Source organism: Lissotriton vulgaris, chromosome 3_1, assembly GCF_964263255.1.
Source record: "Lissotriton vulgaris chromosome 3_1, aLisVul1.2, whole genome shotgun sequence".
In the NCBI taxonomy this organism is placed as follows: Eukaryota; Metazoa; Chordata; class Amphibia; order Caudata; family Salamandridae; genus Lissotriton; species Lissotriton vulgaris.
The window spans coordinates 558,696,197-558,840,375 of NC_141689.1; the positions used below are offsets into that span (position 1 = coordinate 558,696,197).

Sequence of the window (144,179 nt, forward strand, 5' to 3'; positions counted from 1 at the left end):
GCCAAACTCCTAATTAAGTGGGAACTCGGGTGCCCAGAGCCTTCCCCTGAGGTGGAGGTAACTCCTGAAGTTTACTACTGCTCCCAGTGATTTAAGTGGGATGAAAAAAACTGGGGGATCTCTCAAAGGGGCGTGGCCATTGTAATTAAGGGAGTGGCTTAACACACATAAGATGCAAATCTGTGCTTAGCATAGTGTGCTGCCCAGCTTGTAATCTGTCATTGCATCCAGATATATGATACAAGTAACATCAAACCTACAATAACTCAGGACTATTGGGTTTGTCAATGGTGGTTAGTTGCATAAGATAAATAAGCAGCAAATATGGCTAGTATATAATATTGAAAAAGCTTCCACTTCAAACCCTGGTGACACCACAATGATGTTGCTGCTCCTGAATTTCAAAAGGGAAGGGAAATCCAGAGAAAAAATGACTCTTTAAAGAATTCCCCCCCCCTCACAATGCTCATCTGACATGACCTCATGCCGTAACTTCTCCACTAGTGATATAGTTTTTAGGTCTCGCCTAGGCACTGCGCATGCGTTGCTCTAGGACACGGGTACTCATAGTACGGCCCGCGGGCCAGGGGCGGCCCGGCAAGCCTTCCCTGGCGGCCCGCGGACCTTGCAGACATGTACCCGTGTTTAATTTTTTTTTTTTTTTACAGTGTCAGCAAAAACCCCTGCGGCAGCGCGACTCAGACTACTGCTCTGTGGGGGCCGGGCGATTCCCTTCATAGTCAGAGTGGGGCTGCAGGGTGGCTAAGAGGTGACAAAGCCTCATTAACATACGAAGTGTCTTTTGAAGACGTGTGAAGTGCTCCGGGGAGGCTGTGTTTGTGGGTGTGCCTGCCCAGAAGCTGTCTCAGCCCGGGCACACACGGGCAAGGTGGAGGGAGGGAGACAGGGAGGGAAGGAGAGTGAGGGAGAGTGATGGCAGGAGAGTGATGGCAGGAGAGTGAGGGCGAGGGAGAGGTAGAGCGAGGGAAGGAGAGAGTGAGGACGAGGGAGAGGGAGAGTGAGAGGGAGGGAGAGCAAGGGAAGGAGAGAGTGAGGGAAGGAGAGTGAGGGAGGGAGAGTGAGGGCAGGAGAGTGAGGGCGAGGGAGAGGTAGAGCGAGGGAAGGAGAGAGTGAGGACGAGGGAGAGGGAGGACGAGGGAGAGGGAGAGAGAGCAAGGGAAGAAGAGAGTGAGGGAAGGAGAGAGTGAGGGAAGGAGAGTGAGGGAGGGAGAGGGCAGGAGAATGAGGGAAGGAGAGAGCGAGGGAAGGAGAGAGTGAGGGCGAGGGAGAGGGAGGGCGAGGGGAGGAGAGAGTGAGTGAGGGAAGGAGAGAGAGAGGGAAGGAGAGAGGGAGGGAAGGAGAGAGGGAGCGAAGGAGAGAGGGAGGGAGAGTGAAGGAGGGAGAGGGAAGGAGAGTGAGGGAAGGAGGGAGTGGGAAGGAGAGTGATAGGGAAGGAGAGCGAGGGAGGGAGAGCGAGGGAGGGAGAGCGAGGGAGAGGGAGGGAGGGAGAGGGAGTGAAGGGAGGGAGAGGGAGGGAGGAGAGCGAGGGAGGAGAGAGCGAGGGAGGAGAGAGTGAGGGAAGGAGAGAGTGAGGGAAGGAGAGAGTGAGGGCGAGGAGAGAGGGAGGGCGAGGGGAGAGGGAGGGCGAGGGAAGGAGAGAGCGAGGGAAGGAGAGAGCAAGGGAGGGAGAGAGTGAGGGAGGGAGAGAGTGAGGGAAGGAGAGAGTGAGGGAGGGAGGGAGAGGGAAGGAGTGAGAGGGAAGGAGAGTAAGGGAGCCCGCCAAGAGTGAGGGAGCCCGCCAAGAGTGAGGGAGCCCGCTAAGAGTGAGGGAACCCGCTAAGAGTGAGGGAACCCGCTAAGAGTGAGGGAGCCCGATAAGAGCGAGGGAACCTGCTAAGAGTGAGGGAGGGAGACAGAGTGAGGGAGGGAGACAGAGTGAGGGAGGGAGACATAGTGAGGGAGGGAGACAGAGTGAGGGAGGGAGACAGAGTGAGGGAGGGAGAGAGAGGGAGACCGAGGGAAAGAGGGAAAGGGAAGGAGGGAAAGGGAAGGAGGGAGAGGGAAGGAGAGAGGGAGACAGAGGGAAGGAAGGAGAGAGGGAGACAGAGGGAAGGAGGGAGAGGGAAACAGAGTGAGGGAGAGGGAAACTGCGGGAGAGGGAAACAGAGTGAGGGAGAGGGAAACTGAGGGAGAGGGAAACAGAGTGAGAGAGAGGGAAACTGAGGGAGAGGGAAACAGAGTGAGAGAGAGGGAAACTGAGGGAGAGGGAAACAGAGTGAGGGAGAGGAAAACCGAGGGAGAGGGAAACAGAGTGTGAGAGAGGGAAACTGAGGGAGAGGTAAACAGAGTGAGGGAGAGGAAAACTGAGGGAGAGGGAAACAGAGTGAGGGAGAGGTAGACAGAGATGGAGAGGTAGACAGAGATAGAGAGGTAGACAGAGATGGAGAGGGAGATATGGAGAGTGAGACATTCAGAGTGAGTGAGACAGAGGGAGAGAGGGAGTGAGCAAGACAGAGGGAGAGAAAGAGTGAGACAGAGGGAGAGAGGGAGTGAGACAGAGGGAGAGAGGGAGCGATACAGTCAGAGTGAGGGAGACAGAGAGACAGAGGGAGAGAGAGGGAGGGTGAGAGAGTGAGGGAGAGAAAGAACGAGAGAGAGATGTGTGTATGCCGGGTCTGGTGGCTCAGTGGACGAAGGCGTCCGCTGCGGGGACCTGTGATCAACCTCATGGTCACAGTTTTTTTCTTGTTGCTCTAGCCCCGCCCCTTCCCCACTGACCCCGCCTCCACCAGTGCGGCCCTCGGACATAAACCACACTGTAAATTTGGCCCCCTAGAGAAAGTTTGTGAGTACCCATGCTCTAGGACATGGGTACTCACAAACTTTTTCTCAGGGGCCAAATTTAGAGTGTGGTTTGTGGAATAGGGCCGCACCTGTGGGGGCGGGGTCAGTGGGGGCAGGGCTAGAGTAAAAGAAAACTGTGACCAGAAGGTTGAACACAGGCTCCTGCAGCGGATGCATTAGTACACTGAGCCACCAGACACTCCATACACACACATGTCTGTCTGTCTGTGTGTGTGTGTCTGTCTCTGTCTGTCTGTGTGTCTCTGTCTGTGTGTCTCTGTCTCTCTCTGTCTGTGTGCCTCTGCCTGTGTGTCTCGGTCTGTGTGTCTCTGTCTGTGTGTGTCTCGTCTGTGTGTGTCTCAGTCTGTATGTGTCTCAGTTTGTGTGTCTCTCTGTCTGTGTGTGCGTCTCTGTCTGTGTGCATCTATGTGTGTGTGCGTCTCTGTGTGTGCGTCTGTGTGTGTGTCTCTGTCTCTGCATCTCTGTCTCTGTGTGTCCGTCTCTGTGTGTGCGTCTCTGTCTCTGTGAGTGAGTCTCTAGCTCTGTGTGTGCACCTCTGTCTCTGCGCCTCTGTCTCTGTGTGTCTGTCTCTGGGTGTGCGCCTCTGTCTTTGTGTGTGTCTCTGAGTGTGCGTCTATCTCTGTGTGTGAGTCTGTCTCTATGTGTGAGTCTGTCTCTGTGTGTGCGTCTGTCTCTGTGTGTTTGTCTATCCGTGTGTGTCTCTGTGTGTGTGCGTATCTCTGTGTGTGCATCTGTCTTTGTGTGTGGTGCTCTGTCTGTGTGTGCGTCTGTCTGTGTGTGCGTGTCTGTCTGTGTGTGTGTATCTATGTGTGTCTCTCTGTCTCTGTGTCTGCCTCTGTCTCTCCGTGTGTCTCGTTCTCCGTGTGTCTGTCTCTTTGTGTCTCTGTCTCTGTATCTCTGTCTGTGTGTCTCTATGTGTGTGTCTCTATGTGTGTATATCTGTGTGTGTGTCTGTCTGTGTGTGTCTGTCTCTGTCTGTGTATGTGTCTCTCTGTGTGTTTCTGTCTGTGTGCCTCTGTCTGTGTGTGTGTCTCTCTGTCTCTGTGTGTCTCTTTGTCTCTGTGTCTCTCTGTCTCTGTCTGTGTGTGTGGCCGCCGCCAGAGCCAATCTGCACGAAGGGATGAAAGATGTAGCCGAGTGGATGGCGACCAGCCGCCTGAAACTGAACTCAGACAAGACGGAGGTCCTCATCCTGGGCCCCTCGCCCTCCGCCTGGGACGACTCCTGGTGGCCCCCCGCCCAGAGCACCGCACCCAAACCGACAGACCACGCACGCAACCTGGGCTTCATCCTGGACTCCTCCCTCTCCATGACCAGGCAAGTCAACGCCGTCTCCTCGGTGTGCTTCAACATCCTACACATGCTACGGAAGATCTTCTGGTGGATCCCCACCGAGACCAGGAAGACCGTCACCCAGGCCCTCGTCACCAGCCGACTGGACTACGGCAACGCCCTCTACGCCGGTACCACCGCCAAGCTCCAGAAGAGACTCCAGCGGATCCAGAACGCCTCAGCCAGACTCATCCTCGACATCCCACGAAACAGCCACATCTCCGGACACCTGAGAGACCTGCATTGGCTCCCCGTCAACAAAAGAATCACCTTCCGTCTCCTCACCCACGCGAACAAAGCCCTTCACGAGCAAGGCCCGAGCTACCTCGACAACCGAATCAACTTCTACGCTCCCAAACGCCACCTCCGATCAGCCAGCCACGCCCTCGCCGCCGTCCCCGCATCCGAAGAGCGACAACAGGAGGAAGGTCCTTCTCCTACCTGGCCGCCAAGACCTGGAACTCCCTCCCGACCGACCTGCGCCTGACCCAAGACCACCTCTCCTTCAGGAAGAAGCTGAAGACCTGGCTGTTCGAGCAGTAACGGCACCCCCCCCCCCCCCCCCCAAGCGCCTTGAGACCCTACGGGTAAGTAGTGCGCTCTATAAATGTCTTTGATTGATTGATTGATTGATTGGTTCTCTGTCTCTGTGCATATGTGCCTCTGTGCTTGTGTCTCTGTGTGTGTGTCTGTGTTTGTGTGTCTATGTGTGTGTATCTCTGTGTGTCTGTCTCTGTGGGTATAGTGAAGGCTGCGGGAGAAGAGGACGTCATTGGCAGCACGAAACAGGAAGCTTCCTAAAATGCCCTTTAAAAGTCAGCTGTAAGCATTTTCACAGCTGAGGCCAGAGGCCAACAGTAAACACAGAAGATGGCAGCAGGAGCATACATAGTGAATACGTATTTAATACGTATTCACTACATATGCTGCTGCGGTCATCTGTCGAACTCAAGAGCAATGTAAAAATGGCATGGCAAGGACCGTGGGCCGCCAATGAAGGCATGCCGGGCCGCTGGCGGCCCGCGGGCCGTACTATGAGTACCACCGCTCTAGGAGATGACCTTTTGGAATCCGTCAGCTCTTTTCAAGCACTCGTGCTTGTGGCAGCATCCACCATGCGGGAGCGAGCAGCGGCCATCTGTTTCCAATTAGCGTGGCCGCGCACCCGCCTGCTCACTCCCGCAAGGTGGATGCTGCCACAAGCACAAGTGCTTGAAAAGAGCTGACCGATTCCAAAAGGTCACTCGTGCTTCTGTTAGCTTTGTTGCTAGAGAAGAGCGCTTTCAGAGGACGTCTTCGCACTATTCATAAAGAACTGTTTTGTGTATTACTAGGTGGAGGACAGTTCCTTTCACTTGTAAAACACCTGGTGGTAATTTTCAAGGGTTTGCACTGGCTGACACTTAACGCATTGCAAGATGTGTTTACCGAGTTTGCCCAGTCTAGGGTACAGATGGCCCTACAGTTATCAAACTAGACATCCTGTGTGATGCAAACTTCAGCACATGCGTTAGGGCTCTGAGTTAATGCCAGTGTTGCCAGGCAGTATTGGCTCTGCACATGTTGCTGGTTTAGGGAGCATGGCGAGCTGATGTGAATTGGCGCTGTGCTTCAAGCCATGCACCTCCCAACCGCCCCCGCCCATAGCAATTCTTATAAAATGTGCCATCTTTGATGCAAACGACCCTCTTGCGCTGTCCGAGTACAGCATGGCTGTGCGCGTGTTGGTGGGCTGAGGGGCCGCTTCATGCCATGCTTTTGGACCGAGAGGGGCTTTCGTTCAGAGGCTCCGCTGCTGCTCTCAAAAAGCATTGGCATAGACAATAGGTCTCGCCTTAGGGACCCTATAAGTGTTTAGCCATGCAACAGTTGATGTTGTTGCAACGGTGATATTGTGCTGCATAACTGAATACTTATAGGGTCCCAAATGCGAGACCTATTGGCTATGCCAAGGCTTGTTTGTAGTGCGTAAGACGGGCTTGTTTATGGCTCAAATGCGCTGGGTAACGTAGCAGTGTTGCCTCTTCCGGTGCAGCGGGGGTAGAACGAAGAAGTAGGAGGAAATAAAGGCAAGTGCCCTGAACCTCCCACCCGATTCTGGAGGGTTGGTATGTAGGATCCCTGCCATACTGGTAGGTGCCCTCAGTCAGTTTCTTACGGAAAAGTAAATGTGCAATTGAGGTGTTTATTTTTTATGCAATTGAGGTGTTTATTTTTTATTTAATAAAATGATTACAACAATGTTGTGCATAGGTTTAAAGAGGCTCTTCCCTAGTTTCACTAAATGAACAAGTTTGCTTGCTTTGCAGTTCACCCTGAGGGGTCGAGTGCAAAAGGGGTGGATGTGCCGATGGAAGTTAGTTAATTATCAGCACTAAACGAACTCAACATTCAAAACACGACATTTAAAAATGCAGTTAGAAAGCAACAATTAAAAAGCAGACAGGGTGAAAGTGCCGATGGAGGTGCGCGAGGGGCGGAAAACAATTTTAAACAAGCATTTGCAATGCAATCGGTCTCACAGTAGTGAAAGTTAGAGCAATTGGTGTTGCAAGCTATGTTTTTTAGTTATGGCATCTCAATGCATGCCTTTTACTCCCTCGAAACCTGCAAGCCGCCCCTGTGTAGGTTCAGGTCAGAGATATCACAGCTGCGGTCCTTCATGCAGAGGTCACAGAGTGGCAGAGACTTTATCTGTGGAGATTACACACTGAAAAGGCTCCATAAACACAGGAAAGACTAATGGAGTTGCAATATAAACAAGCATTTACAATGCAACGGTTTCGCCTTTGTAAAAGTTAGAGCTATTGGCATTGTAAATGACAATTTTTTTATTTATGTGTTGGTTTTGAAAACAGATAAATAAATGGCATTGTCATTTACAATGCCAATAGCTTAATCTCTCGCAAATGCGAGACCTATTGCATTTGCACCCACACACACAGAGAGCCACACACACACACACACAGAGCCACCCACACATAGAGCCACCTACAAAATAAAAGCTAGCCACACAGACAGAGCCCCAACACACACAGAGCCCCAACGCACACAGAGCCCCAACGCGCACAGAGCCCCAACGCACACAGAGGGAGAGTGTGTGAGAGTGAGGGAAGGAAGGATAGAGGAAGAGAGAGAGGGAGGGAAGGATCGAGGGAGGGAGGAAGAGAGAGAGGGAGAGTGGGAGGGAGGGAGGGAAGGATAGAGGGCGGGAGGAAGAGAGAGAGAGGGAGGGAAGGATCGAGGGAGGGAGGAAGAGAGAGAGGGAGAGTGGGAGGGAGGGAAGGATAGAGGGAGGGAGGAAGAGAGATAGGGAGGGAGGGAGGGAGGAAGAGACATAGGGAGGGAGGGAAGGAGGGAGAGAGAGAGAGGGGGAAGGAATCGGGAAAGAGAAAGAGGGAGGGAAGGAGAGAGAGAGGGAAGGAGGGAGAGGGTGGGAGGGAAGGAGGGAGAGGGTGGGAGGGAAGGAGGGAGAGAGAGGGAGGGAAGGAGGGAGAGAAAGAGGGAGGGAGGGGAGCCCAGCAATTCATTTACTTTGACTTCCGCTTGGCTTTTATGATTAGGTGACGGACTGAACAATCCAGATTCAAGAAAGTGTCTAAGATTCTTCACAGAAAGATTCCTTCCTCCCCTCCCCTGCACTCCAGTGCCTCTCTCGTCCCTTAAAATTTCAGACGTAAAAACAAACTTTACTCAGCCTTCCAAATATTTAAACAAAAACGCCGATCTGTAGCACCCAGGATGAAACTGTCTAACACAAAGTTGGCAAGGGGTATGTCATTACAGGGGTAAAGTACAGAGTGCTTTAATTGGTTTTATCCGGTGGCATGTGTACAAAAGTTCGATTGAGTCTGAAGGCAAACTGTTTGTGGGGACATACAGATCCTATAAAAACATCCCTGCTCTAAAACCACGGGAAGGAAATGGCTAGCATTCTTTAACAAGCATTTACAATGCAATGGTCTCGGCATTATTAAAAGTAGAGCTATTGGCATTGCCTATGACATTTTTTTTTTAAACATAAATAAATGGTATTGTCATTTACAATGGCAATAGCTGTGCAGGCCTCAGTTCTCTGGCAGCGGGGGGGGGGTGAGATGCACTGATAGAGCTATGTATGTGTCATTTCTCGGGCAGAAGGAAAGTTGACATGCACTGAGGGGTGTGCAGGCCTCAGTCTTAGTTCTGTGGCAGCAGGGGGTGAGATACACTGACATGATGAGGCCGCAATCTCTGGCAGCAGAGGGTGAGATGCACTGAGAGAGGTGTGTCAGCCTCAGTTTCTGACAGTCGGATGCTTGAGATACACTGACAGATGATAAGGCCTCAGTGCTGTAGCGGGGGGAGATGAGATGCACTGAGAGTGGTGTAGACATCAATGCTCTATGGGGGGAGATGAGATGCACTGAGAGGAGTGTAGACCCCACAGAATGATGATGTTTATACCACTTCCCGCTCACGGACACCAAAGCTCCCACCCTTCCAGCAGGCCTCAGACACACACCTACCGGGTGCCGAGTTCAAGGGCAGTCCCAAAGGGCAGATGTTTAAGGCAGAGTGCGGAGTCTGCTACGGAGGAGGGCAGGCATAGCTCCCAGCAGCACCGACAGGCAGGGCGAGGACACGAAGGGGTTATTCACGAGATGCAGCAAACACTGCCAGCTTTCAGCATGAATAGGGTCAGGCGCTGGGAGTCTGCGGGGGGGAGGAGGTATGGGCAAGGTGATGCAGGGGTGAGAGGTACGATGGGAAGGAAGCGAGTGGATGGTGAGAGCGTGCAGGCGGGTGACAGGTGAGGGATACGACTGTGAGGGTGAAGCGAGGGAGGGGGCGACGCGAGGCTGGGAGGTGTGACAGGATGGGTGACGGAGGAGTGGGAGATGTGAGGTGGGGGGCTGCACACGGTGAGGATGTAAGGGTGGAGAAATGCAGGGAAGGAGTGTCGGTGGGCAGGCGGTTCGTGGTGATGCAGGGTGAACACTGTGGGGGGATGGGGGCTGAGAGGAAGAGGGCGTGAGGAGGATGGGAAGAGACACCGCAGAGAGTGAAAGCAGTATTTTAATGCAGGGGGTGGGGTTGTGAGGGTGAGAGGTAAGAGAGGGGTGGGACTGTGAGGGTGAGAGGTTAGAGAGGGGTGGGACTGTGAGGGTGCGAGGTGTGGGACTGTGACTGAGGGTGAGAGGTGACAGAGGGGTGGAAGTGATAGAGGGGTGAGGGTGCGAGGGGTGAGGGTGGGACGGTGAGGGTGCGAGGGGTGGGACGGTGAGGGTGCGAGGTGTGGGACTGTGACTGAGGGTGAGAGGTGACAGAGGGGTGAGGGTGCAAGATGACAGGGGAGGGACTGTGAGGGTGAGAGGTGACAGAGGGGTGGGACTGAGGGTGAGAGGGGTGGGACTGTGAGAGGTGACAGAGGGGTGGGACAGTGAGGGTGAGAGGTGAGAGAGGGGTGGGACTGTGAGGGTGCGAGGTGTGGGACTGTGACTGAGGGTGAGAGGTGACAGAGGGGTGGAAGTGATAGAGGGGTGAGGGTGCAAGATGACAGGGGAGGGACTGTGAGGGTGAGAGGTGACAGAGGGGTGGGACTGAGGGTGAGAGGGGTGTGACTGTGAGAGGTGACAGAAAGGTGGGACAGTGAGGGTGCGAGGGGTGGGACAGTGAGGGTGCGAGGGGTGGGACAGTGAGGGTGCGAGGGGTAGGACGGTGAGGGTTAGAGGTGACAGAGGGGTAGGACTGTGAGGGTGGGCGGCGACAGAGGGGAGGAACTGTGAGGGTGCGCAGAGACAGAGGGGTGGAAGTGGTGGAGGGATGAGGGTGCAAGATGACAGAGGGGAGGGACTGTGCGGGTGAGGTGAGAGAGGGGGAGCCCACACTGCGAGGCCCAGGGTAGGCTGAGGCGAGATGTGCTGCAGGGACAGAGGCTGTGAGGGTGGACTGTGAGTCCGTGCAGGGGTTTGTGGTGAGGCGGAAGAGGGGGATATGCAGCGGTGGATAAAAGAAGTCGAACGAAGAGACCAGAAATATTTTTTGGAGTAGATTTGGAGGGTGTACTCATTGTGCTGGAGACGGGGGGGACGCAGAAGTGAAGGTATTGGAGAGTCTGGGGAGGGAGAGGCGATGTGGCGCTCAGATGTAGTCATCGAGAAGGGACAAAGCGTGAGATTTTACAGGAGGTGTGATCTGCGCAGAGAGGGAGCTGCTCTGGGTGTGAGAAGAAGCGGAGAATCGACCTAATAATGAAGTATTATTACCACAAAATGTGCCGCATCATCACGTTGCAAACTTGGCTTTTTCTGGCCAAATAATTTAGTCTACACTGCCGAATAATTTGATCCTCAATTGCTGCATAATTCCAGTTGTCGAGTATTTCAAATTATTTTGCGTGAAAGCGCCAAATAAATACAAAAAATTGGGATGTTTTGTTCTTTCTGGCCACACCTCTGACTCCACCCATTGAGCCAGTCCTCAGGTTATTCTCAACCTCTGATTCTCCGCCCACAGTTTCCCTACTTCCCCCCCACCCCCCCACTGCCTGCCCTGCACAGACAATAGCTCGGCGCTCGCTCTTTCATAGCATGGCCTACTTGGTTTTGCCAATGCTTGTTTTGTTTACAATATCAAACCTTACTCCGTGGGTTTTGTTTCTTTAAAACCAAAAGATGCACCACCCCATAATACTCCAGGATGAGGGCTAGTCCGCAGGTCGATGGAGACCCGAAGAATAGGCTGGAGCTTCGGGTGTTTCATCAACAAATGTAATTCATTTCCGGTGATTTAAAGGGCAGGTGAGGTGCTGGGGCAGGGACAGTCACTGGTTTACATGCCGGAGTGAAGCTCCAGTTGGAGGTGAGCGAGACACTTAAGGCTCGAGCCAGGCTCAAGCCATAGACCTGGCTCTGTCTCAGCTCGATGTGCTCTCAGATGCTCAAGCCCAAAACGAGCCCAGCTTTAAAGTGGATTCTGCCTGCCATCCACGCACTACCGTCACGCACATAGAATTAAAAACAAAGCATAAACATTTGATGTTAAAAACGAGAGACGGAGGTAGCCACCTGATAGGTGAATTGCATAACGAGAAACTAAAAATCCTGGCTCCACGTGTGACCAAACTGTGTGATCCTGACTCGAATCGGGCTCTCAGAGCCCAGCCGGACTCTTATCTCGAGTCTGGCTCGACTCTCCATGTTACTTGTTGCCTCGCCCACCTCTCCCTTCAGCCACGCTCTCCTGTGTGCCTAAACCGTTGTCACTTCCAGGCCATCACCCCGCCATAACGCGTTGCTTTCCCCGACTAATGAAGTCGCTCTGCGCGAGCCTGTTTATTAGCTTTTCATTACAAGATTGCAGAGTGTGCCCTAATTACATGATACATGTCACTGACTGGCGACGCAAATGGCCACGCCGACCTCTGAGCAGACTGCTGGGTAGCGGCTGGAGCCGGGCTTCGGCCGCTGAGCGATGGCGAAAAAAGGAAAAATAAAATATTTGTCAAGGGTCACACAATTTGGCTTCTTTCAATGGGCGCACCCTCAACACCCGCGCGATCTCACCCTCTTTGAGTCTCAAAAAGTGGAGAAAAATCAACAGGTAACATTTAGTAGGTGTGTGCCTTCACTGAGTAGAGAAGGGCACTGTCTACAACACACATATATCACCCTCCAAATGTTGCATGCTGGTGTGACTTTATAATAAAACACGAAAGGGCATACGCATGAAGCCTTTCTCGTAGCAATGCTGGCTGTTGCACAACTAGCGCCAAGTCTCTTATGTAACTTTACATGAGGGGAGTTACGCAAGAGTGACAGCCCTTTGCTATACACAGCCAGTGCCCTATAAACACCAGCCTGCCACAGAGCAGTGTAAACAGTATTGTATAACTGCATCGCCTATGATGGTTGCGCGCCTTCATGTAAACGAGCTGCTCCCGTCCTAGGAGTCTTTTTTTTGGCAACTGACCCTTTGCCTTCCGGTCACGGACCGACGCCAGCAGCCAAAGAGTTAGATAAAAAAAATTTCAAAAGGAGCGCTGTAAAATCGGATTGCCAGAGCCAAAATGAGAGGGTTTAAATGATGCAGCAGCTTCGTGGCGGGAAAAGCGCTAGAAAGCTGGCACGGGCTCGGGTGACGGCATTTTTACTGTGTTTAGTAACTGGAGACGCAGCGCAGCCCTGCAGCCCCGCCGGGAGCCTGACACAGAATGTGCAATCCCACAAAACCCTTCATGCCGAGGGGACAGCTCATCGGCGCATTCCTGCAATCTCACCCCAAGCCCGGCGCCCAATCGGCTCAGTCACGCGTTCCGCCGCCAGGACACCTCAGGCAACTTACAGCCCTAATTTATAAAGAAAAAATTCCGAGCCCTCCAGGGCTGGGCGTCTGCTGGATGCCCCGGGACACCTGCCAGCCTGCTCCCCGGGCGGATGGAGAGATAAAAGGTGCGGGGACTGACGGACATGATGGGTGAATCACCGAGCACAGGTCACGGTGATAAAGTATCCGGAAGCAAAACACGGCATGGTCTCTGTCACTGTGCTAAAGTATGAAATCACTGCTAAGGTTGAAGCATGACGCAGCAGCATTACTTGTAATGGCAAACGGAAACAGATGAGAAGCGGAGGGGCGAGGGGAGGGGAGGAAGAAATAAAAAGCCAAAGGGAAAGGACGAGGGAGAGAATGGGAAAGTAACAAGAATGAAAGTGAAGTGTAGGCACGAAGGAAACAAAATTAAAATGGAGGAAATAAAAATATAGAGATAAGAGGTGGGAACAAGGAAGGATATAAAACTGGGAGACAAAGAGGAAAAAAGTCAGGTCCCGGGCCGGCAGCCAATCACAGCGCGGCCCGGGAAATGACGTCACAGGAGTGTCCCGGGCCGGCAGCCAATCACAGCGCGGCTTGGGACAAAGGGGCGGGACTTAAAAAAAGCCCGAGAAACGCCCCCGAATCGCGTTTTCCCGAGAAAGCGTGATTGACAGCCTCTGTCTCCCAATCGCTAGCGTCCATTTATGGAGCTAGCCAATGGGAAACAGAGGCGGTCCGAACATCCATACTGTTGACAAAAGTTTTCGATCTGGGAGGGGCACTGCGTGCCCTCGCCAGGTCGAAACCTAAAAAGAACAGTTTTGCAAGCAGTGCCGAAGAGAGGCACGCTTCCACCATTGTTTAAGATGAACTGTGGCGTTCCGCGATGCTTAAAAAATAAATTACACATGTAAGTTTTACACCATGAACTAAGAAGACACTAAAGCAGTGACTATGGGAGGTGGTGGTGTGGGAACGGCACTGGGGAGATTAAGTGACGGCAACAATGACGGGAGGGAGGGGTGCGAGAGAGGAGGCAACAGCTGGCCATCCAAAAGAATCAATCGGTGATGTCTGCTGTAAGGGACCCAAGCGCCCAAAGATGGGACAGATGGGCACTATTGGCCAACCAAAGAAAAGGAATTATGAAAGGCTAGCCAACCAACCAAAAGCGACGAGCGTGTCAAAAGTCTGTATAATGAAATATTTCCTAGCTTACGTAACGGAAAGTTTCAATTCTATTAAGGACTAGGAGGCGAGGATTATGCAGTCCTTTCTTCTCTTTATTATAATAGCAGATTCAAAGAAAATAACATAAAACTTTCTGGAACTACAACTCCCATGAGCACATGGGGCACAGTGTCCATAGTAACCGCCAGCCAATGGTGATGGTGTCCTTGGTATAACTGGCTGTGACGTCCCTTCCGCTTCCTCTTCTTCTCTGTGAGGAAAAACTCCAGGGAACGTTCATCAATCCGTCTGGTCTTGCCCTAAATCAACACAAGACAACCGTTATCTTGTTCTTCTTCCGTGGAAGAAAGCATATAAAGGCAGTCTACCGCACATCCAAGAATCCATCCCCCCATTGAAACCAGGTCAGGGAGAACGCAATCCATTTGAACACACCGTAACTTTATGCCAGCGTAGGCCAGACAGCATCATAACACATTAAGGTAACGTTGAGTTACTACTTCATAGACATTAAAGTAAACATTAAGGCACTACTTACCGAAAGCATCATAACACATTAAGGTAACATTGAGTTACTACTTTATAACACATTAAAGTAAACATTAAGGCACTACTTACCGAAATACGAGGATTACGGGTGGGTCTAGACCAGAAGTCTCGGGAGGGATAATCCTCGCCTCCTAGTCCTTAATAGAATTGAAACTTTCCGTTACGTAAGCTAGGAAATTTTTCATTCTATGTCAGGACGGAGGCGAGGATTATGCAGGTTTAAAGCCTATCCACCACCAGTTCTGCCGCGCCATAGACGGGCTTAAGTAAACTACTTAAATGTGGACTCGGAGGACTAGTCCGCCATAGCCCTAATATCCTCCAGACGACCGCCCGCCTGCACGGCCTTGGAGACCATTGCTCCTCTCGCGGAGTGAGCATCGAACCTGGTGACATCCACCCCCGCTTCCGTCATGATCCAACAGACCCACCGGGCGGTGGATGGAACCGTGACGGCCCAAAAGGGTTCCGCAGAGCAATAAGGAGCTGACGCTCTCCCGGGGCGACATTCCGCCGTCATATCCACAGACGCCTGAGGCCTCGCACCACACACAGCATGCGTCGGTCTACCGTTAAAGTGACTCCATCTAGGGTGAGAATACATGCCATAGTAACCAGTGCCCTCACGTCCGAGAAGCGTTTACACGAAACCAGACACAGCGGGATCGCCAGTTCGATCGACGACTCCTTCCTGGTAAGGTATAGATTATCCCGCCAGGAGCAAAGGAACCGTAGTACGGAATTGACGTCCCAAAGGGACTCGTACCTGGGTTCCGGGGGCTTAGAGGGTCTGGACCCCACCTAAGTTTGCATACCCAAGGGTGTTCCCCCGCCGGTTTACCGTCGATGTGGGAATGTCCCACCGACATGCCGAATCTGACAAAATTAGTAGTCCGGTAGGCTAGTCCAGAGTAGGCCCATACGGCCAGAAAACAGGAAGTCGCTAACGCCTGCCCCATAGGACCTACGTGTCTACCCAGACACCAACTACGCCACCGCTGCTAAGCCTAGCGGCACCTCTTGACAGTTCCCGGAGCCCAGGCTCTATAGACGAGGGCCTCAGCCTCCGCCGAAAGGCGTCTGCCTTTCAAACGTCCCCTGAAGAAAAACCGCCAAGCCAGGAGGTGCAAGATCATCAGAAGCACCCGCGGGTGAGGTTCTTCCAGAAGAGCCCGGTAGCAATAGAGGGAACAGGGCAGTCGAATCGGGCAGACTCGAGACAGGTCCAACAGAGGGAACCAGGCCTGGGCCCGCCAGAAAAAGGATCACTAGGATCCGGGACGCTAGTTGTCGGCGAACTTGAGCCGCCACTCGAGAGAACATGAGAAAAAAGGGAACGCATAAGCCTGTTCCAGTGTACAGTCCTGCAAGAATGTATGAACTGCTGTTGCCTCCGGGCCCGGCCTCCGATTCACAAACCTCGGGAATTGACGGTTGAGGCGGGACGCGAAAAGTCCGCAGAGCATGGCCCCCGCCAGTCCAACAAGGCCTGGAAGACCGCCTGCTGCAGTCGCCAATTGTTGAAGTCGGGGAAGTTCTTGGAATGCCAATCCACAATTGAATTCTGTGTGCCCGGAAGATACTCCGCCAACACCTAAATAAGCCTCTTCGCCCAATAGTGGCCGAAGTCCTACGTCAGGTCTGCCAAGGCCCGATGCCGAGGCTCGCACTGGCGATTGATGTACTGTCCCGCTGACATCCTGTCTATGCGCAGCAAGAAGCAGCCCTGTCTCTGCTTCTGAGACAGAGACTTCCTCGCGCGGAAACCCGTTAGGGATTCAAAGCAAGTGATGTGAAGCTGGAGGAGCGCCAAGTAATTGACGTGGAGCTGGAATTCCTCCTCCGACCAGCGGCCCCCCATCGTTATATAGCCGCAGTGAAAGAGCACTCACAGTCCCATTGAACTGCCCGTGAGCCATCTATCTCGCTACTGAAATGAGCCTGGAAGGAGGCTACTGAGTCACGCTAGCCGTCGAAGGGAGGTTCCGTCTTTCCGTAGGACTTGGGAGAGCTCCTGCGAAGCTGCGCCCCTATGAGGGAGGCCGACTCCGAGGCCATGTGGGACCCCAGAAAGAGAATTGTCTCATCGAAATTAGGACAGCCTTCAGGGAAGTCACTACCAACCCCAGCTCCTGGGGCAGAGAATAGTCAAGTTACAGCGCAACCGGTTCCGCGATTGATCGAGAAGTAGTATATCGGCGAAATATATGATCCATTGTACGCCCCTCTCACGCAGTGTCCAAACCACTGATCGCAGGAGCTTCGTAAAGCACCAAGGGGCCGAAGAGAGGCCGAAGGGGAGCGCTAGAAACTCGATAAACCTCCCCGCCACATAGGAATAGGGAAAAACGCAGATGAGGCGGGAAGATGGGGACTGAGCGGTAGACGTCTGTCAGGTCCAGACTTATCATCCAATCCTCCCTCCGAGGAAGGTACCGCTCGGGGGATGAATCCCCTCCATTTGAAGTGGCAGTAGACCGGCCATTTGACGAACGGCAGCAGGTCATGACCGGGCGAAATCCTTTGTCCCCCTTCCGGACCAAAAATGTAGCTTCGTTGTCGAGCAGAACCCTGCCCTCGGAGGAAAACTAGAGGACGAGGGATTGCACCCTGACGGGGTGAACCGTAGAACTCTGTCCGGAAAACCGGACTGTTTGGAGAGCCCACGGGTCTGAAGTGATTTGCACCGGTCGTGGAGACGTTCCCGTAGCCTCCCCCCCCCCCAGGGCGGGGGAAAAACAGGGGGAGGAACCTCCTGGTGCGGTGGCTCCGCCACGGAAGCCCCTTCCGCACCCCTTTGCCGGCGCTTGTACCGGGGTAGAAATTTGCCTGTCGGCCGTCGTTCCGGTCGTTGTACGACTCTGCTGGTATTGTTAGTATTAGGACCTTACGGTCCCAGCAGAAACCCATCCAAGAATATCTTTTTAGCTGACGTCCGTGCTCTGTCCAGAGCGGAGAAAGTGAGGACGGGTTTGTCTAATTCCTTTAACAAGGTTCGCCAGACAACTTGCCTTATGCAATAGGCCCTACATTTGAATAGGCCAGGTCCCCAAGCCTAGAATCTATTGCAATGAGGAGAGACCTCCTCTGCTCCGCCGCCAATGCCCAGTTCGCAGTACCCAAGAAGCACAGGGCTCGCCGTGCCCAACCTGCCACGACCTCCGTGGACATCGACGTCCCCGGTTCCCTGGCCCTTCCGGCCAACTGGATGATCTGAGTCCCGGGGCCCACCGCGTCCTGGAGCTCATCCTGACAGTTGAGCCATAAACGATCTATGCCCTTCTTAGGAGCCGTCAAGAACTCCGCAAAGAACGCACAGAACATTTCGCCTTGCTGTTAATCTCCGGGGTGACAGCCAACCTGTCCTCCATTGCGGGCGAGGGCATGCACCCCGCATGCGCGTCCAAGCCTCCTGGTCCAGAGGTTGGCGAACGTTACCCGCGACATACGCCGCCAGCTTAGGATCCAGGATCCATTCCGACACTCGAGGGTGGTAAAACTCATCACCCTCCCGGGCCCCCAGAGGCCGTCGGAAAAAGCTCCTCCTCATCCTCCGAGGAGTCCTCATCCATAACACCCTCTCCCTCCAAGGGGAAACCATCCACATGGTCCGTTTCCGGGGCGACCTCGTCGCCATCTTCTCCGGGGAAGAACCCCTCCCGGCAGGGTATATGTGTTAGCGTCCGCGCACTCTTACTGGAGGAGTCTCTCAAGCGGTCAACTCCGTCCCCAGGTGCCCTGCGTGACGTTTAGCAGCATTCCTGCCCCCACCCTGCGCGCCTCTAGGTCAGCGATTGACGTGCCCTGCGGTACCAGACACCCCGGGAAAACTTATGGGCAATAGTGTCCACTCCTTCCCACCAGGGCACCGGCACCGTGACAGAGCCTGTGAAAAAAACGCGCGACCCACCGCCGGCGGCAAGGGTTGGGAGAAGCATACATTTTTACCTTCTGAAAGGGGTTTATTGCCTGCACTGAGGTTGGATACTGTGAGGGTGTGAGCACCAAACGCCCTTATCCTAAAATACAATAGGGCAGCCCCCTCGCCGATGCTCTTGCAGCCTAACTGCTCGAAATGCAGGTGCAGTACCTGTTTCCGCCACCAGATGACGTCTCGCGCAACGCGCAGTCAAGGATCACCACAGAGGGTGTCAGGCGAGGCGAAAAGTAGACCGCCTCAGCGCGCCGCAAGGATGGGAAGAAGACCGCGAGCGCAGCTTCTCCGCACACTACGGCGCCCCACAGAGCCGGGGAAAACGCGAGGGCGCGTCTCACACGGTCCGCGATGGAAGCGGCAGTAACGGCGCAAGCAGCGCCTGGCGCGCGTCACTCTGCCGGCTCAACAGCGCTAGTAAGCGCACTTCAAGAAACATAGTATAAAAGCCTATGTCAAATCGCCTAAAGAATCTCAAACAATAAAAAATACCACACAAGTCAGAAGGATATTAAAGCTCAACAGCGCTAGTAAGCACACTTCAAGAAACATAGCCTAAATGCTTAGGTCAAATCGCTTAACGAATCTCAAACAATAAAAAAAATAAATACCACACAAGTCAGAAAGATATGAAAGTGACTTATCTGACGAGCAGAGAAGAAAGAGGAAGCGGAAGGGACGTCACAGCCAGTTATACCAAGGACACCATCACCATTGGCTGGCGGTTACTATGGACACTGTGCCCCATGTGCTCATGGGAGTTGTAGTTCCAGAAAGTTTTATGTTATTTTCTTTGAATCTGCTATTCTAATAAAGAGAAGAAAGGACTGCATGATCCTCGCCTCCGTCCTGACATAGAATTAAAATAGCATGCTTTGCAGAGCAGCGCATGCGCTGCCCAGTTTCGACCGGAAATAAAATGCAGAAGTACGGCAATCTGAAAAATGTAAATAAAACAATGCAGAAAGCTAACAAAATGCTGTTTATAAACTACATACGGAACGGATTGAAGATGTCAAATGACGATCTGTACTAACACTCCAGCAATCGGTACGGGTGAATGTATACAGGAAGAAAACTCAACATTTCAAAAACACAGACTCCTCCTCAGCCTTAAACGGAAGTTGGCATGGCTGAGCAAACGAGTTTAGAGGCAGTCAAGAAGAGCGGCATTGAACCGATGATAGGAAAGGGCGGGGGAAAAGTCATTTGTATTGAAGTCACCAGTTCTTGCAGACAAATGGGCGCTGAAGCTCGATATAAAAACACTTGCGAGGTGACGCCACCGCGCCAGACACGAAAACCGCAAATCACACAAGAACCGTTTGCATCGTATTCAACTTTGACTGTCCTTTATGAGTCACAGGTTTTCTTTGGCAGTGACCTAAATTACCCCTTGCCCGAACAGAATCACTGCTCCAAGATGGCTGCCACCTACGAGTGCTCAGAGAGGAACTTGAGCCGACAGTCCCTTTTCACTGTTTTGTTTTTTGATCGTGAGGCGATGCTTGCCTAGGAAATTGAGAACAGCCACATCGGGTATGGACTGAAGCGGCAGGATAGTAGGTCGGTCGATACAGCTGCTTCAGAAACCCTGATTTCAGCGTAGGACCAAACAGTGACGACGTCTGGCAGCAGGTAAATGGTTTGACATTGTTAAAACAACAGATGCACTAATACAATGTGCTGTCAACTGTAGGCAAACTTATTTTGATGTAAAAGTTGCTGTCGGTACTTTGAAGCTTCTCCAGGGTACCTTATGTGCCTTTAAAAACTGCCAGAGTAGTGTGTGTGTGTGTGAGAAAAATAACCCGCTGTCCGCAAATCGTATTCAAACTTCCCACATGGGACTGCTGTTTATATTCTTTTTTTTATTAAATAATATTCTTGGTAGTCTATTTATTATTATCACTGGCATAATTTGGAAATAGTAGTAGTAATGATGAGTAATATTATCATTACCATGTTATCATTATTGAATTCTTGGAATGTGTATTTATCCAAGAAGGTTGTCCTTCATCTGTTCTAACTGACAATGGTTCTCAATTTAAATCCAAGGAAATGCAGTTGTTTTTTGCTTCAAAAGGGATTAATCATAAGTTGACACCATTATACCATCCTTCCTGTAATGGTGTTGTAGAAAGACTTAACAGGGTCATAAAAAATACTATACAGTTGTGTATTAAATCAAGACTTGTGTGGGAGAGTGAATGTAAGAAGATGTTGTGGGCATATAGAGTAACTCCACATCCCTCTTCTGGGAAGTGTCCATTTTCTTTGATGAGATGTCGAGTTCCTTTTTCAAAAACTAATCCTGGTTGGATGAAAAGGAATGATATGATATTCTACGATACTGATGCAATCAAATCTAAATTGTCTTTTTCTCAATCTAAAAACAGAGTATACCATGACAGTAAACATGGTTCTAAACCGGTCAAATTACAAATAGGAGATTTTGTCTGTATTAAAAGTGCTAGAAAAGTACCTAAAGGTCAAAGCAAGTTTAGTTCTCCTAAAAAAGTTGTGAAAATTCATGAAAATTCTGTTACATTAGAGAATGGTGAAAAATGTCATTTAAGTCGTTTAGCTTCGGCTCAACATCAGCATGAACAAGTTTCCTTGGAAAATACAAAGAAATCCTATGGGCATTTTTGGTGTTTTGATTATATTCAATCTGATATCTCAGACTCTGTTCAAAATTGTGTTCAAAATCCTGTTGATCTTAATTCCAATGTAGATAGTAATTGTATCCATGATGAAGCTTCTCCTTCTCCTGCAAATGCTTGTGATAATTGTATTCCCGTTGACCAAGATCAAGAATCTGTTTCTGTCCAGAAATCTTCTTTTGGTAGGTCTGTCAAAAGACCAATGAAATACAAAGAATTTTTTGTGTATAAATACATTTTTTTTTCTTTTGTTTTGGTTTAAAAAAAAAAACAAAGAGGGGAAGATATGTAGTATGTTAGTTTATTATTTATATAGTGTGTAAGGATTATAACTTTTAGTAAGTATCTCTTTAAGACTTGTGTATCCTTTGAATGTAGCCATGTTCCACATTCCAGTCATGCTGTCACTGAATGTTCTATACTTTACTGTTGGTTAGTTTCCTGTTGGTTGTGGATCTAACCAGACGTGCTTTATTACTTGGAATAAACCTTCAAGAATCATCATTACAAGATTCCTCTTTTCATTCAGAATACTACACTAGGCCAGCTGAACTAGCAAAGGGTTGAGAGTGTATATTTACTGGTATAGCACTTAATGCCGAGCATGTCCAGCTCCCAAGCAACGCTACGGAAGAGCCAAACTTGTCAGTGTGTTCTCCTGCTCCCTAGACCTCCCCGCTTCAAGCGGGAGAAGGGCATGAGATATTGTCCATGCGCTGCTAGCCATCCACGGTCCACCGAGAGAAATCAGGGTAGGTAAACACGCCGTGCTGCCCCGGGCCAGAGAATTCAGCAAGGGGATTTTTACTGAGGGGAAGAAACCACGAGCGTTGCCAATGTGAACGACCAGTGCCCCAGAGTGCTCTCTGCCACGTACGAATATCATGATATATTGTTATAGGACGTTTTTTTTGTAATCTAAGTATTTAAGGGTGGAGCCTTTCAGATGAATCGCACTGTTATAATATGCATGTTACCTTATAGGACAGGACTCCTTTAAATAAAGGACACCAAGTTCAGACCCTCAATGTATTGAAAATGTGCCCCTATATATAGTGAATAACACCGTGGTGATTTCTTTATACTTCTATGATAGGCGCTACTACTAGGTAAGGTTTTGGCACTTTTTACCTGCTCTGTAAAGAAGGAACGTTGAATCGGTTGCCTTTGGGACTTGCACAAATCTCAGCAGCAGGCCTGTTAACCTTCTAAGCTGTCTTGCCAGGCTACCCTTTCTTGAATCTGGCTCTCTTCAGGGATGACCAAAGCCTATTTAACATTTGTTTTTCATGAAGGAGAAATATAGCTGTCGGAAGTGCGTCACTTATTAAATGCTGTTACAGGGTTTATCGGAGTATGCGCTGGGATCTCCGTGGAGATGTGCTGAGCCTATATTGTCTCCCTAATCAATTTCTAGAGACTTTCCTTTACTCATCCTAAACCTCCACCTGTGGTGTTCTGTTGTGATGGCTGTACAGTAACAGAGTGCCACGCTCCTGGGGATTCTGGTCCCAAATGTAGTTTGTGTCAGTTGGAGATTACGGACCTCTGCGTAGGACCTGTTCCTGTGCTCTCCCTCCCTATTACTTAAAATAAAGCAGTATTTACTTACTCACCTGGCTGCCTGCTCTACTTTACGCTTCCAAATATATTGTCTCCCAATATTCACTTTCTAGACTCTTCCCTCTTCTATCCCTCCATTCTCCTTTACAGTCCAGCTAACAGACATGTCCACCACTCAAATAAATTCAAATATCCCTGTACTAATTTAGTACTATGCAAAAGATTCTTTGCTGAGCAATCAATAGTCGAATTTCAAGGCTGTATTCGAGGAATATACTCATAAAAGCACAAACATACATTTAAAATACATCACATTAAAACATTTTTTCCTTATTTATACAGACTTTTTAAAACATTTGTACATACATATACAATAAAAGAAAATATTTAGTGTACATTTGCACATTTGCACAAATATCCCTTGATGCCCTAATTATATTACATTGGTAGAGATTGTCCTCCGTCTAATAGACCAAGCCCACCCCAGATACTTTGCTGTTCCTAGAACGATAGGCATATCAGTGGTGGCACAAATGATTCGTAGTGCCTCAACATCCCTGGATGTCCCTAGGTTTCTGCAAACGGGAGTTAGCCAAACTCTTCTCGGGGTGGCATAAGCTTTGCACATGAATAAAAAGTGACCTATGCTTTCCTTAATTTCACCACAAACCGGGCAGCACAAGGTAGTTACACTCCTCCACCTACCCATCCATGATCTCAAAGGGAGGGCACCTGATTTCAATTGGAAGAAAAGCTTCCTATCCTCTGGGTTAGTAATACTGTTCCAGTATAGGACACAGTTTGATTTCTAGGAAGCGCCCCGCCATTGTATCTGACCTCGTTCTACTCCAAAGTTTACCATCTATCCAATCCCAATATAAACTTTTGATTGTATTTTTGCTTGGAAAGGGTTCTCCAGATGGATTGTCCCATAGATTAGAGAGGCCGAGGTCCCCTAAAGCTGCTCTAAGATTTTTTAACCACACTATTTTGTGAAAGGTGTCAGCTTTGATTATGGCAAGGAACCCCTCTGCGTAGTGCCGTATCTCCGGGGTAGTCCAGAGGCGTCTCCAGTAAAGGATCGGGCGCAATCGCGCTCGGTCACTAACTGATCTTCTCCCTAGATCAAGACCAAGCGGGATCAGTGGTGTACTCTGGGGGAGACCTGTGATTCCCCTTAGGAACCTATTCTCCGATATCTGCAGAGGGAGAAGGCTATCGAAGCCCCATAGCTCCGCCCCATATAGAGCAGAGCCAATAGCCTTGGCGTCATATACTGCTAGGACTGTTTCTATGGGCTTTGATTTTGACTTTTTATGTTCCACCCGGAGTGCCCCCGAAATCTGTTGATGCCTCAAGACCGCCTTTTCCACATGCTGGGACCATTTTAGATTATTTGCTATCTGCACCCCTAAATATGTAAATACAGAAACAGCCTCTAACTCGCAGTTATTCAAAAGTATTTTGGGCCGGGGTCTTCGCTTTGATGAGAAGGCCATCAGCTTGGTATTACCCACATTAACTTCCAGGCCATGTTCCCCACAGAAGAGATCAAAGATGTTTAAGGCTCGCTGCAAGCCTGCCGGTGTTTTAGATAAAATCAACGTATCATCAGCGAACATCAGGATCGGAACCCTGACGCCCGCCAATGAAGGTGCATCGACACTGGCATCCAGCATCCTAGCCACAATTCCGTTAATAAATAGGGAAAAAAGCAGGGGGGGCCATAGCACACCCCTGTCGTACTCCGCGTCCAATTGGGAAATCGGCAGATGATTCGCCATTCGTGCCCCACTGGACTTTGGCGAAGTTACATTCATGTAGCTTCATTATCAGGGTGAGCAACTTGGCTGGAAGGCCTATATCACTCAGAACTGCCCAGAGCTTTCTCCTTGGGACCAGGTCGAAGGCAGCCCGCAAGTCAACAAAAACGACATACAGGCTGCCCTCGCCAAGCACCACCGCCCCCCGCTGCAGCAGAGCAAAACGAAACACCTGATCGACGGTGCTTGTTGCCCGCCGGAATCCAGCCTGATATGGGGACAGGGCAATTTCCTCATCTACCCAGTCCAGTATCCTGTTTACCACCATTCTCCCCACCACTTTTTGGATAGTGGCAATCAAGCTTATCGGCCTATAATTGGCCGGAAGGGACCGATCTCCTTTTTTATATATGGGTATAATAGTTGCTCCCTTCCATAATTCCGGGACTGCTGTTCCCTTTGCAATTGCGTTTCCTAGGAGAAATATATACCTAGCCCACCTCGCCTTGTCGTTTGTAAAAACATCAGAGGGTATCCCATCTGAACCCGGGGCCCTTCCCCCTTTGGCAGCGCCTATTGCAGCTTCAGTTTCTTTGATGGAAAATAAATTCCCTGTAGGGAATACAGCTGAACTACCTTCACATCATTAAACTCCGTTGACTCAGCGTATTGCGGTTCAAAATAATCCATCCAGGCACCCTCCGCGACATTGCTGTCAGGTTTGTTTGGAAGTCCTCCTCTACCCCACTTGACAATATTCCAGAACAACCTGGAATCCTTCGCCCCTGCGGCCTCCTTTAGCTCAGCCCAGTGGTTTTCGTCCCATGTTTTTTTTGCTAGTAATACACTAGCCTTATAGTGCTTCCTGGCCTTGCCAATCGCTACCTTATCCCTATTCCTAATAGCATATCCCAAGCTTAACCTGGCTTCCCTGCACTGGTGGTTATACCAACTAGCTGGTTTAGGTGGTTTTTTCCTGTTTGAATTACTGGACCTCGAAAAATGCGGTTTTAGAGTGGAAAAGAGCTTGTTATGTATGTCCGTTATTTCCCTTGAACCTGGGGTTATAGGATTTACAGCCTCCATAGCAGCGATTGCAGTATCCACTTCAGAACTTATAAAGTTCATATACTCTGCATTCGCTAGTACCCTCTGCCAGTTAAGTCTGCGCATGTCATTGGCCATGGTAGGCATTAGGCCATTGCTTGATTGTGGGTTCCCTGATATGGCCATCCACCAATCATGGGACACACAGAGGGGATTGTGGTCACTTTCTTGTCTACCCTCAATTTTCATGTCACATACCAACTGCCACAAATTAAGGCTACAAAGGACATAATCTATCCGACTTTGACTATGACCATTGTCGAATGTGCAAGCACCTTCCCTGTCGCCCTTCGTCCTGCCATTTAGGGCTCTCAAACCATGTTCCAAGCAGATGGCATTCAGTTGTAATATATATTTCGTCCATCGCTTGACAGGAACCAGATGTAAAGTCGGAACACCCCACTGTGTATCTTCTTCATGCCCTAGGGGATCGTCCAAACTATCCAATGGTTCGAAGGTCCTATTTAGGTCACCAGCTACTACAACTTTGTTACCCAGAGACTGAGATTCCAGGGAAGTGGACAGTGCCTCTAAAATGGGAGAACTCCCAATGGTACTACCCCTGGCATAGATGTTATATATATCTATCCCTCCATGCTTTTCTGAGGTTATTCTTAACATTTGGATGTCTTTACAACCCAGATCCACCACTTTGATTGTTAACTGAAGGCATTGGCTTACCCAAATAGTCAGGCCTCCCATCGGTCGGCCCCTAGAACCTCTAATGGCTGGAATTGAAAAATTTAAATAACCAGGAAGAAATATAGGGTCGCAAGCCCATGTCTCCTGGAATAAACAGATTTCGAAACCATTAATGAAATCAATCCAGTTTTGGGACATCAGCTTACTGTTCAGCCCCGCGATGTTCCATGAGAGAAACTTCCCTAGGCTGTCCATGGGTAACTCTCCTGCACAGAACACCCCAGTTCCATGTCGCCCATCCCCCCTCCCTCGGGTGGTATCCTCCACACTATGATCAACCTCCTTGGTGTCCACGGTACTAAATATAATCGATACCTCTCTTTCAGAGTCCCCGGAAGTAGGAATACACTCCCCACAGGTTTCATCCAAAAAAATGGTCTCCCCACCAGTTCTCATTTCATTTGATATCACATTTTTGGACAAAACAGTTGACACAGGTTTCCCACATATCTCCCTACGGGACTTACTTTCCCTGTTGTTCTGGCAATAATCGGAACTGGGTCAATAGATCCACCCTAGATCATTCATTACTTCAAACCGATTATACATTGATCCGTTATAGAAGTTGCCCCGTTGAGAGGGTACAGTGAAAGGTACAAACCCTGGGGAGGGGAAATTATTAAAACAACCTTGTTCACTGGTCATTCCAAATTGTACACCGGTTGGTCTTGGGTAAAAAAATGTAAGATCAACAACACCAATTCAACCACTACTTGGGCCCCAATTTTGCTTCGTAATCAAACGTGCCACCCTAGGATCTTGAAAGTTAACAACTATACACTCCTCCCCCCCCCCCCCAGGTTCTTAGGAGTGCAACCTATCCAATCTGTCCTTCTCACTCCAATAATCAGCCCGTCCACTTCCCTGGGCAATGGTCTCTTCGCCTTCAACCAGTGCATTACCTTATTCTTAAGCATCTGGAAGGATTCTCTTTGCCCGGCCAACAGAGGTAGTACATTAGTGAGGACAGCCACAAAGGGGTAAGAATCCGGGGTGAGATTCATGGGAGGTATCCTACGCGGTGCTCTCACCGGTAGGGTGTTAGGCCGGCTTATATCAGGAGCAGCAGGACATGATGTTGGGATGCTTGGTAGTGGCTGGGAACAACTCAATGCAGTGTTATTGATATTGGAACTGTCTTTGTTACCCCTAACTGGAAACACCAGAACGGGGTTTTAAGCTACTTGGTAAAGGTTGCGAACCATTAAAGACAGGATTACCATTTTTGGAACTCTCCTTATTACCCGTAGCCATGGTATCAGGCAGCTTGGTTTGTTTGCTAGTATTACTACTTGGGCGGTCCAACAAAACTGGGTTAGTCTTAGGGGTTTGGCCCTTCGACTGGGGCTTGCTAACAATGCTAACTATAGAGGGAGGGGGCACTACAATGGACACACCATTGGCCTGGCCGTTTGGTTTCAAAGAGTTGGTACTTCCGCCAGTCCTGGGATGGGACTTGATTAGGGCTTTGGTGGAAAAAGTTATCTAGGGTTGCCTGCTCAAAATGATCTAATCGATCAGCTAGTTTTTTAACTCATTCCTCGATAGGGTTCAGGAGAGACCTAATCAACCTTTCCAATTCGAGAAGCTGAACTGGAGCAGAAGATAATGTCTCAGCCAATCCCATCGCTGAAGGGACATTCGTGATAGATGCAGGACTAACCGAAACAACTCCATCCTTAGTAGAGTCTTCCCCACCAGGGCCAGCCCCAATAGGCTCACTAGAAGGACGCACGGCTACTCCAACCTTCCTTATTTTTTTCGGGTGTTTGGAAAGAGAACACTTCTTCAGGGCAGCGCTTCTTTTCCTTTTAATACTTGGTTTAGTTTTATCTATGTGAGCTGACACACTTAACTGGGCGGTGGTCACCTGCCCTAAAAGTAAACCAGTTGTTGTTAAGGGCGAGGTGGGGGACGAAATGGGCACACTCGATTGGGCAGTAATCACCTGCACTGTAGGTAAGCTGGTTGTTGTTGTGGGCGAGCTGGGCGGAAAAATGGGCTCAACGTGGCCCACAGACGAGCCAGCCAACAGCTCTGGTGAAGGGGGAAAGGCATAGGGCGTTTCCAATACAACTGGCAGGGTTAGAGATGACAGGGGAGGAACCAATGCCAATGCAGGAAAACCTTGGGGTGGCCTTATCTCTAAGGGAATTTAAAGGAGTTTAATGGATAACCTACGCTCGACGCGCCTCTCGGCCAAAGCAATTTCTTTGTCAATATCTTGGGTTGCCCGACTGAAATATTTGTCTAAAGGGCCCAAGATAACTAGCCCGCCTCGGCCTGAGTGGGGATCAGGGCAGTTGGGTTTGAGTTCGAAGACATACTTCACAGCCAAGAAACTATAAGATGAACAATAATATGTATGCAAACACCAGGTATTTCATGAACTTGGTAACCGACTATATCATGTGAATTGAAGGCACAATGTTAGAGGGTAGGCCCAGCCCGGCCTCCTTCGGCCCCTGACGGCCACAGACGGTCCCGCCCTTGTCCCGGGCTTCTCCCGCGCGCTCCCGCGCAGCGGAGATGAAAAGCGCTATTTATGGGAGGAGGGGTGAAAAGGGGCGTGTCGGAACAGGGAGAGCTGCCCAGGTGACTCGGGCAGGTCAGCAACAGCAGGGACTCCTGGGAATCGGAGTCCGATTGCCAACACGCTCGCAGCCCGGCTCAGACTTACGCCCACGGCAAACTTTGGTGACTCCTACGCCCACAAAAGTCAAGCGCCTCGAAGCGGGACCCGCGTAGCGGGTCCGGCGAGAAGTCGCGCTTTTCAAGGAAAAGGCACTCGAAGTTTCACAGTGCCAATGCGCTACACCAGCAACAAGGGTCCAGTCCCAGCAGGCAAAGCAGAAGAAAGACGAATCCCACGATGGTAACAGGTCCGATGGTTTTGACCGGGATGAGGGGGGCGTGTCAGAACAGGGAGAGCTGCCCAGGTGACTCTGGCAGGTCAGCAACAGGAGGGACTCCTGGGAATCGGAGTCCGATTGCCAACACGCTCGCAGCTCTGCTCAGACTTACGCCCACGGCAAACTTTGGTGAATCCTACGCCCACAAAAGTCAAGCGCCTCGAAGCGGGACCCGCGAAGCGGGTCCGGCGAGAAGTCGCGCTTTTCAAGGAATAGGCACTCGAGGTTTCACAGCGCCAATGCGCTACACCAGCAACAAGGGTCCAGTCCCAGCAGGCAAAGCAGAAGAAAGACGAATCCCACGATGGTAACAGGTCCGATGGTTTTGACCGGGATGAGGGGGGCGTGTCAGAACAGGGAGAGCTGCCCAGGTGACTCGGGCAGGTCAGCAACAGCAGGGACTCCTGGGAATCGGAGTCCGATTGCCAACACGCTCGCAGCCTTGCTCAGACTTACGCCCAGAGCAAACTTTGGTGACTCCTACGCCCACAAAAGTCAAGCGCCTCGAAGCGGGTCCAACGAGAAGTCGCGCTTTTCAAGGAATAGGCACTCGAAGTTTCACAGCGCCAATGCGCTACACCAGCAACAAGGGTCCAGTCCCAGCAGGCAAAGCAGAAGAAAGACTAATCCCACGATGGTAACAGGTCCGATGGTTTTGACCGGGATGAGGGGGGCGTGTCAGAACAGGGAGAGCTGCCCAGGTGACTCGGGCAGGTCAGCAACAGCAGGGACTCCTGGGAATCGGAGTCCGATTGCCAACACGCTCGCAGCCCTGCTCAGACTTACGCCCACAGCAAACTTTGGTGACTCCTACGCCCACAAAAGTCAAGCGCCTCGAAACGGGACCCGCGAAGCGGCTCCGGCGAGAAGTCGCGCTTTTCAAGGAATAGGCACTCGAAGTTTCACAGCGCCAATGCACTACACCAGCAACAAGGGTCCAGTCCCAGCAGGCAAAGCAGAAGAAAGACGAAACCCCTATAGTCAATATACTACAGTCTGTCACCAATCCAAAATTATTGTCTCAATGATCCACAATAGTGGAGCTGAGGATTGTCCTCTGTCGTTTTTTAGGGTGTGACTTACGGTGTACTTGTGGAAATCTGAGTTGGAGAATTCTTACTTTGGTAATTAGATTTCTTGATCTATAACTTCTGACTAGTTTGGTATCTGTGGGCCTTTTCTTGTGTTTCTATTTCACCAGGGTATGCACTCTCAAAATTAGGTGACTCCTCATTAAGCATAAAACTAATCACTTGGATTCCTTTGAATTTGACCTTACACGTGGTTGTATTCTTCCTTACATTACTGTAGTAAATATATATAGAGTGTCATATTTTTGATTGTAAATACTATTGTCTTCTTGGCTTGCAGCCCTGAAGAAGTCGATAGGCATGATTTGAATGCCAGACGAAACACGTGTTGGCAGCTTTCTTTGATCAAGAATTGAAATAAATGGACATGATGTTATAACAACATACCTTGGTGGTGTTAATAAGGCTGATACATTACTTTAGAAACAAAGTTGGACTTTTTATGAATTGAAAATACTGTGGATCATTGCGACAATAATTTTGGGTTGGTGACAGACTGTAGTATATGGACTATTGATTGCTCAGCAAAGAATCTTTTGCATGTTTTAACCGGAGTATTTACTCTGGGGTTGTAAGGAAGAGAGGTGACCTTCCTTTTCTTTGCTTTGTAGCACAAATTTTGTACAGGGAAGATTTACTTATTGCCATATTCTTGTTGAACACCTGTTCTTTACCTGGTCACCGTATTATACTTGCTAATTTAGTACTAACCTGTTTTGGGTTCCGGAGTAGCATGCTACTTGCTGGAAAGCGCTTCAATGCCTCGTCAGCGGTAATGAGCGCTATATAAATACAATTAGAACATTGGAATGTTGGGAGCTCCATTGCAGACAATAGAGTGCTCCCTGCTTCTACGGGCCGGTAAAGGCCCGCAGAGCAACATTCCAATGTTCTACAAAGGTTTCTCGAAGCTCGAGGGGATTTATATCCCCTCGAGCTTCGAGAACCCTTTGTTTAATTTGTTAGAACATTCTGCCCTCTAGTGGCAGAATGTTCTAATAGCCTTATAGCCCTTCGCAGCAGGGCTATACCGGCAATTAAAGTCCTGCTGTCTCATTAAAGTCCCTCGCCTTCGGCTCGGGCCTTTAACGATTCAGCGGGCCTTTAATAGCCAGTATAGCCCGCTACGGCGGGCTATAAGGCTATATTACATTAATCACAATTGTGCTAACAGCGTTTTCACTGACTTATTAGTGTTTTGTTGTTTTGCGCGCTCACAGTTCATTGTTTCAGGTAGTCAGGCATGCAACGCCTATAGGGCTCAAAGGGCTCCATCTCCCAAGCCCTCCCCCTTACCCCCGACCCCCTCCGTCGTGTGTGTGTTAGCCCGGCCACAAACAGACAGTTTTTGAGCTGGCTGGTCTGGTGTCCGTCTTATTGCAGCCACACCGAGTACTTCACAGGTCTTTAAAAGACAATTTAGTTCTTAACGAGGCTTTGTTGATCTTTCACCCCTTCTTAGAGCCTCTACATCTCCACTCTGCCTATTGCTGAAATAATTAGCCCCCTCTCCCCGCCGAAATTTGTCTCTAGTTGTGCCTCTGCATGTAGGTCTTAACATGTTTTTTCTTGACTTTTTCACATGTGTATGACTAAGTTATATGGGCAAGACTGGGTGTGACTGCAGCTTTCTTTGCTTACTCATTTTAGTCGACTTGTCTAGTGTTTACAACTTCGTGAGCTGCACTCAATATTACGAAGGACTGGGTTTTACCTGCACATTGTTCTTGTGCGCGGTCTGATACACAGGTTAACTGTATATGGCTGGTACGTTTTCACTCATTTCACTTTGCGGAAATTCAGTTGGGTGCACATTGTTATAATTGTAGATATGAGGTAATGATCTTGAGGGTATTATCCCCTTTTCTTGCAAACAGCTATCACGGCGTACTTCTGACAGAATCACTTTAGTTCTCATTATTTTCGTTTGGAGTTGGCAGTAAGTGGAACCATTGTCACTCTGCCCATCTAGTGCTGCATGCTGATTATTGTAGTTACACGTACATACCATTGGCTGGCCATTTGACACGTTTACCAACACTTTGTTTTTTAGCTCTGCGCACATTCATGATCGTTGAGCACGGGCTTGGAAGTTTTAATTAATGGGGTCAGCACTCAGCTTATTGCTGGCGTCTATTACAGAATTAGGAGTTATCGTGTGACTGAACACCTCAAACAGTGGCTCTGCTGGTTAAAAAAATATAATACGCCCAGATGACCACTGCAGTTCCCAATTTGATGCATCTTTTGTACTGTGGATGTGGATAATGCTGTAAAGAGACACAAAAGAATTGCACAAGGGGTTAATGCACCTTCTGGGAACATGTGGGATTGCAGACAGGTTTTGCGTCTGGCTTCATGTTGGCTGCCGGCTCAGGTGTTTTTCGGTTTTGCCTATGCAGCGCTTACGCAATGCTTGTTTGGTTTGTCCTCCGCCCTTCACCCAATCTCCCTGTAGCTGCACACATGCATGTTTGTAGGATGCATGTTTTTTTTCTTTGTCTCCCCCCCCCCCCCTTTACCTAATCTCCCCACTTTATAGTGCAACCAGTAAACACACAATGTATTGCCTTTCTCAATAAACTAGTCATAATACTTTTACGGAGTTTCAGTAACTTGTGTAACACAACTGCTCACCAACCTAACACTTACAACCAACCTATTGCATGTATCAATGCTTGTTTTATGTATATAATTTTCTATTGTTGGTTTTATTCATTAGCACATGTGTATGTGTGGTCTAGTTTTAGAATGTGCAGGACATCATTATGAGGCAGGTTAGAATGTGATGATTGAGGGTTCTGGAGGGTGGCAATTGAAGAGGAGGCTGTTATATATTGATTCTTTTTGAAGATGTGTTGTATATTGATTCTTCTTGTAATATGGCTGACAGTAGTCATTAGCCTTTCCTTAGTGTTTTCACCTTCTCAGCCTCCAGAATACCTGTGAGTGTTCTAATCTGTACCAGAGTGTTCTACCAGTGTCAGTTGATGGTCTGGTCAGCTGGCGAGTTTTGTACTCAGCTGTGTCCTGCAATAAATCTACATGTAATCAACTAGAAGTATCCTGTCATCTATCTACAACTTATTTACAACAGAGGGTTGGACTACAAAGGTGATGTTTCTAATGTTTCTATCCAGCCCTGCCTTCACTGCAGAGTTGAGAATGAAGGATAGTTATACTCTTTGCATTTGTCAGGCAATCACTAAATCTCCCCGTGCAACTTGATGTTCTCTGAATGTTGCCTCTTGTCTGCACAAAGCGGTACAAAATGGGGTGGTGATGGACGGAGCATCTGAACCAATCAAACACTCACACCCAGTCAACAGATCTGGGTTTAATCCATCACCGTTCTTTAGCCCCCTCTGCCACCCCAGTTCAGACATGGCTATATGCAAATCAGTCTGACCCTGTGCCTCATGGGAACAGTCCAGCCCGCACTGCCAAGCCATGCCTTACCTGGACCGCAAACAAGCTTCCTAGGACCGGTTTCTGGCATTACAGCCGTCTTCAGTCAGGCTTGCTTGAATCCAGTGGCAAAGTGAGTTGAGAATGAAGGATAGTTATACTCTTTGCTTTTGTCAGGCAATCACTAAATCTCTTCTTGCAACTTGGTGTTCTCTGCATGTTGCCTCTTGTCTGCACAGGCTTCCATTTTCTGCTTGTTAACCAAGTCTTTTGTACGAGGTGTGATCTTCTTTCCTTTTCTTTCATTGTTCCATTGAGGTAACTTGGTTGTCATTGCTGTCCTGAACATCAAAGTTGCAGGACTTTCGCCTCTGGTCGAGTGAGGTGTTGAACCATAGGCTCGTAGGGTTGAATTCAATACAGTTTTTAAACTGAGCCTCTCAAGAGTTGTGCGCTGAGCAACTTCCTGTAGCATATTCCTAAAACGCTCAGTGAGTCTGTTAGTCTGCGGCCATAAAGGTATGCTATTCCAATGCTTTATGTTCAGAAGCTCCAGGAAATCCTTGAATTTTCGACTGTTAAAAGGCCTTCTATTATCGGACTTCAAAATGACTGGAACTCCATGCCGCAAAGATGCCATCTAGTCTCTCAACGACTCACTCGACTTGACCCTCGCAGTATAACTCCTTCCCCATCACTGTTGAGAGGTCAAGGGTGTCTGTTACATGACTGATGTGTAATTATATCTTTCAGCTTCGGGGTGCCGGTGGACATCTCGGCCTTTGGATTGCCAAAGATAGTCAGTAAAGCTTGATCAGTTACCAGGGTAAAAGGCTTTCTGTACAGGAATACATGGAAATGTTCACAACCCCATACCATGGCTAGACTTTCTTTCTCAGGTTGTAAGTAAGCACCAACTGTCCGGGACAAACTTCTACTGACATATGGCAAAATTTCCTTCGAGCATTTGGGTCTCAGCTGTTCTGTGTAAGGATAACACCTAACCGGACGTGCTTAGCATCAACAACAATCTCTGTATGAAGCCTTGGATTGAAGTAGGACTTTTCGGCAGCAATTGTTTTGATTTTCTTGTAACTTAACTTAAATGAAACATTTTTCTTTAACTCTCGTAATGGAGCACTTTTAGTAGCGCAAAGTCTCTTATGAATCTTGGACAGTAACTGGCCATGCCAAGAAACAAATGTATCGTAGAAACATCTTGTGTGGGATCAGCATTAGACAGTGCTTGTACTTTTGCAGGATCAGGTGTCATATCCCCATCTGAAAATATATGGCCAAAGAATTTTAACTTAAGCCTGCTTAGATACCACTTGTCAGCGTTTTCTGGGGCTATATGTTTAACAATAGTCAGTGTTTTGTCCATCTTTTTGTGTTGCAATTTTCACCCTAACTGTGATAGGTCCCATGCTCGCTATACCAACAGATTTAAGCTAGCCTGGCTGAAATGGGGTGATACCCCAAAACTGGTTATGGGATGCTTGTTTTCCGGTCCTTGGAGGACCTAGCAGTTCTGGCTGGACTGTTCCCATTGGGAGCAGGGTCCAGACTGATTTGCATATTGCTGTGCAAAAAAACCAATGCTTTTAGTCCCAGATCTGTGACTGGGGGAGGAGGTTGGGGGGGGGGGGTGAATGTTTGAAAATGTTTGGCATTCCTTCCATCATCTTTTTGTGTTTCACTCAAAGTCAAACCTGTGTCAGTAAGCAAATAACATACTTGTGTGAAAGCTTTATCATGCTTCTTCTGTGTAGCTCTAAAAATAAATGTCATCACTTTTATTGAAGCGGTACAAGCAAGCCTGGCTGAAGACGGCTGTAATGCCAGACACCAGTCCTAGGAAGCTTGTTTCCAGTCCAGGGAAGGCATGGCTTAGCAGTTCGGGCTGGACTGTTCCCGTGAGGCACAGGGTCAGACTGATTTGCATGTGGCCATGTCTGAACTGGGGTGGCAGAGTGGGCTAAAGAACGGTGATGGATTAAACCCAGATCTGTTGACTGGGTGTGAGAGTTTGATTGGTTCAGATGCTCCGTCCATCACCACCCCCTTTTGTACCGCATCACTTTTATTGAAGGAATTCACAACAGGCTGTATGACACGTCGAATGACGTCTTGGAAAAAGTTCTGCAACCGACGACACCCAAAATTGAGTCTCTTGGATCAAAACAGACCAACATGTGTAGAAAAGGTTGCAATGTACCTGGAAACTTCAAGTTCCAACTAATAACTTTTATTTAAATCAAGGCAAGAGAGTACCTTTGCACCGTTTATAATGTATCGCAGAAGATGATGGCTAGGCCACCTCCTCTATCCCTCATCTATGTCACATCTGATTAAAGCGTATCCTGGAGGAAGAACCTGGGCAATATCCGGATTGCACCATTCCTTGAGCCAAGGTTCTTTGATGAAAAAGAAATCTAAATAGAGGTGAGCCCTCCTGACAATGAATTATAGGTGGGCCTGTAGGCATTTGTTGTAGCAGAGGACAGCTCTAATGAAAAACCAAACTCGCCTTTGAACATGATACGGGATAATGGACTCTCAATACGGGATGGGTCCTAAACGTAGCATCCGTGAGGAGCCTTATGCTCAAGTGATTTCAGGAAATCAGAAGTGAATGAATTGCTTGGAGTAGCACAGACAGTGCACACTGGAAGAGGTTTGTGGACACACAGAACGTTATAAAGTAGCATTATGAACTTTTAACAATACCAGAAGCACATTTTAAATGAACCACTGTTTGTTTATTTATTTTGTAGTGACCTGATGTGCAATGGTGTGAAGCACAGGCTTTTTTAATCTCCCACATCATGACTCGCTGGGCACGTGCCAACAACGTCCACAGGAAGAAAGTGTGTGATGCCACGCCATGGGAGGATCTGAAGCAGGGAACGCTGGCAGGTGGGAAAACTTTTTCAAATAAGGCCACCCCAGCCACAAGTCGGAAGCATGCCCTGAACAAGTTGGCACCCAGGAAGGAACAGCAAAAAGTCAAGAACAAAAAGAAAAAAGAGTATTTGAATGATGACGTGAACGGCTTCATGGACTTTCTGAAGGAGACATCACAGATGGTGCAGGGTGGGAAAGTTGTGCCCATTGACAGTAAGGAGCTGATCAATGAAGTGACCACTGCACTGAGGAAAGACCATAGGCGTGAGGACCGACGAGTTAAGAGGCAACTGACAAAGAAAAGTCAAATGGTAAGTTCTTCTCCTTCTTTACTCTTAACTTATTATGTAAGTTGTAAATATTGATTCATACAACTCTTAATGTTAAGTGCAGTTGGTCACAGAGAGGGTACTGCTTTTTTGGGTAGGTTGAGAAAGTGCATGGCATGAATGGACCATCTATAACTGTGCGTCTAGAGAGTGGACCTGTGGTACCAGAGCGCTTTGCATGCATTAACAAATACTGCAACATTTGCAAACAAGATTGGGCATCCATTCCATCGCTTCGTTTCTACAGATCTGTCGCTAAGGGATTTTAACTGGTTCTTTGTACCTTCTTTATCTTCAGCACCGCAAAAACAGTAAGGGTGCACTTGCCCTATAAAAAAGAAGTTAACGTAATGTAATATGACACAGAGTTAATTGATTCATACTTCCTGACTCGGGGCGTTAGCTCATTGGTTCCAATCCATGTAGTGAACATTAGTATATAACAAGCATTTGCAATGCAATAGGTCTCGCATTATGAAAGTTTGAGCTATTGGTTTTGTAAATGACACATTTTTTATTTATGTGTTGGTTTTGAAAATAGCGAAATTAATAGCTTTGTCATTTACAATGCCAATAGTTTTAACTTTCGCAAATGTGACACCTATAGCATTTGTAATGCAATATGTGTTGTATTTACTTGACTTAGATGTATTGATATTACAAATAACAATGGCTTTTATTTTTTTAACCACTTCCATGCTAGTGACAAGGTCAACTCGTCATGGGCTTTACCTGCCCTGTGCTTATGACGAGTTGACCTTGTCACAAACAATGGTAATCCTGAGAAGCAGCACCGGGGGGGGGGGGGGAAACCCTTAGCAGCCAAGGTGTTAATAATTAATACTTACATAAAAGCTATTGTAATTTATAATGGCAATAGCTTAAACTTTTGTAAATAACTTTTGTGAAGATAATGTTCAGTGTATTTTATTGTAACAAATCCAAGAACAGAAGTGAAATATTAACATCTTTTTGTGACATTTGTCATAAAGCTTGAAACATTGAGAGAACATATTTGAACCAGTTGTTGTTGAATGGTTGCACAGATTGATGCTGTGGTGGCGCTGAGTAATGTGGTGGCGACGAGTGATGCTGTGGCGTTCAGTGATGCTGTGGTAGTGCATAGTGATGCTGTGGTAGTGCATAGTGATGCTGTGGTAGTGCATAGTGATGCTGTGGTAGCGCATAGTGATGTTGTGGTGCACCTGAGTGATGTGGTGGTGCTGAGTGATGCTGTGGTGATGCGATAGATAGAGTGAGGGCGATAGATAGACAGAGAGAGGGCGATAGATAGACAGAGTGAGGGCGATAGATAGACAGAGTGAGGGCGATAGATAGACAGAGTGAGGGCGATAGATAGACAGAGTGAGGGCGATAGATAGACAGAGTGAGGGCGATAGATAGACAGAGTGAGGCAAATAGATAGACAGAGTGAGGGCGATAGATAGACACGGTGAGGGCGATAGATAGACAGAGTGAGGGCGATAGATAGACAGAGTGAGGGCGATAGATAGACAGAGTGAGGGCGATAGATAGACAGTGTGAGGGCGATAGATAGACAGAGTGAGGGCGATAGATAGACAGAGTGAGGGCGATAGATAGACAGAGTGAGGGCGATAGATAGACAGAGTGAGGGCGATAGATAGACAGAGTGAGGGCGATAGATAGACAGAGTGAGGGCGATAGATAGACAGAGTGAGGGCGATAGATAGACAGAGTGAGGGCGATAGATAGACAGAGTGAGGGCGATGGATGGACGGATAGAGTGAGGGCGATGGATGGACGGATAGAGTGAGGGCGATGGATGGACGGATAGAGTGAGGGCGATGGATGGACGGATAGATAGTGAGGGCGATGGATGGACGGATAGATAGTGAGGGCGATGGATGGACGGATAGATAGTGAGGGCGATGGATGGACGGATAGTGAGGGCGATGGATGGACGGATAGATAGTGAGGGCGATGGATGGATGGATAGATAGTGAGGGCGATGGATGGATGGATAGATAGTGAGGGCGATGGATGGATGGATGGATGGATAGAGAGGGGGATGGATGAAGTGAGGGGCGATGGATGGATGGATAGATAGTGAGGGCGATGGATGGATGGATGGATAGATAGTGAGGGCGATGGATGGATGGATGGATGGATATATGGTGAGGGCGATGGATGGATGGATAGTGAGGGGCGATGGACAGAGTGAGGGCCATGGATGGACAGAGTGAGGGCCATGGATGGACAGAGTGAGGGCCATGGATGGACAGAGTGAGGGCCATTGATGGACAGAGTGAGGGCCATGGATGGACAGAGTGAGGGCCATGGATGGACAGAGTGAGGGCCATGGATGGACAGAGTGAGGGCCATGGATGGACAGAGTGAGGGCCATGGATGGACAGAGAGGTGGCCTCGTGGTGGACGTGGTGGTGGCGGACCAAGTGGTGGTAGTGGATGTGGAGGTGCTTTTCTGGAAGCAGTGGTACTGTTCAATTAGAATATGCAATAGTTAATTCAAGCATGTTGCCAGCAAGCCCAGGTGTAGATTTAAAAAAAAAATTCTTGTGGCACAACCAAAGACCCCTGCAAAGCCAAGCACCTATTCAACAATTAAAGAGTCGTTGCCTACAAAATAATTAAATACCAAAAAGCCAACAACCTTACCAGACAAACCCAGTGAGTAATATACTCATTGCATGTGTTATGAAGACCCTATGTCACTCCTGTCTGGGCTCCACTGAGGTGCCGGGTTTTTAGGGACCCGGTGGTGCCAGGGGACCACACCCAAAGACCTCTGAGTTCTCCCTGTTCTGGACTTACAGAAACACAGAGTCTTCTAGTTGAAGTCAGAGATCGAGTTTTATTGGCTGCAACCAAGTAACATGTGTCCTAGAAGTACGACAGCACGGGCCGTGAGTTCTCAGGAGACTGTTCGTTTTTTACAGAACCAGCCTTCTCCTTATATACATAAATAACAGCTGCAGGCAAGAATTCTTAAGTTTATGATATGGCTATACACATATTTCGACAATAATACAAAGAGCGAAGTCATGCTGGTCAGCACATATTTTAGATGTCCAGTTTGTGATAGATTACCCCGCCAGATCCAGAATTCCCATCAGATATCGATGAAACACAAATAAGGTCGAGCACCCTCCCATCATAAAACGGGTCATAAACCAGAATCATGGACAGGTGTATGTGTATGGAAAACAGGGTCTGTATGTAGAGAATGGTTTATGACATGTTGTGCCTTGATGATATCTTGCTCGGCCACTGGGCGAGGAGCTGCCCAAACAGGCTTGGCTGGAGGCAGTGGAGTCAGCTCGGCCAGGTCATGGGGAAGTCGGCTACGGTGGACGTGTCCTTTCAGATCAAACTCGGTCTTAATCAATTGACTATATGAGGGCAAGTCATAAGATGGATGCCATTTACAAAATGGAGTCTGAGGGTTCGGGACGGAAACCACGATTTAAGGGTGTTAGCATCACTCAATCATGACGCAAATGCATAGGGATAACGTCCTAATCATTACCGGTTCGTAGATACCAAATTCGTCATGGTACGACGATATTTTATAATACGAGTGTTGGACCTCGATATCTGTGGAACAGCAGGATCCAAATTTACAGTACCACAGACCCTCCTTTTGCCCTCATATTAGGCAATAACTCATGCTAATCTGAGTCCAAATCTGTATTGATGAATTCATGGAGATGCTGCTGTAGCATCATTCTGTTACTCAATTCGTCCCTTGATACAGGCTTCCTTACACATGAAGTGGCGCAGAGGCCACATATTGCAGGAGCGCACTGCACAAACAGGCAGAACATAAACAGAACGGCTAAGATCATCCCGATGAAGATCAGAGTTTTCCATCCCCAGGCAGAGATCAGTTCCCAGAACCACCCTAGCAGAGACCAATCCCCTTTCTCTATGTGAAGGGAATCAGAGATTTTGTGTAATTTGGAGATGGCCTGGTACACTGTCGGAGCATTATCGGGGATGAAAATGCAGCAACTAGATTGGATCACTCTACATACACTACCACGGTCTGCAAGTATGACATCTAGGGCAACCCTGTTCTGAAGGGTCATAAGTCGATCCGACTGAAGCTCAGCTGTCAAGTTGCTAAGGGCACCGGCCGTTTCAGTCACGGCGGACTCAACTATCCTCGTCAATTGTTGAATGTTCCTGCTGTTTACCATGGGCCCCCAAAACGGCAGAAAACCCTTTGCGAAGTCTCCAAATTCTTGACCCGCAGTGTCGTCTTGACTCACGACACCCCTAACTGTCCTTGTCCGATGGTAATCTGCCCCGGCCGTGTAGGTGGGTGGCAGCAGAAACGAGATAAAGCATGTGCCCGAGAAGTCAGAGGGCAACCATGTGTAGGCTTTGTCATGGCAGACGAAATAGGTGCCTTTAGCCGCCAAGAATGGAGGGGAAGTTCGGGAGGCAAACACATATGTTTCCGTGCATATGCTCTTCCCCAACTGTGCTTTGGGATCCCTGCCAATACCTTGCAGACATAAGTGACCTCGGTGGGGCACTATCCAGACTGGGGAGGATTTCTCTGGTTTCTGGTTTTTATTCAAAGAGATCCCGTATTTAGTCACGTTCCAACGGCCGTAGGGAGTGAGTTCATCTTTAGGAATCATTTGATACGTGTCAACATCCCTACTCATATTTCTTATTCCTACCACTAGTGCCTTGTTGCTGGAATCGCTCTCTGCGGAACGGGGCGGGTATGGTTCTAGGGCGAACAGGAACATGGTCTGGAAAGCCCACAAAGAACCATAATAACTGAATGGCAGGATGAAGTATGGAATGCCCTTATCTGTCGTGTGCGGCATGAGTCCGCAGATCCAACAATTCGATGTGTTCATTATAGACTGGTGCTGGTGTAGGAGCTGGATAAAGGAGTTATTTACGAACTCTAGTCTTCTGGCAGACTCGTGTTCAGGAAGAGGGTGAAAGGAGTGTAAAGAAGCAGTCGGGGAAGGTGTGGGCTGAGTGCCGTTTACAAAGGTGATTTGAAACGTGGATAAGGTGTAATCAATCAAGAACATCATTATGCTACATATCATCAAAATACATATTATCAGGAATTTCTTCCTGGCCATCACAGTACATATTTTCGTTATAAAATTCATGTGTCTAGCAGGTCTCTCTACCCCTGGAAACTCCATCCTCTGGTTGCTGCCCGCGGTGGGAGGTTGCTTCTGCCAAGATGTGCGCTCTGTCCGGTCGGGGTAATTCCCTCAGACCGACCAGAACCGTTGACCTAGGCGTCCCCGGCTGCACTCCTCAGACTTCAACCGCGGCCCTAGCAGCAGAACCGGATGGCGGTTCGAAAATCAAAAATGAGCTAGTTCCCTGGGCGAGAGAGCTGTGAAATCAAAAATAGTTCATGGGAAAAAGGGAAAGATCGCACTAGTTCGATTATGTCAGTTCCTTGGTCTTGACCTCAGATTATATCGTTCTTTTCCAGACACGGTGTGATCTTCAAACAATGTGTCAGGTTCTGTAGTGTCCAACTGCATCGACGGTGGCACAGATCCTTGCAAAATACAATCGCTCTCTTTGTCGGTACCAGTTCCTTTTAGTCGTGCATCGCTGAAGAGGACAAAACGGGGTATAAACTCAGTTTCGGAGTCAGCGACTCCTTGCTGGACCCATCGGTCATATGGAAGGGGAAACGGGACCCTTTTGCAATGGGCGCCATGCACCCAGTGTTTCTTCCCGAGGACACGTACTGCAGAGCGGGTGGACAGTAAAACCTGGAAAGGTCCGACCCAGCGAGGCTCCTCGTTCTTTGCTCGTCTGAAGTTCCGAATCAGGATCCAGGAGTCAGGTTCGATAGCGTGGCCTGGATCGTCAGACGCCGGTGGAGAGGAGCTGTGGACCTGTTGATGTAAAACATGCAGTTTAGTTGTCAGTTCGTGCAAATAGTCAAACCGTGCAGGATACTCTATTTCACTGAGCTTCCTGGGCCTCGGTACTCCCCATATATTTGCTGGGTGCCCGAACGCGATCTCGTGTGGGCTAAGTCCTAATCTGGAATGGACAATCATCCTGGTAGACAGGAGTGCTAAAGGCAGGGCGTCTGGCCACTTGAGACCTGTGCTGGCTTGGATTTTGGCCAGTTTCAATTTTAACGTGCCATTATAGCACTCTACCAATCCTGCCGATTGGGGGTGATTTGCAGCATGGAACTTCTGGTGGATGCCTAGACACTCACACACTCTCTTCATTACTCGTCCCACGAATTCACTTCCATTATCACTCCAGACAATTCTAGGCATGCCAAATCTAGGGAAGAATTCCTTGACAAGGGCTTTGGCAGTTGACAATGCAGTGTTGTTCTTAAGGGGGTACGCTTCTACCCACCTGGAGAAAGCGCAAACGACAACAAGGACATATTTCAGGTTATTGCACCTCTCCATGTGAATGAAGTCGAGTTGCAAGACCTCGAACGGATACGTTGGAGGTGCAAAATGACCAGCTGGGGTTGGGGTTCCCCTACCGGGATTGTGCTTCAAACACACCATACAATTTCTGACCAGATTCTCTGCACATTTTGAGATACCACTATTCTGCCATACTGGGGCCAACAGCTTACATATTCCTTTCACACTGATGTGTGCCATTCCATGGGCCATCGTTACCACTGCGAGCACATATGCGTTAGGTAACAACCATCGCTGATGTTCTGACAGTTCGACCCAACAACCATTCGCGTCTAATCTACCCTTGCTTTCTCTCCATTCATTCACCTCTTTCTCAGTAGCATCAGCTTGTATAGACTTCGCGCTTTCGATGGTGTCCTCACACATACCCACATCAGGGGTCCATCTAGCAGGACCTACAACATACATCCGACTCATTGTGTTCCTTGCAGTCTCTTTCGCAACCTCATCGGCAAATGCATTCCCTCGACCAACATCATCTCGGATCTTTCTATGCGCGCTGCACTTCACGATCGCAACCTGTAGGGGCAAGGTCAGTGACTCGAGAAGGTCGTGTACTAGCTGGCCGTGTTGAATTTTCGCACCATGTGACATCAGGAATCCACGTTCACGCCACAATCTTCCAAAACTGTGGGCTACGCCAAAGGCGTACTGACTATCAGTGTACACGTTCACTCGTTTTCCTTTCGCCAACACACATGCTCTTGTGAGTGCGACTAACTCTGCTGCTTGTGCAGAATTCTGGGGGATGCGAGCTGTCTCTACAATCGTGTGTAATGTCGTCACGGCATATGCTGCAGTCGTATCACCATTCGGCAACTTGAAACATGAACCATCAACCCATAAATTATCATTACATTCAGAGAGAGGAGTGTCCTGCAAGTCTACTCTCCCTTTTGTCTCTTCCTCTGTCCTAAAACAGCAATCATGTTTGTCGACCTCATCTGTCTCTGCTGGAATGGGTAATAACGTAGCAGGGTTGAGTGTATCACACCTTTTTATGTGAATGTGACTTGCTAACAGGGTCAATTCATAGCTGGATAGTCGAGCACTAGTTAGATGTTGCGTTTTCGTCCTGTTTAGTAGGATAGCTACTGCATGTGGGACCATAACGGTCAGAGTATTATTCATGACTAACCCAGCAGACTGTCGAATACAGACAGCCGCTGCGGCAGTGGCCCTCAAGCAACTTGGTAATGCCTTAGCTACAGGATCTAGAGTCGCGGAGAAATATGCACATGGGCGTTGTTTGTCCCCAAAGTGCTGCGTCAAGACTGATAATGCGCAACCTTCCTTCTCATGGACGTATAATGTAAACGGCTTGCTGTAGTCGGGGTTGCCCAACACAGGAGCCGAACATAATGCCTCACGCAACTCATGGAAACTCGCCTGACAATCTTCAGACCAAGGCAAAGGATTGGGTGTGTCTTTACGCATTAATGCCAGCAAGGGTTTGGCCAACAGTGAGAAGTTAGGTATCCATTGTCTCAGTACGATGTAATGCCCAAGAAGGCACGCACTTCTCTTTGTGTCCTTGGGACACTCAATTCTGCAATTGCCTGTATTCTTTCTGGAGTCAGTCTCCTTCCCTCCTTCGATAAGATGTGACCTAAGTAGGTTACTTCTTGTCGGCAAAATTGCAATTTGGAAAGCGGGACCTTGTGCTTCATGTCACATAAATGACGTGACAATGTAGCTCGTTTTCAAATCTCTTCAGTATCTGCAGCGATCAGTAAATCGTCTACATAGTGAATCAGAGTCGCGCCACCAGGTAGAACAATCTTATCTAGTTGTGTTTTCAGGGCCTGACTGAATATTGATGGACTCTCACAGTAGCCCTGAGGAGCGCGTTTAAAGCGGAAGCTTCGTCCTCCTAAATTGAAGCCAAAGATATCTCTGCTCTCCTCGGCAATCAGGATGCTGAAGAAAGCATTCTTCAGGTCAATCACTGAAAACCAATTGGCTGAGGCTGGAACCATTGTCAATAAGGCAGTAATGTCGGGGACGACTGGAAACTGTGGTACAACAATCTTATTCACTTCCCTTAGATCGATCACAAATCGGTACACAGGGGGCTGTGAAGGATCGGTACGCTTTAAAACAGGCAAAACAGGACTGTTACAAATGTTGCCTGTAGTCTCTTCGATGACATCTTTTGCAATCAGATCGTAGGCGATCATTAACAAAGCCTTTTCACATTCGTTTGATATTCTATATTGGGGAATACGTGGCAACCTAACATTAGCTTTTAATGTTATGACATACGGTGCTATCTCCAAATGACCCACATCATTAGAACCATTCGCCCAAAAGTACATCTGGAAGAGATGACAACTCGGTCGGAATTCTTTCCTTTGACAAATACATCGGGGAGATCACTTTCTTACCAAGGGTAAGTTGTACTCCCGAAGGAGAACAGTACAAGGTCGCATACAATCTCTTCAGTAAATCCAAACCTAACAAATTTTCGCCACAACCTGTTGTAAGAATGAGGGGTGCTTCTAATTCGCATGGGCCAACAGAAAGGGGCATGGGACTGGAGATCGGGTTTCTAACAGGGGCGCCAGAAAAACCTACTGAAACATTCATTTCGCCGGACAAAGGTGCGCCAGGAAGTTTTGAGTGCATAATAGAACTTTTTGTAGCACCAGTATCCAGCAGAAATGGTTCCGACACTCCGGATGTAATCACCTCGACATAAGGTCCATTCTGATCTACTGGAACTGAAACAACTCCCTCTCTTTGTCCATGGCTGTCCTAGCAATTATTACCCTCATTCTCGTTTTCTGCGTAATAGTCATCTGCATAGTACTGAACTGACCTGGAAGACGCATTATTCTGTTGGTCAAAGCTATTCATAGAATTCTGAGGCGGAAAAGAAATGGTGTTCTGGGAGAGATTTCCACGGCCCCTACCTCTAGGAGCCTGTTGAACACCTCTACCTCTTGCGCCGGAAACACCGCTTAGGCGTCGCGCAAGAGCTTGACAATTACTTTTGAAATGACCCTCTTCTTTGCAATATGCACATCGATTCGGGCCATACGGAGAACGCTGGTGGGAAAACTCGTTCCCTTGCGCGTTTCTCGAATACTGCTGTGGTTGCTGATAATTGGGCTGACTAGGAGTGCGAGGCGGATACGCTTGGTGGAGAAGAACTTTAGTTTTTAGTTCTTTAGTCTTTTTCTCTGTCTTATCTAGCTCGTCTTTGCGCCTATTTTCGTAGTACTGGGCTGTGGCTAAAATGTGCGCTGACATGGAGACAGCCCAAGCACTCTCTGAATCTTTCAATTTATTGCCCAGTTCAGGAAGCAGATTATGTACAAATTTGTCTACAAACAATCTTTGGCCACCCTCGGTAGCCATGTCCTGACCACTATGATCAGTGAAAGTCTCCTCAAATCTTGTGAAAAAGTCAGACACATTCTCATCTTTCTTCTGCTTGCACGCAGATAGCTTGTCCCAATTTACACGTAATTCAGGCATTAACGTTTTCATGTACGCGATGATCCTACCGGGAAGTTCTGTTATTAAAGGCTCGGGTTTAGAACCACCGACTTGTCTAGCATCAGTAGCAGTAATATTAGCCCATGAGTCACCTAGTTCCTGATCATGATCTGCATGACGAATTTTACTCCATAAAGGATGCGGAACAACATTCCCAAACAACATGTCTATATCTGCTAAATTCATTATACATGAGCTGGCAGTCTGTGATAATTCCTTGTAATATCCTGCTGGGTTTTTACGTGGATCAGGTAATGTCTGTTTGAGTGCTAAAACTTCGGATCTTTTCCAGGGGACATGTACCCATACACGCTGGAAATGCGGTGGAACAGGTGGTTGTGCATTCGCATCACCTTCCCTCCATACTGGAGAGGAACCTCTCTCATGGGGTACTGTCGCGCCTTTTTCCTACCAGACATATCATCCTCATTAAACGATCTAGAGCTGTTTCCCTTACTCCTATAAGATAACAACAGATCCATTGCTTTTTCAACATCGGCACCTACAATCATGCCTTCGTAAAATTTGAATCGCATGCGGGCTAGTTCCTGCATTCTGCGTTTTGGGTCATTGTCTTGTAAATCTTCCCAGAGGTACACGCACATCTCCTCAAGTACATATCTTTGAGTGGATGAATCCCACTGACAGAAGACTTCCATAACAGACTGAACATCATATCTTACAGTATCAGTAACCCATTTGCGCGCTAACTCATTCAGCACTTCTCTCTCCTCGTAGTCGGGTAGTTGACTACGCAACTGTCAGTCAGACGGAGGTAACGAAGTACCGACGGAGAGTGCGGTGCTTCACTCGTTCCCTGAGCTGTTGCCAGGCGGGGTGGAGCCTTCTACTCCTACTATCATGTGACGACAATACTTTCTACAAACCCAAGGATACACCTCATACATCAGGTGATCTTTTTTCATGTTGTAAGAAATCTCAGTATTAAGTCACGTTTTAATATTTTTTTCACTTCACTTCACCTTTTGCAGTAGCATCTATATAATTTCCGGTCCTGATGAAAGCAATGGACTCGTTAGTCCCAAAAGATTTGCTGAAACATGTCGACCAATTCAATACTAGGGTAGATATTTGCTAAAACTACCTATGCTGCTTTTTAATGTTGGTGGAGCGAGCATATTATCTAATACAGTTTTCTTATTTTTGCTCACTCACCCAATTTTATATATTCACTCACCTTTTTCACACACCCGTTTTTCACTGCACTCAAATCAGTCACCCACCAAACGAATTGATGGGTAGTTTGTGACACTCTACCACTATTTGGTCGCCACTTGGCTCTCTGGAGGTTGTACCATCTGACCTCCCCCAGTCTGAGCCAGTGACGCACCAATGATTGTGGACAACAGGAATGCCAATGATGAAGGGCGGTTCCGTGTGGTGACTGATGGATAACCTGTAAGTGATCACTGGTATCCACCAATTTGCCTTTTTTGGTTTTGGTTAGATGATCTGACACGGTTCTATTAGTTTAATGACCCACACATAGGATTAACTAGACCCTCTGACACTTTTGTTTTTTCACATGTAGCTAGGGAATGTGTCTTGGTCTCTAAAATCCCTTAGGCCCTCCTCCTACCTTTCTGTGTTTATTATACACATATTTCGACAATAATACAAAGAGCGAAGTCATGCTGGTCAGCACATATTTTAGATGTCCAGTTTGTGATGGATTACCCCGCCAGATCCAGAATTCCCATCAGATATCGATGAAACACCAATAAGGTCGAGCACCCTCCCATCATAAAACGGGTCATAAACAAGAATCATGGACAGGTGTATGTGTATGGAAAACAGGGTCTGTATGTAGAGAATGGTTTATGACATGTTGTGCCTTGATGATATCTTGCTCGGCCACTGGGCGAGGAGCTGCCCAAACAGGCTTGGCTGGAGGCAGTGGAGTCAGCTCGGCCAGGTCATGGGGAAGTCCGCTACGGTGGACGTGTCCTTTCAGATCAAACTCGGTCTTAATCAATTGACTATATGAGGGCAAGTCATAAGATGGATGCCGTTTACAAAATAGAGTCTGAGGGTTCGGGACGGAAACCACGATTTAAGGGTGTTAGCATCACTCAATCATGACGCAAATGCATAGGGATAACGTCCTAATCATTACCGGTTCGTAGATACCAAATTCGTCATGGTACGACAATATTTTATAATACGAGTGTTGGACCTCGATATCTGTGGAACAGCAGGATCCAAATTTACAGTACCACACCACCAGTCCATATCTATGCTATATTCATCAACTAGACTCAGAGGGCTATCCATGTGGGTCAGGTTTCTATGCCCAGCACGCATGCTTTGTGCTTCGAAACTAGGAATAAGCTTGTTACACTATTCCATCTTTACATATTGGAGAGAACCCCACGGCGGAGAAAAGGTAAATGTATGTGCATCCCTAGTACACCAACAATGATCTTGTCTCAAATTTTAAAAGCACAGTTTTCTACTTGCATACAGACGGGCGTCTAAGATCGACTCTACAACCCGAAACCATTTAATGTAAGAAACCGATGAAATGATTACTTACTGATATTCAAAAAGAAAACCTAACACAAGTTCATAAAAAGCACGTCAGAGTAACGGAATGCAATCTGGATTTTCATGTAGGAAACATCTACCGAATCAAAGATGCAATTTAACCACAGTTTACGGGCATGACCACATAAAGAGATTAAATCACAAAGTAACAGTATCTTCGAAGAACATCGAGATTTAACTTGAACAGCCTAAATCCTCTGATCAGAAGCATATTTAAAAAATAAATAAATAAAGCAGGATGTACGATGCTACAGCGTTACCTGCGGAGTTTTCAGAGGCGCTTTCTGCTCTGTACTGGTAGGCAAGCCACTTTGCTGCGACTCTTTAGGATCTGAAGAACCTGGTGCGGCTGTGGACTGAAGGGTTTCAGGCTGGGATGTTACCACTGCCGCCTGGGACGTCACTGAGGTCACTTCAGGTGACATATAAGTACCTCGGGATGACGTAGAGACTGTCTGCGATGAAGCCGAAGTCGTTTGGCTTGCAGTGTTGTCAGACTGGGATAACGTCACGGTTGGTTGGGACAATATAGTCTCAGACTGAGATGATGCAGCTGTTGGCTGCGATGTATATGGAGACGGCGAAACTGTATATGTTGACTGAGAAGAGGTGTAGGCCGTCTGAGGTGAAGTATATGTTTGAGCAGTAGTGTAAATAGGTTGAGACGAAGTAAAATCAGTAAAATCTGATTTCAAAGATGTGTAACTTGATTGGGAAGATGTGCAGGTAGGTTGAGAAGCAGCATAAATTGACTGTGCTGATGTACTGTCAGATTGGGACGAAGTATAGGTAGGTTGACCAGTTGAGTATGTGGGCGCAGTAGGCTCAGGTGCTATTTGACCGTAGACCGACGAGACTGGTGTGGCAACTTGTCGCACTAACCTCCGACACTGCCTGGGTGCGATCCTTCAAGGAAGCAGCACCATCAGTTTCAGGCTGGGTTGCGGAGGATGCACCATACCCGGACTGAGATTCTGCACGGGTCGTGACCGTAGAAGTTTCTGGTTGTGGTTGTGGGTATTCGAGCTGCGGAGGTGGGTAGGTAGGTTGAGGTGGCGCACTGGTGTCAGGTGGTGGGACCACAGTAGATGGTGGGGGATTCCTCGGATGGGTACACCGGCTGCTCTGGGCTGTACTCGGTCTTAGCCTGAGAATAATCAGGGACTGCATACTGAGAAGGGGAATAATCAGAGGGTGGGTAATCTGTAGGGGGTGGATATTCGGTGGGTGGAGGGTATTCAGGCGGCGGGTATTCCGTGGCAGGAGGGGGGTTCTCGGTGGGGGGTGGCGGGTAATCTGGAGGGGGATAAGAAGCCTGAGAGTAGTCGGTTTGAGTGTAGTCAGCCACTAGTGGAGGGTAAGCTGCTTGCGAGTAATTTGCTACAGGTGGTGGGTACACAGGCGGGTAGACAGGAGGGTAGGAAGCCTGAGAATAGTCTGTCATGGCCGAGTGTGTAAAATCGGGTGGTGGCTGGTCGTAGGACGGGTAGGCCCCATATTCTTTACGCATATACTGCTGCTGCACCAGATAAGACACTGTCGGTGGCGCTGTGGCCCAGTTTATAGGATGGAGCAGCGGGAGGGGGTGCTGTAGCAGCAACAGAAGGTTCGGGTGGTAGCGGCAGAGGCGGGGGTGGTGGTTGAGCCAGAGGTGGAGGGGGTGGTGGTCCACCGGAGGCTCCCACCGGCAGCACAGTCTGTAGTTGCTTCTGGTGAAGCTGCGCGAGCTGTGCTAAATGTTGCTCGCGGATACTGTCAAATATGGCGGCCCGACATTTGTTGAAGGAGTGGCGGCAGATACCGTTGCAGGGCGTGCGGATTCGGTTGATTCGATTGAAGGCGGCGGTGGAAATGTAGAGGCCGCAGTGGCTGTAGGATAGGTAGGAGCCGCAGTCGTTGCCTGATAGGTGGAAGTTGCTGGGTAGGTTGAGGCTGCCGTCGTCCCTGGATATGTTGTAGCACTGGGATAGGTAGTGGCCGTGGTGGACGCCGGATAGGCAGTTGCGGTCGGATAGGTAGAAGCGGTGGGGTAGGTGGTGGCCACGGTGGTTACCGGGTAGTTGGAAGCCGCAGTAGTGGCAGGGTAGGTGGAAACCGCCGGGTAGGTAGAGGCAGCTGTAACCACGCGATAAGTAGGAGCAGCCGGGTAGTTGGAGGCTACTGTAGTTGCCGGTTAGGCAGCGGCAGCTGGGTAAGTGGAAGTCGCGGGGTATGCCGCCGGGTAAGTTGAGGTTGCAGAGGCTGGCTGGTAAGTAGCTGCTGGGTACGTGGAGACGGGTGCAGGAGGATAGGTGGGAGCGCCAGCAGGAGGTGCACCGTACCTTCCCAAGGCTGGATACATGACGGAGGAAGAGTTTGTTGCCTGGCCCTCAGTAGGAGCACAAGGCCAAAGTAAGATGGGGATCTGCGATTGCTCTTAGGCCTCTGGAAGGTTCCAGGCACCACTTCTGCTGCTCCACATGCGCGCAGCTCCGTCTGGCTTTCTTGCCCGTTGCGCGGCCACACAGCGACAGAATGCAGCGTGCGGTACTTTAGTGACGTCACTACGTCTAATGGCGAGGTGGGTAGAAAGAGGCATAGGCGAAAGTGTACGCTCAATGACAAACTAGACACGGGGCAGGAGTAGCGAGTGCCTTATGGTATTTTAGAAGGTGGTATTTATAAAGCGAGCCTGCTGTTGCCTCCAATCTGTTAGCAACTTCTATGTAGACAATACAAATGATTAAATGTAGAGATTTGCATATTTGGAGTGAGTACTGTTTCAGTGGTGCATGGAACATATTTCCAAATATTAAATTAACCTCTCTATCGAAAACTGCTGTAACCTCTACTAGTGGCACTGTTTGATCCACTTACGATAAGGACGGTGACAAAAAAACAGCCGGCTCAAGCGGAAAGGCTTAATGCAAAAGAATATTGCAACAAAGTCTTGGCGTGCGAGTCAGGAAATCTGTGGCTGAGATGCAATCACTTTGTGAGGCTCAGCAAGAGCAAGTGGGAGGAGGGAGTGGTAGAGGGGAGTGATATAGATCAAAGCGCTTTACTGTTGTCAGTGGCCGCAGGCTGCCAAACGGTGAGCGCACGCCCATCGCACATGCACTGTGTGTGATCCGCTTTTTCTGAGCATTTCTGAAGTGCCTACATAAGCTCTTGCTTCCCGCTAGCAGAGACGAGACCTAAAAACTACAATAGGGGACTCGTGACATAGCTCAGCTTGGTGGCAGTGTCCATGTGGACCCCCTGAATCCCTCATTATAAACCGGAGTTAGGGGCATTGTTCACAGAGAAACTCGATTTGAAAATAACTGCAGTAGGTGGGGTTGCTGCTACTGCATGGTGAAAGGAAACAAACTGTCAGAAGAAATTGTACAGCCCCTAAAACTAACGCCACACCACAGTTCCAATTCCTTAGTCAGTATCGTCAAAATTCCCACCTTCCAGGATCACTGACTGCTCCTAAATAATTCTCCAGAGGTGCAGAGTGGCCAGACAAAGGGAGAGGAATATGGGAGAGTACTGTGGGGCAGGAGATCTGGAATGAGATCACCATCAATAAGATTAACAAGCACTGGCGTTGCCAATAGGTCTCGCAGTAGGAAAGTTGGAGCTATTACAATTGCAAATAACAATGCCTTTTATTTTTGTTTTCATTTTAAAAACATAAAGAGCTTTGTCATTTACAAAACCAATAGCTCCAACTTTCCTACTGCGAGACCTATTGTGCACTGCACAGTGTGGGTGAAAGTGGCACTGCGTGGGTGAGAGTGGCGTTGCGTGGGTGAGTGGCGTTGCGTGGGTGAGTGGCGTTGCGTGGGTGAGTGGCGTTGCGTGGGTGAGTGGCGTTGCGTGGGTGAGTGGCGTTGCGTGGGTGAGTGGCGTTGCGTGGGTGAGTGGCGTTGCGTGTGAGGGTGGCGTTGCGTGTGAGGGTGGCGTTGCATGTGTGAGTGGCGTTGCGTGGATGAGTGACATTGCGTGTGTGAGTGGTGTTGTGTGATTGAGTTGCATTGCATGTGTGAGTGGCGTTGCGTGGATGAGTGGCGTTGCGTGGGTGAGTGGCGTTGCGTGGGTGAGTGGCGTTGCGTGGGTGAGTGGCGTTGCGTGGGTGAGTGGCGTTGCGTGGGTGAGTGGCGTTGCGTGGGTGAGTTGCGTTTCGTGGGTGAGTGGCATTGCATGGGTGAGTGTGGAGTTGCGTGTGTGAGAGTGGGCTTGCGTATCTGAAAGTGGTGCTGTGTGGGTAAAAGTGGCACTGCGTGGGTGAGAGTGGGCTTGCGTGAGTGAGTGGGCTTGCGTGAGTGAGTGGTGTTGCGTGGGTGAGTGGCGTTGCGTGGGTGAGTGGCGTTGCATGGGTGAGTGGCGTTGCGTGGGTGAGTGGTGTTGCGTGGGTGAGTGGTGTTGCGTGGGTGAGTGGCATTGCTTGGGTGAGTGTGGCGTTGCTTGGGTGAGTGTGGCGTTGCGTGGGTGATAGTGGCGTTGCGTGGGTGATAGTGGCGTTGCGTGGGTGAGTGGCGTTGCGTGGGTGAGTGGCGTTGCGTGGGTGAGTGGCGTTGCGTGGGTGAGTGGCGTTGCGTGGGTGATAGTGGCGTTGCGTGTCTGAAAGTGGTGCTGTGTGGGTGTGAGTGGCGCTGTGTGGGTGTGAGTGGCGCTGTGTGGGTGTGAGTGGCTTTGCGTGAGTGAGTGGCGTTGCGTGGGTGAGTGGCATTGCGTGGGTGAGTGGTGTTGCGTGGGTGAGTGGCGTTGCTTGGGTGAGTGGCGTTGCTTGGGTGAGTGTGGCATTGCGTGGGTGATAGTGGCGTTGCGTGTCTGAAAATGGTGCTGTGTGAGTGGCGCGGTGTGAGTGGCTTTGCGTGAGTGAGTGGCGTTGCGTGGGTGAGTGGCGTTGCGTGGGTGAGTGGCGTTGCGTGGGTGAGTGGCGTTGCGTGGGTGAGTGGCGTTGCGTGGATGAGTGGCGTTGCGTGGATGAGTGGGGTTGCGTGTGTGAGTGGCGTTGCGTGTGTGAGTGGCGTTGCTTGGGTGAGTGGCGTTGCGTGGATGAGTGGGTGATAGTGGGCTTGCGTGGGTGGGAGTGGCGTTGCGTGTCTGAAAGTGGTGCTCTGTGGGTGAAAGTGGCACAGAGCCTTTGATGTGGCCTGGCGCTGGAGAAATGCTGCTGCTGCTAATTAAATATAAAAAGTGTTTAGGGAGTCACGGTTGCCGAGAGTAACAAGGCAGTGCTGGGAGGGGGGCTGCGCACCAACTGAAGTGCTCTGGTTGCACGGCCTGCGGCCGTGTGAAGTGATAAGCCTTTGAAGTACACAGGCATGCTGTGACGGAGGTGTGAGAGGTCTGGCAGGGAAAAGATGGCCTGGCCGTGAAGCAGGGGGCGGGGCAGCACTGGGGAAGCCTGTGGGAGGGTGTTTGATGCCTTTGATGTGGGGAGGGAGGAGAGCCTTTTGCGAGCCTTGTGCAGGAGAAATGCTGCCGATGCGCGTGCATGTTTAATCACGTGATTCACATGAACTTAAAGAAAACCGCGGCTGAAAGCCCGTGGTTTGAAGAGGATTTTGCCGACATGAATTCTCGCTCCGCTCAATGCGCTTGTGCGCATTGATAGGTCGCGAGACCTAATAAATGCCCAGGGTATCAACCATAGACACTCTTGTTACTGTGTACTCTTATCTATAACTGTATGGATAAATATGGCCTAAATGATTTCACTTCCATGTGCCCGAGACTTTTCATTCATGTGTTAACCCTTCCATGCTCATGACGAACCCCAGCCGTCGTGCACTACGGTGCTCGTGTGCTGATAACGGCTGGGGTTCGTCACGGCCCGCCCCTGTTCGTGCTGTTTACAGCACACCAGGGGAATCGCGGCCGCATCGAAGGGGTTAAGCAATATTACAGATTAGTATGAATATTCTCCATTCACTATCTGTAATAGCCCTTTAGCATTTGGGGTAACAATATTCACTTATGGCCTGTAACGCAACAGGTGCCCTTGTAAAGCGTTCGGATACCTTTGAGCGCTTTAGAAGGGCACCTGTTTTTTCGAAGGGGGTCGAGTTCGTGCTATACACCCCCATCCAAAAAAGTCATTCCAACTACGCTAGTCTTCTTCTTTTTTTTTTTTTTTTTTTATAATTTTTTTTTTTTTATAAATATTTTTATTTGCATTTTTCCATAGTTCAACAAAACAGACATGTCATAATTAGTCAACATTTCCCGACCTCCAGCCCCCCATCCCTCCAGCCACACCATTAAAAACAATTTTACACTTTTCTTCCCTCTCCTAGCATGGAATCGTGTCTGCGAACCCCTCGGTCCCTGTTTGGCCGCAAGCCCCTGGCTCCCTCTGATCTGTGTCTGTCTCTGCCGCCCCCCTCCACTCTCATAGCCCCCCATCAAGTCCTCGATATTTCCTCCATTTACTCCACACCCTGCCAAATTTTTTAGCACAGCCCCTTGCTTTCTATGTGACTCTTTCGGCTGCCATATATAAGTTAGGCCTCTCCTCCATTCCTCTATCTGTGGTATCATAGCTGCTCCCCAGTACTTTGCCACATCTCTTTTAGCCACCACCAGGGCCAGCACCAAGAAGAGCAGCAGCGGGCGGTTAAGATCTATATCATTGGTCATACCTAGCAGGACTAATTTCGGGTCAGTTGGCAGGGATGTTTCCAGGACTTCACCCAGTTCTTTCAAAATCCCCTCCCAGTAGATCTGTATCTCCGGACATGACCAAAGTATATGGTAGAAGTCTCCCCCCTCTTGGCCACACCTCAGACAGTTTGTGTCACCTATCCTTCTCTTTCGATGTAGACTTACCCTATCAAAATAGGTCCTGTGTAGGAAATTAAACTGTAGGAGCCTCAGCCGGGATTTAATTGCTACCTCTCTGGGGTGCATAAGGACAGTGTTCCAGTCAACCTCGTCCATTTCTCCCACCTCTCTTTCCCATTTGCTGCGAAGAGCTCCCATGCCATCCGGCATGTTGTTCATAAGGGTACTGTATGTTAGGGACACTGCTCTCTCCGGTATCTGCTCCTGTAATAGGCGGCCCTCTAAGGGTGCGTATTCAGGGAGTGCATCTCCTATGATCCCTTCAGCCTGCCATGCATGTCTCAGTTGGGCGTATTTCAGATATTGCGTGGGGAGGAGGCCAAACTCTGCTCTCAAGGCTGGGAACGACTTCAAAGCCCCTTTTGCTATTACGTCTCCTAGGGTCGAGATTCCGATGTCATCTCATCCTTTGAACCCCTTCAATTTATTCAGCTCTCGCAGCCACGCACTGTGCCATATGGGCGTCTGCCTGGTGTGTTTCTCCTCCCACCCTATGGTCCTATTTGCCCTGTTCCAAAGCCCTAATGTGAGCCTTGTGGCAGGCAGTAGCCTTCCCTTCCCTTTGCCTCCGTATAAATAGTGATTATATGTGGGGGTACCCATGACGTGTCTCTCCAATGCATACGTGGAGTGTGTCGCCGGGGCATGAAACTATTCATTGATGACTACCAGGTGCTCTGCCCAGTAATAGGCCTCTGCGTTCGGGAGCGAGACCCCCCCACTGTATTGATGTCTTTGTAGGGTTGTCAGTGCTACCCTAGGTTGCTTGCCTAGCCAGAGGTACGTGCGAACTTCCGAGTTGATGTCCCTAAACACCCTGCGAGGGAGGGGGTAATATTCGTTTTGAAACGCGTAGAGTAGTTTGGGTAGCGTCATCATTTTAAACATGGCCGCTCGGCCTAGTAATGTGAGAGGTAAAGTCCGCCATCTATTTGCATCTGCCACGAAATTCCGTAGAATCCGTCCGACATTCTTGTCATATGAGGCGTGCACATCTAGTGTCAGGAATACTCCAAGATAGGTAAAGCCCTCCGTCGTTGTTAGCAACCTGTCTGGGAGATACGTCCATTGTTCCCGGCCTCTAGGGTCATATAGGACTGATTTGTGCCAGTTTATCCTATAGCCCGCGTGCGCCCCATACCTCTCCAACTCAGAGAAGAGCACTGGTATCGTTGTGTTGGGGTGTGTAATTTATAGGAGGACATCATCTGCGTAGAGCGAGATCTTTTCTTCCGAGGTATCAAGTGGCCCCATCCGAAATCCCCTAATGCCCGGATGCTGTCGGACAGCAGCCGCGAGCACCTTAATTGTCAATGTGAAGAGCAGGGGGGACAGGGGGCAGCCCTGCCTTGTTCTTCTCCTTACTGGGAAATCCCAGGATAGGATCCTGTTTACTTTTACCCTGGCCCTCGGGTCTGTGTAGAGCAGCTGCACCCATTGCTTGAAGTTTGGGCCGAAGCCCAGCCGCATCATAACTCCCTCTAGAAAGGGCCAGTGGACTGCATCAAATGCTTTCTCTGCGTCCAGTGACAGGAACCAATGGGGGTCCTGCCTCCCGCTCACCTCCTGCAGCCAGTTATGGGACCGTCTGAGATTGAATCTAGTGGCCCTTCCCGGGAGGAACCCCGTTTGGTCTAGGTGGATCAAATCTGGGATCACCCTCCGTAGTCTAAGTGCCAGCACCGTCGCCAAGAGTTTCACCTCTATATTAAGTAAAGAAATAGGACGGTAGGATGAGCATTCCTCTGGCGGTTTACCTTCCTTAAATACCGGGATGATCGTGGCCATGCGAAGGTCCGGAGGGAGTACCCCATTCTGCAGTGCCCCATCGAAGAGCCCCAGCAACTACGCTACGATGTCCTTACAAGAACATTAAATCTAAGTTGCTTCTGTTCCAGTTTTTATTAAGCAGATGTGTCTTCTCTGAATAATCTAAACTCCGCATTCTTATGCTAACTCCACACGGTTCTCTTGCCCAGCAGGAATATTTCACGTAAAATGCCAAGAGAAAATGTAGCATTCCTGTGCTTTTTTTCATATCCATTTCCAAGTAGTACTTGATGTGTTTGGGATACCGCCAAAGACTTAAAGACTGTGGTTTTTTTAGCAGGTGGAGATAAACTCTCAGGAGTTGCAAACATTAATTGGTCATGGCCAGTTCTTCAAAAAGGTGCCAACGCTCTTGGTCTTATTCTCAGCTTCTGCATCTCTCCTCTGACTTAGGCGATTGAATTCATACAGATAGATGTTTAATAGATCGCCAAACCTATCCACAAGTAGTCCATGTAAGTAGCTGATGTCTTTTTTCTTCTGCCCATATGCTTCACTGATCCTATTTGACTTATCAGGATATGTTTAGTAAAAATGAAGCCCTCCCCTAGAGAACTGTTTTTTAGTGCTGGGTCTGGTCAATCATTATGTTCACTTTAAGTAAGTGACCTCAAATAAGGAAGTTGGGAGCTTGCCTGCGATGGCCCTCTCAAAATTCCCACAATGACACTTCGACATATCTGACCTGGAGGACAGATACTTTTTAGGTCTCGACTGGCGTACACTGCGCAGCAGTGTCGCACAGCTCGAGAAATTTTGTTTTAACAGTAGTGGGGTTAGTGGAGTAGTGGAGAAGTGTGGCTCAATGGTTAGAGCAAAAAACACAGTTGATGGACAGAATGTAGAACAATGTCTTACATTCACCCCAGTACAAGGATCTGGGCCTAAATCCATCGTTTTTTTGCACTCCACACCACCCTGGGTTAGACACTGGCTATATGCAAATCAGATCTGACCCTGTGCCCCATGGGAACAGTCCAGTCCGAACTACCAAGCCATGTCTTTCCCAGACCGGAATCAAGCATCCAAGGACCGGTTTCTGGCTATCAGCCTTCATTCAGCCTGGATAGCTTGACTCCAGTGGTGTGGAGAGCCTGGGACTCACGTCTGAGTATACCCAGCACACTCGGGATGAAAATTGCAAAAAACACAGTTGATGGACAGAATGTAGAACAATGTCATACATTCACCCCAGTACAAGGATCTGGGCCTAAATCCATCGTTTTTTTGCACTCCACACCACCCTGGGTTAGACACTGGCTATATGCAAATCAGCTCTGACCCTGTGCCCAATGGTTAGAGCGGCAGACCCTGATGCAGAGGTCTAGCCCGGGACCAGGGTTCAATTCCCCGCCTCAGCAGGTCTTGGGCTCAAAAATTCCACGGACCTGATAATTCTCGCCTCGGTGCCTATTCCAATCATAGAGTCCCACTCCGCAACTCTGGGCAATAGCTTGCTTAATCTCCACAACGGCCCCCACAACGCTAAGGATGCCTGGCCTTCACCCTAGGGGTGCCCAGGAGTGGACGCCTCACAGGGAAAGCCAGGACGGGTTCCACAGCGGTATTCGTACAAGCGCCTTGAGACCCTTGCGGGTGAGTGCGCTATACAAGTATCAATTTACCCGCCTCTCTCTTCCATTGGCTAGCTCCATAAATGGAGGCTAGCCATTGGAAGAGAATAATGCCAATCATTGTGGGAGCAGATTCATGGGCTTTTCTGTGTTTTTTTTTTTTAGCCCGGCCCCTTTTTACCGTCATGGGGTGGTGGGCGTTTGTTTATTTCTTTTTTTTTTTCAAGGTTTGTTTTTGTCATTCCTCCGAAGATGGCACCCGGGCAGTAGCTTACTTGCGAAGGTCCGCAGTGCCGTCTTGTTTATATCGCGATCCCTTGCCTATCACGTCTCTTGTGGATCGCATCGGGCCTGTTTATACCATTCAGGTTTCTTATTATTAGGGACATGAGCCCTTGCTTACCGAGGCTTTTTCATAATAACTCAGCTGTTTTTATTTACATTTATACTTATTTATAAAGGTCACTCCCTCCCTAAGAACTTATTTTAAAATTCAACAACAAGGGCCGAAGCCAGGACTTCAAGACCAGACAATGGGAACTTGGAAACTTAATGTCAGAATTGCAACAACTAGGTGCCACAGTCCAGATTATTATTATTATTATTATTATTATTATTATTATTATATTCTTATATAGCGCCAGATTCGACCCCCGAAGGGGTATCTCCGCGCTTGCCTTGGGAACCCGTCCTGGCTTTTCCCTGTGAAATAGCCCCTACAGGGCATCCCCAAGGTGAAAGCCAGGCATCCCGCTGCGGGGGGCCATTGTATAGATTAAGCAAGCTTAATGCCCAGAGTTGCAGAGTGTGAACCCATGATTAGGTCAGGCACCGAAGCGAGAATTATCAAGTCCATGGACATTTTGAGCTCAAGACCCTGCCGCGTCGGGAATTGAACCCTGGTCCCGGGTCTGACCTCTGCTTCAGGGTCTGCCTGCTCTAACCAGTGAGCCACACTTCTCCAGATGAAATTTCCACCGTCGTTACGCATCATGTGGCGAAACAAAATGCGAAACATAAGAGAACCAGAAGAGGTGAAAGCACTGATAGAACAAATAAAAGATCAAGCGCTCTCAGAGGAACCCCTGAGCTAAAGGAACTTATGTAAAGTTAAACACATCATAAACACATCATAAAAACAAAAAATCTAACGGTCAAAGCAGCTATAAAACACGAAGGTGCTTACAACCAACTATTTCTTATAAATGTACAAAGTAAGAATCACGGGAACCTAAAAGGGTTATGAAGATAACCGAAGGAAAAGAAGATGGAGGCTTCCCCGGGGAGGGCACCTTTAAAACACAATCAAGAAAACATAAAATCACACGAAAAAGGGTGGGGAGCAAAATAGGGGAAAAAAAACAAAAAAATCCTCATCTGCGAAAATTTAGGAAAAGAATTCAAATCGGAGTTACATCTCACAAAAAATTGCAACGCATGAATAAAAAATATGGGGAGCATTAGTAGAGACATAAAAATCTTATCTTGGAACGTAAACGGCCTGAGGACAAAAAGCAGGAGGAATAAAATCTTGGAATATATCAGAACTGAAAAAAGTGAGATAATAATACTGCAAGAAACTCACCTCCTAAAAGAAGAATGGGATCAAATAATTAAGAATTTACGATGGGTAGACTTCCATGTATGCACTACACAACAATGCAATATCAAGGGAATTGTAATAATTTTTAAAAAATCATTAAAAGCGACCCTAACCCTCTCAGAAGTAGATAGTAAAGGCAGATGGGCCATAGCCTGCGTCAAAATAGGAAACTCTCCCATCACCATCGCAGGCTATTATGGGCCCAATCTTGACGATGCCGACCCCCTACGAAAACTATACTCGCAGTTACTATTAGCCACCTCTCCCATAATATTGGGAGGTGACTTCAATTTGGTGATGGACTTAAAAACAGATAGATTACCACCAGGAAGACAGGCGAATTTGAAAAAAATGAGAGAATGGATTGGGATTTACAAAAGAGATCTTGACTTAATAGACATTTGGAAAAACAAAGGAGATAAAATGCATCCTTTTACCCTGCATAACAAAAAGGTAGGCCATAAATCAAGAATCGACTACTTCCTGGTCAGCAATGAACTAGCAAAGAACGTGGAAAAAGTATCTCACTTACCAGCTCATTTGTCAGACCATTCAGCAGTACAGCTAGCACTACAAGTCACAGTAAAAGAAACGGTAAGAAGATTCACAGTTGAGAGAGCCTTGCTACTAGACGTACAGTTAATAAAGGAACTGGAAGTTGAAATAAAAAGCTTTTTCGAACTAAACGCCTCAGGTACTACAGAACAAACAACTTGGGATACGTTTAAAGCTGTCATAAGGGGCAAACTTCTGAGTCTAGGAGCTCGCAAAAATAAGCAATTAAAACAAGAAATCTCAGACTTAGAAAATAACATTAACTCCCTAGATATCGCCATTTCATTAGAACAAGATGAGGTAAGGAAACAAGAACTTCTTCAAAAAAAACAGCAGCATAAAGAGAAGATCGACTACATCTTAGAAGATAGACTGAAAAAAAAATGGGACTCCGGTAAACTAGCAAAGCACGAATACGGTGAAGGCTGCGGAAAATGGTTGGCATGGAAAACTAAAACTGATCTGGCCAGAAACAAAGTGAGGAGCATTATTCCAGATCAAACTGATCAAAACTGATGAAAATATCATCAGGCAAGAATTCTGGAAATTCTTTAAAGAGCTTTATACCGAAGACACAAATCCACAAGATCAAATGATCAACTCCTACCTGGAAGATGTTGCGCTCTCAAGACTAACGGAGGATGAAAGCGAAGCTCTGAACAAAGAAGTCCTCGAATGTGAAGTGGCGGACGCCATTAAGAGCCTGAAAAAAGGAAAGGCAGCGGGGCCCGATGCTTTACCGAACGAACTCTACATGGCACTAAAAGACTCTCTACTTCCTCATATGACTAAATTAATCAATATAATTCTTAAACACCAGGAAGCTTTACTAGACTCCTGGAATGATGCCATAATTACAATCATTCTAAAACCTGGAAAGAACCTTGCCAGATGCGAGTCGTATCGTCCGATATCACTACTGAATGCAGACTACAAAATATTCACAAAAATAATGGCAACTCGGTTAGGGAAAGTGTTACCAAAATTGTTGCACCAGGATCAAAAAGGGTTCATCAAAGGGAGGAATCTTCATGAAGTCACACAAGAACTATTAACTGCAATAGATATCGCAACACATGAGAACTCCTCTCACCATACTTACCGTAGACGCCGCAAAGGCATTTGACAGGGTCAACTGGGCCTTCCTTGAGAAGGTTATGGTCAAAAACAACATAGGATCAAACTTTATACATATGGTAAACCAAATATACAAGGACCCAAGATCCAAGGTTTTAATAAACGGTAGTCTTACAGAAGACATAAAGATAAGCAGAGGAACAAGGCAGGGTTGTCCCCTTTCACCTTTACTTTTTAATTTATACATCGAACCGCTAGCGAACAAGTTAAGAAACAATAAAAAAATCACTCCATTCAAACACCATTCATGGGAGAAGAAAATCGCACTATATGCGGATGATTTAATGATCTTCACGGATGACTACCCAAAAGCCAAGGAGACTATCGGAAAAACCATAGAAACATTTGGGAAAGTTTCAGGGTATCTGGTAAACCAAACAAAAACAGAGATCATGACATGGAACACCTCATTTCAAAGTCGCAACATAAAAAATTAAATCAGATACTTAGGAATCCTAGTAAGCCACAATATAAAAAAGATTCCACAACGTAACCTGAACAAGATAACCGGAGATGTAAAGAAACTGCTAGAAGCATGGGCCTCTTTACCGCTCAGTTTGATAGGGAGGTCAAATATAATCAAGATGACCATCCTACCAAAATGTACTTTCTTATTTAATGCAATACCACTGGAGTTTGGAAAAAAGGGGCTAGCACAGGCACAGAGAGTCATCACAAGCTTCATATGGGCAGCTAAAAGCAGGAGGATTGCTTGGAAAAAAATCAGGAAAGGGAAGAAAGATGGAGGACTAGCTAGCCCGGATCTGATGGAGTACTGCAGAGCCTTCCAATTTAAGAACACCAGAGTACTACTAAAAAAACACGAAAATTATCCAGAATACTTACAAGCAACTACAAATCTAGATGACCATGTATTGTTTAAGTTTGGGCACCCCAAGTACTTTAAAAAAATAAAACTTAAGACACTAAGGGACGCAGCAAGGTTGTGGGCACAAATCAGAGGAACCCTGAAAATAACGTATTACAGCAAATGGGCCCCCATCTGGGACTCTCCAGGAACCCCAGAATGCCTTAACCGCATCGCTGCTGCGGTGATTTTTGCGCTGTGCGGCATTTTTAAAAATACCGCGTTACATGACGAGCTCAGCTCGTCATCAGCACACGCCACCCGTGGCTGATGACGAGCTGAGCTCGTCATCAGCAGCGAAGGGGTTAAAGACATACTTGCTCTTCCATTAAAAAGGGCCAATATAAACTACTGGGGGCAAATATTAAATGGATCGAATCTAAACACATGGTCAGAGCTACAAGAGTTGACAAACAACACGCTATCTAAATTCAAATTCTAAGTTGGTCAAAGACTTTACCCAGTACAAACAATGATAGTGAAAAAGTAGAAAAGGAAATGGTTGTAACAACACAAATACCAAAAGAAGTAGCGAAATGGTACTGGGCTCTGATAAAGGCCAATGACAAAAACCCCAATACAGAGATACAAATTTGGGGGAAAGACCTACCAACAGCAGACTTGGACCTAATTTGGGAAAAATCCGTGGCAAAATGCTGGTCAACTCTGAAATCCGCGGCCTTGAAAAGGAATCACTTGTACACAATCCACAGGGCATACTGGACACCAAGAAAGCTCTCCAAATTTAAGAACGCAGGAATAAAGAAATGTCCAAAATGTGGAGAAGAAAGAGCAGACGACATCCATATGTTCAAAAACTGCCCCCAACTGGAAGAATTTTGGGACCAAGTTGGTAAGACCCTGAGCATTATCCTGACCAAGCAACTAACCGTAAGTACAACTCTTGCCCTCTTTGGGATTATAGACCCAGGAAACAAAGGGGGGCTCACTAAAGGGCAAGAAAATCTCCTTTTTGTATTAATAGCTCTTGCAAGGAGAGAAATTTGTATTAAATGGATAGGGTCCTCTAGCCCAACTCATGCAGAATGGTTGAACTCAGTCATAAGAATAAATAAACTTGATCGGAAAGGGAATGCAAGCAAGAGATTCCAGTTCTGGGAAAGTTTTGAAAGTTTCTTAAACCCCACATAAGATCTAAATACTAGTCCAATGATTAACGCAATACATCTTCTGGTGGACAAGTATGGTACTTGCCGAGTAGTCAAGCTGACCAGCTCCCCTCACTCCAAACCAGAGACAATGGTATGTAATGGGTAAAGGAAACTCCTCTAAAGAGGAAGATAAAACTCCCCAGGCAAGAGAGAACGAGGGGCAGTTTCGGAAAGAAACCAGAGGTAGACACCTGATACTCCGTAATCATACAGATATCGCAAGATGAGGACAAAAAAAAAAAGTTATACTTATTTTTATTTTATTTTTTATTTCAATTGTTTTTATTTCAATTGTAATCTTTACCGAATAAGCCGCAGTGTATCAATTCAATCAGTTCCGTTTGTGTGTTTATTGCGGTCCGTCGGGCATTCCACGATCCACCTACATTGATACTAGCGATCATGCCGGTTTTCTAGTATGGCGCTTTAGTTCACTCCTTGTTCTAACATTGTTCACAACTCTATTTGAATGGGTAACACGTGGTACGACATTTGACCAGGCAACAAACAGGTTAAATTGCTACCGGCAACTTCAACATGGCGTCTGGCGTCCTGCTACACGGGGGACAACATCGGCTATATTCAGCCTGCAGGTAAGATTTGCCGTCTTTATTTACATGGGGCCCATCGCGCAAAGAGCTTGTCGGGACGAGGGAGGAACTTTTTTGCACCTACTGGCTTTGCTGATTTTAAAGCCCTTTAACTCTGCCCACGGCACATTGGGACTTATCTTCTGGTTCCTTCGCGCTGTATTTTGCGGGAAGTACCATTAACACATTTCTCGTTTTATTTAGACTGCCCCCATTTTTAAACCTCATAACTGGGCTCACTTAATATTGGGACACACTGCACCCAAAGGAGTGGGCGTTTTAAGGTAAACTGTTGTGTTTTTCACCATACCATCGCTTGCTGGATGGTAGGGATTATTTCACACAAGCGTCTTTTTGGTCTTTACACTTTTTAGTTTACAATCCTTTCCGTGAAGTTTGGGCTGTGACGTTTGGCCTGTCCTTATATGCTTCCATCTAGACACCCCATCAGGGGGATGAATAAAAGAGACTCGTTTTGGGTTTTACATTACACGCTATGATATTGCGGTGAGGTGATTTCTGCAATTGAAATTAAATACAAGGGCGGGATGTATAGGGTCTTTTTCATGGTGTTATTATACTTTGGATGCCTCGCTATGACATGGGGGGCTCCATATATTGTTTTAAAATGAACATGTGTTGAATTATTTCTCTTAGAAAGGGGATGTTACACTATAGATGCTTCGTTATGACGTGGGGGGGCCCATATTTTTAATGAACATATGTTGACCTATTTCTATTTACATATAATTAATATGGTTTGTCTACTTTAGAACGAGGCACCTCAGCAGCTTATTAAGGCCTGCCTTTAACTATTGGGGCACCACCATCGGACCACGGCCAGGAAACTATTTACCCATGGGAGTCATTTTATTAATGATAGTAACTAAATTTTGAGTAACACTTACTCTAGTAATTAGTCGCCCTGCTACCTGAGGACCCTTGCAGGCCTCTCCAAGACCATTGTTTTCCAAAAAACAGCACTCCCGATTCAGGCAGGGGACTCTTGATTTTTATAAGACCAAATCATGGCTTTATTTCACCTTTCTCATCAGGCCTGGCTCCAGGATTCGGAATCTGTGATGGCCATGAAGATGCATGGGTAGGCCATGATGATGAATGTGTTTGTGTAGTGTCTCCCGGGTATCTGAGAACTGGGTCTGGGCATGCTGGATAGTCTTTTGGGGGAGCTGCATACTCTACCTGCTGTGGGGGTCGTGCTTTATCAGGTTTACCTATTTTTCAGTGTTTGTTCTGCCCCTTACTTTTGCTCTCTCAGCACCACTCGCCTTTCCCTCTGTCTCACCCTCGGTTTTCTTTACCACACCTTCCTTTCTCTACACCTCATCCTCCTTTCTCTGTCTCACTCTCCTCTATATCCACCTCAGTATGCTCTTCTCTCCCTCCTTTTTTTTTTTGTGTAAGACCTTTATTAACAACATTCAGTTTACACAGCCACGAGCCTACAACCCGGAGGCCGGCTTGCAATGTGTGAGCAGATATTTAATAAAATACAGTTATAATAAAAATCTTTCTTATCCACTAGTCGGAACCGCCCCTGGCTTAACCTCAGCAGATCTCGCAGCTAGCATGTCAACATGAGTCTTACCTTTTGTTATTTTATAGACCGGAACAGTAGTAGAACTCAACTTCAAGACCTGACATCGAAACCATCTATATCGGACTTTTCGTTCATATTAACGGATCTGGTTCCCCCCTCCGGACTATGAAATAGCCATGTTCAGCCTGTACTTAATATGTTACCATCTATTAATGTAACGGTGAATAGTTTACACGTCTGTTTCCTCCTCCAGGGAATTAATATAGTCTGTTAGGAAGCACCAATAATCCTTTGGTCTAGATTTTGCAGGGCGGTTCTCTTCGTATGTCAACAGCTTATCTCTACATACGGACATGTCATGGAGCCATGTGGACTTTTTGGGTACCTTTCGACTATGCCAGCACTGCGCCACCTGTCTTTTAGCTAGTAATAAAGATATAGCACAGAAATTACGTTTTAGTGCACGAAATTGTGGGACAATACCAAGGAGACAGATCTGTATTGTGCATTGCACCTCCTCCTCTAGCATGATAGTGAGTGTGGAGGTAACGTCCGCCCAGTACTCTGATATCTTGGCGCAATACCAAGCTAGATGTGTAAAGTTTGCCCCTTCCCTGTTGCATCTCTTGCACCTATCCTCATCTTGTAGTCCAAATTTAAGTAGTTTTGTAGGTGTATAGTACGCCTGATGGATGAATTTATAGTGTATAATTCTCAGGTTTCCGTTTGGCGTAAGAATCTGTGTCAGGGCACAGGTTCGTTGCCAGTCCTCATCTGTTAATGGAGTCTCCAGCTCCAAATCCCACCGTGCCTTAGCCTTTGTAGTGGGCTGCACCATCTCTGACTGCGCTGCCGCGTATAATCTAGACACTAAATGTGATAAGTCCTGCGTGGTAATTATTAGCTGGAGTGGCGCCAAACAATCCGGCTCTACTGGAAATGTTGGATAGTGTTCCCTTAGTGCTCTTGTCAATCTATAATACGTGAAGCGGAACATGGGGGTCTTATTCTGTATATATGTTAAATGTTCAATGTCTCGGAATGTGCCCTCTTGAAACACGTCTCCCATCTTGTCTATGCCAGCGTTCCGCAGTAGAGACATGCCTACCTTCTCACTAGTGACCGACAGTGCGGGATGGTGATGCAGGGGCATTGGCTGGCACATATAACGGGGTCTTGTGGGCCAGTTGTCCAAATTTACGCCAGGCTTTGATTGTGGTATCTATGGTGTTAATGTCTTTCGCATGTAGTGGCGATCTGGCGTGCGTTATCGCTGACAGGGGGACAGGGTCCGCATCTCCCTCCTCTATGGCTGTGTGGGTGAGGTACGGTATCTCGTGATACCAATAAGCCGCATATTGCGCTTGGGCACAAAGATAATACAGGAAAAAGTCCGGCACTCCAAAACCGCCTTGTGCATATGGGAGTGTTAATGTCTGAAGATCTTTTCGGGCTTGTTTGCCAGCCCATATCAGTGTCAGTACCATTGACTTAATGCGGCGAAAGGTTTCTCCAGAAGGTGTGATGGGAATGTAATTAAAAAGGTATAGCAATTTAGGTAAAATGTTCATTTTAACTATCGCGATCCTATCAGCTAGGGATAGAGGCAAATGGATCCAGCGCTGGACTTTGTCCTCTAGCTTGGATGTCACTACCCCATAGTTGGCTCGTATGACTTCCTCCGGGTCCCTGTGATACATGACCGCTAGATAGCGAATTGGATCATGCTGCCATTCCAGCGGGTAGTCGATTTCAAAGGGTGTGGTAGTGTCTGTTAATGGTATTATGGAAGATTTGGACCAGTTGATTGTCAATCCCGAGTGACCCCCAAATCTAATGTATTCTCTGAGCAAATTATTTAGATGAATGTCGGGATCGCGTACATATAACAGCATATCGTCTGCATACAGAGATATGTGCAGTGGTCTGGACGCAAATCGTAAAGCTGAAGATTTGTAATTTTGTCTCACAATGCATGCTAGGGGCTCTAATGCTAACGCGAAAAGTAAGGGGGAAAGGGGACAACCCTGTCTAGTGCCACGTTCTACGTTAAAGGGAGTTGAGACATAACCATTTATCCGGACTCTGGCGCATGGTTGGGTGTATAGCAGCGAGACCCATTGGACAAACCGTTTGGGAAAGCCCATCCTGTGTAAAATAGCAATCCTATAGCTCCAGTCAATGGAGTCGAATGCCTTAGCGGCATCGAGCATGACTGCTACGGCTTTAACAGAGGGCTGGAGGTAGTGGGAAAGAGCAAAGAGGGATCTCGTATTGTGGGAGGTTGATCTTGTGGGGATCAGTGGCGTCACTAGAGGGGTGCGGGGGGTGCGGTCCGCACCGGGTGACACCCTCACATGGGGGTGACACCATCTGGTTATGGTTACGCTGTGCAGGGGCGTAACAAACGCCCCTGCAGCCCCCCAGTCTTCAGCACTTGAAGGGGGCCCCCTTTGAGAAATGAATCCTTCCTGCCTGCGCTGGGCTTGGAGGACTCGTTCTGATTGCCAGGTACCAGCCACGGATCTATTGTGTATTTTCCTGCTGCTACCTCTGTCAGACTATCAGCCCCGTCAGCCTGCCTGGAACAAACATAGTTGCGAATCTTCGGCGCGGGCGGGGCTGCACAGAAAGTCATTGAAAGAGGCTGTGCTTCCTGCTCAGTCTGGTCTCGTATTTCCGTGGAGCAGAAAGCCATTGAGCGCGAAACAAGGAATTACGAGGTTAAGTGTGCCTGCTGTTCACACTTAAAATATTCAGATACAGTTCGTCGAACTTCCAAAGCTGGGAACGTCGCTGCTCAAGGGAAAGGAGCAGATAAACCGTAAGCATGAGGATTATTAGGCATTAACTCCGATCTTTCTTTGTTACTTAATGATGTGCATTTTAGTCATTGTATGCCAGGTTATCAAATCCGTGGCTTATTTTGGGAGCAGAGCAGAACACGAGTTAGCAGGTCACATTATCGGCCCGTTTTAGAATCCTAAGCACACAGGAATTGCTCCAGTGACTGTGATTAGGAAGCCTGCACTTGATGGGGTCATGATAAACTTTACACACAGCACCTGCTCGGGCCTCTACATGCCCCCCACCCCTCCACAATGGGAGGGTCGACGGCTGCGTCAAAGGCCTACACATGTTTGTTGAGTAGGCTGGGTGCGACATGTACAGACGCTCCGCAAGGCTAGAGTTTGGCATGCACAGAATAAGGTAAGGTGAGTCCTTATTATTATAGTCTGTTCTACGTGCTGTAGCTGCTTGATGGCTGGCACTGCACCACCTGTATTTCTGCAACCACTACCTTAAATTGAGAATATCACCCTGAGAAGTTGCTGTTGGGAGCTGGATAGCAAGCCTCCAGCCTAAGGATGAGTTTGCAGGAATAGCAAAATGCAAAGTAGAGGACAAAGTATTGGTAACAAAACCATGCATGTCTTTGGTTTTTCCTGTTCAAACCATCAAATATAAACCATGCAGTTGCAGATATGAGTGTCTAAGCGCATTAAATCAAATAGCAAATCAGGAATAGACTAATGTAACTACAGGGCTGTTTTTGAAAGGTCTATTGGTTGAGAGGGGAGATGGTGCAGGCAGAGGTGAGATGGTGCAGGATGAGGGGGAGATGGTGCAGGCAGAGGGGAGATGGTGCAGGCGGAGGGGAGATGGTGCAGGCGGAGGGGAGATGGTGCAGGCGGAGGGGAGATGGTGCAGGTTGAGGGGGAGATGGTGCAGGCAGAGTGGGAGATGGTGCAGGCAGAGGGGAAATGGTGTAGGCAGAGGGGAGGTGGTGCAGGTTGAGGGGGAGAAGGTGCAGGCAGAGGTGAGATGGTGCAGGCTGAGGGGGAGATGGTGCAGGCAGAGGGAGAGATGGAGCAGGCGGAGAGAGAGATGGTGGATGCAGAGGGAGAGATGGTGCAGGCAGAGGTAGAGATGGTTCAGGCGGAGGGGAGATGGTGTGGACAAAGGGAGAGATGGTGCAGGCAGAGGGGAGATGGTGCAGGCAGAGGGTGAGATGGTGCAGGCAGAGGGTGAGATGGTGCAGGCAGAGGATGAGATGGTGCAGGCGGAGGGTGAGATGGTGCAGGCGGAGGGTGAGATGGTGCAGGCGGAGGATGAGATGGTGCAGGCGGAGGGTGAGATGGTGCAGGCGAGGGGAGATGGTGCAGGCAGAGGGGAGATGGTGCAGGCAGAGGGTGAGATGGTGCAGGTGAGGGGAGATGGTGCGGACAAAGGGATCGATGGTGCAGGCAGAGGGGAGATGGTGCAGGCAGAGGGTGAGATGGTGCAGGCAGAGGGTGAGATGGTGCAGGCAGAGGGGAGATGGTGCGGACAAAGGGATCGATGGTGCAGGCAGAGGGGAGATGGTGCAGGCAGAGGGGAGATGGTGCAGGCAGAGGGTGAGATGGTGCAGGCAGAGGGTGAGATGGTGCAGGCAGAGGGTGAGATGGTGCAGGCAGAGGGTGAGATGGTGCAGGCAGAGGGTGGGATGGTGGATGCAGAGGGAGAGATGGTGCAGGCAGAGGTAGAAATGGTGCAGGCGGAGGGGAGCTGGTGTGGACAAAGGGAGAGATGGTGCAGGCAGCGGGTGAGATGGTGCAGGCAGCGGGTGAGATGGTGCAGGCAGAGGGTGAGATGGTGCAGGTAGAGGGTGAGATGGTGCAGGTAGAGGGTGAGATGGTGCAGGTAGAGGGTGAGATGGTGCAGGCGGAGGGTGAGATGGTGCAGGCGGAGGGGAGATGGTGCAGACAAAGGGAGAGATGGTGCAGGCAGAGGGTGAGATGGTGCATGCGAGGGGAGATGGTGCAGGCAGAGGGGAAATGGTGCAGGCAGAGGGGAAATGGTGTAGGCAGAGGGTGAGATGGTGCAGGCGAGGGGAGATGGTGCGGACAAAGGGAGAGATGGTGCAGGCAGAGGGGAGATGGTGCGGACAAAGGGATCGATGGTGCAGGCAGAGGATGAGATGGTGCAGGCGGAGGGTGAGATGGTGCAGGCGGAGGGTGAGATGGTGCAGGCGGAGGGTGAGATGGTGCAGGCGGAGGATGAGATGGTGCAGGCGGAGGGTGAGATGGTGCAGGCGAGGGGATATGGTGCAGGCAGAGGGGAGATGGTGCAGGCAGAGGGTGAGATGGTGCAGGCGAGGGGAGATGGTGCGGACAAAGGGATCGATGGTGCAGGCAGAGGGGAGATGGTGCAGGCAGAGGGTGAGATGGTGCAGGCAGAGGGTGAGATGGTGCAGGCAGAGGAGATGGTGCGGACAAAGGGATCGATGGTGCAGGCAGAGGGGAGATGGTGCAGGCAGAGGGTGAGATGGTGCAGGCAGAGGGTGAGATGGTGCAGGCAGAGGGTGAGATGGTGCAGGCAGAGGGTGGGATGGTGGATGCAGAGGGAGAGATGGTGCAGGCAGAGGTAGAAATGGTGCAGGCGGAGGGGAGCTGGTGTGGACAAAGGGAGAGATGGTGCAGGCAGCGGGTGAGATGGTGCAGGCAGCGGGTGAGATGGTGCAGGCAGAGGGTGAGATGGTGCAGGTAGAGGGTGAGATGGTGCAGGCGGAGGGTGAGATGGTGCAGGCGGAGGGGAGATGGTGCAGACAAAGGGAGAGATGGTGCAGGCAGAGGGTGAGATGGTGCATGCGAGGGGAGATGGTGCAGGCAGAGGGGAAATGGTGCAGGCAGAGGGGAAATGGTGTAGGCAGAGGGGAAATGGTGTAGGCAGAGGGTGAGATGGTGCAGGCGAGGGGAGATGGTGCGGACAAAGGGAGAGATGGTGCAGGCAGAGGGGAGATGGTGCGGACAAAGGGATCGATGGTGCAGGCAGAGGGTGAGATGGTGCAGACGAGGGAGATGGTGCAGGCAGAGGGGAGATGGTGCAGGCAGAGGGGAGATGGTGCAGGCAGAGGGGAGATGGTGCAGACAAAGGGAGAGATGGTGCAGGCAGAGGGGAGATGGTGCGGACAGAGGGTGAGATGGTGCAGGCAGAGGGTGAAATGGTGCAGGCAGAGGGTGAGATGGTGCAGGCAGAGGGTGAGATGGTGCAGGCAGAGGGTGAGATGGTGCAGGCAGAGGTTGAGATGGTGCTGCCAGAGGTTGAGATGGTCCATCCGGTAAGTTGTGAGGGGGTGACACCATGAGTTACCCGCACCGGGTGACACCAGCCCTAGTGACGCCACTGGTGGGGATAAATCCAGTCTGATCTGGAAGGACCAGATGGGTAATTAGAGGGGATAAACGTACTGCCAGCAGTTTCGCGAGTATTTTTAAGTCCACGTTAATGAGCGATAAGGGCCTGTAGGAGTCACACTCCTCAGGATCTTTGGACGGCTTTAAGAGAGCAATAACTAGTGCCTCACGGAGAGTAGGTGGAAGTATGGATTTCTCAAAGGAAGTGCCAAACATGTCTACCAAGTAAGGCGCAAGAATGTCTGCGAAGTGCTTGTAGAACTCATTAGTGAACCCATCTGGGCCCGGAGCCTTGCCATTAGGTAGTGACTTAATCACTGCTGTCACCTCTTCTACTGTAATGGGCATTGCTAAGTGTTCCCTCTGTTCGTCCGACAGCCAACCAATCGCTACATCCTGTAAATAGTCAATGCTGTGGGTTGTGATTTGTATAGTGTGCTGAAGGAATCCACAAAGTTTTTTAGGATGTCTGCCGATTGCGTCTGTATCTGGCCTGCCTTTGATTTGACTCGAAGTATGGCTGAGTGTCCCCTCCCTTCGCATATCTTCCTCGCCAATTTCCCACCCGGTCTGCCTCCTTCCCCAAAGTTCCTAGCTATGTGTTTGTGATCTAGATATTTGATTTCAGCCGCCATCAAATCAGTATGTTCAGTATGCAAGTCCCGCAGCTCTGTTAGCAGCGAAACATCTTGTGTGTTTTCAAAAGCCAGTTCTATATTTCTTATGCGAGTCTCACAGCGTTGTATTTGGCGTCTGATGTCTTTCAAGACCCCTACAGTGGTGCTAATGCAGACGCCTCTTATCGTGGCCTTGAAGGCCTCCCATAATAGACCTGGATCTTCGACAGTTTGTGAATTTATGTGGAAATATTCCCTGATTGCCTTCGTTAAGGTGTCTGTGTAGATGGAATCGGATAAAGCTTGTGAATTGAACCTCCACTGAAATGGAGGCGGTGTGTATTGTGGTATACTGATCTGTAATAGGACGGGGTTGTGATCTGACAATGTGCGAGGTAACACCTGCACCTCCTTTGCCCACAGTGCGATATCATTCGTGCCTAACCAATAGTCTAAACGAGACCAGCTGCTATGAGACGCCGTGATGTGGGTGGCTCCTGGCTCGTTAGCATATCGAAGTCTCCAAATATCTGTTAACGACAGATCTTTCATCATGTGTCCCACCATAGTCCTCGCCTGCTTATGCTGCTCTGATGAATTAGAGGAGCGATCCAGCCCATCTATCAACGTTACGTTCCAGTCCCCTCCACAAATTATATGTGTGTTCGCATGTGATTGTAAGTGGCCCCATACCTCCCTGAAGAACTCTGGTGTATCCGTATTGGGTCCATATACGTTAAGGAGTGTCACGTGCTGGCCGCGTAAAGTGCCTGAGACCAATACGTATCTGCCATTGGAATCCTGTGTAACGTGCTGCGATTTGAAATTTACCCCTTTCCGAATCAAAATGAGTACTCCTCGGGAATAAGAGGAATAGGAAGCCCTATAGGTCGATTCTGCCCATCTTCTACCCAGATGTGGATGTGTGTTGGGTGCCAGGTGGGATTCCTGTATGAATGCAATATCTATCTCCCATCTAGTGAGGCTCGCAAAAATCTGCCTGATTTTCTGTGGTCGGGCGAAGCCCCTGATGTTCCAAGTAAGGACGTTCAAGTGGTGCCTACTCGTGTGCCTAGAACCTTGAGTCATCTAAAAGCCTGCAATTATCCATCCCTATGTGAACAGGAAACAAACAACCCAGTACCCATACCGTGGAACTTGTGTTGGGTATTACCCTTGTGGAGGACCGCAGGGAGCACATCCCTACACCCGGTGTATCGGGTGTGGGCGATACTTCAAAAGCTGACACAAATGTAGGTTATGTGTCTGTGAATCCACTCCCCCCCCACACCTTATAGTGGCTTCAGTAACACGTCATGAAGTTCAGATCAACAGCAGTCCTTCAGCCCGACCCTCATGTTGCAGTCCATGTAAACAGGCAAAATGTTCCACTCTATACAGAATATAGCCCATCTCCCACATAGAGCCCGGTACATCTTTTATACATTGCAATATACAGTCGCGGGCGTTTATGCGTGGTTATAGAGTTCGTGCGATACTGCAGCGTAGGTCTGGTCGCTGTCACTGGGAAACCCCTATGCCGTCCATAGCCCTCTGGTAAGGTGCCAGTTGGGCATGCCAGTGTGCTGAGCGAGGAAGAGCCACCTAGGCCATCGTGCATTCGCACTATTCAGTGAGGGGATCTTCAATGTGCAACAGAGGTGTGTGTGCGGTGTCAAAGTTTTCGGCCTTGCCGCAGGACAATGTGTGTCAGATTGCAGTATGCGGTAGTCTGTCAGGCAGCCACAGTCCATATATCCGCAACGGCATGGAAATTCAACGGGATCTATCCGGGCCGCTTCTCCTGGTATCCTACACCTGGTTGTGTTACACAGTTTGCCCATCCTCAGCTACACCATCGTTACAGTTACTGCTAGAAGTGGGCTACAGAATCGTGCATTTACAACCCATAACCATTGGGAGACTTACCGCCAAGTGTTGTTGGGACCTACCAGTGACTTTAGTCCGAGTCTTGATGCTGTTCTTCCCGAACATTCGATCTACTCTCCCGTTGCACCTTTTTGACGAAGTCTTAGGCTGCTTTGGGTGTGGGCAGCACAATCGCTTTCTCCTTCCACGTCACTCGAAGTCTGGCAGGATACAGCATGGAGTAGCTAATGTTTAGGTCCCTTAGTTTCGCCTTGACGGTCGTGTATTCTTTTCTTGCCTGTTGAACCGCAACAGTGTGATCCGGATAAAACTCCAGGGAGTTGCCTTGATGAGTGATTTTGCCTTTCTCCCTCGCCAGTCTGAGGATGGTGTCCCGGTCTCGATAATTGAGTATTCTCGCCACTATTGGTCTCGGCGTCGCTCCAGGCGGTGGTCGAGGTGCTAGCGATCTGTGGGCCCGCTCCACAATGAATACCGGCGACAACGCCTCCGTACCAAAGAGATCCTTGCATAGGTTTTCGACGTACAGTTCCATACGTCCAGTGTTTGTCGTCTCCGGCAAACCTGTAATGCGCACATTATTGCGCCTCGAGCGCGCTTCCAAGTCCACCTACTTCGCTTTGATCACCTCCAGGATGCGTTCCATTCCTGTACATTTAGTGGTGGACGTTCGCGCTTCGTCTTCTACAGCTGATATGCGCGTTTCGGCCTCGTCTAGGCGCTCACCATGTTTCTCTTGTCTTGCAGCCATTCCATCCATTCTACATGTCAGATTATCCAATTTACCGTTAATGTCTTGTAGATTCGACTGGATGGCTAGCAATATTTTCTCCATGTTACTATTTGGCAGTGGTTCGGCTGCGCCGCTGGTGTCCGCCATGTCCTCTGAAGTTTTGCTGGATTTTTTGTTGTCAAACGAGAGCTTTGGCTGTTGCTTATCTGGTTTCCCCATCGCCCCAGCCTGAGGTGCAGTTGCCCTGGACGCTGGGCCTGTCGCCCTCGTGACTCTTGCTGCAGTCGCCGTGGTGCCCTTGGGGGGATTTTGGCTATTTGCACGTGTGGACAGTAGACGTTCCTGGTCTTACAGCCTGGGCACGTTTGTTACCACTGTGTCACCTCGTGTTGTCTGGGGGGGTCCTGTACATCCTCCGGCGTCTCACCAGCAGTCTCGAGCCGAAAGTACTCCCTGTAATGCAGCTGGGCTTGGGAGAGGATATCCGCTGCCGATGTGCAGATCCACCCACTATCTTCAGTGAAGTTGGAGTGCAATCCTTCACGTTCGTCACTCTGCGACAAGGGCTGATCAGAACAGGCGCGTTCTTGTCGTTTCCCGCCGTTCTGCCATTGCTCCCGTGTGTCGGCGTGTTGCAGCGCAGGATTATTTGGTGGCGGGCAGTCGCGGGTATAGTGCCTGTGATGTGGTGTCCCTCAGCGCGTAATGCGGGGCTGGCAGAGCGCCACGGACTGTCCGGGTCCGCTTTCAGGAGCGCGAGGGTGTGGACATCAACACTGGCTCCATGGGCGCCGCCATTTTGTCAGGCGTGTGGTCCGGAGCAGTGTTCTATACGGGTGGCAGGGCCCGCGTACAGATGTGCCCCACATTGATTAAACGAGGTCCGGAGGGATGTTCCTTACCCGCACTGAGTCTGGTCAGCCGCCGCACGCCTTGCATCTATCAGGCAGCCGTCGCGTTCTCCAGCCGGTCGTCGAGCCGGCAGTCCGCCATTTTGTCAGGCGAGCCGCGTCTCTCCGCAATCGTCGTTAATTATCTCCTCTGCCGCGAAGGGACCGCGGCCCGCTGCATACCAGTGGATGCACCACACCTTCCCACGCGCGTGGGGCCGTTTGGTAGGCGATTTGGTGGGGTTTGTGTCGGGGACAGATCACATCGTTGGTGATCGCCCGGCGGAGCTGTGAATCACACAGCCATTCCGCTGTGCGCCCCCCTAGCGCCTCCTGCTCTTCTCTCCCTCTGCATCCTCCTCCCTCACTGTTGTATCTCTTCACCTCATCCTACTTTTTATCCATCTCACCCATCTCATCCTCCCGTCTTCCTGCAGTGTTCCTCCTTTTTCTCTCTCTCTTCCTTACACTAATCTCTTTCTCCCATCACCCTCCTCATTTTCAGCTCAATTGCCTCTCCTCTTTATCTCACTATCCTTCCACTTCTTCCTCTGGCTCCACTGCATTCTTCCCTCTAGCTTCACCTTTCTTTCTCTGCCATGCCTTTCTCTCATTCTCTCCATCTTCACTTCACTTCACCAGCCTCACTCGCTCTCCTCAGTATCCTCACTATCTATTTGTCTCACCCTCTCCTCTCTCTGGTACACTCCTACCTATCCCTCCCCTCTCTCTCTCTCTCTCTCTCTCTCTCTGCTTCAACCTCCTGTCTCTCCATCTCAACCTTGACTCTCTCCACCTCTCCTTCTGTCATCCTTACCATCATTGCTGCTGCCTATAGTGTAATAATTTTATGTGTGTAAAGGAACCTCAAATTGTTTCTGCGGTTGTGCTTGTGCGGGTTTGCGCCAATGAACTTTGTAATCCTGCTGCCCTGTACCTGTTCTCCCCTGGCAGCTCTCAACAATTCATACAGCAGCAGCACCAAGGCCTGGATTATACAATGTGTGTTTGCAGAAGAACTATAAAAACTTGGGGGACATGCATATTTTAAAGAGATTTGTTAAAGGCTGTGCAACTTTTGAAGATCTACTGCTACCCATTTTCTTCAAATAAATGTAATAACAACTGAAAGAGCAGTCAAAGCTAGCAACTTGCCAAACATCAAATGAGAGCCTGTTTCTTCCCTTAGCTGCTCACTGTGCTAGGAGTGCTGATTCTGAGGACTACGACGCGCAAATTGTAATTTGATTGGTTTTCCACCAATACTAGGCTCTCAGTCCTTTGTGTGGAAAGTATTTTAAGGAGAACAATGTGGAAATGTATAGCTGATGTGAGTGCCTCTAGACGGAACAGTCTTTTCTAAATTGTGACTGGCGTCTTGCCTCTTTTGCGTTTCTCCCTCTAGTATCCTCTATTCCATCACCCTCTCTGTCTCCATCACCCTAACCACCCATCGCTCCCTCTCCCTTCTGTTCTACCACTCTCTCTTAACACTCCTTCTCTGCCCAACACAATTTAGCATTTGCTCATAACGCTGCTCTATTTCTGTCTCTCTCTCTCCTGCCCCTTCACTGTCTTGGCCTCTCCACTCTTCCTCCATTCCGCCTCACTGTCTCCTGCCCATTCACTGTCTTGGCCTCTCCACTCTCCTCAGTTTCCGTCTCACTCTCTCCTGCCCCTTCACTGTCTCGGCCTCTCCACTCTTCCTCAGTTTCCGTTTCTCTCTCCTGCCCCTTCACTGTCTTGACCTCTCCACTCTTCCTCTATTTCTGTCTCACTCTCTCCTGCCGCTTCACTGTCTTGGCCTCTCCACTCTTCCTCTATTTCTGTCTCACTCTCTCCTGCCCATTCCCTGTCTTGGCCTCTCCACTCTTCCTCTATTTCCATCTCACTCTTTCCTGCCCCTGCACTGTCTTGGCCTCTCCACTCTTCCTCAGTTTCCGTCTCACTCTCTCCTGCCCCTTCACTGTCTTGGCCTCTCCACTCTTCCTCAGTATCCGTCTCACTCTCTCCTGCCCCTTCACTGTCTTGCTTCTGTTTATTGTATTTGCACAAATCTAATATCTTGGTCTATTCCTTTTTAATAATCGGGCATTTTTGTTTATTAGGTGTTTGTTTTTGATGGATTTATTTATAGGCACTTTCTATCGCCCTCACTCTATCTATCGCCCTCACTATATCTATCGCCCTCACTCTATCTATCGCCCTCACTCTATCTATCGCCCTCACTCTATCTATCGCCCTCACTCTATCTATCGCCCTCACTCTATCTATCGCCCTCACTCTATCTATCGCCCTCACTCTATCTATCGCCCTCACTCTATCTATCGCCCTCACTCTATCTATCGCCCTCACTCTATCTATCGCCCTCACTCTTATCTATCGCCCTCACTCTTATCTATCGCCCTCACTCTTATCTATCGCCCTCACTCTTATCTATCGCCCTCACTCTATCTATCACCCTCACTCTTATCTATCGCCCTCACTCTTATCTATCGCCCTCACTCTGTGTGTGTGTTTGTGGGTATGTGTGTGTGTTTGTGGGTCTGTGTGTGTGTGTGTGTTTGTGGGTCTGTGTGTGTGTTTGTGGGTCTGTGTGTGTGCTTGTGGGTCTGTGTGTGGGTCTGTGTGTGTGGGTCTGTGTGTGGGTCTGTGTGTGTGTGGGTCTGTGTGTGTGTGGGTCTGTGTGTGTGTGTGGGTCTGTGTGTGTGTGTGGGTCTGTGTGTGTGTGGGTCTGTGTGTGTGTGGATATGTGTGTGTGTGTGGGGGTATTTGTGTGTGTGTGTGGGGGGGTCTGTGGGTGTGGGGGGGTCTGTGGGTGTGGGGGGGTCTGTGTGTGTGGGTCTGTGTGTGTGGGTCTGTGTGTGTGGGTCTGTGTGTGTGGGTCTGTGTGTGTGGGTCTGTGTGTGTGGGTCTGTGTGTGTGGGTCTGTGTGTGTGGGTCTGTGTGTGTGGGTCTGTGTGTGTGGGTCTCTGTGTGTGGGTGGGACTGTGGGTCTGTGTGTGTGTGGGTCTGTGTGTGTGTGGGTCTGTGTGTGTGTGTGGGTCTGTGTCTGTGTGTGTGGGTCTGTGTCTGTGTGTGTGTGTCTGGGTCTGTGTGTGTCTGGGTCTGTGTGTGTGTGTGTGTCTGGGTCTGTGTGTGTGGGTCTGGGTCTGTGTGTGTGGGTCTGGGTCTGTGTGTGTGGGTCTGGGTCTGTGGGTCTGGGTCTGTGTGTGGGGAGGTCTGTGTGTGGGGAGGTCTGTGTGTGGGGAGGTCTGTGTGTGGGGAGGTCTGTGTGTGGGGAGGTCTGTGTGTGGGGAGGTCTGTGTGTGGGGAGGTCTGTGTGTGGGGAGGTCTGTGTGTGGGGAGGTCTGTGTGTGGGGAGGTCTGTGTGTGGGGAGGTCTGTGTGTGTGGGGGTCTGTGTGTGTGGGGGTCTGTGTGTGTGGGGGTCTGTGTGTGTGGGGGTCTGTGTGTGTGGGGGTCTGTGTGTGTGGGGGTCTGTGTGTGTGGGGGTCTGTGTGTGTGGGGGTCTGTGTGTGTGGGGGTCTGTGTGTGTGGGGATCTGTGTGTGTGGGGGTCTGTGTGTGTGGTGGTCTGTGTGTGTGTGGCTTTGTGTGTGTGGGTCTGTGTGGGGGGGGGGGTGTGTGTGGGGGTCTGTGTGTGGGGGTCTGTGTGTGGGGGTCTGTGTGTGTGGGGGTCTGTGTGTGTGGGGGTCTGTGTGTGTGTGGGTCTGTGTGTGTGTGGGTCTGTGTGTGTGTGGGTCTGGGGGTCTGTGTGTGTGGGGGTCTGTGTGTGGGTCTGGGGGTCTGTGTGTGGGTCTGGGGGTCTGTGTGTGGGTCTGGGGGTCTGTGTGTGGGTCTGGGGGTCTGTGTGTGGGTCTGGGGGTCTGTGTGTGGGTCTGGGGGTCTGTGTGTGGGTCTGGGGGTCTGTGTGTGGGTCTGGGGGTCTGTGTGTGGGTCTGGGGGTCTGTGTGTGGGTCTGGGGGTCTGTGTGTGGGTCTGGGTCTTGGTCTGTGTGTGGGTCTGGGTCTTGGTCTGTGTGTGGGTCTGGGTCTTGGTCTGTGTGTGGGTCTGGGTCTTGGTCTGTGTGTGGGTCTGAGTCTGGGTCTGTGTGTGGGTCTGGGTCTGTGTGGGTCTGGGTCTGTGTGGGTCTGGGTCTGTGTGTGGGTCTGGGTCTGTGTGTGTCTGTGTGTGGGGAGGTCTGTGTGTGTGGGGAGGTCTGTGTGTGTGGGGAGGTCTGTGTGTGTGGGGGTCTGTGTGTGGGGAGGTCTGTGTGTGTGGGGGTCTGTGTGTGTGGGGGTCTGTGTGTGTGGGGGTCTGTGTGTGGGGGTCTGTGTGTGTGGGGGTCTGTGTGTGTGGGGGTCTGTGTGTGTGGGGGTCTGTGTGTGTGGGTCTGTGTCTGTGTGTGTCTGTGTGTTTGTGTCTGTGTGTGTGTGTGTCGGTCTGTGTCTGTGTGTGTGTGTGTGTCGGTCTGTGTGTGTGTGTGTCGGTCTGTGTGTGTGTGTGTCGGTCTGTGTCTGTGGGTGTGGGTCTGTGTCTGTGGGTGTGGGTCTGTGTCTGTGTGGGTCTGTCTGTGTGTGGGGGGTCTGTGTGTGGGGGGGTCTGTGTGTGTGGGGGTCTGTGTGTGGGGGGGTCTGTGTGTGGGGGGGTCTGTGTGTGTGGGGGGGTCTGTGTGTGGGGGGGTCTGTGTGTGGGGAGGTCTGTGTGTGTGTGGCTCTGTGTGTGTGTGTGGCTCTGTGTGTGTGTGGCTCTGTGTGTGTGTGGCTCTGTGTGTTTGTGGCTCTGTGTGTGTGGCTTTGTGGCTCTGTGTGTGTGGCTTTGTGGCTCTGTGTGTGTGGCTTTGTGGCTCTGTGTGTGGGGCTGTGTGTGTGGGGCTGTGTGTGGCTCTGTCTGTGTGTTTGTGGGTCTGTGTCTGTGTGTGGCTCTGTGTGTTTGTGGGGCTGTGTCTGTGTGTGGCTCTGTGTGTTTGTGGGGCTGTGTCTGTGTGTGGCTCTGTCTGTGCGTTTGTGGGTCTGTGTCTGTGTTTGGCTCTGTCTGTGTGTTTGTGGGTCTATTTCTGTGTGTGTGGCTCTGTGTGTGTGTTTGTGGGTCTGTGTATGGCTCTGTGTGTGTGTTTGTGGGTCTGTGTGTGGCTCTGTGTGTGTGTTTGTGGGTCTGTGTGTGTGGGTCTGTGTGTGGCTCTGTCTGTGTGTTTGTGGGTCTGTGTGTGGCTCTGTCTGTGTGTTTGTGGGTCTGTGTCTGTGTTTGTGGGTCTATTTCTGTGTGTGTGGCTCTGTCTGTGTGTTTGTGGGTCTGTGTATGGCTCTGTGTGTGTGTTTGTGGGTCTGTGTGTGGCTCTGTGTGTTTGTGGGGCTTTGTGTGTGGCATTTGCGAGAGATTAAGCTGTTGGCATTGTAAATGACGATGCCATTTATTTATCTGTTTTCAATACCAACACATAAATGACAATTTTGTCATTTACAATGCCAATAGCTCTAACTTTTGCAAAGGCGAGACCATTGCATTGTAAATGCTTGTTTTACATTGCGCTTCTCTCTCATTATCTTTCTACTCCTTTCTGCTCGCTCCCTCCCCGTCTCCCCGCTCACTCACTCCCTCCCCGCTCACTTACTCCCTCTCTCTCCTTACTTAATTTACCCCCTCAACGAAAGTTTTCCGGGCTGAATTTAAAACAAATATTTGCGATTGTTGGGATAGATTCATTTTAAGCCAAGCATCTTGACAAAAATCTCCAGCTGCAGTTCACATAGTTCCATATGTTGATTTTCAGGCGAGCCAGAAGATCAAGACTAGCTATCAAGAGCCTTACCAGTTCCCCCATTTGCTTTTGGCATTTACACCACAAATGTAGCAAGCCATTTTCAATAGGAGGACGTTTTGACCATTTTTTTAATTGGGTTTGCTGTCTTCATAGTGACTCATCTAAACATTATATGTAGATGACTGCTCCTTGTGAAATGTTTTTTTCCTCCAAAATCACCTATGTAGCTGCTTTGAAACACAATGCTTACTTTCTTGAAGCTGTAGGACCAAGATGTTCTCTTTTATATCTAGTTGTGTTTCCACTGCCGAAAGCCGGGTCATGGTCTTGCAGACTGCAGAGAGGCTCGACAGAGTCAGGAGACGGGGACTGGCATCTGCTACCGGTGTGGTTCTACGGAGCATGATATCAACAAGTGTAGAGCCAAAGTAGACCCAGCTCTTGGTAAGTACCTATGCCCTTTTATCCCTTTGCACCCAGAAAGTAATACATCATGTGACAAAAATGTGAGCATGAGGCTCGTAGTCCTATGTTAGGCTGCTCACCTATGATCTCAGCATTCAGTCCTTTGAAGGCTACTTTAAAAATGGTACTGAGATTGAGTGGTGCCTTGCTGTGTTTTACTATTCTATACTATTGCCAAGGATGTTTTGCGTGATATTTGCAATGTTCTGACATAAGATTCTATTTTTAGTAACTTAATTGCGCTTAAATTATTTGCCCTGTTATATTGTTCACTTTTTGGACGACTCTGTGGTGCTTACAACTCTAATATATGGTTCTTTAAATGGCTGATTAGGTGAGGTGCCAACCCACATCCAAGCCTGTATGTTCTCCATGCAATGCCTCATACTCTGTTGTCCCTCTCTCTAAAGCGGTAGTGCTGTCAACGTAGATATCGAAATTGTGAAGGCGTATTCTGATGCCCCTAGCCAGCTGCAGCATAAATACCTCACTGAGAAGAGGAGCAAGAGCGATAAGCTCTTGCAGACTCCACAGACAAGAGTGACTGCAACGGGAACAAGCATTGGAAATGCAATAGGTCTCGCATTAGGAAAGTTTGAGCAATTGGTATTGTAAAGGACACTTTTTTTATTTATGTGTTTTTGAAAATAGCAAAAGTAATAGCTTTGTCAGTTACAATGTCAATAGTTTTAACTTTCGCAAATGTGACACCTATAGCATTTGTAATGCAATGTGTGTTGTCTTTACGTGACTTAGATGTATTGATATTGCAAATAACAATGGCTTTTAATTTTGTAAATAATTAATACTTAAATAAAATTTATTGTAATTTATAATGGCAATAGCTTAAACGTTTGTAAATTAATTTTGTGAAGATTATGTTCAGTGTATTTTATTGTGACGAAAATCCAAGAACATTGCATTTGCACCTGGTGGTGGATGTGTTGGTGGTGGGTGTGGTGGATGTGGTGGTGGATGTGGTGGTGGTGGATGTGGATGTCATGGTGGATGTGGAGGTGATGGTGGATGCGGTGGATGTGGTGGTGGATGCGGTGGGTGAAACTGAAAGTAGGATACCTCTTTTCAGGATTGTAATAGGACGTTTTACCATACAACACATGGGGCCAGTGTTTACATAGGAAAGGCAGAGTTAGCTGATTACATACTGATGTCGGAGAAACTGAAAATAATCACCTGGTGCTGATTGAGGTTACCTTTTTTTGGTAGTGTAACTTTAAATTCCATATTACAAGTCCAGGATTACAAGACCTAGCAGGCAAGGAAATAGAAATGGACTACTTACTTGTACTTGAAACTAAACAACCTAAGCTGTGTAAAATTGCATCCGAGTACTCCATGAATTGGATGCAAAATACAGAGTGCTCACATTTCCTGGACTCAACAAATGATAAGCAGTGGGCGGGCTGCAAGTCCTTTAATTAGTAACTATGCCACTAGACCACATCTTCAATTGTAATGCCATATACATAATTCCACTTAAACACCGCTTGTGCCGAAGGCAGAATAAACAGACATCATAGTAACCACCTTGAACATCAAGCAAATCTAAAAGAGAGCCAACGTGAAAAACTTGCCTCACTTTCCTTCGAGATTCGCTATTTTTAGCCTGAAATTACAAAAAATGCGCCGTCCGCATAAAACTCAAAAAGGCTGTGGTACAGTGATTTCATTGCTGCCCTGAATTCAATGCGGCTGAAATGAAAAACCTCTGGGCTTGAAGGGAGCGTGTTCCTATTTGCTCCCGATTTTCTTTGGAGAGGGGCAGTTTGGTAATTTGGCAACAGGACAAACAGTTGGGAACTTCAACTAAATAATAAAACAGGTACCGAAATCAGTAAAGCAGATACTCCTTACTGGCACGAGACCTAGAAACAACATTTTGAAAATAAATAAATCTGGTGTCCTTGAGCGAAGTCCCTAACAGACCCAGCTGCTGAAGTAAGAGGTTGATGCTCTGTGGCAGCACGGCCCGGGATTGGCTGATATTTTCATTGCAATCTCCAAGTGGAGAGGAATCTGCCGTTAGCAGCTACAGACAGCGCGCGGGAGTGAGGCAAAGCGGTTCCACAATGAAGTCTGGCGTGAACAGAATCATTCTACAAACCAGTAAGAACTCTGCTTTGCCGTGTTACCATAACAAAGAGCTCGCCGGGCTCTTAAAGAGGCAGAACTTTCATTTACGGTCTAGCGACTGAAAACAGCTCGACCAAAAAAACACAGTGGAGCCGTCGCCCTAAAAGTAGTGTGTTGTCGAAAATTATTATTCGTGTCTATAAATTAGGATGGTGAACTCTAATCGTCTCTGCATCGAATAAGGCACGCAGAGTCTGTAAGAGAGAGAGTGGGGAGGAGAGTAGGAGGAGGAGGAGGGGGGAGGAGAGTAGGAGGAGGAGGAGGGGGGAGGAGAGTAGGGGAGGCACGGCCTAGCGGCCGTGCAACCAAGAAGAGAGGGGGCGGAGCTGGGGGAGGCTGTGAGAGAGAGAGTGGGCAAGGCAGGCGGCTGGGGGCATGTGCACGCGCTTTTAAGCTCAATGCGCATTGAGCTTAAATTTCACGGGCACTGCAAGGAATCGCCACGATTCCTTGCAAGTTGGTTAAAGAGTGTTTAAGCCCCCATAGTCTCGCAAGCTCGATGCGCATCGACAGGCGAGACCTAATAAAGCGGGAACACCCTCTGTTTGCTTCTGTCCCACTACCTGGTTGTTGTTACTTTGCTCAAATAACCAATGTACGCATGAACATCTTTCAGTCAAACCTCATCCCACAAAGTAGAGTCTAAGTCAAAATCCTTGATGTTGAGGCATTATTTTAGTGCAAACCAGCTTGAGTCATCAGAAGCATGTTCATATATGACTGGCTCTAACCGTTTAAAGCATGCCGGCTGTAATAATTTGGTTGTATGAATATATTTATTTTTTCTTTATACAGGGGAATTTCCTTTTGCAAAATGCTTTATTTGTGGCGAGACGGGCCACCTGTCTAGGTCCTGCCCTGATAATCCTAAAGGCCTTTATGGGGCAGGTGAGTGTAAATACCATGTGTTACCATGTGTTAAGCAGTATACTTTTTTGAGGGGAATATTTGCATTGCATTTCAAACTGAGATTGAAACATTGACAATGTTTGACATTTGCCCAAATGAGCGTATCCGCATATTAGTAAATTATGTGATTGGTGTACAGCACAGCCCACATTTGCACCCTGAAAATATTCGGATCTGAAAAAATAGCTGGAGCGGCATAGTGTGCGATTACAGTGACAATGGTAGTATTGGAAAATTAGTATTCTGAAAGAATTTTCTATTACAACCACTACAGAAAATGGCCTTGCTCATCAGAAGAAACGATTTAAACATATGCAGACAATAAATAGAATGCACTTCATTAAGTACTGTTGTCTGTATTTTCTACTTAGTGTTCTGTGTCCCCACACTGCCTTCTCTGTGAATCCATTGGAATACTGAGCTGCGCTTTGTAAAAACTTGCTCACACAGCGTCAGTGGTCAAGCTTTTTAGAGAATTTGAAAATGTATGTAAAACAGCATATTGACTGCCTTATGTGTATGGGAGAAAACTTTCTGATCAAAGGAGACCTCATCAAGAGATTTTTATTTTTACTTGCTAGATTATCCGTGATTTCTGCTATGGACCGTTTGATGTGAGGAGACTTTTTAGGGTCTTTCATGTTTTGTTTCTCTGCATAGGGATCACTTTTGCTCAGTGCTTGAGGAGTAGTCTAGATCTTGCTGTTAACAGCTATTTGTTAACATCTACATTCTAGTAAATAGGAGGGTGGGAAGACACCCCTCTGGTAGTTGCAGTGAAAATTAGATGCGTGGACAAAATAGCATGATTCCATGCTACGTAATTATCAAACACGTATTGGTCAATGCAAATAAAAACTGATTTATCCAAGGCTACATTGTTCACCCTTTGCACGGTTTTCACCTGTTTTCATAAAAATTTGAAAAAAAGTACTTATTAAGAAATAAAAAAGCTGTGATCTATCTGATTGCAATTATCAAATGCTTTACTGGTAAACACTAGAAGAATGCAACGTTAATTTGTTTATTCACATTTTACTTAAACCCAAATGTAGCTGTGATTTTGAATTGATGTGGTGCACCTCTGTAACAGTGCCCCTCTCCCATTCCTTCTGGAGGTTGAGGGTGGAAGGAGTTGTATGACCGGAGGCCGAGACCGTTACTGAGAAAACAGATACATTTGCAGTGTTTACTTAGAAGGGAATCCCCAGTTTAGGTAAAAGAACAAATGGCAATACGTGTACCCCAATAGAAAGGAAGATCCGGGTAGGGTAGACGTGGTCCACCATGACACAGATTGTAAACTGAATAGAGAGGATGACAGTTTAAAGCACGATTTAAGTGATACCAGTAGCACTATATGTGAGCCATTTCCCAGATCAAGATTTAATCTGGTAAGAAATAAAGACATTAACACGATAAAAAAGAGACCTACAAGTTAGATTGTGCTATTGTTACTGGATATGTGCAAAGAATCTTACCAAGTTTAGTCTCCTACTACTACTTGGATGCAGTCTGAAATGCTACGGATTTCATAAAAAACTTAGGCAAAGAACTTTGACGGTTATCGTTTGATTGCTTTATTTATCACTGATGCCACCTTTTTTTGTACTGAGTTTTATGTAGCATGAACTTGCCCCGAAGGTATCCTGTATCAGAGTGCTTTACTTGAGCACTAGTTGCTTTACACAAGGACACATTCATTTTTTGTTAGGCATGGTGAGATTAAGTGATTTGCCCAGAATCACAGGATGTTGAGCGTCATTGCCTAGACTGGAACCCTGGTCCCCAGATTTGAGATCGACCGACACATCTTCTTCCCAATCCTCTAATTACAAGTATTAGCGGAGAAAATTAAGACTGTAAAGTCTACTAAAACAACAAGCAATTGCAATGACAATAGGTGTGGCTTATGAATGAAAGTGCGTTTTGTGTCACTGATGGGTTTAGGTACTCAAATTATCATATGTGCACTCGGTCACTCGTATTTGCACTAATGCATCCATTCACGGACTCATTCTTGCATACACCCTCTGACGCAATCACAATAAAACACCCACAAACTTAACTTATGTACCATAAAAAAGACTACAAGTAGGACAAATAAAAATAAACTGCTGTCTAAAGACAGTGAACATATGGTTGCAATAACAATCCTAGATCTAGCAGCAAGTGTCCATCTTTTAGAGGTATTGTAACTAGTCTATTGTTGTTTTAAAGTTTTAGCATTGTCACCATATTTAGAACCAATGTGTTGGCCATCTTGGAAAGGTAAAAGCATGATACACTTTTGACAGGAACACTTATAAATTGTCCCCTAGTTTTGAGGAACTGACCGTGTGGGATGTGGCGCACTGCAGATAAGATGAGCACCTACAGAGCTGTAGTATTACCATAAATAATAAAATAAATAGAAAAGAAGCACATAAATGAAACAAGAACTATAAAAGGAGAAAATTGAAAACATAAAGGACTGACACTGAAGCGTACTCCTTTTCACATGTGAGCAGAAAATGATGTCCTTCACAGGCCAAGAGAGCCAATGACTGAACCATTAACCTATGCAGTATACTGTCCTGGTGAATCGGAGTAGAGTGTAAATGGATACTCCAATAGACCAGTGGCAAAACACTTGAATCAAAGGCCCTTTATCTACCTATAGGGATTATATTCCATAGAGAAAGACTTGTGTATTATTTATTGATTTTCTTTGTTACAAGGTCCTGGCAGACAGCTAAGCAAACATTATTACAGTGTGAATGTACTCCCTTTAGGGTTTGTCATAGGCAGTAACCAACACAAAATCCTTTCCTACAAAGGTAGTCCGTGACATTTCATTTAACAAAATATACATACGTGTAGGTTTTAATACAGAGAAATAACAATCCAGCCTTAAATGCCTATTGACATTAACATGTGCTTTTTACAGTCAATCTGTTAGGCCTACTGCATTCCTCATAACTTTAAACAATGAACAGATCAGGTATATGGCATTGGAAATATTGTTTCCTAGTGAAGCAACAAGGCCTTTTAGGTGTTATCATTGGATTGTCACCACAACCAACTCTGACCTACTATGTTGGTTTTAATCCTTTTTACTAGGCAACCACCAGGTATGCCATAATAAAATTACAAATAAGAGCACAATGTAGTTGTCAAAATAATATAGTATCCCTACTATTGGAGTCTAATAAGTATTGCCATGGTGCAAATCGTCCATCCCCAAGGTTTGTTTGTTTGGGTCACGAACACCAAAACCCTTGCCTACTGATTAATCTGCAAGATTTCATGTAATAAAAAAACCTACCTACAAACTTTAGAACAGTGTAATAACAATTCACACATAAAAGCCCATCGCCTTTTACGCATGCTCTTCACAATAAGTAAATAATTCCTACTTTGTTTTTCATATATTTTCGTATACAAAGATCGCACCAGAGGAATCCATCATAACCTTTCCCAGTGTACTGATAACACCTCTAGCCTTTACCAATGGCTTGACACTATACAAAACAGGCTTACTGAAGTGAGAGTTAACTGACAATGATCATGCATACAATAGTAAAATTAAGAATATTTATAAAATGAGGGTTGGGAAAACAATGTAAAGCCTCTCTCAATAGGCCTATTGGGAATCATCACTGGTAAATTCTGCCCCTGGGGTTTGGCAGTGAGTCCACACCGAACCCTTACCTAGTACACCAATTTCTAAGATTACATGTAACCAAAAACCGTTCTACAGCCTGTAGCACAATTTGACAACAATCCACTTTTCAAGGTCCATTGCATTTACCATATTCTTTTCGCAATAAATAAGCTAGGTTGTTTGCCTTTGTAAAAGCTGTTCGTAATAAATAGGCCAGACCTATGGGATCTAGCATAACATTTCCCTTAACACCAGTCAAGCCTATACGTATTCTCATTGGCATGTCACCATAACCAACGCGTGTCCACTGTAAGAAGCACACACTTTCCAATAAGATTACCATCAGGCATGCAGTTATAAAATTGTAAAGGTATACGAAATTACAGTTGGCATAACAAAATACTATCTCTTCTAGCAGAGTTTAATAAGGAATCTCACAGTGCAAATCATCTGTACCCATGGTTTGTCAGAGGGGGTGACCAACACCCAAACCCTACTAAAGTATTCTTTGAGATACAATGTAATAAAAAATTATCTGTTGGCTTTAATTCCGAATAATAACAATACATCCTTAAATGCCTATTGACTGTAACATAATGCTTTTCACGGTGTGTAGGCCTTTATTGTAACTTTTCATGATAAACAACCAGGCCTATATCCTTAATCATCAGCATGTCACTCAAACCAACTCAAGCCTTATATACTGAGCGTAAGGTTTCTACTATGTAACCATCCCGCATACAGTTATAAAACTACAAATGTATATACAATTATAGTTGGCCAAGCAAAATACTATCTCTTGAAAGTAACCCTAATAAGGATGATTGTAATGCATATCTTATATCCTCGCTGTTTGTTCAGGTGAAAAAACATCACCAAATCCTTTGCCTGTTTATGGTAATCTGTGAAATGAAATGAAACAAAACACTTGCCTACAGGCTTGAGCACGGAGTATTACCATCCATCCCTACAGATCTGTTTTTAACTCCTGTTTTTCACAATAAGTTGTACAGGCCTACTAATTTTGTTATAACATTTCATTGCATAATAGACCAAACCTCTGAAATGTGGCATTGATTTTGCCAATGAACCCTTTATCCATGGCCTTACACCTTACCCAGTACTGGCTATTATACATACAGTTATAACATTACAAATATGTACATAAATACAGCTTGCAAAACAATATAAAACCCCACTCAACAGGCAGGTCTAACAAGAGTCATCACTGTGAAAGTCCCCAGGGCTTGTGTGAGTGGGAGGCCAACGTCCAAACCCTTGTTCATTATTGTAATCTGTGAGATTGCATGTAACAAAATATATATTGGTAGGATTTAATATAGAGTAATAACCATCCACACTTAAATGCCTATACTTTAACATATACTTCCCCAAAACATAATTCAGGACTAATGCCTTTATCATAACATCTCATAATAAAAAAGATCAGACCTGTAGCCATGATGTTATGTTTGACTTGCCTTCATAAGCAACCCAGTTCTGCTGTATCGATTTGTATGCTTTAACACAAGGCAAAAAGTGTCATACATGCATTCTTTTTGGGGAAAGCACACAGATTCATCCCAATCATATCCTTTACTCGGGGGACCTAACGTGGATGGTGCCTAAGCCCCTCTGTCAGTACTCTGAAAGTTCTTTTTTTGTTGATCATATGCATTCAGGCAACAGTTGTACTGCCAAGCCAGCCTTAAAAGCCATGTAGTTTAGTGGATTTTCAGCATTTCATACTGCTCCCAAACGCAAATCTGATATCTAAGTTAATGTTGAAAAGGGAGGGTACTGGGGCTGCAATTCACTCCTCATGACCTTGCTCTAGAGACATATGCACTGCCAAGCCGGACCATAAAAAGGTTAACAATTGCTTGAAGAATTAAGCAAAGGAAACTGGCCGTCCATTTCTTTAGGAGCACCAGAAAGTCATGCGGAGAATCTATAAGAAATTTCACTTGCCCAACACATTTCTGCTGACACTGTTCAAAAGTCTTTCGTCAGGTTCACTACTTACACGCTAAAGAATGTTTGCTGAGACCATCATTACTGTGTTGTCTTTTCCATCAAGATCTTAGAGAGAGTCCAAAACTAGTGCAGTACTGATGGGATGTTTAATCAAAAAACAAACCTTTTTTCTTTGCCAGAATTCTATATTCAAACAAGAATTTGTTTTACAAAACCTTTCAAACATACATTAGATTATTGATCGAATAGATCCAATCAAGAATAGAAAATAGTAAGAGGTATACTTAATGCTGGGAATCCAATACAAATATTTGTACATATTATTGTAAGTGTTCAGTCTTTGAAAACCATGAACCTTTTTATATATATCAAAATCACTATCAGTTTTTAAGTTTCTCCTACGTAGCGTGCATGCACGGCAAAGGAAAAAGACCTTAAGCTATTGCTTCGGTTTTTGTCCTATAAACGTGCACGCGTTCCATTGCCTTCAATGGCAACGCTTGCATGTTTGGCGATTCCCTTGCGGGAACGAGCTTGACACCATATGTTTGTAATTAACCTACAAACACATGGTGCCCCTGGCTCGCTCCTGTAAGGGAAACGCTTTGTGTGCTGTCTGCCGCACTCCCCTCAACCCTCCCACTTTTAGAGCGAGGCGCACGCTTGTTTTTCTTACCAAGTAAACTGTTTTTACGAGTTGAAGCATGCTGCTTGCCTTAACTAGGCAATTGCGTAATCGGTATTTATTAAGGCAACAGCTGTTATTGTCACTGAGATCCACTTTCTTTTAGCTGTTCCTTATTTATAGTATCCCCCAAAGCATCCTGGAGTATGTTGTTTATCGACTGGTTGCAGTCCAGATTTGAACAGAACTTTTGAAGTGCTGAACTGTTCTGTAGGTCTAGTTAATGTGTCGAATTATACAGTGAATTTTCTCTTGCTTTAGTGGATTTTTCTTAATTTTTTGTAATTAGTTGGATTAGTTTAATGTCCTTAGCAGACAAGAAAAACGGATTGTGTTAGACTTCTTTCATGTTATTTTACCTTGAGTGGCACTTAAATATCAACAAAGTTATTTGAAAGAGTGATCTCAACAGTTTTCGCTGGGTCTTGTTTGAGCAAGTGCATGTGTTCCCTTTTCATTGGCAAATCCTTTTTATAGGGCATATTGAAGAGGAAGGTGTAATATCCTCTTGTTCCACTGAACACAGTAGGTGCTATTTCTGAACATATATTGCAGTAGGTGAGGTACCTGAATTGGTGAAAATATAATCGTTTCGACTTTCTTTTCAAACAAAGTTTGGGTCTCCTCATCCAATTACTTTCATTATTTTTTTTTTTACTCAGTGGCGAGCCTTCTGTGATTGTTTTATTAAACAGATTAAAAAAATGTATACTGGATGAAGAAGCTGTATTTGGGAAATAATGCTTCACACCCTATCTGATTGTGGCTATGCACAGTTTAGAGCAGGAACGCATTGGGAAGAAGGTAGTGATATGGGGTATTCTTATAGATGTGTTTTTTTGACGTAGTCGAGGGTCAACATTATGGAGGAAACGTAAAAATTGACCCAATTTTACTACACCAGATTAGTCCGGTCTATTCTAACAACTGAAGACTAAGAACCATAAATGGTTTGCTGCTGTTTACTGTCGTTCACGGTCTCAAATGATGGTGATGAAAAGCGGTGTACATCAGAACACTGTACTGGTCCCCTTGTTACTTTCAATATATTTAAGGAATCTACCCAGTTTTTATTATCCGTATCCTTCTGATTTCCACCAAAGAATTGAAGATTGGAAGATATGGAATGTATTGTTGAGAGCAATAGCCCCAATTACGTCAAGATGTACTGCTCCACTTATTGACCTCCATCAACAGTGCATATGTGAAACACACACTGAAGATTGAACCCAGTGCAGGACGGACTTGAGGACTTGTCTCTTGTCAACTCTGATATAAAGTGGTGGTGGCCACCTGTTAACAAATGAACGCCCTGACATATTTGGTAGCCACTTTGTAAACACCTCATACTGCACACAAAATTAGGGAAATACACAACATAGATTTCTACTGAAGGACCTAGTCACCTGGTCCTTTTTATGAGCGCTGCAGGAACAAAGCTAAATCCAGCAGCTAGCTGATTCACTGGACGCAAACCTGTGACCTTCGGCTCCATTAGAACAAGCTGGAAATGTTTCTTATGGCAGAGGTCCAAACGAACTGCAATAGTCACGATAAAACCCAAGGTTTTAATTCAGACATTATGGCATATGTTCAAATTCTGTGTGCTCTTTTAGATTTATTAACACAGTTTTATGATTTTGGGGATTTTTAGCATGGTTGTAATTCTGCAATGGTTTTAAGTTATAATGCAAATAAAGATTATCAATCTATCTAAAAAACGACATGACCTAGCCGAACATAATGTCAAAACATGCTGCTTAACAAGCTGTTCCAACAGTGGCCAGGACAAAGACCTTACAAAGACAGTATAACTAGACACCACAGATTTTTAGAAAGAGTATTCCAATCAATGTAATGGAACTAGTGTTGTAGCAGGCCTCAGCAAGACCCACCAGTGCAAGGGGTTCGCCCTTCTCTGCACAAAGTCCTCAGACCAATAGGAAGAAATTGGCACAGAAACTGGAATAGAAAAAGTAACATTTATTATACCTCATGAGGTGGTGCTACGGTTCAGACAGTGCCCTTCGGTATTGCAAGAAGTAGCACCACGAACTAAGAAAGCATGGTCCATTTATACCCGCACAGGGGCTCAAAAGAAGGCGGTACAAACACAAGAGCATGATTTATGTACATATAAGGTAATATTGAAAGGCACAATCAATCAGTGGGAGGAGCTAACAGTTTTGGAAGCTAGTATACACATTCCTTTGTGGAACTAATCACTAACAGATGTGGACCCTACTGGACATGCGCGAAAGTGGGGGATGCTAAATGTAACTTGTTGCCGGGCAGATTTCAAACGCTGTTAACAGGATTATAGGACAAAGCACATGGTCGGCACGCGGCAGCATGTAGCAGACAAAATGGCTGCCGTGAATACAAAATGGAGTCCGCTAAATGTCACGATAACAGCTAAAACTAAGATGTCTTCTGCTAATGCTTAATCTAATCGCTGTCAAATTACTACACCAGTATTCAAAGATGGCCCCTATTTATCTCTGTAATTGGATAGCTCATTCCAGCTTCACCTAGTGGTGACACATGTTTGCCCACTTCTTGTTTATTTATCAGCTGCTGCATACTATGCACATCTTATCTGGTAAATCCATAATTGTGTAAAGCAAGGTGGTTGCAGATTCGCATAATTCCAGTGCCTGTTAATATGGTTCTATGTTGCCATCTCTGGGTTCTAGTGGCCATTCCAAACCGCTTTGCTTTCAATATTAGACCATATTACATGGTTGCACATTATGTATGTGTCTTTGCGTATTTACTAATTTAGGAACTGTTTAAAGGTGTCATACCAGCAGGGAAGCTTTGGGTGGGGTAGGGATGGTTGTGTTAGAAATCATTCTACATAGGTTGAAGCCCATTGCAGACCAGAGAGTTCATGGAAGTGCATGTCTGCCTTTTTTTCGTATTACCAGGAACCTGAAATTGGTCTGTAATGTCTGCATGTGACCAGATGGTATCAGATTTGCACATGGTGTGCTCACGAGGAAAACCAGCATTGGCATAGACAATAGGTCTCACCTTTAGAACCTTATAAGGGTTTAGCCATGCAACACTTGATGTTGTTGCACCAAGGATATTGTGCTGAATAACTAAACACTAATAAGGTCCCAAAGGTGAGACCTACTGGCATGCCAATGCTTGTTTCAATTATGTTTATTCAATACTAAAAGCACTAATGTTATCAAACAGTTAAATAGACATTTGTTACACGCCAAGGTTGTAAAGTATTTCCATGAGCGTTCAGAGAACAGACCATGCATTATTGAGAACAACCACTCAATCAAAACACAAGACTCTATCCCTAGAGTACATGAGGTATTTCTATCTAAATTGTAAAGGTTGAACTGGGGAAAAGGTCTCTTAGTGTGTCAAACCCACAAGACCATCTTCAGGACTCCAAAAATAAATATGACCCTTAGGTCTGCACAAAATATAAGTTGTGGGTGCAGATAAAAACAAATTTAGATAGGCACTATATGACTCTAAATCAAACAAAAAGGCCAGAGGCACTTCTTTCTTTTAAATAGTGTATCAAATAATCGTGGTGACAGTTGCTAAACAATCATCTTACAGCAAGGCACAGGTGTCTTAACGTATTACCTCCATAATTGCAAATATTTAACACTGGTATATCACCTCAGGGACCTATATTAAATAAAATCTGTTATAAATCCTTTAATATGGACCCTTGAACTAGCACTTTGGTGCGGGTAAGCACGTACAATGAGCATCAATGGGTATCCTTCAGAACCTATTGTAGAGAAGTTATGTGCCCCCACTCCCATCTCTCTTCCTTTTAGTGCCACAGTGTGCCCTTTCGATTAAAGTCTACCTAATAAGTTAAGTAATATTGAATGAAAGCGAGGTTGCACATTTCTTTATACTACACTACCTGAACATAAACCCTGCAGTAGATTTCCTTTTGACTTATGAAAGCACAAATCCTATTTGTACTCGTACATCGAGTCATGGAACCAGTAGTTCTCAGGGAAAATGGACTTTACAACACTTGGGTGTGCACATGCATTCCAATCATTACTATAACTGCTAAAAGACAGTATAGCGGCGGAGAAAAAATTATGTAGACAAAGAAAGACCTATTCTGTTCTGTTCTATATAGTGCATGGTGACCCGTAGGCATCCCAGTCAAGGCTACATTACAACTGGGACCGATGTGAGGGATTAATTGTCGAATAGCTGCGTTTTGAGTAGTTTCTGGAACGAGCATTCATTGCCTCTACATCGCAGAGCCAGCGGGAGAGAGTTCCAGAGAGTGGAGCCAATGCAACTGACTGACCTTACTCCTCTTCTGGTTCTTCTGATATGAGGGCTAGCGGCCCTGTATTCATAGGAGTAGAGAAGGGCCCTCAACGGGGTGTAGAGGGTTATGAACTGATGGGAGATGGGAGGTCCCTGTCCTTTAAGAGCTATAAAAGCAAAACATAGAGCCTTAAATTTGATTCTCTGGGAGACTGGTAACCAATGAAGGTCACTCGGACCTTTCCACTCTGACAGGTCTCTGCATTTTTAACAAGGCACATACAGCCGCTTTCTGCACGACTTGTAATTTGCTTATAACAGCTTTGGGTGTTCCCAGGAAGAGAGAACTGCTGTAGTCCAGGTGAGAGAGGATAAATGCCTGGACCCACTAGTCTTTGGGAATTCATGGGAAGCAAAGAGAGTATTTTACGAAGCCTTCAGAGAATTCCAATACTGCAAGCCTTCGAGTTTGGTGGCCTGAGTTTCCATCGTTTTTTCCAGCCAAACTCTCAAACATTTATAGATGTTTTTGGGGGTGGGAGTCGGATGTAGATCAGTCCGGCTATCCCAGAGACTGATGAGGAGAGTGATGGTTCCCTAAAACCATCAACAACATTTTGTTGCTGTTAAGCTTCAGTCGGGGATTTATCCATCCAGCTGGCCACCACCTCCATGTAAGGTCCTACAGTGGAAGAAGGCTGATACTGTTCTGGTGTGGGTGAAAAACACACTTGAGTACCATCCGCATGTGATACAATGGAGATTTCAAATGGTTTCACAATATCTGCCAGTGGCTGCATGTATAAAATAAAGGGTTCTGGGCTTAAGGATTAGCCCTGGGGGACACAACAGTGGAGAGAAAAGGTATCCGACTCCTCTCGTATACCTGGAAGGAAGAAAGAAAGGACTTTAGCCAATACAGGGCAGTTTCTGAAACTTCTGCCCTGAAAATCTTTTGCAGAAGGATATCATGGTTCATGAAGTCAGTAGACAGCGGTAAGATCAAGGAGGATAATAGCTGCTGTGCCAACTTGACCAAGCATCATTTGAGCGTCCACCACCACCTCTAAAAGGGTGGTCTCAGTGCTGTGTTTGAGCCAGAAACCTGTTTGGGTGAGGTGGAGTATGTTGTTGGTTTCAGTGGATTCCGAGAGATACATATTGATGTATTTTTCCAACACTTTACTCTGTGCTGGAAGCAGGGATATAGGTAAATAGTTTACCAATGCTTGCAGGATCTTTGTTTGTTTTCTTTAAAATGGCTTTAACCATTGCATGCTTCCATGCCGCTGGAACTATTCCCTTTACTAAGGACCGATTGGCCATTTCCAGGAGAATCGGAAAAGTAATAAGGGGTGCTGGATCATGCGGGAGCCAGATTTAACTTAACTAAAAATAGACCTGAAGCTGCCCTAGGATAGAGGGGGATTTCTGAAAGGACTTAGATTCTGCCATTCGATCATGCGTGCTTCTAGACTGAACATTGGGGTCCAAAGCTCCCTCAATTTCTTGGAAAGATTAATAAATGTTGGTTATTTTGTTATGAAAAAAGGTTGCAATATTGTTACACCTGGCATTAGTGGGTTTAAGGTCCGGCCATTAGATGCTGGTGCTGCTTGTTTTATTATTGAACCAACGGTCCCGCCACCCTCTAAGCTCTGGTGGCCATCAGTGCTAAATCCTCCACCTATTCCGGTGGATTCGGCTAGAAATCTAGGGTTCAACTTTGATAATGATCTATCCTACAAGACGCAGATTCACCAGGTCTCCTCCTCATGTTTCTGGAAGCTGCGACCTTTGAGGAAATTCCTTCACTTCCTCCCGAAGGAGTGCAGGAGGACTGTAGTCCATGCATGGGTCAGATCTAGGAGGGACTATTCTAATAGTCTCTATTTAGGACTACCAGCCTATGTGGTCCGCAGGCTGCAACTAGTTCAAAACGCTGCTGCAAGATTAATTAGAAATGTGCCGTTCTTCCATCGTATCTCTCTCCATCTGCGGAGCCTTCAATGTTGCCTGTCAGTAGGGGAGTTGAATTTAAGGCACTTACTCTGGACTACAGAGCCACCAGGGGTCGGGCCTGGCCTATCTAAGACATAGATTGCAAAATTACCAGCAAAACCGGTCCAGAGATCAAACCACATGAAATTGCTCACTACTCCTCCTTTCCGTAAGGCCAGAATAGGTGGTAGAGCATTCAGTTAGAACTGCGAAGCTCTGGAATGCCATGCCTCTCCATCTCTGCTTGGTGGAGCCAGAACCGGCCTTCAGGAGAGCTATAAAAACCTGGCTCTTTAACCTTGCATAATGTTCTTCCTGTGCATAATGTTCTTCCTGTGCTACCTTAGCACCGAGACGCCTCCGTTGGAGGTAGCAGTTCTTTATATATTTCTATTATTATTATTATTATTATTATTATTGTTAAGTATGGGTACAGTGAAAAGTTTAAACCAATTCAGATAGAAAGTGCCAAAAAGCTCTGCCGAGTAATGAGTGTAGAATGGAAGGTAGTGGGCAGATTAGAGGGGAATTTAAGGTATTGCATAGGGTCAAGGAATTGATGTTTTTGAAAAGCTGGGGAAAGTTGTGATGAAAGACCTGGTGAGAGGCGCAAGCTGAAGAGAGGGAGACATATTGGGGTCACCAAGTTAAATGGGAAAATAACATTTGTCTTTATGTATTTGTGAATGGGACAATGGCATTTTAAGAGGGAAATTCAATAAATTGGAACTATCAGAATTGTCATAAAAGCATTATTAGTCTCATTTTGTCAGGGACTCTTATTTCTGCGCATATACACTTGATGCTGATAGCAGTTCACATGTGGCTGTCCGGTACAAATGGCCGATGTGCGGTGATCTGTACTCTCCTTTGATCCCTTTCTCCCAGTACAACATTTGCAGTGCCCCATTCCAGTGAATAAGCTGATCACTGCCCATACATGCCCGTACATTGAGGCCTTTTCCTTTATTCGTATATTTACATTTTTAGAGTGCTAACAATGGCTTAAGCTTTTAAATGCCACGCCTCCTTTTATTTTTTGCCTCTTTCCCGGTTCATGGGTGGAGCAAGACACCTCGTGAACCTATGGCAATTACCACAAAAGCTACTTAGACCAGCATTTCAGTGCCCTAATCAAGATAATTTGGGCTTCAATATCTAGATCAATAATGTGTTTTGTATCTTGAAGTTCAATGTAGACTAAAAGAGACTCATCCAGATGCTGTCCCTCTTTCTCGTTAGTCTGTCTCTGTTGGTAACATTTATATTGATAACATTTTTAAAAAAGTAATCAATAAAATACTAATTTACACATGTGCAAATCTGTTTTTCGAAACCATATTTTTTTATTCTGATCTGATATTCCTTCCTGTTTTAAAACCAATACCTTTATTTTCCTCTTTTGTGTGTTTAGGGGGCTCCTGTAGGAGTTGTGGATCTGTCGAACACTTTCAGAGGGATTGTCCAGAACAGCAAAATTCCGGTAAATCCAACATAAGGCGTATGACTACTCATAATGGAGTTTGGGTTTAAATAAATGAAGTAATTCAGGCTGTGTCATCGAACATGGTGGAAGATCCTTTACGTTTTTGACCCAGTGTCGATAATATATTTGGGATTCGTTTTTTCCTCCATGTTAATTTTCATGCACGTGCCAGTCATGGATGCTGCTATGTGTCATGGGGTGGCTCTTGTGAATTTTCACCTATCTATTCCCACTAACACACCAAGATGAAACGAGAAATAGAAGATACTGCGTTGTTTCCATTAATTAGGAAAACATGAGGCAGTTTGGCATGTAGGTTGTGCATATACCTTTATTTTAGACATCACTTTGGAATGTTGTGTTCTAAGCTCATATGGTAGTTGTTATTTTGTCATTTGATGCCTGGCTGTCTCCAATGCTGGGAATGTCTCCTGTGGAGCTTTTATTTTGTTCATTTTTAGTTGAATGCATGCTGCATCGGTGCTTGTGGGTATGACACAATTCACTGTATTATACTAATGAAGTGTTCTAACAAGGATCCTCACACACATAGTCTCACAATTTGTTTTTCCCAGTGATGGTCATTACGCTAAGAACTTTGTTTATTTTGGCGGTACTGACTATCTATCGACTGGACGGATCTATGGGCTAGCCTCAGCTAGGATATATTTATCCCATATCTCCTTTAGATATTATTATTATTATTATTATTGAACTGGTGAATGGCCCGTAAAAGAAATTCTCACGTGAAAAGTGTTTGTGTGCGTTAAGAGCTCAAAGTTGTGTTTGGCTGCTGCCTGCTTTTTACGGAGAGCAGATCATTTGGGTGCATGTTACAATTAGTTGCACCGAGAAGGAAATTAATAGTACATTTTGAGGTTAGGGGCCTCGAAGTGTGAGAGGATGACTGCCATTTCAACACACTTGCAGTCCACACAGTTCTCTGGTCCTTCGCCTTTCCTCAGGCTGCTCTAAGTCTGTGACACCTATGAAATGGCAATTTTATATTTTTATTTCTGACATCAATGATATCCTTCATCTTTTGAAGGGGTATTTCGTCTGTAAATTTTTCTTTGCTTATTGTTGTGTTGCCTACTTTTGGATGTTTACTCTGTTTTGACCGATTGCAGGGATGCGTCAGACATTTTGGCAGAATAGTTCTCGGAATTTCAATGCTTCTGGCAAAACCATCAGTGACTTCAAATGTCATTTGATAGCTGTGGTGGAAAATTCTCCATTTGGTGAGCTATCCTTTTTTGAAAGAACCCTCTACAACTTTTTATACACCTAGGTGCAAATTTATTATGATTTCCTCAATGCAGTTTGGCAACCAAAGTTACTCTGTCACCCCGGACATCATCTTTCTCACAGAGACCCGGCTGAACCCCGCCTCTGTGCCAACATCGCCCTTGCCACCCGAGAAGGGAACAGGCTAACACACCGGGATCGAACTAACAAACACCTAGGTGAAACTACCATCATCTACAAGGACACCCTCCACTGCACAATCTCCTCAGACGACTCTTCCCCAATAATTGACCATCTCTAATTCCAACTTCTATCAGACAGATAAAACGCCATCAGAGCCACCCTCGCCTGCAGGCCACCAGGTCTATGCCCCAGCTTCTGCAACGCCGTCCCCGACAACATCCTGATCACCATCAACTCCAAACACGACATCTTCCTTGGCGATCTTAACTTCCACCTCGACGACCCCAGCAACCCAAACACAACTGACCTGCTTGAAAGCATACGCAACATTGGCCTCAAGCAACTTGTCCCCGACCCTACTCACATCGCAGGACACACAATCAACCCAGATTTTAGCTCCAGCAGCAGAGTCAAATACAACCACGTGTCACAGCTCACCTGGACCGACCACTACAGCGTCCACTTTACCATCGCAGGACCTACTAAAACTGGCACCATTCTCCCCCATCTCCATGCTTAGATACTGAAAAAATATATCAGATGAGCAGTGGGACAACGCTTTCAACTCACGCCTCCCAGGCACAAAAATAAACCCAGAACAGGCTGCAAAGAACTCCCCCCAGTGGATCACAGAATGCACTGACACAATTGCCCCAGCCAAGCCAGCCAAATCCAAAGGACCTTCCAGAAGAACCAGCTGGTCTACTGCGGAGCTGAAATCCACTAAGTGTAACTACCATCAACTAGAATGGAAGTGGCGTTGCAGCATAGACACAGGAGACCATACCACCTTCAAGACCTTGCTCAACCAGTACCACCACTGCCTGAAAGAAACTAAGAAGAACGCCCTAGCAGGACCACATTAAAGCTAGCACCAACTGCAGCAAGAAGCTCTTCGCCATCGTGAAAGAGTTCTCCAACTCACCAGCCACAGAGAACGACATCCCTCCCTCCCAAGAACTGTGTGACACCCTAGCGCACTTCTTCCATGACAAAATCTCGGGCATGTGTAAAAACGTAAAACTCCAATCCTCCTCTGCTGAGCGCATCAGCTTGCTCCCACCCACAAACACAAACCCGAACACCTGCTCACCCTTTCGGACCCTCTCACAACTCCAGTCACAATCTGCATTATTAATCTCCGTGCACTCTGGAGCACCCACAGACTCCTGTCCCTACCACATCTTCAACCTCAGGAGCAAAACGATTGGCGACAAGCTCAAAGTCCTGAATATCTCCCATCACCTCTGCCTCCTTCCCTGAGGACTGGAAACACACTGAAGTGAGTCCACTCCTGAAGAAACCATCCACCGATCCAGCAGAACCGAAGAACTAGAAGCCCATCTCCCACCTCCCTTTTCCTGCGAAGGTTCTCAAGAATGCAATCAACCAGCAACTCGGCGAAAACCTGGAAAACAGCAACTTCCAGGATCCCTCTTGATCCGTATTCCGAGCCAACCACAACACATAGACAACCTTGATCACAACCACTGACATCAGGACACTCCTGGACCATGGTGAGACAGCAGACCTTATCCTCCTGGACCTGTCAGATGCCTTCGACACCGTTTTCCATCACATCTTGATCAACAGACTCCACCACATTGGAATCCAGGGAGACGCCCTCAAATGGATCACCTCATCCCTCACCGGAAGAATCTAGAGACTCCGTCTTCCACTGTTCACCTCGGAATCCTAGGACTTCATCCGCGGCGTCCCCCAAGGACTGTCCCTCAACTCCACCCTCTTTAACACTTACAAGACCTCACTGGCCAACACAGTGAGATTGCACAGACTCATCATCTATTACGCCGATTACACCAGCTCATCCTCTCGCTGTCCGAAGACCTCTCCACCACCAGAGCCAACTTCCACAGATGTATGATGAACTTTGCCGACTAGATGAAGGACAACTGCCTCAAGCTCAACACGGATAAGGCAGAAGTCCTCATCTTTGGAAACAACACCTTGCCATGGAATGACGAATGGTGGTCTGCTGAACTCGGCCCATTGCCTGCCCCAACAGGCCACGCCCGCAACCTAGGCATCTTCTTGGACAGCAAGCTGTCTATGAAGAAACAGGTAAATGCAGTTTCATCCACTTGCTTCCACACCCTATGTATGCACCGCAAGATCTTGAGGGAGCTCCCAGTCAACAACAGAAGGCCCATCACGCAGGCTTTCGTCACCAGCAGGCTGGACTACTGGAACACACTTGAGGTAGGAGTCACCGCACGCTTCCTGAAGAGACTACAGACAATACAAAACACAGCGAGAAGACTCACTCTCTACCTTCCCAGATGGACCCACCTCACACCCCACCTCAAGAACCTACACTGGCTCTAGATCCAGAGATGCCAGTTCAAGATGTTGACCCACGGATACAAAGCCCTATACAACGAAGGACCAGCATACATCAACAAACGTGTGACCATCCACCAACCGACCAGACACCTACAATCCGCCTACTTTGTGCTTGCCTCGAGGAGGTGTAATTGTTTGTCACAAAGCAATGTGTACCATTGTTTGTAGGTGGGGAATTGCACCAGACACTGGATAGTCGCATGGAAACCTTCATGTGCCATTGATGGGACACCCCCTTGCTGGAAAGCGGTGTTACTTTTAGCCAGCTTTTCCAGCACGGTCGGTAAAATCGGCACTTTGTGCTATTGTAAAGTCACCAAAAGTGATGCAAAGTGTTAATAGATCTGGCCCATAATGTATACAATTCTTACAATATTATGAGAAAACAGCGAGATAATGGTTAATTAAGTCAAATCAAATGCATGTTGTCTAGTCTGACACTAGATGGCAGTATAATCACATAAATGCTGGAAGATGCAATGCCTTTTAGTAACTGCAGTCTGGAAATTAACTAAAATGGGACACAACGCAACATGGCAACCAGAGTGAAAATCCGTGGTATTTCTGTTAAGATATGGCACTTTTCCCCCTTCACCAAGAGCTGGCACACTTTAGGGTGCACCTGAAACAAGGGTATTTCTCGGTCTTTAGTTCCTGTAGGACTCTGCCCAGACCTAGTAACCCGAGAAACAGAAATTCGACATAATGGTTGCCATTAAAATCGAAAGGGAGCGATAAAGAGGTAAACCACAAACTAAGACTGCAAGACCTAAAAAAAAAAGTTACTGATACTCTCAATAAAGGACAAAGACATAACTCGATAAGTGAAGTGGTTAGTGACTTGAGTAAAAGTGTTCTGCTGTGGGGAATGTAGAGTGCGAAATACATTTGCATTAATATGGCGCTTTCTCCTCCTGACCAGGCGTTGAATTATGCTGTATAGAGAAGAGTTTTTGAAAGATGCACTCGATTGGACAAAAAAAGATTTCTTGTTAGATCCAGTAATTTGTCTAATATAGTAGCCGCCGGTAAGACTAGAACAGCCCACTGAATTACCAAAGCATTTATGCTGACGCTATTGTGAAAATTCTCTAAAATGGTAGCATTTGGGACCGTATTCGCGTAGAAATGCTGCTGTTCTTATATTGTCACATCCTGAAATTTTGTATATTTTGTTATTCATGGCAAGTCTGCTTCGACTACTGAAAAGATAATTCTGCTGCATGTCACTCTAGTCCTTTTCATCTTGGCCTTGGTTAGGTGTTTTATGATTTTTTTCTTTAGGCAGGACATCAAACGTGAAAATGCTAAATTACTGATGCTTACTTGTCTTCAGTGTATGCTATTGATTTGAGTTTAGCTGTATCAACACTATAGGGAAATAATATTGTTCTTCTCTGTCTTGTCTCAAAGGTCAGGTGTTCACAGTTGGCAGATGGTCCAGTGGAATGAGTGCAGATTACGAGGAAATTCCAGTGTCATCGAAACCACAGAAGGCAAAAGCAAAGTCACCAAAAGTTGTTAACTTCTGATTGCTACCATATTTGTTTTGTATTTTTAACACATTTGAAACATAGACATACCAGCAGTACAACTGTGGGACATTGTTAGCACCCAGAATTAAGTATAAATTTGGTCAGCTAAGCTTGCATTAGGGTTTCATAAAAAGAACCTCTTGTGGCCAAGTACGTAGATTATTATGAAACTTCTCTTCTCATCCACACACTGAGACACATGGAGCTTCCATAGAATACCTTATTCTAAGGTTACCTGGTTTCCCGTTTCAAAATGCAGGGAACAACATAGTGAAAAGAGGAGCAGTAGAAATGATCCTTCATCATACCAAACGCGATTCAAATGGTTCAAGTACTGTATCTTTTAAAGATGTCTTGCTGCAAGTTATTACGATCAAGAGGTTCTAGAGATAAACTCAACAACGATGGTTTTGACAGTCTTCTTTTGTCTTGCATTGTGAATTTATTTTATGCGGACTAGACAATTCTATATGCATTGAGAAACAGGAACCCTTACCTTCGTGTATTAGCAAAATCATAACTATATACGTTGATTTTGGTCTAGAAATAAAACGTGATCCAAATGATCTATCATTGCTCCGCCACCAACAGGATTATGCATCTTTTCTTGCTACTGTTGCATACTACACAAATCCATTTGGCAAATTGTACAATATTCATTCACTGTCTAATTTGAGACAGACACAATGCAAACGTTATTCAAGCTTATTTTATTATCTAATTAAACATTGTTTACAGTCATTTTAAGTGGGTAGTATGGAGGGGAGATGATGTATAAGTGACACATTTTATGAAACTTATGTGTGAAGATTTGCTGAGCTTGTAAACTGTTTTATTCTGGCACATTTTCGAAGCTGAACAGCATTTCTACTTTCCTTCATTTCTCTTGTACACTTGGGTATACTAATAAAAATAAATCACCAGAGGCACACATTACACAAATGAGAACCCCTCGCCTCCTTTGCTCATACAATCATCTTTTCCTATCCCTGAGCTTTGTAAACCATGCACAGCATTGGCAACCCTACCAACAGATTGGTTTGTACTGAGCATTGCCTTCCTCATTTTATTGACCGCCAGGATGAACAAGAACATGGCCAGTGTTTTCGCAAGAGATTCAGGGCAAGCACGAGAAGAGTTGCTGTCCTATCCAACTAGAACTGTCCCAACTTCCCCGACAAACCTCCAGCCCCTTGAAGTCACACAAAGGAGCAGAGGAGGTTCTGAATATAATACCCCTTGAGCTGAGCCAAGGAGGGAAGAGATTTCAGCACAGGTACCCTAGGGGCTGGTACAGTTTGTACACACATCCCATTGGCTGGTAGAGACATGACTCTTTCCTAAATGGCCACAGGGCATATTCAAAGATGTATAAACATGGAAGTGTGCCGCCAACAAGAGAGGGGCTTACTCCGTCCAGATTGAGATTTGTCTTGCTGTCTTATACGAACATTCCGTTATTAGAAGCATCAGAGGCTGTGCATTGCAGCAGGAGTAATACAAGTCTACAGCGTTGCCTTCCCACTACCCCAGTCTCTGATAATATATTGCTCCTAACCTGAATTTAACGCCAGCATTACACAAGAACAAAGGCCAGGAGATCCCACAAGCACCCTGTAGATCCAATCCACTGAACTGAGGAAGAAAGGCTCACATGTCCATACAAACACCCCCTCAATGAATGTAGGAGCTTCCCGAGTAGTTCTGACTCTCCACATCCCCCCTAAGTGGCAGTAACTGGCACAGTATTTTTCTGCAAACAAGTCTCATCCATGGGTAGAGTAGTGCTCCTTCGTAGGTTTCCTTCAGCTTTATTAATACAGTCTCAAGACTGCCACGAATTATGCAGATTGCAGCGGAAAACACAAAAACGTGTCTGTGCTACATCATGGTCTTTCATGTTTTCACACCTTAGCTTGCAGCCTCATGCCTCAAAACACCACTAATTTTTAATATATGAAATACTTATTTACCCACAAAACCACCAATCAGACAGTAGTTGCTTCTATGGCCTCATCGCCCCTCCACCAGCTTATCATGAGATGTACTGTCCTGCTTGTTCATCATCCTACAACTGACTGTCACAGCTTTCCCTCCTTTATTCTTTCCCCCACTTGTTGCTCTCTCCTTGCACACTTTCATTATCCACTATAAAACAACCTTTTTAATCCACCGCTTCAGCCTCAATCCCTTCTTGTCAGTGCATTCATTGATTTGATTCCTGTATTGAGCCTACAACAATGTCCTGGAAGCTCTCTACACCTTTTAATCATTCTTTAGCTTTCCCCGCCTCTAAAGAAAATGTGGCAGAGTGGTTATAATGAACAACAATGGAATCTATTTGACTTCTTGTAATCACTTCACTAGCATTCCTGTTGAACAGTTGTTCAATCATATTGTCCCCTCCCCAGTGTAAAAAGTGGCCATCTATAGCACCAGCCTGAGCTGCCAAAACTTTCTTAAAGAATGTGACTTCCTATTAGACATCTCCTCCCTCTCAAACCTCTGATTCTTATTTGTGGCGTCAGCATTAACCCCCCAACTATCAGCTGTAAAATGTGGGCCTTGTCACACTGCTTTCATCCATACCTCACATATGGACACTCCTCTCTAAAACACGCACCTAGCCCTATACCCATCAAAAACTTTATCATCCTCTTCTCCGGATTGCATCTTAACTGCTGTCCAATCCAGCCACTCTACTAGCTACTACACAATTCCTCCCTTACCTCCCTCATCTGCTCACATACAGTATTCCCCATCCTTACTGCTCTCCAAGCCCCCATGACAAAACCTTTGTTTGGCTCCTCCTGTATTTCCATTCTGCCTGCTTCCCACACGACCTTTGCCCCGTATTTAACACCTGCATATGTACCTTTCTATGATAGAAAAACACCTGGTGGCTTCTCCCATGAGTCTTCTGCAAAGGTTATCACCATACTCTCCTCTACCTCCTACTAGAGTAACTCCTGCTTCTAGTCACTGATATTCTCCCAGCAAACCCTCTGCAATTCCTCATATCTGTATGCTAGTAGGCTTCAACGGTATCCCTACGTAACTCCCAATGACTGTATAGCTGTCCTCATACAAAGGGCCTGATTATGATGCAGATTGGACCCACCGCTGCCCTCGCAAGCTCTTTCCAACCGCTGTAGCCGGGGAGCATCCCCCTGCCATATTACGTTTCACCTGTTGCTATTGCGGCGGTCACTTCTACGGCAGAGCACATATCCCCCAAATATGCCATTGCGTACAAATCTCACAGAAAACGTGCATTTTGCACATATTCATGACTTGTGGCGGTAGGCCTTGTGCACCATGTACCCCATTGCTGGAGTGAGGCGGAATGTGTACTGTCCAGTCAATAGGGATAAGTTCTACATGAGGACTTACCCAGATTCCTGCACCCAGGTGTAGGGGGAACCTTTGGTGGAGAATGTAGGAGAGAATGAGATTTGGTTGAGTATGCACCCCAAACCCTTCGATTCCGAGGATTCAAGGCAGATGGTTGGACCACCACGGTCGGGTTGTCGGAAACCCTCCTCGTAATCTGGTCGGCGATCCGTGTATAGCCCTATTGCTGCTGTTTATCTCCGACCGCCATGTCTGCGGTTGGAGAAAAGCAGTCGGAGCTGGCAGGCTTTCAGCACTCAGTCGGAGTATAGGATACATTCATCCTAGTCAGACGGTATTGCCGACAGATTCTGACAAGTCTGTAGCGGTCTGACTGCCTCCAACTGGACGATGGAATCCGGTCCGACCAGCATCGTAATGAGCCCCAACGTTTGGAAATTCAGTAGATCTGTTTGCTTGCTTCCTGCTCCCTACCCGTCCATTTTTATCACTGCAAATTGACTCTCTCTTCCTCCTTCCAAGTGAAGCTGTGCCCTGCTCACAGAGCAACAAACCATTTGTGCACCCATTAGGCTCTTGCACAAAGATTACAGCAATCTGATCAGCAGTTCTCCAGACATTCTCCTATTTAGTTACACTTGCATAAATCGGATCTCCTATGGTAGTCTCCACACTTGAAAATAGGTGAGATCCTTTCTGTTTTTGCCCACACATTATCCTTTGTCCTCTTAAAACTACTGGTTAATCCACAATTTGCATATGTCTTTAGATGACCTGTATTCAACATATTCCCCCAGTACCTCCCAAATAACAGCCTTCACAGCCTGCTTTAGTCTGGATTCCGACACCTAATGTATTGAAACTCAAATTTCCCATGGCTTACACTTCAGGTGTTCAACTCAAAACTATATCTTCTTTATCCAGATCCTTCTTGACCTCTTTTGTCTTTGACCTTTTCAGCCGCAGTATTCTGAAAAAAGCATATCTTCCCTGAGCCTGGCCAGGCTCTACATAGCTGATCACCTCTTCCTGATTATGCTGTATTTAGAAGAGTGGTGCTTTGGTATATCCAACCCAACCAAATACCTTTAGAGTTTTACAAGGCTCTTGACACTCCTCTTCACCTACGCTATTCCAACTTTATCTACTCCTGGTTTGTGCATAACCTCTTTTTATAACATACCATGGGGATTTGCTGCTTTCCCTTAACTTCCAACTTGGGCCACGAACTGTGTCATTATCTTCTCTAACAGAGTAACCACACATGTCCTTGTGTTGCATCCACCCAAGGCTAAAATCCAGCTCTTTAGCCAATGCCATTCCCACTCTCCTATTTTGCCTGGTATCTCAGGATCTATCTGGATCACACCGCGATAGAAACTATTCAACTTCTCTATGGCTTTTGTGGGCTTGTCCGAGAACATAAACAAAGTTAGTGATAAGTTGTCCCAGGTTTTATACCAATGCCCTAAGGTATATAGATTGGTGTGGTCTTACACCTGACTGGCAGAGCCAATAGCTCATTAGTGTCTGCTGCCCATTGCCACTTGATACAATGGCCAAGATATTAGAGATGTGAAACGTTTTATTTAGCTTCCTAGAAAGGGAAATCACAGAGAAAAAGTGTTTGTTCTTAGAAGACAAACAGCAAACCGAAATTGGGAAATATATGCATGGACAAAATGAACTGTAATGTACACTGTGAATAGGTGATTATACTAATAATGACGAAATTCAACCAGCTGTATTTGGCACTTGGGGCCTAATGAATAGTTTTGGTGGCCAGGCTAAGTTGTCACAAATGTGACAGATATTCCCTGGAACTTATTGCAAGTGCATTCTATCCTAGTGCAGTTATAATAAGATGGACAGAATATCTGTCACGTTTGTAATGGTGTAATCAGCCCGCCAATTTCTAAATTGGGTCCTAAATAATATTAGTCTATTGCTCATCAGCTGTCACTTATCAGTGTTAGAAGAATTAAACTTTTCAAGGATTCTAGCTTATGACAAGGTCACCAGCAGAAGTTTGCAACAAGTGCACAATCTCCTAAACTATTTCCGAGGAACCGAAAGTGTGACCTACTGGTTAAAGAAACCACAGTGCAGAAACTAAGGGCCATATTTATGACCCTTGTGGTGCAGGGCAGCACAGCAAGTTCCATTGCTGCGTTGCCCTGCATCACAGGGAAAGGGCAGGAACGCGCCATATTTATCCAATATGATGTGTTCCTGGCGATATGGGAATGTGCGTTGTGCGTTTTCGCACTTCTAGGTAGAATGCCCCAGTGTTATTTTCCTTTCCCTCTTCACTGGTGCCTTGCGCCAAACGCACCATAGTGCAAAGTTCTGTGCCTTCTGCCAAGAATAGCTTTTGTACTGGAAGTGTACCCTTCCAACACAAAACTATGATTTACTACTCTTCCAACTTCGAATGTGCACAGCACTTTAGAAAGAATGTGGACATTTAAAAAGAAAATGCTCCACCATCAGTACTTACACCGGTGGTTGTGACATTCTGCCAAGAGGTGGCGCTGTTTGGCCAAGTTTGAGATGACCACAACAACAGTTAATTATCAATTTATTATACTTAAACATGGCTATTACTTGCAACCCCAGCCATTCTTTGGGTGATTGGAATAGTCTGAAATGTCACACTTGTTTGTGATGGTTAGTAGTTATGTTGTAACTAGCATTCGCAGACATGTCAGGGTCAAGCTGCAGTGGACTCCTGATGAGAGCCCTGGCACTAATGTTTCACAAACTAAGCACTGTATTATACCTAACTCGAGGAAGCATATGTTTCTTGCAAAAATCCCGGTCTACCAATATTAGTAGATGGGGATTTGCGTCAAAACCAATGGATGGTTGCATAGGGACACCCGTGCACCCCCATGAAACGGCCCCTTGATGCAAAATTGCGATACTCTGCATTACTTTGGACAACATTTCAACGCAAATCAGGAACGGGTGGTAAATAAAGCCACAATTCTCTGTTACAAATCTGGGCTTTATAGTAGGCTTTGTCAGACCACTTCAAATCACTGGCTTTTTGCGTTTTTTTCCTTTCCAGCCCTTTACTCGAGACATTCAGTCACATCTTAGGTCAGCCAGCAGGCAGTTGTCTTTCGTACCAAATTCTATTGGCAGTTTCTGTTCTCCTCCCTTCTATGGGGTTCTTGCACTCCAGGTAATTGTCTGTCTTGCCTCTCCCTGTCCCTAAAATTGGCCATTTTGGAACGGTAAATAATAAAGTATATTAAAAAAAATCAAAGACGGCCACACTTGCATGCGCTCTTAAGTGTAGGCTGCTATCCTGGAATATTTTAAGTTCTACTTTATGGGAACAATTATTTCAAGATGACTGCCTGTTGGTGCGCATGCAAGACGCTCCTTTTCATTGGTGTGTGTGTGTTACATGTTATCACAAACATTGTTCTAAGATGGCCGTCTGTGCATGTATGTGTACACACTAGCAGATATCTTCCAATTGTTTTTGCTATAAATGTTGAGAAAACAAACATTGGCAAAGCTCTGTACCCTTAAGTCACAAGCATGAGAAATTGGCTTTGTTGCAAAGGTGTGTGTAAATTGTAAATTGATACTTGTATAGCGCACTACTCACCCGCAAGGGTCTCAAGGCGCTTGTACGAATACCACTGTGGAACCCATCCTGGCTTTCCCTGTGAGGCGTCCACTCCTGGGCACCCCCTAGGTGGAGGCCAGGAATCCTTAGCGTTGTGGGGGCCGTTGTGGAGTTTAAGCAAGCTATTGCCCAGAGTTGCAGAGTGGGACTCCATGATTGGAATAGGCACAGAGGCGAGAATTATCAGGTCCGTGGAATTTTGAGCCCAAGACCCGCCGAGGCGGGGAATTGAACCCTGGTCCCGGGCTAGACCTCTGCATCAGGGTCTGCCGCTCTAACCATTGAGCCACACTAGGCAGCCCGATTGTGCTCCAGTGCTAGGGAGGAGAGAAAGAGCCCCATGCCCGAGTAGATTTTTATTTATGCATTTTTATATAGCGCGGACTTTACCCGAAGGTGTCAGAGCGCTTCACAGAAGGAACAGAAATGAAACATAATGAGAAACATTACAAAAGAACAGATTGCAAACGCAAACATTACAGTACATAAGGTAATAGTGACATTTGTGAGCAAACAAAATACATGAGGTAGTAAAAATTGTGAGCAACCAAAAATACATGAGGTAGTAAAGGTAATAGTGACAATTGTGAGCAAACAAAATACATGAGGTAGTAAAAATTGTGCGCAGCCAAAATTACATGAGGTAGTAAAAAGTGCACAGGAGGAAAAAGTGACAAGTGTGCAGTTACAAGAGAAAACAAAGTATCATTTGGGGTATAATACTGCAAAAGGTGCTAGGCACTCCGGCCCAAGAAAAAGTGTTATGTAGGCAGAGGTGGCACTTGTGCCAGTATCAAAGGTAAAAACATGTGAGAGGTCGCAAATCGTGTGTTACAAGGGCAAAGTGGTGTGTACATGTTACAAAAGGGCACAAAACACAAGTACATGGAAAATACTCCAAAGAGGCAGACACTCCACTCCCAGGAATACACTGGGAAGGCACTTCCATGGTCATGGAAATTATCAGTAGTGGGAAGCCTTCCTCCAAATAACAAGAGGACGTGAATTACTTTTGGAGGTGTCTCTGGAGGAGGAGAACTTTGAGGTCCCTTTTGAAGGCCTGGGAGGAGGCGGTGGTCCGGAGCTGAGGCGGAAGGGAGTTCCAGATTCTCACTGCGTTGCATGAAAAGGATTGGGCCATTGTTCTCTCCTTCTTGAAAGTGGGAGGTTCAAGTAGTAGATTCTCCGCATTGCGTGAAGGTCTAGAGCCTCCAGAGAGTTTCAGTTTATTCGCCAGGTAGCGAGGAGAGGAGGAGTGCAAGGCTTTGTGGGTGATACAAGCGGTCTTGTAGATAGCTCTAGCCTCGAAGGGAAGCCAGCGGAGGGTGGATAACATTGGTGTGATGTGATCGCTTCTTTTGGCCCCATAAATGAAGCGAGCTGCAGAATGGAAAACAGACTTAAGTGGGGACAGGTGAGATTTGGGGAGGCCAGTAAGAAGAGAATTGCAGTAGTCAAGTCTGGAGAGGACCAGCGATTGCACCAGGGTGATGAGGTCCTGCTCCGGGAAGAAGCGTCGGATTCCCCAAAGAAGGCGCAGTTGGTAACGAGCAGATTTAGCAATAGAATTGATGTGGGGAGTTAGGTTGAGTTTTTTGTCTAGAATGACTCCAAGGGATTTTGCGCTGTCGACAATGCTAGGTTTATTGTTTAGTAGATTCATCTGATCCATCCATGATTGGACCGGGGGAGGAGAGAGTGAGGAGGAGAAGAGGAGGAATTCAGTTTTGGAGGGATTCAGAATCAGTTGATGAGTTGACATCCAGTTTTGGATGGAGTCCAGAGTAGAGCTTAGGAAGGAGAGATCATGAGTGGAGGCAACCTTGAGGTAGAGTTGAGTGTCGTCTGCATAGAGATGATAGTGGATCCCGGATTTGCTTAGGAGGTTTCCCAGTGGTTCGAAGTAGAGATTGAACAATGTGGGTGCAAGTATAGAGCCTTGAGGAACACCCTGACCTACCGCCACAGGAGAAGAAAGACTGTTCGCTATTTTGATCATTTGGGATCTGTCAGAGAGGAAGGATGCAAACCATTTAAGCACAGTGCCCTCCATGCCCATTCTCTGTTGAAGGATATTGAGGAGGGTGTTGTGATTGACAGTGTCAAAGGCTGCGGAAAGGTCAAGGAGAATTAGAAGACAGGACCCCCCAGAATCGAGTATCCTCAGCGCGTCATCAACCACTTGCAGTAGGGCTGTTTCAGTGCTGCAGTTTTGGATGAAGCCAGATTGGCAATTGTCAAGAAGATCATTGTCCTTGATATGACGAGAGAGTTGTTTTGCTACACATCTTTCTGTGATCTTCGCAAGGAAGGGAAGGTTAGTGATTGGGCGGAAGTTGTTGAGGTCCTTCGCATCAGCAGTGGGCTTTTTAAGCAGAGGGGTGACCTGCCCAGTTTTGAAGGAGACAGGAAGGGAGCCTTGCCAGAGGGAGAGGTTGATCAGAGTGGTCCAATAGGTAAGGGAATGGGTATAGAAGTCCAAGGCAATGGCACTGGGGATAGGGTCAAGAGAATGGTTGGAGGGCTTTGTTTCGCGTATGCACTTGAGAAGGGCATCTTCAGAGATGGGGTCAAAGCTCTGCCAAATGGCTAAGGATTTGCGGTCCTCTGGAGGTGTAGGATGAGCGACCTGATCCACAAGTGATTTCACTTTTTCATCGAAGAAAATAGCGAAGTCCGCTGCTCTCTTAGTAGAATCCTCCACCTCGGAGGATGGGGGAGAGTAGCTCGGAATCTTGATGAGATCGAATAGTGAGTGGCGGGCGCCACTCACTGGAGCTTAGAACTGCTGCTGAACTTGTACCCAATTCTGCTGTGCAAGAAAATCTCTTTCACCGTTTACAACCTGTGCTGGCTGTTTGGAGCTGACGCTTATTGTTCACCGTATCGTGGCGCTGCCTCCCCCTGACTCGCTGGTGTGAGCGTGAGCTGCACTCGGCACGCTCTGCCTGTCGCTCCCAGCTGGAGTCAGAGGGGTTGAGGCCAGGGTGCATACAGCGAGTGCACCTAGCCTGGGGGACTGCGAGGACCAGAAACCTTAGCGGAGATCAGCTGGTTCCTCTTCCCCCAGGCGACACGCCCACGGACACGCCCCCAACGAGCTGCTTATAGCTTTGTGACACCCGCTTCGCGGGTGCCACTCACTGGAGCTTAGAACTGCTGCTGAACTTGTACCCAATTCTGCTGTGCAAGAAAATCTCTTTCACCGTTTACAACCTGTGCTGGCTGTTTGGAGCTGACGCTTATTGTTCACCGTATCGTGGCGCTGCCTCCCCCTGACTCGCTGGTGTGAGCGTGAGCTGCACTCGGCACGCTCTGCCTGTCGCTGCCAGCTGGAGTCAGAGGGGTTGAGGCCAGGGTGCATACAGCGAGTGCACCTAGCCTGGGGGACTGCGAGGACCAGAAACCTTAGCGGAGATCAGCTGGTTCCTCTTCCCCCAGGCGACACGCCCACGGACACGCCCCCAACGAGCTGCTTATAGCTTCGTGACACCCGCTTCGCGGGCGCCACTCACTGGAGCTTAGAACTGCTGCTGAACTTGTACCCAATTCTGCTCTGCAAGAAAATCTCTTTCACCGTTTACAACCTGTGCTGGCTGTTTGGAGCTGACGCTTATTGTTCACCGTATCGTGGCGCTGCCTCCCCCTGACTCGCTGGTGTGAGCGTGAGCTGCACTCGGCACGCTCTGCCTGTCGCTCCCAGCTGGAGTCAGAGGGGTTAAGGCTAGGGTGCATACAGCGAGTGCACCTAGCCTGGGGGACTGCGAGGACCAGAAACCTTAGCGGAGATCAGCTGGTTCCTCTTCCCCCAGGTGACACGCCCACGGACACGCCCCCAACGAAACGTATTAAAATAACATCTCGCTCCCCGCGACGCGGGACGCGTGCGGGACCAAGCGCGGGGATAAGCCCGGGCAAAGGGCGGGCCGTCTGTGGCCGTCCGGGGACGTCTGAGGACGGGCCGGGCCCCCCCCCCCCTTTCATCCCGACTATTATTACAGCACTCGGTAAGTCAACTTGCAGCTTACATCAGAGCTTACATCGGTGTTATTGTCAGAGAACCTATAACCAACAACAATCTAAAGTATATAGGTAAATAAATGGGCTTCAAAAAATTACGTTCCCGTACGATATTTATGAAAAGAATGGGGACAGAAAATGCTGTTCGGAAATCTACCGACAAGGCAATTAAACCTGGTCGGATAACGTTAACACCGGCAATTAGCACATATTTTACTACACTTACAGCTAAAGACACTCAAGAATTGAATACATCTGCCAGAGAAACCTCTCCCAAAGTTTCCGTAATCTTAAGGGAATTAGAAAGCACTCCAACGATACCTAACCAACAATCAAAACTGTGTCTTCTGGCCACCGATCTAAGTAGTAAATCACCTTGCACTCCAGCTGATTTACTAAACCCTCAACAAGAACAGTCTATTCTAAAAACTTCTACTCCTAACAAAAACGGAGGGAGTTCAGCGCTATTTGTCAACTCAAATATCAATAAATCAGTTCTAGGACTGCAAAACTTGGAACATGCAACAAGCCAGAACAATAAGGATAAAACATCTCTTCCAATCACCTTAATCGATCTCTCATCCGATCCTTTCAATATCAACTTCAAAACAAATAATAATATTATTAACACGACATCACCCATATCAAAAGCCCTGTTTTCACTGCAAGAGATTCTAGAATCTGTTCTCTCTTTCCTGGGAAATATTCTTGATAATTCTGATCAAACCCTGGACGTCCAAATAGGGATACTAAAACATCTAGTTAATATGAAAAAGAAAAAAGACCTCCTCTTAGTAGAGGCAAACAATTTACCAACGAAAACAAAATCTGAGCAAAATGATATATCGAAAGAACATAATAATGAACAGGAGAAAAGTACACGTGATTTCGGTACCCAAACTTTTAAGACTCAAACACAACAAAAACAAAAGATGGAACATCCAAATGATTCAACAATATACTCCTTAAAAAAACTTTTCAAAGAAAAACATCAGCAAGAAATTAACAATTTCCCAATATTCAAAAAAAGAAGCGAAACAACTGCAATGGTAAATAATTCTGTATCAGATAATCAGGAAATACACACGTCTAATATATCAATACAAGATAACGGAAAACCTACAGATAAAAAGAATCTGGAAACTAACGTAGAAGGAAGGAAAAGAAGGAGAAAAAAACCAATAAGGAGGATTCAAAAAAAGAAAGCTCACAAACTAAAATTTCGACAGTCAGCTATAAAACAAAACCTTGAGGAGGAAAAGGTTGGAAAAATAATTGCATCTGAAAGTATTGCAAAATCAGCAACTAGGAAAAACCTTGAAGAAAAGTCGCCACAACTAGACCCAAGAGCGCAAGAATTTGTCTCCTTCAGACTTCTAGAGGAACCAACTCAAATTAATAATAACAAAATCATGGAACATCTAGACAGGAACAAACAAAGAGAAAAAGAGTCTTCTCCTAAAATTATACAATTCGAAGAACTTTTTCCTAGTGACTCATCCCCACTCAACCGAAGAAGGATAATACATCTACTACGCCATATTAAGCCTCTACAATCACTGAGTAGTAACGAACTTGATTTAGTAACTTTTCCCATTAAAGACAACACTAAATTAGCAAGGGTAACATTTTGGTCGTCTGTTATCCCAGAAATCATCCTGAATGATAAGGAGATACTATACAAACAAGGCTATGATGTTGTGGAAAGAAAAGAATCAATGGTCAGTACGGTTCCAATTGGGTATGATGCCCAAATCAGTGCACTCTCCAATTCATACAGGAAACAATTTCCAAGAGATTATGAAGCGTTGGAAGACCAAGCAATCTTGCACTCAGATACCTATCCTGTAGGGCAAGAAAAACTAAAAATTCTGGTGAACAAAGGTCAACGGGCCGTTTGGTATCAAGCTCCTAAGATACCTGTGAACGATAATAGCACAAAATCTTGGGCTTGGGTTTCAGAGACTCTAAATAGCAACAAACCCAAGAGATCTCAACAACAATCTGTTTAGCACTGGCATAAAAATAACCTCCTGGAACATCGCAGGTGGAATTAAGAACAAACTGTCCACGGCTACCAGAAATCGGCCGGATATCTTGATTTTACAAGAAACATGGGCAACCGAACCTATCACTGCTCAAAACTATTATGTGTACGAAATTCAGGCAATAAACAGTCATCAAGGTCATGCTAAAGGCGGTTTAGCTATTCTATTAAGTGAAGAATATATGTGGGCCCAGGAAATATTAGATACCAACTTAGAAAACCTACAGTGCATCAAAATCTCAGCCAAAACATACAGTACAGCTCACCCTAAAACAATTCTCCTCTTTAATGTATACGCTCCTCCAGGTAAAAAGCATGATATAATACTCTTAAATATCATGGAAAGGATTGAGATCAGAACAGAAAACCATCCCCACTCATCCTTTTTAATTGTCGGCGACTTCAATAGCAAAATTTCTAATTTTGAAATTAATAAATGGGCAAAACAACACTCAGAAGAAGGTCTGGACATCATAGCTCCACAATTCCCGGAGGGCATACTGACTGACAAAAGAGGGAAACTGTTATTATCTACACTGACAAACATCAATGGAGTAATATTGAATGGTAGCATGGAAGGGGATATCCCTGCAAATTATACCAGACAGGGAAATGGGACATCATCTATAATTGATTATATAATCACAAGTAATGATTTGCTAGAAACAGTCTCATATCTGCTCAACCAGTTCTGTCAAGAAAGCGATCATACCCTAATGCAGCTGACAACAGATTGGCTACCTAAATCTTCTGCAGCCTGTCACATAATATATCAAAAAAGCAATGTAGTGGTGAACAATGAAAAGAGACGCATATTCTGGAACTCTCAGACCATCGACAAAATTACATCTCTGATTGATCATTCACAACTCTTAACGAGAATATTCTCAGAAAATCCCATCGAAAATTTTGAATCCATTATAAAAGAGTTCAGATCTCTCATCCTTAATATGACAGGAAAGGATTCAGCTGGCATCAGTAAGAATAAAGATAAAAATAAGCGCACCTTTAAGAACTCAGAAGTAAAGAAAAAATTCAACAAATACATACGCGCACAATATATGAATCCCACTCCAGAAATAAAAAAGGAAATAAATAAAACCAAAAATCAATTAAGACGCGAGAATCTGAGACATAAAAAAACCTTACAAGATCGTAACTGGGTAGATATCCAGATAGCGCCAAACAAGAACGACCAGCGCAAATATTGGTACCTAATAGGAAAACTTACTGGATCCAAAAAGAAATTACAATCAATACCGGTACCTCCGGATGCCTGGAAAAAGTTTTCTGACAGACCTTTACAGACCAAACTTAATAGTTCCATCGGAAAGCAGTGGGGTCTACAATAAAGAAAAAGTTAAACTTCCACTAAATAAAATCACCGCAACATCTATTGAACTAAACATACGTAAAGCAAGATCAACAGGAGCGTCCGGCCCTGATCAGATTCCGATCAAAGCACTAAAAATCGCCCCAAAGGAATGGAGTCAGTTGCTACATCCCCTTTTCAATTATATCTAGGGCTCCCGGTTTTATGGTATTTATTTTTTTGTCATTTCCGTCTGTATTTATCCATATTTATTTTTTGAGCATTTTTTCTGTATTTATCTACATTTATTTTTGCCACAAGCAAAAGAAGCGCTACAGCTAATATTTTTCCACATTTATTTAAATTGACAATTTTATTAGTTTTCTAGTACAATATAGTATATATTGTACTAGAAAACAAATAACAAGCATTGGCATAGCCAATAGGTCTCGTCTTTGGGAACTTATAAGTATTTAGTTATGCATCACAATATCCTTGGTGCAACAACATCAACTGTTGCATGGATAAACACTTATAAGGTCCCAAAGGCGATACCTATTGGCTATGCCAATGCTTGTTAAGGTTTATGGTTCGATAATGGGGCCACTTATGTTGGTGCCAAGATAGGAAGGAAGTGCACGTGAAAGCGGCTGATACATGAATAAATGGGACTGTGCCAGCGCTGGCATCAGGCTATCGTGCTGTGCCAGGCCTCGCTACCACTTACTAATTGTAACCGCTACAGTCTGTGATGCCCACAATGCTACAGACCTAGAGTACCAGCAGGCTAAGGGGTCCCTGGTCTCAGCAGCAGCAGTCCCTTCATTTAGTTAGTGCAGGCTGTGATGCCAACTTAAAAGGGGCTCCAAATCCGAGAAAAAAAAATAAAATTAAACCAAATTCAAAGTGGTTTGGGTACCTATTGCATGGACTGGGCAGCCAGGTAGGTAGTTTAACCAGGTCCACTATACACATTTGGGTACTTCAGAGGGCAGTGCGGAGCCAGGCAGCCAGGGGTGACTCTGGAGAGTTCAGTTACTGGAATGGTACGGGTGCCTATGAGATGGTAGTGCGGCCAGACCCAGTGCAGTGTAGTATTGTGAGACAGCCAGTAGTATCAGGTGGCAGTCAGAGCGCTTTACATTAATTCAAGAATTCCATCCACTTCTTTTTGATGCGCTAAGTGTGTCTGGTATGTGGAGTTCTGTATAATTTCAAATAATAAAACACCATTATGCTGGTGTGCCAATTCTCTATGCAGCATGGCAATTGTGTTAATCAAATAACAATGTTTCCCTAAAAAACCCTGAACGCAAACATGCCCCAGAGCAAACATAAATACTTTGTGTTTTCTATCAAACTGTTTCAAAGATTAAGAGCAAAACTGATTCCGAAGAAAAAGTATGTGTGTTGCGGGTCTCGTTATTAGAATATTAAAACCACAAAGGCAGTCACTATGGAAATCGCTGAGAAACAATTGATCTAAAGGGCATTTGCAATTTAGCTGTACCTGGCGGGTCTGATATCTGTATATGTGAGAAGGAAGATTGTCGAGGTGGGATTTAATAGTCCTTAGTCTTGAAAGAAAGCCATCATTATGCCGCTGTACCAACTTTTGTATATTACAGAAAGGTTTTTATAGTTGTCAGTGCGACGGGACCGTCTTGAAAAGGGAGCAATTTTAGGTCGCTGCAAAACAAAAAATATTTAAGCTGCTGTTTGCCTAGGGAAGGAGAAATTTGGTCTAAAGACGAAAAATTATGGCATTGGACCATCGGAAAGTATGTTCAAATCTCGGCCTTGACCCAACATCATGTGATTCTGGGCAAATCATTTAATCTCCTTGTGACAAAAAAGTGACATAGTCTGGTTATTTTGTAAAGCTGTCTTATACCTGTGGGCCAGGTTTGCACTATTAAGAAACTAGGTTTCAAGTTTCAAGTTTTTTATTTTTATGATAACGGAACTCTGTCGAGATCCACATAACAGTTTAGCAATAAAGAAAAAAAAAAACAACATTGATTAGATAAGTAAATAGAAATGTCAATACAGTGTTAAAAAACATTTAAAGAAGGAAAACAATTTAAAGCAAAACATTTCGTTAGGAGGATTAAACATAGCTGCAATGAAATCATAAGCAGTAAAAATACCCAGCTGAAAACACAAAGGTTTTAACCATTTTCGTCTGTGTACCATAAGGGCTGGGCAAACAAAAACTACATGGTATAAATCCTGGGGATAAAGTTTACAGAGGTCACAGATATCTGTACCACCATGCCATTTAGACAATAAACAATTCAATGGAAGTAAATCATATCTTAACAAAAAAATAAATCGCCTAACTGCATGAGGAAGATTCCAACCTAAATATGGTTGAAATTTTTTAATTTCACAAGAGTTACCGAGGGGGAACATTCCTCTCTTAGACTTTCGGATCGTACTGTCAGCTCTAAAACTCAACTCCCAAGACGAGGTCTTTAAAGATAACTTTAGTTGGGGAGCTGATAGTGTAAAAAGACTTTGTTCATCTATCTGTAATAGGGAAATTGCCTGTCTAAAGTTTTTTACAATAGAGGAGTAAACATTATAGGAACCCAACAACTCATTTTTTATTTGAAACCTCAGGGTGCCAGGTTTTCCTTCAGCAATATAAAAAACCCATCGCACCACACTCGCCACTGCCTGGGACCGTGCACTACGCAGACCAAACTCTTGTCGTAACGATGACGTAGAGCTTGCAGTGTTTACAGAGGCTAAATTACGAAGAATTCTTCCTTCAATAGAATCCAGGAATTTCCAGCATGCCATGTCCACTATTTCTAGTCCGTAGATTAGAGATGCGGGGATTTTTGCCCGATAGACTTCGAGCAATATAGAAAAATGCCTCCGACCTGTCGCTTTGTATAAGGAGATAAGACTCCTCCCTTGAGCGAGAGCTTTCCTACCATTTTTCTCTGTATGGGTTTTTTCTGATAGACTACTCGTGACTATCTTCCCAAGGAAGGGGTAGGATTTAACTACTTCTAATCTTTCCCCCCCGACTGACCAGAAATAATCGCTGTATTTAGGTTTTCTCCTTCCACAGAAGCACATTATTTTACTTTTTGAGGTGTTAATTTTTAAAAAGTGGGCCTCGGAGTAGGAGTTCAAACTTTTTAAACGATTATTCAAACCCTTTGGGGTGAGATCTAGAATTAAAATATCGTCAGCATACATTAAGCATGCGATGGATGATCCCCCTAATACAGGGGCAATACCATTGCTCGTGGATAATATGGCTTTAGGTAAATCCGCAATGTATAGGGAAAATAACAGGGGCGCCAGGAGGCAGCCCTGTTTAAGCCCATTATTGGTAGGTATTATCCTGGAAAGTCCTCTGTCACCACCCATTAAAACTCTGCACCAGGTGTCTGTATGGAGTGCGATAACTAGTTTCAATAGGCTCGGGGGCATTCCTAATTTTATTAGCTTACTCCAAAGCAGAACTCTTTCCACCTTGTCAAAGGCCGTAGAGAAGTCAATAAATGCTCCATAAATACCTCCTCTACGGACTGTGACATATTTTTCAATCAAGATTTGGAGAGCAGTAGAGTTATCTAAGGTGCCGTGTTGTTTTCTAAATACAGTCTGCTCTAGTGGAAGAATAGCAGACATGGTCACCCAGTCATTTATAGAATTCAATAGACACTTGGTGAAAACCTTGCCTATAGCGTCTAGGAGATACTAGGTGTTAAGAATACTTTCCAAATGCTTTCTGGGAGGTGCAGTTTGGGATCATCCTAGTGCTCTCGTTGGACTACAGTGGTGTGAGAGTATGGCAGGAGGCATGGTGTCTTTAAACTCTCCCCCTCCCGCTACCAGTCTAGGGGGCTCAGGTCCTTCAGAAGTTCGGAGGGGCTGCTCTAATTGTTATTCAGCAGTCTGTGAAAGTAGCCTGGAAATGTGACCTCTGCTTGGTGCATTTCCAGCCTGCCTCTCACACCTCATTTACAGTGATGGGAGGGGAGGGCAGGAGCCTGCAGCCCATCAAACTGGTTTAGGCGCCATTGAGAGCAGGGCTACCCTTTGTCTGGACTGAAACCTGAGGGGGCTATTGATGTTGTCTGACGGGAGCAGAGTAAGGTGTAAGGAGCGGCGGCGACATGTGGACTCAATGTAATTTACAAGCAGAGGGAGGAGACTGTCTGCGAGGTGGGGGGCTCATAGCGAAGCTCACTGGTACAGACCAAGGAGGGGGCACTGCGGACAGTACTGTCTACCCCCTGTGAGGGCTGCCTTTTACTCAGGACACGTTTGGGAGCTGCGGGCTATATTTTTTTTTATTTAAACAAAAAGTTGCGGTGGAGAAAATGTAAATGTGGCAAATGTCTGCCACCGGTACAAGCGCCTTATCTTCTATTCCAAGTGCCCCGTCTGTAGTAAAATACCGACGGCAGCGTGACAAAATATGCTAGTATTTTACCGTTTATAAATATAAATACAGACAAAGGAAATATAGATTTCCGTCTGTATTTATATGTATAAATCCGTAAAAACGGAAAACTGGGAGCCCTAATTATATCTTAGATACTGGCCAAGTTCCAAAATCATGGCAGGGAAGTATAATCATTCCGATCCATAAAAAGGGAAGCAAAACCCGGGCAAGCAATTTCCGTCAAATAGCACTTATGGACTCCGTGGGCAAGGTATTTGCAGCAGAAATCCTACACCGTCTAATAGAATGGGCCTTCACGACTGGCCAGATACCGATGTTTCAAGCAGGTTTCAGACCTAAACATTCGGTAACTGATAACATCGCAGTTATCCAAACCATCATCGACAAATATATAACACAAAAAAATCAGGTTGTATACGCTGCCTTCATAGATTATTCTACAGCATTTGACCGGGTAGACCGAACAATATTGTGGGAAAAATTGAGGAAACTTGGCATAAACGAACAACTACTACAGTCTATAATTAGCTTACACACCAATACTTGGTGTCTAGTTCAAATGGGGGGAGAAAGAGGTTACACGGAAAGAATTAAAACTGAAAACGGACTAAAGCAAGGGTGCCTCCTAGCCCCAATATTATTCTCCCTCTACCTAAGCGACCTGTGCCATTACCTGCAATTGGGCTCCAACTTACCTCCAAAAATTGCTGATCAAAAAATAATTGCTTTACTGTATGCTGACGACATAGTGTTGTTGGATCTTACCCCCTTTGGACTACAAACGTCACTTGACATTCTGCACAAATACTCTAAAGAAAACTATCTAGTCCCAAACATTCAAAAAACAAAAGTGCTGGCCTTCTCGGGGAGGAAACAAAGCGCAAAATACACCTGGAGATTAGGAGGGGAAAAGATAGAAGAAGTTAAGGACTATCCCTACCTCGGCAGGATCCTTTCAAAAAACTTATCTAACACCACGCAACTGAATAATTTGTCAAGGAAATCAGATATACATGTCGCGGCCCTCCTGAGACTCTATAGCGTAACAGGGAATAGACATTTTTCCTCTCTGATAAACCTCTATAAAGTAAAAATATCTCCTGTACTTTCTTACGCGACGGAGTACATCCCCATAAAACAATGGGCTTTTATGGATCGAAAAGAGGGGAAGATTTTAAGAAAAATTATGAAACTGTCAGATGCAGTTCCTGTCCAAGCACTGAGACTGGAACTATCAGTGACAAGTTCCTATGCAGTAGCAATTACAAATGTAATAAGGTGGGCCTACAACTTATTGCACGCAAAAGAGAACACACTAAGGTCACTGTTGAAAAAAGAAACCTTTGAGTCTGATGCTAAAAAGCAAGTCTTCAGAGAGAATATGGCTGAAGCATTTCGTGTAGCAAATATTACCGTTGAAATGCTGCTAAATTGGTCACCAGCAAAACTAAAACTATTCTTAAAATGCTTCACCCCAAAGCTCAGCTACGAAGTGGACTCTCGACACTGCACCAAATTACCTACCTATAAACCATTTGTTAATTCCTTAGAATTTAAACAAAGTCGGCCGTATATTGGGCTAACCTTAACACATGGTGCAAGGAGAACAATTGCTATGCTTCGACTGGGCATCCTTCCCTTACTTTCATTTACCTCAAGATGGTCCCCGGGGGAATCTGCTTTATGTACATTGTGCGCTGGGGGTGATCAGACTCTGGAGTTCTATTTGTATGTCCGAACCAGATTGTAATTTCTGCCCGTACTAGATTTTTAGCACCAATATATTGCTCATGTAGAATCACGACAGTGAGAGAACTTATCGCTCTTTGCAAGCAACCTCCGAATAAATTTGTTTGTTTTAACTTGTATAAATTTCTAAAATCGTTTTTACCTCTGTATTGATAATATTGAATCTCTTTTATATGTAACTCGTATAATATATTTTGTGGTCCTCTGTTGAGTACCAGTACAAATAAACTTTTTGACTTTGACTTGACTTTGACTTTGAATAGTTTTTTGGGTCTATTTTTGGCGGAGTCAAGGAGGGTTTTGAAGTGCGCCGCTTTCTCAAGGAAGATATGCTTGTGGTACTTGGATCTTGCTGTGCGAAGCATGGCTAAATTGTCCGTGGAGGGCACTTGTCTCCATTGCTTCTCCAGAAATCTTAGCTGCTTCCTTTCCTCATAAAGGGATTTGTTGAACCAAGGTGCTGAGGGAGTGGGCCTTATCCTTTTGCTTTTGAGTGGAGCGACGTCATTAATTTCAGCTGCAAGCACTGTGAGGCATTGGGAGGTGAGATCGTCAACAGCTATGTTTGGGTCTAGCCTTGGAAGTGATAGCAAAGCTGATTCACAGAGGGGACCGACATCAATATTTTTGGCATCACGGAACCAGGAGATGGCCCTCTTGGGTTGGCCAAGAGTTATCGAGTGTGAAAGTTGAAGAGAGAATGGGATGAGGTGGTGGTCAGACCAATCTACATGGATTGGGGTAGAGGTAGAAAGCATGCCTGCTTTAGAAATAACAAGGTCCAGGATTGCGCCCTTAGAGTGGGTTGGTTCAATGCAGTGTTGGATAAGATCGTTTGTAGAGAGGAAGGTGGCCAGCGAGTTCGCAGAGGAGTCTTGCGGTACGCCCCAGTGGAGATTGAAGTCACCCACGAAGGTCTGATTGTCACTTTGTGTGTATTGGTCGCTGATGAAGTCAGTGAGATCTTCTATAAACGAAGGGCCACTACGAGGCGGGCGGTAAATGATATGGAATCTGAGCGGTGGACGGTGTTTCAATTGAAGCTCAAGAGAAAGGCATTCAAAGGTGAGGGAGGAACTGATTGGAGAAGCATTAAGTTGGAGGGCGTTTCTAAAGATGACTGCAACACCTCCCCCCGTGTTGTCAGTTCTGTCATTCCTAAATATGGAGTAACCTGTGGGTAATAGGAGATCAAACATAGAGTGAGAGGTATCTTTGAACCAGGTCTCTGTGAGGAAGAGCATGTCCAGTTTGTGAAGGGTGATGGTATCGGAGATTTCGAGTTTGTGTTTTATTGCAGATCTGCAGTTGTGGAGCAGACAGCGCAGCTCTGTCAAGACTGTTTTGGTGACGGGGGCACTTGGGCTCTGAAGGGTGATCGGGATATTGTACTTATGTGGGGGTGCTCGGGAAGGTTTAGGTGGATGCTTTGTTCTGACAGAGGTGATGGTCGGAATAGTGTAGATAGTGGGGTTGCTAGGGTATGTCTGTTGAAGGAGAGTGGCGTTCAAGGGCTTGTGTGAGTTAAAGACGTTTGCAGACGAGAGGTTGGGCTTGGCTGTATTGGGGTGAAGGGGCGAGGTGCATCTCATGGAAAGTTGGGAGGGAGTAGAGGTGCATGGATGGGTGGAGATCTTAGAGCATAGAAGTGAAATGGCAGCTGTAAGCTGGGAGATGGAGGTGATCAAAGAGCCTAGCGTATTTTCCAGTGAGAATGAGGCAGAGCACGGAAGGTTGGGTGGCTCGATTGAGACAAGGGATGGTGGTATTGGTGGTGGAAGGCAGGGAGAGGTGGGGGGACAGGAGGTAAGTTGGGGTGAGGGGTTCACAGGAGGAGCAAGTGAATTGGGCGTTAAGGGAGAGTTGTCATTGTTGGTGTTGCAGGAGGGAGAGGAGTTAAGGACAAATTTAGAGGGAGAAAGGAGCGGAACACGGCGGTAGGGAAGTAGGAGGGGGGATGCCTGAGTGGCGTCATGGGAATGTAGGAGGTTTGGGAGGAAGCGAGGTGCGGTGGTTGTGGAGGTCCTGTCAGTTAGGAGAGGTGGAAGTGAGGGAACGGTCATCTGGCAGAGTGAGGGGGGTTGAGAGAGAGGGAAGTTGTGGAAGGGAAGTGGTCCTGCTGGGCCCGAGGGTTCGAGATGGGATGGGTTACTAGGAGGGAAAGGGGGTAGTGCAGCAGTACTGGAGGAGTAGGAGGGAGGAGAGAGATGCAGTGGGAATGTGGCGAGAACGGGATGAATGGCAAGGGGATGAAGGGGTGGAGAGGAGCGATGGAAGGAGGGATAAGGGGAGCATAGGGAACGTTAATCGGGGGAGAGGGTTGGAGGAGAGGTAGACTAAGAAGGGGGGTGAAAGGGAGAAGTATGGGGGAGGAGAAGAGATTTGAGTATTGCGATAGTACAGATGGGACGAGGAGCGTATTAGCTAGTGGTAAGGCTGAAGTAATGTGGGAGGGGACATACTGTGAGAGGGGAGGAATAGGAGATGAGGTAAGTTGGGGCGGGGAGGGAAGAGGGCCGACCTGTGCTTCTCGAGAGTGCAGCCAATTGGAGTGGGGTGGGGTCGGCGGGGGAGAAAGGGAGTAATGGGTGGAGCTGGAAGGAGAGACAGGGGGAAATACGGTTGCAGAGGAGGGGAGTAAGGAGGGGAAGAGTTGGTCAAAGAGCGAGAGGCAGGTGTCTTTGCCTTGGATCATGACAGTACCGTTATTATAGAGTGAGATAGTGAGGTAGCCATTGAAGCACTGAGAGGGGGAGATTTTTAGTTGTTTCCCATAAGGGATAGAGGAGGAGGAGGTGACGTTGAGGGAATTGTAAAAACTGTTGGACCAAGAGGGGGTGTCGCGAGTGAAGAAAATGAAATCGTTTTTGAGCCTCCCAAGACAACCATTGTAAAATTGATCAACAAAAAGGGAGTCCGGGAAACGTTCAATAGTGTTATGCTTCAGTCGTTTTATTGTAGCCTTCGACTGATCGGGAGGATAAATGATTTTGTAGCAATTGGCTCCAGACTTAACTCGAGAGGTGGCCATGTTGGGATGATGAGGTGAGGAAGGGTGGGGGAGGGATGAGAGGGGTGTTATTGGGAAAGCGGTGGTCAGGAGAAATTAAAAGGCAAAAAGGGGGCGCATAATCCAGGCGTTTATGGTGAGATAACCGAATTAATGTGCCGTCAGGGAAGTGAGGTGGTAATTTGTTGGGCCCTTCATCTAGGAGTATGAGGTGCCACCTGGCACTAGATAAAAGTTACAGGGTAAATATTTGCAAATAGCAGGGACCCATCACAGAGCAGATACAGACAAAGTAGAACAGAATAAAAATGACCACCCAGTGACCATTAGAGAACACTGAACTTAGTGCCAGCCTGCTAATAGACCCAAATTCGGTACCAGCCGCCATGTATGCCCAAGTTCTCACCAGACTACTATATGACCTTAAGCTCCTGTGAGACACTAACGTTAGGGCAAAGAGCATAGGGTGGATCCTAAGTTGATTAACAATGTCTAGAGTATGCACAGCAACCTCGTCATCTTCAGACCACCTCTGATGCCGCAGGAGTCATGACTCAATTTGAACTGACCCCACGGAGAAAGTTGCTTAATAGGTGCAGCAGGCACTACTAGATGTGCACCTGTGAAAAGGACTAAACAATGCAGCTGGGATTACTTGCTGTACATCTAATAGATGGCCTAAACGGTGCAGCTGGCACTACTTGCTGCGCAGCTGTAAAAAGGCCTAAACGGTGCAGCTGGCACTAATTGCTGCGCAGCTGTTCAAGTGTTAAAAATAAATACCACACAGTTAAAGAGTTAAGCGGATGGCGATTATGATGGAGGGATGCATTTCTCGCAGAAGCCCGCAGGGCTGACCGGTTGTTGCAGGAAGCACTGGCCGTGAAGAGGACACATCCGGAAGACAGGCTGTGAGCTCACTTAATACAACTCAGTAATAGGGAATAAGTAATCTGGAAGACACTGCAGGGTGAACTCCCTTAATACAGCCCAGTAATTTGGCGCGAAGGTGCACACTGTGCGCGGCGACGAAGCGCTCACCTGCTCCTGGGTCTGCCCCCAGCTCTCCACCGTGTTGAAGGACTGGCTTGTGTCCATGAAAGATCACATAGAGACAAAATGGTGTATCAGCAGAGGACTTGTTGCGCTGAAGAAGAAAGTGAGAGTCTTCCCGCCCTGTAGTGCTCAGCAGTAATCGGGCTCGATCACTGCACCCCTCTGTTCTCGCCTCTACTCTTGCTACTTAAACTGAGACCGGTGCCTCGATGCATCCAAAGCCAGCAATGGGGGGTAGGGGACGGGGCGAGGCCCTTAACACCCTGCAGAACTTCGTTTCACGTGGGAGTGCTCACCGGGGCATCTCTCTTGTCCGACCCCATTCGAGGGCCTCCCTCAGGGCACCCAGTGTCTCCAGCGCCGGTAGTGGAGAAGCAAGGAGAGGGATCCAAAGCCAGCAAGGGGGGGAGGGGACGGGGCGAGGCCCTTAGCACCCTGCAGAACTTAGTTTCACGTGTGAGTGCTCACCGGGGCATCGCTTGTCCGACCCCATTCGAAGGCCTCCCCCAGGGCACCCAATGACTCCAGCGCCGGTAGGGGAGAAGCAAGGAGAGGTCCTCAGGTCGCCACAGTGTTTCGCGGAGTCACCGCGGCCGCCATCTTAAGGTCAGGCAGAGGGAGTTTGTAACCTCCACGCTGCTACCGGGCACCGCACCTCCGCTTTCTCTCAGGGGCTTACCGCCCGTATTCTCGACGTCCCAGTGCCCCCATCTGGTCTCGGCAGCACCGTAGCGACCGCCCGGCAGCAGCTCTTCGCCGCGGCTCACCGGAGCTCGCCGGCCGCCATCTTGTCCTCGGGACCGGCCGCAAAGTCCACTCGTGGGAGCCCCCACGGACCCCCGGGAAGCCAAAGGTACCGGCCGCTAGTGCCCGGGGAGCTCCGCCGCGCTAGGCTGCTCCGTGGAGTCGGTGCAGCATGTGGGGCCGCCACAATCGCCCGCCGGACAGCGCGCGGACCGGGAGCCGATGCAGGCTGCGTCTTCGTCCTAGCCCCGTGCCACATGCCACATGCCACCGTGCCACATGCCACAGATTGACACTGTTCTGCTCTCTCACACAACGGAGGGCAGCAGATTTTGTACTGGGTTGTGTGAATCTGCCCATTTAGGACTTTCTGGAGCACCTGTCTAAACTGAGAAACTTTCTGGTGAGAAAAAAGTCATTCTGTGGAGGCAGGTCATTTCCAGAACAATATTGTCTGTGATGGATGAATGGAGAGAGCCATCCAGGGTGGTGGTGGCTGCTTTGAGGAGACCCTGCCCCGAGGATAATCTGGATAAGCCCTAACCACAGAGTCCTTTATTGAGCGGAGTCTTGTATGAAAAAGAGATGCATGGACTAAAAACATACCTAGATGCCCCTGAGATTAGATGGCAACCCAATCAACTGTCAATCTTATGTTATTTTGTGGGTTTTATAGAGATATCAGGAAAAGCTTGTTACGACCCCTATTCTTGCCCAAGAAATGTATTTTCTATCGGGCTGCATTTAAATTTTTGTGCAATTTAAAGAATGATATGATTTGTTATACTGTCTCTCCCTACATTGCGCGTGTAATAGCCAGAAGGAAAACCATAACCGCTTTAGATAATTTAAGATATGAAGAATAAGTTAAACATGATTGAATGTGACATGGTCAACAGCCTTTTTTAATAATTTTTTTTAATGGATTTTATCTGTGTTGTTTGCACATGTATCAGTACTCGGACAAGACGGAGGTCCGCATCCTCGGCTCCACCCCTTCAGCCTAGGACGACTCCTGGTGGCCGACAACACTAGGAACAGCCCCGACACCCACCGACCATGCACGCAATCTAGGGGTCATCCTCAACTCCACCCTCTCCATGACCAAGCAGTCCAACGCCGACTCCTCATCCTGCTTCAACACCCTCCGAATGCTCCGCAGGATCTTTAAGTGGATCCCCACCAAAACTAGAAGAACAGTCACCCACGCCCTAGTCACCAGCAGGCTGGTCTATGGAAACGACCTCTACACAGGAAAGTCGGCCAAGCTCCTGAGACGACTGCAACGCATCCAGAACGCCTCAGCACGTCTGATTCTCAACATCCCCCATCGCAGCCACATCACACCCCACCTGAGAGACCTGCATTGGCTCCCCTTCAACAAGAGGATAACCTTCAAGCTCCTCATCCACGCACACAAAGCTCTCCAAAACAAAGGCCCAGCATACCTCAACAGTCGACTTAGCTTCTACACCCCCACCTGCCAGCTCCGCTCCCCGGCCTCGTCCTCGCCACAGTCCCCCGCACCCGTAGAACAACCGCGAGCGGCAGATCCTTTTCCCACCTCGCCACCAAGACCTGGAACACCCTCCCCACAAACCTGCGGCAGACCCAAGACCTACTGGCCTTCAGAAGACTCCTCAAGACCTGGCTCTTCGATCAGTAGTACTTTAAATAGAGAACAAAGCCATCTGTAATGTACTTTCATTGTTGATTTGAAAAAAAAATCTTTTTACATTGCACTAAATGAATTGAAACCCATCTGGGTGACAAAGATAAACAATTGTGAAACTAAGAGCTATCAGAAGGGATTGTGGAAGTTGACATAACAGCAAAGCTTTTAGCGCATTTCGAAAGCATTGATGTACCGAGCTAATTCATTGCAAAGTCTGAGTCTATCTACAAAAATCATCCTGTCTGCCCGCGATTTGCATTAGGGACCTGTAAGCATTTGTTCGTAACAATCGTGTGGGCATTTCCAGTTCAACAAGCTCCAAAATCTGTATTTTGCATTACATTGCAAATTTAAACGTGCCTAGGTTTAAACAGGGTAATGCTGCTTTTTATCTCTTCACTGAGTACTGGTTACCCACTGACAATAGGGATTAAATAAGAACAGGGATTTGGACTACCATGTGACTTATCTCCTTGGGGGGAAGTACTGTCCAATACGGTGGAAAGAAAGAAATGGTGGAAAAATCATCTTGGTTTCTTTTTGTGGTAGTATTTAAAATGATTACACTGATACACAGACACCTTCACATAGTCAAAGCATACAACTAGTCAGGGTTTGTACCAGTGTTTAATTTGTGCAGGAGCTTTCAGGTGCTAAGCACCGGCCCATTTTTAACAGGGCCGGGGCTATTGGATTTTTCTCCCCAGTGAGATGAGCCCAATATTTATTAAAAAGAAATGTACCTACCTGTCCTGTGTCTTGTCGTCCTCCTTCCTGCAGGAAGGCCCACCCAGGTCCAGGCATGAATACTGCATCACGTTAGTGATGTCAGTAGTGCACGCCTGCCTTTCAAGCAGGGCCGTTTCTGCCATTAGGCAGGACTAGGCGGTCGCCTAGGGTGGCAAAAGGGGGAGGGCGGCAAACAGTCCTGACAAGTACCACGCATCAGGGCCCACTCTAGCGCATTTCAGTGTGGTAATCTGCATCACCGCACTGAATGCATTAGTCACACATTATAGCGCTGCTCAGCTGTCAATGCAGAGCACTGCTATAATGCACCATATCATGGCTAGTCTGAGAAGCAGTAGCGCAATGCGCGCTATTCCCGGGAGGCTAAAGGGCTGGCAGCTCGTAACTCTCGAGCACTGCTCTCTACGTTACAACAATGTATCCTAGTTAGACACCCCCACCCCCCCAGCCCGATTCACGAGCGTAGCTGAAGTCAGTCTTTGCCCGGCCAATCATTGATTGTTGAGGTGTTATAGTCTAAGGTCAGTGGGGGGTGAGAGTCAAAAGGCGGCTGGGGCGGGGAAAGGGAATTAGGCTGAGAGCCAGCTTGTAACGGTCATGTGGATGGGATCCTGCCCTGGCCGCACGACTTGATTGCAGCTGACAGGGCCGCCAAACCTGCATGATCATCAGTAAGCGCCAGAGTGAGCAGCAGACTCTATTTATCCAAAAGTAATTGCAGTCATAGTTTTTGGCAAGTTTGCCTTGCAATTCGGCGGTAGCAAGGAGCCGCAGGGGTGCTTATGCCCTGCACCTCCCTCCTGCTGTGCTACTGTTCCCTCTCTTTTCCCCATGGTTTTGCCCAGCTCATCTGATGGAGTCTCTGGAAACGAAAGTTGCCAGTGAGTTCTTGGGAGTACCTGATTTTTGACTGCGCAGCAGGTTCCGGGTGTGCAGAGACCCCTGCAAGTCATTAATAATTGCAGGTGGGGTGGCAGCACACTTGACTCTGGTGTTCCCTAGCTTGAGGCCTGCATTTTGAAAACATTTGTATTTTAAAGCCCGTTAGAGTGATGATTATCACTCTGCAGCAATAGAAATTAATGTGTGCTTAGTACTTCCATTGTCCAAAAACTGAAGGTTCTCGTTCCTGACAGCTGAATTGGTGAAGTGGAGCCGTGTTTGCATAAGTCGGTGTTAATTGTGATGCACTTTTAAACTATTGTGAAGCAGCCTTTCACTTCCTGCATGATAGCTTATTTCACTATTTAATTTTCTCTCGCTTCCTTGCATACAATGTTGCTGTTTTTTGTGAGCATGTGCTTAAAAAATAAAGCTTCACGTTTTTAAGCCATTCTGATCGTCGAGCCAAACACGGTGTTGTGCAAATTACGATTAAATAACTGGTAACAACTTTAAACTATGCATGTTTGAATGAAAATACTGCAAACTTTTGTTGTACACACTTTTACTAGATAAACAGACATAATAACATGCTGTTGAACTTGAAAGGCACTCTGGCCCTTCACAAAAGTGCATTATAGCTTATGTATGGCACAATATATCCACCACCCTCTCAACCTGTGCCCCAGCCCAGGCCCCCGACTAATTGTTGCTGTCTCTTGACAACAATAAAACTCCTCATGAACACCTGCTCTGAGTTCGGGACTAGTGGCTGACCAGGTGGTGTTTCGGGCACGCACACCTCTCGCATACATGCATAGCAGTACCACCGTGACCACTTCTGCACTGAGAACTGTACATCAGCTGAGAGTGGGGAGGCATTTTTCAATTCTGGCCTAGGGCGGCATAATACCTAGGAACGGCCCTGCTTTTAGGAGCATTTTCTTTTGCATTCGTTAATTACTACAGTTGAGGGCGGGCTGATGGGTGAGCTGTGGGCAAGGCAGACTGGGTCCTGGAAAGTTCCGGTCTCTGCAATAACCTTAATACGACATCTTATAAGTAATAAAAAATTGCCTAGCGGCTTTCTGTTAACAACTTGCAAGCACTGAAATGAAAACCCAGCAGAAGCAGGCCATGAATTATTCCTTTTGACTTGTCATTTGCATTGCATGCCGATGCTCTTGGCCTGGGCCGGGGGCCCACCAAAACACAATATTTGCCAGCAATCTAATAGAGCCAGTGCCAAGGAGACTGCAGGTCACAGGTAAGAGAGTAGTAGATAGTACTACAACTAGTCGCTATTAGTTAATCTAGAACAGATTTACTATTGTGTGTCCTCTTCACCAATTTCTTTGCAGCAAATAAATGTATAAGTTAACTGTCAACTCTGCTTTTTCAAGCTCCGGACCTCATGACTCAACGGCCCCTTTTCTCTGGCACACCTGACCTCCCAATTTATGGGTTACCAGAGTAAATTGCCAGTGCCAGTGCTTTTCCGCATAAGTAAACTGGCATGTTTTTCTTTTTGCAGAATCAGGTTACAGCACTTGTCTGCAGCTGCAGTACAAGTTTTAGGCAGAACCCAGTGGCACACGTATGGACAGAAGTTCCTGCAGGTTATCTATGTTTGTGTTTCTAGTGCAAATTGGTCCACCGTAGGACCCCTGGCTCTAGCATCTCCATTCTTGTAGTAACCTTAGATGTAAACCACACAGTTGAATGATTATCAGACAGGCCTTGTGTGTGAACACTCACAGATATTTTAAATTTGAGCATTCATCTCAAAGGCCCGGACTGTCCCACGTTTCATGTGGCAGTTTCCATCTGCACTGCTTCCCTGCCAACACAAGGCAACATCAAATTAATACTACACTCTTCAGGCAAGCTGCTTGGAGAACCTCCAGGCTCCATGGCTCATGGCAACTGAAACATTGTTTTTTTGATCTTGAAACTAATTAAAACAGCAGAATGTAAACAATGCACGCTATATTATTTGTGTTTTGGCCCAATAAAAAAATACCACTATCACTCTCGCACACACTTTGTGCCCCTTTCACGTAATTTACACTAGCGCACCCACAGTTATCTTCTGGCTGCCTGACCACTTCATCGTTCTGCAAAGGATGAATTAGCACTGTTTCTGTTTGAAGTAATTTGTAGCTGCTTAACATGGGAATTTCTCAGGAGGCTAGAAGGGAGAGGTTTGGTTTGCTGTTGCCTTGAACATTCATCACCACTTTTTCTCACAGTTTACCCGATTTGAAGCTTGGAATGGTTAGAGGAGACTGGAATGTTTTGTTTATGTCCATATGGAGTGATGCTAAACCAAACCGGACATTGCTTGGTGATAAACAATGTAGAGGACCTTATTATACAGGAAATTAAATATGAACAGCAATTGCAAAAAGAGCTCAACTGCAACTTTTGTCTATGAAGTATTGGTGTGGATCACCTAAAAATCATATAGTGTATAAATATTATATATAATATCACAATGAATCCCATCTTGTTCTCTGTGGTAGGGCCAAGGCAGATGCTGTATTTAGGGTGCAGCGGTTACGAGACATTACGTTATAATCGGATATTGCGTCTGCGAGCCTGCGTTCCTACAAGTCTGGTTGCAGCTAGGGAGAAGGGGTGGGGTAGCCAGGTGTGAATAAGTGACATTCCAGAATAAGCATCATCAGAAATGAACAGCAGGGCTTTAATTTCAGACTTTACCCGGGTCAGCTCGCTATAGCACTGGACTCCAGACAGGAGCTCTGTCCTTCGCATGGCTCTCTACCCACTGCCGAGCACCTGCAGTGGTTATGCAATTCAGATCCTGTCAGCCTGTGTATACAGGAGCTAATGGGGCCCTGATGGGCTTCCTGTGGGCTAGGGATGTGGAGGTGAGATGTCATGGGTGTGTGGTCTCAGTCTTCCACCTCTCTGGGTGGATGTGTGGTGTTTTCAGACTTACACCCCTGTGGGTGACAGGCACCTCCTCAGGATCTTGCTGTGCCACAGCTTGGTCTATCTGTGCTTCGATGACATGTGGCTTGTGAGTGACCCTCAGCCACAGGTGCACAGAACAGGGTGTAAACTGTCCTGTAGTGAATCCTTATGGCGATGCACATGGCTCATTTCCTGACCTTTCACCCTGTAGATTTTGGTCTAATCCTTGTTATGGCATGTTCATCAATACTAGTTCTGGGTGTGGGTGGGTGCAGCCAATAGAGGAAGTGAGTGGAGTCAGTGGAGTGGGTGGGTGGGGCCAGTGGTGTGTGGGTGTGGCCTCCTTAAAAAAATTGAGCACCTGCACTTAATATTTTAAAAATTAAGCACTGGTGTGTACCTTTGAAGCATGTGACCTGAGAAAGTGAAAAAGTACCAAATATTTATGAACTCAAAAATAATTCACTTTCCTTTGATTTAAGTTGAAAATTATTCTTCTTTTCTCGTCTCTTGAAAAAACACTAGTTTAGTTGTACCGTAATGGGGGGTTGTTGGGATTCCTAACCATAACCTCATGCGCGCTAGCGGAATTCCGCTCCTGCGCTGAGATTTCTCAAAACGCATGTTACGTGACGAGCTGGGCTCGTCATCAGTGTGCGAGGAGGCTACGCCATGACGAGCCCAGCTCGTCATCAGCGTGGAAGGGGTTAACAATTACTACAGGGCATTTATTCTGCATGGAGCTACGTGTGGCTGCATGCAGGTGATACAGAACTGCCTATATTTGTCTCCATGGAGCAAGGATCCCTCGCCTTGTTTAGAATTTAAAATTGTTATTTACAGCTAGAATGGAGAAAGTTCAACCTTCCTTTTTGCTTGCAGTTAAGGCAACATGTTCTGCATACACTAATGTATGCGTAACTTATAAGGTAAACTTCATGTTACTCAGGTTATCTTCAATTTAGGACCATGCTGAAATTTGCTTTGCATGTAGGAGATTATATTGGCAAGAATGGGTTAAATATGATGTGCACATCAAAAGCCAGTAAATAAACAAAAGGTTTTATTATACCAGTCACTTCTTTTACAGAAGACTCATTTACTCCTAAGTTAAGTATGGAAATAGATTCTTTGTGGAAAACTCTACTTCCACTAGTGCAGGAGCTCTCAAACAACATTGAAAGATGTCTCAAAATAACCCTATTATTTACAGGACCATTCTACTGAAAAACTTCAACATCCAAACTATACAAAGTAATTTCGGATGATAGTATATAAACAGAGGAATAGCTAGGAAATGTAGTTGTATGAAAGTTGAATTTTTTATAAGCCCCTCCTGCTCTGTGTCTAAGGCACTGATTACAAGTGCACAGCTAAACTCTGATTCCTCTGCAAACAGCTTGGGGCTGGCGATAAATTTCGCTCTGCCGGCAGAGTTTGTGGAGTTTTGTAACGCAGAGTTCTGGCAACACTGTGCCAACTGCCGTGTGGTAGAATTTTTTCTTGCGCACCACCCCCCATAAGTAAGTTAGTGAGCGTCAGCAAGAATTGGCATCCCCAAGCATGATTTTCAGGCGCTCGGAAGGTACACAGTGAACTTTTGTCAAAGCAGGTGGTTGCGACCGTTCGCAGTAAGAAAGCTGCCCCAAGAGTATAAAATCTACTCGAGCGGCAGCAAAGAAGCAGTGCTCTCTGGCGTGCTGCGTGGTTGTGTGGTGCTGTTCAATGATTTTGCAGAGCAGAATAAGCTCCTGGAGCTAAAAATCAGCACAAGCCCCGGGATGTGCCGCTTCTGCCTCCTTATGGAACAACCGCGGAATGTCGCTGAGTTTTCATCTAAGTCCACAGAATTCTGCATAATAAAGCTCAGCGAGTTCTGCTAACCCCTAGAAACAACTAGTTTGTACAGGGATCGAAATTTCGAGTTATGTGATAATTATTAGACCCTCACAGTTTTTCCCTGATAAATTCTGGCGAGTCAAACCTGCCAAATGTTATCAGGGGAAAAGATATATAAAAAAGTGAAAATGTGGGTATAATACCAATCCCACATGTTATGCCACATTTACAATTAAACAAGTCACAATAGGAGGTATTTACCACATGGGGAAAAGACCTCACTCGGGGGTCATTGTATATACTACATACACCTATTCCACTAAACATGTAATGAGGGCTTAAGTGTCACTGTGTTGCATATGATGGAATGATTGTAATACAATTTGTGTTTTTCTTAAAATTACTACTTTAAAAAAGGCATGATACTTAAATCTTATATCACTGCATATGTAAACCATCCGCCGTAGCACGAACATTCATCCACTGGAATGCCCTAATTTTGTTTCAAACATGGTACCATGTTTAGAATCTAAGTTAGCTGTTTGTTATTATGCTATACTTTCTTTACAGATTGTTGAAATGTCCTTAAATATGCCATTGGTATTTCCCTGTTTCAACAGAACAAGGGAACCCTTAAGGTATAGCATATGGACCTTGGGCATTACATATTATAAAGAACAGTGGTCCCTATATCGAGTATACAGCAAGCAATGATCATACACTTAATAGGTCGTATGTCTTCTGTCCGTCCGGACAGGATTTTATTTTTTAGGTGAAAAAGATACTTTTTTGGGGTTTTTTAAAAGATGTCAAGCGGGCACAGCCGTGACCTTCAACATATACAGGACAACAACAAAAGGAAGTGGAAAAAGCAAGAAATCTGTCTGTACACTTGCATTTCAGTGGAACAGACTTTGAATGTTTGAAATAAACCACACCATTGCATATATCAGTGTTATATACAGAATTTGCATATGGGGTTAAGGGTCGACGTTTCGATGCCTTTCCTAAAATATAGGCATCATCATCAGGACATTGGATGACATTATTGTTGTCTTAGACATTGTAAGTGAAGTTGTTAGCCTTTCCATCACATTTACATTATATACATATTTACATTGGGAAGAAAAGGGGGGAAAAAACAAAGAAAATTAACATAAATACCAGGCATATAACATAGGTCCTCTTTAGTTATACATCAAGTGAATTCATGTGCAGCAATCTTTTTATCAACCAAGGTGGTTTTTGTTTTAAAGAGATGGCGGCGTGAATGTGAAAGTGGAGATACCATGCACGATAACGATCTCATGGCGAAATACACGTGCATGACATAAATGGTAGTGATAGGGACGTGACCTGTGCTTCAGTTGCTAAGAAGTGAGGTACACTTTATGACCTAATGCGAAAAGCGGCAGCTGTGAGCCCGTCAGAAAAACAGGTTTCAAAGTGATCTATGTGCATCGTGAGCGCCGAACGGAAAAGAATTCAATGTATCAAGGGCCAAGCATTAACGGCGTTGAGCATGCTTGTAGTAGGGTGTGGAGCAATTTAAAACCTACATGGTTTCAACGGCGAGTAAACAAGGGTTCTCAGACGGTAAAGGATCGTGATGGCAGGAATTCTGTAAATAAATCAACTGCCTATTAGGTTTAGACAATTCACGCGATTAGTGCAAAGAATAGACCGGGGTGAACAGGCGTGTTACCTGCAAGCTCGGGTTTCGGCTGTATGGATGCCCGGTTATCTTAATAATTCGGAACGATTATTCACAGCGCTTACGTATACAATGATACGTCGAAAAGCACAATGGCTATCTGTAAATAAAGAAAGGATACCAAGGGGATTAGAAACTGCGTGCTTACATAAAGCTACAGTTTCGGGGTCTGACCGGACTGACACTTACTTCGAGAATGATTAGTGGCTGCCACGAGTCTGGCGATCTGGTGCTGTACCGGCGAGTTTACGGGGTTATTTAATAAAGGAAAGTGAGCGCGAGGGTGGTGAACATCGTGAAGGGACTAGCAGGGGTGAAGTGAAATGGCAGTATTTACGGTGGCCATTTTAAGTGCTCTGGTGCCATGCAGTTAAGCACAGGAGGCAATACATCAACAAAAATATTTCAAAAGGTGAATCACTGGGATGGAGTTTTGAAAAGTTACAGTAGGGACGTCCAGTCTTCAAGTCGGTTTAGCCCATTCCGAATGCTGTTAGTGCGTAAAATCCAATGTAACTCTTCTTTGTTCAGCAACTGAGACATGTCTGCTCCTCTGGGGGGTGGCTTGATAATTGTAATCACAGTCCAAAGAAAGTCTTTTTCAGTGTGTCCTTTTGCAGTAAAATGTTCCACCAATGGGGCATTTGCTGTTTTACATTTTATCCTGCTCTTATGTTGTCCAATCCGTAGCTTTATTTTTTGACAGGTTTGTCCTATGTAGATGAGCTTACAAGGACACAGGATAGCATACACCAGGTTCGCAGAATTGCAATTAGAGAAATATTTCCGGTCAAATTTAATATTGCCAAATTCAAACGTTTTACCTTCTATGGTGGTGTCGCAGCAGATACAGCCCCCACACTTAACATGACCTATGAGTGGTGGCAGGCCCCAGACGTCATTTATAGTTGTTTTTTGTACTTGTGAAGGGAGAGCTGCCCTAACAAGATGATCTTTAACGTTCTTAGCTTGTTTGAATGCGAACATAGGTTTCTCTAGTGTTAATAGGCCTGCATTGAGGACTGGCCAGTGTTTAAGTACACTTTTTCTGATGGCATTGGTTAAGTACACTTTTTCTGATGCCATTGGATGCCGGTGAAAATGTGGTAACACAAATGAGTTTATCTTGTGCATTTTTTTGTTTAGGTTCTAAAAGGTTCTCTCTTGGACAGTACCAAGCTCTTTTTAAGGAATTACGTACCAGTTTTCGTGGATAACCTCTATTTCTCAGTTTTGTACTAAGGATTTTTGCTTCAGCGAAATAATCATCCCTGAAGTAGCAGTTACGCCTAATGCGGAGGAACTGGGAGAAGGGTAAGGAATCGCGTAAGGCCCGGGGGTGGTGACTAGTGTATTCGAGCAGAGTGTTGCGCTCAGTGGGCTTGCGATGTAGTGTGGTTGTAAGACGGCCTTCTGTATGTCTTATTTGCAAGTCAAGGAAAGGGATGGAGTCTTTACTAGTAGACAGAGTATAGCAGAGTCCACCACTGTTGTTGTTCAGCCAATGCTGGAAGGCTGTGAGATTTTCAGGGGAATCATTCCATAATAGAAAGATATCATCGATATATCTTTTCCACAAGGCAATGCCATTGTGGAAAGGATTCGACGTGTGGAGAATGCTATTGGTCTCCAAGTGGTCCATATACAGAATGGCTAGGTTGGGAGCAAAAATTGCTCCCATGGATGTTCCTTTGACTTGACCATAGAATTGTCCCTCAAAAAGAAAGAAGTTTTTGGTCAGACAAATTTCTAGTAATTCAAGGATGAATACAGAGGGCACATTATGGGGGCGTACTCTTGATTCAAGGACCTTCTCTATTACACGCAGGGATTCAAATTGTGGGATATTGGTATACAGTGATTCCACATCCAGCGTACACATGGTGCTGGATGTGGGATCAAAGGGGTAATCCTCTATGAAAATTTATCATAGCCATACTATCCCTGATGTAACAGATAGTTTCTGGGACGAAAGGCTTGATGAAAAAATCTATGTAGTGCCCCAATGGTTCGAGGATCGAACCACAGCCCGAAACTATGGGGCGACCTGGAGGTGATTGGGGATTTTTGTGTCAATGCCATCAGAAAAAGTGTACTTAAACACTGCCCAGTCCTCAATGCAGGCCTATTAACGCTAGAGAAACCTATGTTCGCATTCAAACGAGCTAAGAACGTTAAAGATCATCTTGTTAGCGCAGCTCTCCCTTCACAAGTACAAAAAACAACTATAAATGACGTCTGGGGCCTGCCACCACTCATAGGTCATGTTAAGTATGGGGGCTGTATCTGCTGCGACACCACCATAGAAGGTAAAACGTTTGAATTTGGCAATATTAAATTTGACCGGAAATATTTCTCTAATTGCAATTCTGCGAACCTGGTGTATGCTATCCTGTGTCCTTGTAAGCTCATCTACATAGGACAAACCTGTCAAAAAATAAAGCTACGGATTGGACAACATAAGAGCAGGATAAAATGTAAAACAGCAAATGCCCCATTGGTGAAACATTTTACTGAAAAAGGACACACTGAAAAAGACTTTCTTTGGACTGTGATTACAATTATCAAGCCACCCCCCAGAGGAGCAGACATGTCTCAGTTGCTGAACAAAGAAGAGTTACATTGGATTTTACGCACTAACAGCATTCGGAATGGGCTAAACCGACTTGAAGACTGGACGTCCCTACTGTAACTTTTCAAAACTCCATCTCATGTGATTCACCTTTTGAAATATTTTTGTTGATGTATTGCCTCCTGTGCTTAACTGCATGGCACCAGAGCACTATTCACCACCTTAAAATGGCCGCCGTAAATACTGCCATTTCACTTCACCCCTGCTAGTCCCTTCACGATGTTCACCACCCTCGCGCTCACTTTCCTTTATTAAATAACCCCGTAAACTCGCCGGCACAGCACCAGATCGCCAGACTCGTGGCAGCCACTAATCATTCTCGAAGTAAGTGTCAGTCCGGTCGGACCCCGAAACTGCAGCTTTATTTAAGCACGCAGTTTCTAATCCCCTTGGTATCCTTTCTTTATTTACAGATAGCCATTGTGCTTTTCGACGTATCATTGTATACGTAAGCGCTGTGAATAATCGTTCCGGATTATTAAGATAACCGGACATCCATACAGCCGAAAACCGAGCTTGCAGGTAACACGCCTGT

At 46.6% G+C, this 144,179-nt stretch overlaps 1 protein-coding gene across 2 annotated transcripts; it reads left to right on the plus strand.

Moving 5' to 3' along the window:
- Positions 1–19,312: 19,312 nt before the first annotated feature.
- Positions 19,313–106,775, plus strand: ZCCHC9 (zinc finger CCHC-type containing 9). 2 transcript variants are annotated; one of them, XM_086960837.1, is made up of 6 exons: positions 19,313–19,807; positions 36,159–36,599; positions 83,202–83,352; positions 86,323–86,415; positions 100,438–100,506; positions 105,718–106,775. In XM_086960837.1, exons 2-6 carry the CDS (start codon positions 36,210–36,212, stop codon positions 105,834–105,836), a joined length of 822 nt encoding a protein of 273 aa, XP_086816963.1. In that variant the 5' UTR covers positions 19,313–19,807; positions 36,159–36,209; the 3' UTR covers positions 105,837–106,775. The 2 variants fall into 2 exon arrangements, with proteins under 2 accessions (XP_086816963.1, XP_086816964.1); XM_086960838.1 differs by lacking the exon at positions 19,313–19,807 and having other exon boundaries at positions 36,011–36,599.
- The last annotated feature ends 37,404 nt before the right edge of the window (positions 106,776–144,179 follow it).

Coding starts and splice junctions, on each gene's coding strand:
- ZCCHC9 (XM_086960837.1), top strand. CDS start 36,210: ATGACTCGCTGGGCACGTGCCAACAACGTCCACAGGAAGAAAGTGTGT. Junction 36,600..83,201: donor TGACAAAGAAAAGTCAAATG/GTAAGTTCTTCT, acceptor TTTTATATCTAG/TTGTGTTTCCACTGCCGAAA. Junction 100,507..105,717: donor TCCAGAACAGCAAAATTCCG/GTAAATCCAACA, acceptor CTTGTCTCAAAG/GTCAGGTGTTCACAGTTGGC.